The 144,179-nt window shown below is 50.8% G+C and overlaps 1 protein-coding gene across 3 annotated transcripts; it reads right to left on the bottom strand.

Annotated features, from left to right (window-relative positions):
- Nucleotides 1–27,550: 27,550 nt before the first annotated feature.
- Nucleotides 27,551–102,511, bottom strand: LOC144096623 (serine/threonine-protein kinase LATS2-like). 3 transcript variants are annotated; one of them, XM_077629440.1, is made up of 9 exons: nt 102,186–102,511; nt 61,974–62,263; nt 44,004–44,121; nt 39,197–40,530; nt 37,597–37,881; nt 35,588–36,008; nt 32,300–32,473; nt 29,914–30,020; nt 27,551–29,134 (listed from the first exon to the last, which is right to left on the bottom strand). In XM_077629440.1, exons 2-9 carry the CDS (start codon nt 62,172–62,174, stop codon nt 28,676–28,678), a joined length of 3,099 nt encoding a protein of 1,032 aa, XP_077485566.1. In that variant the 5' UTR covers nt 62,175–62,263; nt 102,186–102,511; the 3' UTR covers nt 27,551–28,675. The 3 variants fall into 3 exon arrangements, with proteins under 3 accessions (XP_077485566.1, XP_077485567.1, XP_077485568.1); XM_077629441.1 differs by lacking the exon at nt 102,186–102,511 and adding an exon at nt 65,751–65,810; XM_077629442.1 differs by lacking the exon at nt 61,974–62,263 and having other exon boundaries at nt 102,186–102,322.
- Between the last annotated feature and the right edge of the window lie 41,668 nt (nt 102,512–144,179).

The following is a 144,179-nucleotide window of genomic DNA, read 5'->3' as shown; positions in this document are numbered from 1 at the left end:
CTGTAGCTGCCGCCTTCTTCCACTGAAAAGTCATGCGTAGTTGAGTGCAATATTTCTACTTTAAGGACACCTCACGCCTTTACGGTGCAGGAAAGAGTATCTGAACTATTGTTTCTATTTGTTGAAGTCCATTGCGTAAATGAATGAATGAATGAATGAATGAATGAATGAATGAATGAATGAATGAATGAATGAATGAATGAATGAATGAATGAGCTGTTTATTTAGAAAGGGAGGCTCAAGGCCATTAGTTGGGGAATTGGGTTGTTAAGGTAAGGGGAAAGTAGGGGCGTATTGATACATGAAGGGACGGCATGGGTGGTCTAGCCACGCTTTACACTGCTTTGTAGAGGCTACTTAGCATATTTGCCAATATCTTACCAGATGCCGTTCGCTCCGGCTCCGGTCAGTGCACGAAATTCCTCGCCATCGGTGGGAAAACCACGCTTCGTGACGAGGTCGTCGCGTCCCTTGCGGAGCACTGAACAATGGCAAACTAGGTGGTACACGTCAGCCCGACACCTACAGCCACAGTACGGGCACTTCACAACACAACGTCGATATTTTCCCCTTGATGCCAGCCAGGGCCTGTAGGCCATTTACGGATGATGTTTGTCGTGTAGGCGGCATCGGCGATGACCTTATTAATGAAGATCTCCGCTCATGCCGTGTGAGAGCAGCTGAGGCATCAAGGTAACCCGGTGGCGTAACGGCCGTAAGTCGTGCACGGCTCCTCTCTTTGGCACGCTCTGGTCTGCACGTTAGCACAGCCAAATTGTTGGACACATCAGCAGGGTCGTGGGTTACGGCGGAGTATTCCAGCGGAGGGAGAAAGGAGACACGCTCCCGAGCCGCGTTGTGATGCGGATTGGTTCCCGTCGTCATCGCCCCTGTGTCCAGGGATCCACGCGAGGCGGATGCGCACGTGGCGTGTTGAGAGGGTTCTGATTGTAGAAGTAATCTGCTGTGCAACTGGGTGGGTCGAGAATGCGCTGTGGAGCTCGCGTACAGCTTCATGTGAATCGGAGAGTATTCGGATTTTGCGCGACATGTCTGTCTGTAGCAATTGATTAAAGCTGCTTTCATATTACCCCTTTACTTTGGAATGTGGCGAGAAACTAAACTTGTGGCTGCTGAAATTTCCTTCTGTCGCATTGGTCGCGTTTCATTTCTCGGCAGAGAGCAATAGCGACGCTGAACGTTTCGCTGCGGCAACCGCAACGCAGTGACATCCTGCCGCCGCTCAGAGTGGCGACCGAACCGACATCCGCTTCCGGCGTTTCGACCAATCAGGTGTGGCCGCTGCGGCAGATTATGACGCTGTTTAAAATGACAAACTCGGAAAACGGCCCCTAGTTTGTTCTAGTAAATTTGCTCCAGACCGTTGTCAGGCCATTAGTACAGCTACTGTTTTCGTGCTTTGCGGCATTTTCTTGTGTCCGGGTGCACATGTTCACTGAAAACAATGTTTCCTTGTCAGTAGCACGCAATTTTATCAGAAGCTTTCGCTGATTGTTAAAAAGAAAATGTTTGTGATTTGTGGCGTTTACAACAGGCGGCGTCACACATCCACATGGCGAGTATTTTGTTCGTAACTCGATCGTTGAGTTACGCCTTGGTGCACCCGCGTATTACCAGAGTCCCTCAATACTTTGGTATTACTAGCAGGCCGTGTCATTCATTGCAACTGTAGTACGTCTGGAATAAAGCAAGTTCGGCAGCCAGAATCAAGCGGACTGAGCCTGCACTAGCTCTAACCACTGCACGAAGTCCGCCTCCTGCATGCAAGAGTTGCGGCTTTCCCTCATAATTTGGATGCTTGGAAGAACAAGGCGGAATATAGAGTACTCACTGCAAGCTTTTCCTAACGCTGTTGCTGATACTGTTGTCTTTTCCGATCCATTTTGTAAGCGCGTTGGAACTTGTACTGGTTGAAATTCGCACATGCTCTAGGAAATTGATAGTGGGCGTTTGCTATCGTCCGCCGTCTACCTCCCCCACCTTTGTAAACAATCTTCACGATGTCATTCATATGATTACAGTCCGTTATCCGAGCAGTCCGTTTATCTTACTGGGTGATTTTAATTTCCCCAACATATTGTGGTCTAATGTGAGTTCTTATTGTGAACCTTTTTCAAGTGAATGCGACATGTTCTTGAATTTGTGCAGTGATTTTAACTTATCCCAGCTTGCAACGCAGGCAACGCGTATTTCACCTACTGCGCTTAATATCCTCGATCTGGTGCTCACCACATCGCCTGATTTTTTCCAGCCCATATCATACTTGCCAGGGTTAAGTGATCAGCTACTCCTTCATTTTGCTTTGACCTGCGCAGTTCCCCATAAACGTAACCACAGTAAATATATCCATGATTACAAAAATGCTGATTTTGATGCTATTAACCTTGTACTGTCTGTTTTTCTAGACCATTACTTGCTAAGCTTTCATGATCGCTGCGTGAATGCTAACTGGAGCCTGTTTAAAGAAAAAGTTGCTGCGCTCACTGAAAAATATGTTCCACGCTTAGTCATCACCTCTCACCGTCAATCACCATGGTTCACTAAATCGTTAAAATGGCTCTGTAATAAGAAAAAACGCATGTTCCTCTCTGCAAAACTAACCGGTTCCCAAGAACGTTGGACTGCTTATCAGGCCGCGGCCCTTGAATATAAAAGTGCACTGAAGGATGCCAAAGATTTGTTTTTCAATGACACATTACCTTCCCTTTTGATAAGTAACCCTAGGCAATTTTGGAGCGTAGTTAACAAAAAAGACAATTCATCCATGAGCCTTAAAGACTCCAGTGACCAACTAATTCATCCTAATGAATGTGCAAATGTTCTAAACAGTGTATTCGTTTCAGCTTTTTCCAAAAATCAGTGTTCGGTAACCCCTGCATGTAACAGTGCTGACTTTTTACCGATGGATTCTATTGTCTTTGATCCTGCTGGAGTGAAAAAAATAGTCGGAAAAGCAAAAGGTTTCTTCATCATGTGGTGTTGATAACATTAGTTCTAAGTTCTTGATTAAAACCAAAGTATACAGCGCAATAATACTCTCTAACCTATTTCAGCAATCTCTTGAAACAGCATGTATACCTGATGACTGGAAGGTTGGGAAGGTGATTCCCTTGCATAAATCTGGTGATCAACATTCCCCGCATAATTATCGACCCATCTCACTTACCAGCATTCCGTGTAAAATCATGGAGCATGTTATTTACCCTCACCTTGCATCGTTCCTTGATTCTAGTGCCTTTTTTACGGACAGTCAACATGGATTTCGGAACTGGTTTTCTTGCGAAACACAGCTTTTAACCTTCACACATGATCTAAACTCATTCCTCGACAGGGGTTCCGTTGTCGACTGCATATTCCTCGATTTCTCAAAGGCGTTTGCAAGGTCTCTCATCAACTGCTTTTTTTTAAACTTAGTAAACTTAACCTCGACCCTAACGTTCTTAGGTGGCTGCATTCGTTTCTCACTAATCGCTCACAATTTGTCACCGCTAATAATGTTTCTTCCTTCACTTCTCCAGTTGGATCTGGAGTACCACAAGGCTCTGTTCTAGGGCCTCTGCTTTTTCTTATATATATCAATGACTTACCTGACAATCTATGTTCAACAATAAATCTTTTTGCTGATGACTGCGTCATATACCGCGAAATTAACAGTGACTCTGATATAGCTCTTCTTCAATCGGATATTGATCATGCTCTTGAATGGACTAACAAATGGAACATGGAACTAAACATAAAAAAGTGCAAGTACATGCGGGTTTCTCGTCGCGACACCACACTGCCTTCATATCGTCTTAATAATTGCAGCCTTGAGTCTGTGCCTTTTTACAAATATTTAGGTGTCTTCATTTCCCATAATCTTTCTTGGAAAGTACACATTGACTATGTAAGCAATAACGCTAACCGCATGCTGGGCTACATACGCCGTAACTTTAATCTTTCGTCTAGCTCCGTAAAACTGCTTCTCTAGAAGTCGTTGGTTCGTAGTAAACTAGAATATGCTGCATCTATCTGGGACCCCTATCAAGAGACACTAATATACCAACTCGAATCTATACAGAACCGTGCGGCCCGTTTTATTCTCTCGAATTATCACCGTAACTCTAGTGTCAGTGCCATGAAATCAAGCTTATCACTCCCACTACTGTCGCAACGTAGAAATATATCCCGCCTTTGTCTATTCCATAAGATTTACTACGATAACCCTATCCTTAAGAGAAAATTTATAACGCCACCTTGCTACGTTTCAGCTCGGATCGATCATCGTCATAAAGTTGGTATTCTTTCATGCCAAACAAACCACTTTTACAACTCATTCATCCCCAGCATATCGGCACAATGGAATCACCTTCCCCGATCGGTCGTCGAAATAAGTGACCATTCTGTGCTTAAATCGGCTTTAACTAACTTGATGATAACATAGTACATGTAATTCTTGCGCCCTGCCGTTTATTCTTTTCAGCTTATGTGGTAGTTCAAACAGACCTGGTCTGCGTGGTATGCTTAATTTTATGCTTATTTTTATTATTTGCTCATAATTTCGTGTTAAATGACTGTTAATTTGTTTGATTGTATTTGCTGTAACCTACTGATTTGCGCGAGCCATATTTTTGTTCACATTTTTGTGTTACTTGAGACTGCTGTTCTTTTGTGATTTTGTCTATTGCACCCCACTCCCCTCTGTAATGCCCTCGGACCCTGAGGGTACTGAAATAAAAATAAAATAAAATAAAGAGTTAGTGTATTAGCCATATATGCTATAGTGTGTTCCGCAATTAAACGCGCGCCGTAGAATGCACTTAACAGCTAAACCGGTGAAATGTTCGAGCTCAAATACCGCATAGACATGACATTTGGTCGCAAGAATTGTTTTATACCACATTTCTTTGGGGTACTTGCCTGAATCAATGTGAAAAAGTCAGATATTCTCATTGTCTGCGACAATTTCGGAACGAAGAAGGCCGGTTCTCAACTACACTGGTGGCGCCATCTCGTTCTTAGCCGCGGAGATTTGGCAACAGATGCGGGGAGTGTTTTGCGGAAGGTTTTAAGGAGCTGTACCTCGAAACTCTTCAAACTTAGTGCAGTTCTGGCCTAACTTAGCTTTTTGTGATCACTGAGGAGGAGGAGATAAGCTTTATTAAAGAAGAGGTCTTAGGCGCAGGTTGGGTGACGTTCCCCTCCCCGCGGTGGTCTCCCAAATATACGATGGATGGATGGATGGATGGATGGATGGATGGATGGATGGATGGATGGATGGATGGATGGATGGATGGATGGATGGATGGACGGGCGGGCGGGCGGACGGGCGGACGGGCGGACGGACGGGCGGGCGGGCGGATGGATGGATGGATGGATGGATGGATGGATGGATGGATGGATGGATGGATGGATGGATGGATGGATGGACGGACGGACGGACGGACGGACGGACGGACGGACGGACGGACGGACGGACGGACGGATGGATGGATGGATGGATGGATGGATGGATGGATGGATGGATGGATGGATGGATGGATGGATGGATGGATGGATGGATGAGGCTGAACCCTTTAAAACGGGCGGTGGCTCAAACCACCTAGCCATGTACCCACATTTGACCCAGCGTGAGCTTAGGGACGCACCAACGTAGAGAGATACATTGAAACACGAAACACAGAGCTAGCTTTCAATGTGTCGCTCTACGTTTGTGCGTCCCAAAGTTCACGCTGGCCCAAAGATGGCTTAATACCAACTGGCCCACAGGAATGCCATTTTGCAGTACCTAGTCATGACTTGTGAAACTTTACTCCTGTCTTGATTTTAGCCACCAATCAGATAACCTTCACTTGGCTGCTTCTACCCGCTTGAAATCTACTTTTACTTCACGGCCCTTAAACCCCAATGGTTTGATAGATCAGCCCCGTTGCTTCCCATTGCAGGGTGAAGCCTTTTACAGAAAAGTATCCAGTGTTCAGCCGTTTCCTCCTCCTCTCCGCACGCACCGCACAACGCGTCTATCTTGTGGTGCTTGACTCGATATGTCTTAGTCCGCAGAATTCCCGTCCTGGTCTCAAACAACAAAGACATTCCCCTACAATTAACGTGGATATTTTCTTTGGCAATTTCCTGCTTAAAGATCCTGTATGTATTCCCAGTGCCGATTTCGTCAGCATCCGTGTTTTCCACAAAGCTCTCTCTGTTTCTTTAACCTTTTTATTGGCAGAGAATTGCTGATTTGCCCACGACTTCTGTCCAGATATTTGCTTGTCAATTTTCTAGTTCGCTTTCTGCATTTCGTGTCAACATTCTTTATATACAGGTATCTGAAAACTTGCCTAGCCCGTTGCTTTCCCCCAATTTTCTCAATCGCTCTGTGGAGTTCGCTGACCTTTCCGCGAACTCGTTGATCTTGTGTTCGCAAGGAAGGCCGCTCCAGTGGGGTCGAAAGTCCCCAACAAAGGGGCCCGTCCCGTTCCTGCCTCCCCTTCGTGCGGCGGACGTCCTCGTTTACGCCGCGCCGTCACGGGGATGACCCACCGGGAAAAACGCTAACCATGTACAGCTGTCGACATGTGGTTGTTAAGGGGTTGACGAGGTTTCGGGGGCGCACAAGATATGGCTGAGTATTAGCCGAGTGACCGGAAACCCACTATTCCCGTAACGACTCTGTTCGTCTCGCGCGGTGTATTCTGTAAACACTTTAGGGATCGTTTTGTCGCGTGTGCGAAAGAGATAGGAAAGTGCTAACGGCTGGGCCGTGGGTGCCGTGAGAGAGGGTGGTCGCGTTTGTGCTGTTTGTGTATTTGATTGCAACCTCTCCTTCCCAAATGTTTTAATCAGAACTTTTTCCCCAATCTCTGATCAGTGGGCGGACCTTATTTTCCTTTCCCTAACCACTGATTAGCGAGATGGGTCGTTTGTTATCTTATTGGTTGCTGTCCCCGCTAAGGGCGGAGACAGAGGGTTTAAAACCAAGCGCTCTGGGTTGAGCGGGGGCTGAATTCGTCTGATCCACGATTTAGTCATGTAAATAGTTTTCTCCTTGCTTTGTTTCTTCTCGTTTTTTTACCTATGTTGTAAATAAATAGTTAACCTTCTCCTTTCCTTGAGTAATGTGAATGTTTGCGAGTAGAACCACCGGGTCACCAAGAAACCCCGATTTCATCATCAAGCACTTTCCTCTCATCTCATCGCCACAGGAAGTTGAAACTCAACTGGCGCAGTCGACACAGGATCGCAACTGGCGCAGTCGACACAGGATCGCAACTTCTTTCTACTCAAGGCATTGGACGGAAGGTGAGAAGAACAAGTCGGTGGACAAGCTGTTTGTCCTAAAGGATAAAACGTGAAGCTGCGTCGAAAGACTGACGTCGGAAGCTTCAGGATCACGGGTCGAGTTCGAGAGGACGTCGGAGGCTCAGGTCAGCGAGAAGCTGAAGGAGCCGGGCAACAACAAGCCATCGAGGGTTCGAGTCAGTGAGCTGCTGAAAAGAACCAGGCGTCCATATCGAGCGGGTTTGAGTCAGCGAGCTGCTGAAAAGTAACCAGGCGACCAAGTCAAGCCAGTCACACGAGACAGAAGTCAGCGAGCTGCTGAGAGATCCAGAGCTCAAGTCGTCCGCATCGAGGAGCCTGTCGTCATCACGGAGGACGACGAGATCACCGGGGCAGAGAGCAACCAGTAAGGTAGGAGACCTTTCTGCTTTCTCCGAATTCACCATGTCGGTGTAGTGTTTATGTGCTAGAAACGATAGCGCGGAAAACGGAGATGGCTGCCGTACGGTATGATCAGGAGGGCAGGATGCGATGCATTGAGCAGGAGGAGGCTGAACAGCTGAGTGAAATTGAAAATTTGAAACTCCAAATTGAACTAGAAAAGAAAAAACTTGCACAGATGCAATTGAAGTTAAGGCAGGGGACGAAAGTTGATAGCGAGGTCTTATTCGCAGCAGTTCAATGTTATACCTGCATGAAATTTGGACACTCGATGATTGACTGCCCGAATTCAAAGCAAAAACAAGATGTTCCCGTGGTGAGGACAGATGTGTGCAAACTAGTAGCTCAGGTAGAGATACTGGCGCCTGATAAGCTACATTCCCAGTCGGAGATGACTGTTAATAAGGTCAGTCAACCAGATGGGACAGAGGATCTGGCATGCGGAGGCTTGCACACCGAAGGTCAGAGTTCTGAAACCTGTGTGGATTCAGGGACTGAAATAACGTTACCAGGAGAACAAATTCAGTCACTTTCTAGGGGTGAGTGCTCTGAAGAAACAAAATAGGAAGGTGCGGTTCTCCAGTTAGCGGACGCTAATCTGACGTGTGTGCCGATGACTACAGCTTTGACAGCTGCAGCGGTTAGACAGCAGGGCCTAACCTTGTGTGTCGGGCCAGAAGAGATAGGCATAGGAGTGTTAGTCACTCCTGTGACGAACATGCTGTCAGATCAACCCAATATAGATCAGTCCCAGGAGACACTTCAGTGTATTGCTCGCGAACAAGAGTTCAGCATCGCGCCCCAGCCAGTGTGCGTTAACTCTGACGCAGCATCATGGGCCGAGGACGGGGAGAAGGCGGACCTGATTGTGAGAACGCTCTTTGCAGTCGATAGTAATCTAGCCGCCAAAGATGAGTTGTTTTGCCAGCCGGTGCTGACACTGTGCGCGCTGACAGATCTAGCTGAAGGTGTAGGGCAGCTAGTAACATCGGAAACACACTCGCTACTAGAGCAGCCAGAAAGGGACCAGCCAGATGAAGAACATCAGAGCTCAGATTTCGATGAGCGTTTCAGAATCTCGCAGGAATCTGTTCGAGACAGACTCGAGGCTTCAGTGGAGCTTCAGGCAAATCCGGAAGCTGCAAATGTTTCTGCATCAGATTGGGAGCTGACAGGGACAGCTGCAAAGAGTTTCGCAGCACATAGGAAACTGGTGGAGGCGGGCAATGCCTCCATTCCTGTAGGTTTCCACATGGAGCAACCTGCCCCATTAGCAGAAGTGTGGAAGCAAGGCGGCGAAGATGATCGTAAAACGATAACGAATGAGCGCATGCTTTTCTTTGAGGAGAACGCCGGCTGCCAGCGCTGGAAACAGCTAGCACTGCCGGAAACTGCATGTCAAAATGTAGGTCAAGTTGCCGATGACAGGCACAACCCTATTCTAAAATTCAAAGTAAGGGCGAATGCAGACGCAATACCAACAGCAGCCTTCGTGGCCCGTGGGGAGTCTGTAAGCTCTATAAATTTTGAGAAAAGCGACAAGGGAGATCCGATAACGGCGGTAGCCTTCACAACCGGCGTCGTGCCGGATAAATTGGAATTTTGGTCCAATCTTGTGGACAAAGCTAAAGGGAAACATCTTTTTCGAGATGTAGGTGGCTAGAAATCATTCTGCCAATTTGGTGCACCGATCTGACGTGGTGGATTCTGGAATGTGCAGATTGGTGTCCTAACCTTGTGTGTGCTGGTTGAATTAAGCGCAATGTGCATGTGTGTGTGTGTGTGTGTGTGTGTGTGTGTGTGTGTGTGTGTGTGTGTGTGTGTGTGTGTGTGTGTGTGTGTGTGTGTGTGTGTGTGTGTGTGTGTGTGTGTGTGTGTGTGTGTGTGTGTGTGTGTGTGTGTGTGTGTGTGTGTGTGTGTGTGTGTGTGTGTGTGTGTGTGTGTGTGTGTGTGTGTGTGTGTGTGTGTGTGTGTGTGTGTGTGTGTGTGTGTGTGTGTGTGTGTGTGTGTGTGTGTGTGTGTGTGTGTGTGTGTGTGTGTGTGTGTGTGTGTGTGTGTGTGTGTGTGTGTGTGTGTGTGTGTGTGTGTGTGTGTGTGTGTGTGTGTGTGTGTGTGTGTGTGTGTGTGTGTGTGTGTGTGTGTGTGTGTGTGTGTGTGTGTGTGTGTGTGTGTGTGTGTGTGTGTGTGTGTGTGTGTGTGTGTGTGTGTGTGTGTGTGTGTGTGTGTGTGTGTGTGTGTGTGTGTGTGTGTGTGTGTGTGTGTGTGTGTGTGTGTGTGTGTGTGTGTGTGTGTGTGTGTGTGTGTGTGTGTGTGTGTGTGTGTGTGTGTGTGTGTGTGTGTGTGTGTGTGTGTGTGTGTGTGTGTGTGTGTGTGTGTGTGTGTGTGTGTGTGTGTGTGTGTGTGTGTGTGTGTGTGTGTGTGTGTGTGTGTGTGTGTGTGTGTGTGTGTGTGTGTGTGTGTGTGTGTGTGTGTGTGTGTGTGTGTGTGTGTGTGTGTGTGTGTGTGTGTGTGTGTGTGTGTGTGTGTGTGTGTGTGTGTGTGTGTGTGTGTGTGTGTGTGTGTGTGTGTGTGTGTGTGTGTGTGTGTGTGTGTGTGTGTGTGTGTGTGTGTGTGTGTGTGTGTGTGTGTGTGTGTGTGTGTGTGTGTGTGTGTGTGTGTGTGTGTGTGTGTGTGTGTGTGTGTGTGTGTGTGTGTGTGTGTGTGTGTGTGTGTGTGTGTGTGTGTGTGTGTGTGTGTGTGTGTGTGTGTGTGTGTGTGTGTGTGTGTGTGTGTGTGTGTGTGGACTGATGGAACAGCCGAGCATACATGGGCGCGCGTGTGTAATTTTGTTCCGGGAGCCTGGTGGCCGGACTTTGTCACACTGACAGCAAGTGTCCGCGTGACATTCTTGGTTGGGAGGTGTGGAGTTCGCTGACCTTTCCGCGAACTCGTTGATCTTGTGTTCGCAAGGAAGGCCGCTCCAGTGGGGTCGGAAGTCCCCAACAAAGGGGCCCGTCCCGTTCTTGCCTCCCCTTCGTGCGGCGGTCGTCCTCGTTTACGCCGCGCCGTCACGGGGATGACCCACCGGGAAAAACGCTAACCATGTACAGCTGTCGACATGTGGTTGTTAAGGGGTTGACGAGGTTTCGGGGGCGCACGAGATATGGCTGAGTATTAGCCGAGTGACCGGAAACCCACTATTCCCGTAACGACTGTGTTCGTCTCGCGCGGTGTATTCTGTAAACACTAGGGATCGTTTTGTCGCGTGTGCGAAAGAGATAGGAAAGTGCTAACGGCTGGGCCGTGGGTGCCGTGAGAGAGGGTGGTCGCGTTTGTGCTGTTTGTGTATTTGATTGCAACCTCTCCTTCCCAAATGTTTTAATCAGAACTTTTTCCTCAATCTCTGATCAGTGGGCGGACCTTATTTTCCTTTCCCTAACCACTGATTGGCGAGATGGGTCGTTTGTTATCTTATTGGTTGCTGTGACGTTCCTTGTGTGTGCTACGAGGTTCCGCGTTCGACGGCGCGGCGTAGACGGAGCCCCCAGTGGCGGCGAAAACACAACCGGACCCCCTTTCATGTTTCTACTGTATATGGCTGCAAGCAACTTGAGTGAGATTGCTTTTGGGCCTGCCGCCGTGGACCGCACGGAGACGACCCAGATGACAGCGGCATCATCAATTACCGAGCCATACTCGTTGAGAGTGACGACCAGAACGAAGGGGTTTAAGCCCAACATAACCCCCTTTCCATAGTGTCTGCACGAGTCGAACGCCGCCGCCGCCGCCGCCGCCGCCGCCGCGGGGAGACGGGTGTTATCTTCCCCAATTGCCGTGGCCGTTCCAGGGCGGCCTCGTTTCGGCGGGCCTGGCCCCGTGGCAAGACGGCGGGCATCATCAATCAACCCTCCCGTGCACATCCCAGGACAAGGGACCACTTTCCCGGCCTTTTAGTGACCTCGCGTTCCGGCCTTGAGGGGCGAGTGTCATTTGATGGAGAACGGAGGCCGGTGACCCGCGGGAACCGACAGCGGGCCAGAGCGCGCCTTACCACAGCCGACGCTATGCGCTACCTCGAAGACAACCTTCTTTCCTTCGGACTCAACACGTGAGGGGGGCGAGACCATAAGTGCGTTGGGGTGTTCGTGCGCCCAAGTGAAAGCCCTAGGCCCCCCCCCCCTCACTCCGGCGTGGGCGTCCTCACCCTAGGGAGTGTGGGGATAAGATGATATAAAAATCGACAAGGAGTACCGAAGAAGACACGCTCAGGACGACATCGTTCGCCAAGGGGGCCTTCAGCGCCGAAGCCCGACGGCGTGCAGCTTCTGCCAGCAACCGTGCGAGCTCAACTCCGGAGCCCCTCCATCGTCCCCATGAAGTCGTCGGCACGTAAGCTCGGACGCCCCAGCCTCTGATGTATAATCTTAATCATGTGTAATTATTGAATATATCTGTTTGTTTAAACTGAGCCATACGGTGTCTCTTTGCCTCTCCGTCCCGTGTGGACCTGCGCATTATGGGGGTCATCACATTGCTGTCCCCGCTAAGGGCGGAGACAGAGGGTTTAAAACCAAGCGCTCTGGGTTGAGCGGGGGCTGAATTCGTCTGATCCACGATTTAGTCATGTAAATAGTTTTCTCCTTGCTTTGATTCTTCTCATTTTTTTTACCTATGTTGTAAATAAACAGTTAACCTTCTCCTTTCCTTGAGTAATGTGAATGTTTGCGAGTAGAACCACCGGGTCACCAAGAAACCCCGATTTCATCATCAAGTAGTTTCCTCTCATCGCCACCGGAAGGGGAAACTCAACTCGCTCCTTGCTTGAACATCTGGTCTCATGCACAGGACCGCATTGCCGAATGTCAGACTAAGAACTATTACCCCTTTCCAGATCCCTCTTACCACTTCATATCTATTGTAATTCCGCAGTGCCCTATTTTTCGTGACAGCTGCATTCCTACTAGTTTTATTCATTACATATTTTTCATGCTCTGTCAGATACTCAGCACCGTTGTTTATCCACACCCCAAGATACCTGTACTCATCCACTTTTCTTAGCGTGAACTCCTGTATGCTATGCTCGCCGCTCTCACACTTCAATACAAGTTTTAAAAACATGTGGTTTCGGCTTCCTGCTTAAGCATTTTTTTCTTTCGCCAAGTACCGGATTGCAGTGGGGGTCTCTCTAAAAAACTACACTGCAAGTCCAACTTTCATCTTTGTGAAATGTCCCGAGGAAATATGCGCTTCAGAACGCTGCCGCAAGAGCTTTAGCTCCCTTTATTTATCGAACTCTAGGACAACACGTGCATGTTTTAGTTTCACGAGCAAAGTGGGCCGCCATGGTGAAAGGACATTGCTATACAGGAAGGTTGGCCTTCGGAATTTTGCAAATGGTGAGTGATACAATCACCGGTCTAGTACTAGAACTACTGATCACCACACAGGAACTAATCAACAGCTTGAAATATTTCGCTGCCTTTATATTGGTACTCAATGAATGGAGTCTTAAACTTGAATAATTTTCCACGCAGCCTTCGCGCCTTTGCCTATTTTCTTCAGAACATCGGGGAAAAGCTACGGCGTAACGATCCCTGATGGGTTCGCTTTCATGTTCATTTTAAATCAGTAACGAGACATTTTCAGCTTTAGGCAAACAGACTACGAGCGGCACAGGAGTAGAGCGCAAACATCCGGGCGCCGCTGCAACCCACGCATGTATTTCGTGTGTTCTGTTCAGATCAAAGCCCATTATCTCTGGAAACTTCATCTCTTTACGCTAAATATATGCGATTCGACCGCAACTGCGCGTCCTGAAGTGCACGTTGCCTAAGAACTTTAATCACAGTACACGATTCCGCGGTATATTTATTCTTTATTTATTACTACCTCAAAGGCCCCATTGAAGGGGTAGTACATGAGGGGGCGGGCAACAGGGCATAACACTGCTTCAGTTGATGGCTTGAATAGTGACGGTCTAGTATGAAGCACGATGTGGCCGGGTAAGTCATTCTAATCTTTCGCGGTGCGTACAAAAAATCAGGACAGATAAGCAGATGTGCGGGCAGGCGGAGGATAGGTGGTCTTTTCATGGTTCGTGCGGTTTGAGGTGAGGCAGGCTGGGATGATAACAGACTCGTTCGGAACACGATAATAGAACTTGTGATATAGACATAATCTTGCGATGTGACGTCGGCCAGTTAAACTTGAGAGATGAGTACTGCGTTTTAGTTTGGTGACACTTTCATGATAAGAAAAAGCAGAGAAGAGGAACCTAGAGGCGCGGTTTCGAATTTCTTCTAGCGTATTTTCTAGGTTGTACGTTGGCATAAACGATCGTACCCAGTATCATGCGTGAAATAGAAATGAAAGCCTATAAAAACCCTAACGCCGTTTTTAGCACGCACGTTGAGTTTTGGTTTGGTTTGGTTTATGGGGGGTTTAACGTCCCAAAGCGACTAAGGCTACACGTTGAGTATTAATAAAGTAGTACACGTAACTAGTATATGTAGTAAGGAAACGAAACACTGCATAGGCGTTTCACCTTTCACGTTTCACATTTACAGTCCACAAGGAGCACTTTTTTTTCGGATCTCTCGGAAATGCAAACATTCTCCAGCCATTTCGGCAGTTATTTGTGCACGCAACACCCCGGCATGGTTTTTACTGTCTTGCGGCCAAGAAAAATCGCAATCGGCGGGAAACAGGCCGCCGCACGTGCAACTGACGGACGCGGGAGTGGGCACAAACATGGTGCGCGCCTTCGCCGAGGCCGCACTGACCCTTTCAAACATAAAAGTTTCTAAATATTACCTAGAGCGTAAGCTGGCGCCACCGTCTATGCGAGTTTCTGAAGGAGCCACGTACGAAAGTGCGCTTCATCCACTGTGGGGATGCCGTGAAGACAGCAAGGCGCGCTTGGCTTAGCCCCAAAACATGACTACGACTGCAGAAATACGCACTTCTGTTAATTATATGTCGCAAGGAAGCGTTGTTTTGCAAACAGTATGTGCAGCAATAAAATATGGTATCTGCACACTCCCATAAATGAGCAGAAAAGCAAACGATAACAGAATCTGAACATGGTTAGAGAAGGCTTTCTCTTCATGCCGCCAAATGCAGCTAACCGTGGAAAATAATTTTTACGTTTGAAATACACACTTTTCACAGCCAATATTCTTTCAAAAAAATTGTTAGCGCTTAAAATACTACGCTTTAGAATACTACGCTTTTCGTATTGTGGAAAATAGAAACGTTTCGTTGGCGTAGTCTGCTATTGCGGGACGCGCCCTATGTCCAAAGCCAGTGCACTGTCCGTGCGTATATAGGCTACGTTCGCGCTGCGAGAAACTTGCCCGAGCCCCCGCTTTTCTATGAGAAACTAGTTTGCACGCACTAAGTGCCGGCTCTCGGCATGCCCTGGCGCTGCGCTTAGATTATGCCAAGAAAAACATGAATTAGGAAGCGAGACCTGTCCTACCACAAGTAAGTGACGGCCGTGTTCATGCTGACAAGTGCAACATGCAGGTATTTGTGTGAATGAATTCATGAAGTGGAAGTCGTTCCTGCATGCAATGCGCTGCCACCACCAGTCTTCGAAATGAACCAAACGCAATCCTCGGTTGCGCTTGTCGAAGTACTTAATTCTGCGCTTTTAAATTGTCTCCGAGACTTCTACAAGAAATGTGCAGAGTGGTCACAGCCGCGGACTGTTGCATTGTCAGTCCGCACAGAAAAAAATTTGTGCCCTTCTTTCACATTTCGATGCACAGGTAGTACAGCTAGGTTACCGCTGAGCAAAACCCAGCGTGCTGCATAAATGGCTCCCAGTGAGGAGGCAAACCGAATTTAGGCCTTGCAGACACCAGACACTGTGCTCAGCTCAATTCAAGTCAAGCGCCTTCGGATGTTTCGGATCGCAAATGAACTGCATGAGTAGCTGCAATACACAACCACGAAGCTCACAAACATCAGTCAAACAACCTAAAAAAAATCCGATCCGTAGCACAGTCAACAAGCCACTAGATGTCAATCAAGTTTGCTGTCTTCCCAGCATGCCTCGGGCGTCCATGGTGGATGAAGTGATAAGCCGTCAGCTTTTCCTCTAGGGTACACTAATGAACTCTATGGTTTCAAAGGATGTCCCCACCATCCACGGAGCGCCGGAGGAGGCACGCACTACTGCGAGTGACAAAAAGTGAACTTTCTGAGGATGTTGCAGAGCGCAATTTGGTAGTGGTAACGGCGGGGCTGAATGGTGACACCGCACAAGTAGTGGAAAGATTAGCGGAGGGAGTTGACGGTATAAGGGCGACAGCACAGCAAGTGCAGATCGTCGTGTGCACAGAGCCGGGGGTGCAAGGGCGGAACCGAGAGGTTGCCCAGAACGTTGTGGCTGTTAATCGAGGCATAAGGAAGTTGAGCCAGGAGAAAGGCTGTGAAGTGGCAGGCATAAACAGGGAAGTGCATGTAGCAGGCCTTGGCAGAGGCTTCACACGAGATGCCATCAATTTTAGTGGAAGACTAGCAGCAGAGATCGGCTGCCGCCTGCCAGGCCAGGCCATAGCTTTTATAGGTTGTCCACGGCAGCTCAGGGCGTAAGAGTAGGTAGAAGCGAAGTAAAAAGTGTAACAATGGCGGCTGAGCCCAACAAAATGACCACTAGGTGGTCCAGGAAGAAAACTACTAAAAAGAAATTTAACACCAGGATTGGGTACATAAGCATGCGAGACACATCTCAGGGATCTAGAAGATCCACCGTTTATTGACAGCTACGCCTGGGAAGGGAGCAACAATGAAGAAGAAGGGAGGAGGGGTAGGTATATGCTCATACATCACGGAACAAATTGGCAAAGAATAAAGTCAACCTGCAAAGAACGTGTCTAGGTATCAGGTACAATTTCCAGTAAAAGGACACGGCTAGGGGTAGTTTATTTAGGGACAGGGGACAAATGCAGGCAAGAAAACAAGGATCTAGTTAAGTGTCTCAATGACGCTATAAAGCAGTTTGGAGGCGGTGCCGATATTATTCTGCTCGGTGACATGAATGGCCACATCGAGTATCTGGATAGATACAGATTGTAACGGGAAGTTAATGCTAGACTTCTGTGAGAGAGACAACCTAGTTATTGCAAATAGATAAACGTAATGTCAGGGACAAACCACTTGGGAATCCCGTAACCGGCAGACGACCATTGACTACTGCCTAATGTCGCGGGGGATCTATAGCAATCTCGCAATAATGGAAATAGATGAAGAGGGAAAGTACAGCCCGGGAAGTGATCATAAGCATATCAGTCTACAGTTGGGAGTCCTGATCAAAAGAGAAATGCCGAGAAGTCAAAAAGAGAACGCAAAATTGAATAACAAACAAATAGCGCTAATAGTGGCCGGCATAGAGGAAGCAATAGAGACATCCCATGTAAAAGTGGGATTATAATCAGAACTACTCATTAGTACAAAAATAAAACAAGTAAAATGAGTAAACCGCTGGATAGGAAAGAAGAAGCCACAAAGTTGGTGGAGTAAGGAAATTAGGGAGGCCATCGAACAACGACGGTTGGCACCACGGGAACACAGAGAAGCAAAGATTGCGAAGTTATCTGAAGAGGAAATATTCCGAAAATTGAAATCTTATCGACAAAAGAAACAGCAAGTGCAGGTCCTCGTCCAGGCTAAAATATAGCAGTCCTCTGATCGCTGGCTGGCTGAAGTTCGCGGTGCAGGTAAAGGGGGACCAAGAAAATTCTGGAACCATATAAGCTGGCTGGGTAAAACGAATGAAATAAAGCAGGAACAGGTTCAAAATGCAGAGGGAAAATGTTTAGAGGGAGGCGACGCTGTGAACTACACTGCATGAGTTATAGCTGAGCCATTTAGGTATAATCTCCCCAAATGAGGGAGCAACACAGGACTGCACAATAGAAAGCAGCTTAGAACTGACCAGTCTTAACTGGAAAAAGGCCGAAGTCAATATTCCAAAATGCATATCCACAGAGATAGACGAAATTCCAATCATGCTGATTAATTAACTTGGTACAAGAGGCAAGAAAACGTTGATAAAAGCATTAGGGACAGTCATAACAAATAAGCCAGTTCCGCGCAGGTGGATACAGAGTAATATGAATTTGATTTACAAAACGAAAGGAAAGGAAAGAAGGTAAGATGAACATAAAATCCTTCCGACTCATTACGATACCATGAGTTATATGCAGACGGTGAAATTAAAGATGCAGTCATGTGTAGGAAGTAATAGAATACTCGGAGAACTTCAGAACGCGTTCAGAATGGGGTAGGCGCTCAGATGATAGCCTTTTCGTGTATACCCATGCATAGAAGTGGCTAAGGCGGAAAACAGACCTCTGTATTTAGCCCTCCTGCACATAAGCGATGCATACGACAACTTGAACAGGGAACTCTTGTGGAATATATTAAAAGTTGAAGGTATCGGTCATGAGGTATTTGATTTTCTACAGGAAATATATAGAGAAAATAAAGTTGAAATAACATGGGAAGGGATTAAGAGTACAACCACTGTCGAGGTACACAAATGATTAAGGCAAGGTTGTCCTCTTGCACCGCTGCTGTTCATGATGTATGATAAATATGGAAAGAATTAAGGCTACAAGGAAGCTATCTAGGTTATGATTTGTCATACAGATTAGGCGGAAATGTTGTTGAGCAACGACTACCGGGTTCAGTGTATGCGGACGATATTGTACTGTTAGCAGATAGCCAGGAATATTTGCAAACTTTGGTTAACTGCTGTGGAGACGAAGGAGACAGTCTAAGTTTCAGTTTTAGCGCAACTAAGTCAGGTGTGATGGTTTTCAACGGTACAACTGATCACGAGCTTACAATACAAGGCCACGAAATACCCCGAGTGGCCGAATACAAATATCTCGGGGTATGGGTAAATGAAGGGCAGATGTACAAGGAAAAGCACGAACAGTCTCTCATAGCAAAAGGGCGAAGAGATGCCTGAATAATGAAACACTAGGCATTGTGGGGGTAAAACAGGTGTGAAGTACTGAGAGGTATTTGGAAAGGAATAACGGTGCCTGGGCTTACTTTCGGGAATGCGGTTCTATGCTTAAGGGCTGAAGTGCAGTCGCGATTAGAAGTAAATCAGAGAGCTGTTGGAAGATTAGCACTAGGTGCCCACGGGAAAACCACGAACGAGGCAGTACAGGGCGATATGGGCTGGGCATCATTCGAAGCACGGGAAGCTCAGAGTAAAATACTATACGAAGAACGCCTGAGGAAGTAAACGATAACAGGTGGGCAGCTAAGGTATTTAAATGCCTATACAGAGAGAGCGGAAGAAAAGAACTAGGAAGCTAACCAGTAAGTATGCCAGACACGAGGACGGACAAAGAAAGGACATTAAACAGCAAGTTAAAAACACGGAAGGTAAAAATTTGGTAGATTCAATGGAAAAGACGCATAGTGTAGAGCTGTATCGATACTGGAAGGGGCAGATCAGGAAGGAAGCGTTTTGTGATAACTCAAGAGGCAGTGCCCAACTCTTTGAAGCTAGATCAGGATGTCTTAGAACGCGCAGCTACCAAAAGAAACGAAGATGACACGTGTGTTGTGTGTGGTAAATCAGTGGCAGCAATTGAGCACTTCATACTTAAATGTGATGGCATCCATCCCGATGTCGATGCAGGCATAGTCACTCTTCCTGAGTCCCTAGGGTTTAGAGATAACAACGGTCATGCAAATAAATCTGCGGTAGAAATTAACAGAAAGCGATTGGAAGATTGGTGGGTTAAAGCAGAGATGTGACATAAGGTTAGAAGTGTAGGAAGACGTATTTAAAGAAAATGACCGATTTTTATAACATATAACACCACAGTTAAATAAAAACAGAAAAAAAGCTGAGTGTGATGGCAACTGTCATCACCCCATTTTAAAGGGACGCTCTAACGTTCCATCCATCCAATCCAACCCGTCCGTCCGTCCGTCCGACCATCCATCCATCTAATCCTTCCTTCCGTCCGTCCGTCCATCCATCCATCCATCCAATCCGTCCATCCATCCATCTATACAATCCTATTCGTCCGTCCGTCCGTCCATCCATCCATCCATCCAAAAGGCGGACCTACCTCCAGCGCCGCCGCACGGCTGCAAGGCCGCTTCCGCCTCTTTCGCGGCTGCTCCGTTACTTTTGGCATACGGTATGTAGTAGTACGTATGCTTCGGTTCGACTGCCTAAGCATTTTTAATGAATGCATATTCTGTTGTCCTCTGCTGGAACTCTCCGCTTTAAATTCATTACGATAGAAATCAAGGCAACAAGTTCATTGCGTTGTCGCTGAAACAGTAGATGCACTGTAGTTGCGTTTTCAGTAGCACAGAGATCATGCAAGAGAAGTGCAGGCGATCGGATGGCACGTGCGCATCTTTCGATTCAGTCCGTGAACTAGCGTCTATTGCGTTGCCCTACAGGGGAAGTGTTTCACCGAAGCCATTTAATCGTGTCAGCCGCGACTGGTGCGGCAGGGCACTTAACGAGGTAAATTTCTAGCAGGAATTACGGATCCCCTCCTCAAAGGAGGCCCGCCGCCCAATGGCGTCGACCATTTTCGTGACGTCGCCGTTAATTCGTAATTTCCCGTCATGCGCGATTTATCCGTGGTTATATCTTGTCACGGTAGCGTGACAGCGCATTAACCGCAACGCCATGGAAATCGATCGATGCCATTCGCTGGAAAGTCTTCTTTGGGGGGTATTCGCTGCTTCATTCTTGAGTGTGTCGCCAAGTCTTGTCAAGTGGAACTGCCACAAATTGCCCGTGCATACAAAAATGGGAACCCCTGTTTTCGACAGTAATGTTGCCAATAAGATGTTCACTTTGATGCTACATCTGCTCTCCATCTAACTAGTACTCGTAACGGTATGCCGCGTTACTCCAGGTCTCGCCTCACGGCACACTCAGAATCGGGTATCAATCTGGCCTACATCAGATACTGCAACTACAGCAGATCTTACAACTAAAGAAAAAAACCATTGGGCATGGAGGAATAACAGATGGCAACTCCAATAACACTGGTGATAATATCAGGCCTCATATTTCTTTTTCTCAGGGAATAGGTTGATTTGTCTGCACAGTTGATACCTGCCATGGAAGCAGAAGAAAGCCCAATATACAAATTATGAAGTTTTACACATAAGGTGAGCTAAGAATGATGGTAACCAGAGCTCTTTACCTCTGCCTGCCCTTGGGCGAACATTTTAGCTTCTGGCGCTCTCAACTCACCAATGGGCACCATCTGTAACAAAGACCGGGGTTCTTGATGGTTTGCGATATGGGCAAGTCGTGCGTGCCATCCAGTGAATGCAACGGCTGTTGTTCACAGCCACGAATTGTGCACAGGTGCAATGATGATGAAGGGACAGACAGGCCACAGGTTTGTGGAAGAGTTTTTGTTTTATTGTTATTTCTGTGCCAAGGCAACACAACAGCAGAAGGAAATATAGGCTTCAGGATCAAAAAGAAACAAGAAGGCTAGAGACAGTGTTGTGTGAAAGCAAAAGAAATGCAAAGCACTTCAAGAAAAATTTCAGAAAGAATTAGTCTGAAGAGGACATGAAAGAAAAAGAGAGAAACAAAAACAAAAGCCTTTATAAGACATCCTCAGCATGGAAGCACCTGCGAGCACTCTGCATAGTAATGACAGATACAAATTAAGGAGGGACGAGCAACACTTTTAAGCGGTATGCGCTTAACCCTGTTGCTCGTCCTTTCTTTCCCCTTTTAACCTGTGTCTGTTGCAGCTATGCATTGACCGTAGAATGCTTCCACTTGTCAACCAACTAGCCCGAACACAAGCTATCCTCAGAATAACGCGAGGCTGAAAACTGTACAAGGCTTCTTTGTTTTGACTAAAAGCCCGCCTTCCTATGTACACCATCCTAGAGAGGAAAACAAAATTGGAAAAAAAAATTCGTGTTGCCCCTCCAAAATAACAAATACACGAAACAATACGCCTATATATATAAAACGAGAAGCTACAAGGAGAACAGGGAACAACAGGCTCTAACCAAAAATTTACAATATGTACACACGGCACAGAACAAATCAAGAAACAGAGAGTTACAGCAAAAACGATGAGGAAGGGCGGAAGAACAGCGAAGCGTTTCTCACGGTACTTCGTTTCTCTCCAACAGAAGTGTGGCTTGAGCTGAAGAGGCAAATCGTAACCCAAATCACATTTGCAGTGGTACCATAATGGAACACCACCCTTTATGTGATCACAAAACAGGCAATGAGACAACTATGCAGTGCTCATTTTCAAGCATCCACAGGTATGTATACAAATGTCTCATAATAAATCAGTACAAAAACTAGTCAGCATTGCCACCTTTCGACAAAACTTCATTAGCATCACTCCTCGTGCAAATTTCAAAACAGTGTAAGGGTCCTCACCCAGCCCAAGTCATCAGCACTAAAGTTGTCTTCAGCTGTTCGGTTTCTTTCTCATGGTCCTAAAATCTAAATAAATTCCTAAATAAGCGTAAATAATTTCTCATAAGCCCAGTGCATTTTTGTGACACCGTAAACTTCACAGCCGAGAAAGCACCCCTTGTACGAATAAGGTTCCTATAAACACGAGCAGCAACAAGTCAAAAATGCAACCTTTCCAGCAATGCTAAAATGGCGTAACATGGTGTAAACAGGTCTGACATGACTTGCATACTTTTTAACTAGAAAAAATTAACAGTCATTCACTAACATGCTCTCTTGCTTGTACATACAGCCCATCAAATGTCTTGCAATAAAGAAGTTTTAACGTTATCAAAAAGCAAGCAACATTTAGATTCGCTCGACTCTTGCTAATAAGATGCAAATTCTCAGAAAACATGATGGTCTGACACTGTGTCTCTATATTTACATGCCAAAACACAAGTGAAATTTCAACTGAATGAGTATCCGCAGCTACATATGTAGCAACTAAGAACAAAGCAGTGTTTTGTTTTTTCTGTAAACCACGTTCCATAGACACAAGCGGAAAAACCAGCCTGCATTGCCAGGGCACTTTATCTTAGCCTACAGATACCATAGACCAAAGCTTAAAGACACTTGTCCCTTCTCTATTCTTCAACCCACTCACTGGTATGTTAAGCAATTTAAGGCACAGTGCCAAAGTGATGGCTGTAAGCAGTTGCATTACAAAAATACCCACTCCACTGAAGCAGGAGCTCCAAGAGCCATTCGTGTTACAAAATTTGAGCCATGAATGTTCATCCTGGTGTCTAAGCGACACCTCTAAAGAATCATTTTGTTGAATGCCAGCATGGTAAGCCTTTTGCACTTTGTTTGAAAAACAAGACTTGTTCTTGTTCCACATTTACAAATAATTTTTATGGACCAGGAAAACAAGGAAGGCCTTTGCACCAGCACAGACAGAGAAGGCGGCTGACTCTAGCATAAATCAGGTGGAATTTTCAAAAAAGAACTACAGTATCTCGTAGTGCAGTCTGCACACTACACGCTGCCAGTGTACCATGATAACCAATGCCACACACCAGAGCACAAGTTTTCAAAGGTAGAGACAGACAGAGAAGAAATGCTGTAAGTCACCAGTTAAAAATGCATCAAACAGTCTGTGAGGCCAAAATGGTTATAAAGGATTTCTCTCAGAGAACGCACTTAATGTGAACACCAGTCGCTCCAACAGTCTTCACCTCTTTTCGCCAGGTAAACATTAAGTAGCAGACAAACACACGAGTGACCAAAAGTTTCTCCTAAAGTGTACTTACTCATCACTTGCACTAGCGGTTGTTCCTACAAACATACCTGAAAATCTCTCCCACATTGCCGCGTATATTAAGTACTGCACAATTTAGGCGTCAACAATTTCAAAATATGGACAGGTGAAGCCAAGCTTTGTTCGATTTTTCAAAAGCTGAATGCTCACAAAGCATCAGTGAAGGCAAGTGTGTTACCTAAAGTAAGCTCTGTAAACACGCAAGCAGTGAAAACAAACAGCATTATTAAAGCAAAACCCTTCATAAATATATTAACACTGTTCGTGGCCCTGAAAAGAGCGATAAAAACATTGCCCTTGCATTTCGAAACATGCAGCCCCCAATTCCATACATGCATTTACAAGAAATCAAGCGCTGTGCTACATTAACCTAATGTGCTGCAGTTCCCCATATGGCACGTAAGAATACATTTGTAACCTAACACAGGCCTGAAGGCACGGGAGCATAGCAGCTTCAACACAGCCAGTAACCAATTCACAATTTGTTTGGTGCATTTCTGCTTCGTGCTAAAACAAACAGCTCCTTGTACAAATGCAACAGTGTTCTCACAGCCTCCATAGCCTCCTCTACAAGGAGCAAGGTGACACAGGCAGAAAAAGACCATCTGCAGCAATGAACTTTAAATTTCTGCAGTGCGCTTGAAACCTTACACTGACAGCGAGGACATACTGAAGCTGGCCTGAATAAATACAGGAAGTACCATGCTTTCAAGGCGCAATAATGAGGAACCTGAACTCATCTTTTAACCGCGGGAACTCTATCTACACGTTCCGGGCATTCTTAGAAACTTCAAATTATTGTCCTGTGCGGCCGATTGCCCTAATTAAATCGGATTAAACATCCCGGCTCCCGCCTTTTTTTTTTTAACTCAACGCGGTAGGTAGGAGGAGTCAACCAATGCGTCAGCCAGTCCCGTGGCTGTTTGTCGCTCTGCCACAGGTGGAGTGACACGTAAATCAAAGAGTCCATATGTATCTTTATTTCCGTGGGCCTAATTTGCGGCTCTATTGTCTGTGACTGAAACTGCTCATTCAAAGAAGCCTAAAAAACAAAAGTGAAAGCGAAGCCGCCACTGGACTGGCTGAAAGGCACTCCTCGCGTTGGTTGACTCCGCCTACCTACCGCGTTGAGTTAAAAAAAAAAAGGTGGGAGCCGGGACGTTTTAATCCAATTTAATTAGGGCAATCCGCCGCACAGGACAATATTCGAAGTTTCTAAGAATGCCCGGAACATGCAGATAAAGTTGCCGCAGTAATAAGACGAGTTCAGATTCCTCTCAAGTGCATCCTTAATGATGAAGATGCAACGCAGCTAATTTCACTGGAAAGTAGCTTTTATAAGCTAAAAAATACCAGGAAATGAAATACGCGTATCCCCGCCCTTTTCACAGCGAACTGTGATAATGCCAATAATTTTTTCTGTGTTACGCAGATCTCCGATGCTAGTCCACACTGCCATCACTCTGAGCCAACAATCACAGAGTCCGTTAGCGCACGGGCACCATAATCAGTGCCACAAGTTCCAATATATTGGCAGGAAAAAATATTCCAATTTCAACTGTTTGGCAGCAATAAATGTATTTTGCTGCCAAACAAATGCCAACAGAGACAAAGTGTCTAATTACACTGAGATGAAAGATTGGACGGAAATGCCCTCAGAGTCCTTGAGGCCGGGCACCATCTTTGCACCAACATCACCACCAGCAAGAAATAGTACTAACTCTCAGCAGACAAAAGTCCCCCCCTCACCTTGAACAAATCTCTATTTTGCCATGAGAGCAAAATTAAAAAGTCGTTATAGCTTGCGCACACTTCCAGCTTGCTTCTATTACAGCAGCTTCGTGCATTATGACACGGCACAATGAAACAGTGGCAAATGTCAAGATGCAGACTGCTGCTCCTGCTCAAACTGCATTCAGCTGCAGTGTGAACAGGTCACTCGGGATTGGCAAGAAGAAAGAGGTGCCAGCAACATCTCCATGGTAACATGTGCAAACTTGATTCCTCACAGTACCAATAGAGGTGGGAGGGAGGTTAACAACTATTTCATGCTCTTCCCTTGAAAGGCACTGCCTACAAATCGCAAAGAGGCACACAAGGTGCGACACAAGAGCATTGCTCGTAAGGCACAAGTTTACATGCAGCACATCCTGCGTGTGCATCCCTCAAGTCGCTTTCTTACACCAGAGGAAATTCAACTCACAGGGGCTGTCCCACAGCATATCGAAAGGGGAGTTTGATGAAAAGGCTCAAGCAGTGGCTTATGCAGGTACTATCAAAGTGACTTATGCCACCGGATGGCCATCACCCAACTTGCACAGCAATGATCGCTAGCATTATGTGCCAAGATAGGCTCTTCTTTCCTGTACAGCACTCAGAGCATAACCATTAATAAATGAGTGGGAAAAGAGAACCAAGTGCAATCAGGCTCACTAAAGCTCGGTGTCCTCAGCAAGCAACGATGCAGATAAGGCACAATCTACATTCATTTCAAATGAAGACCACTGCAATGTGGCACTCTCAATGATTTCTCCAAGGCCACACATGCAGAAAAACCTTAAAACCCAAGTTTATACTAATTTTGTAATGCTGGAATAATTGTTTACCACAAACAAATAGGACAAGTTAGCGCTAGTCCAGTCAAGCGTTTGTCTAGTTTCTCCATACTTGTCCTGTTCTTAGTGCTAACTAATCAAGTCTTCAAAAGCTCAAAGCCATTTAGCCAAACTGCACGTTCAATGAGGCTTATCAATACTTGTTCAGGCAATCTCTTTCATCAACCATTTGCAGCAAGAGAAAATAATCTTATCAAATTCTCAACGACTTGCTGCCCTGGCACTAAATGTGACCCCTGATAATTCCCTGCCACCTAATTTACTACAGGCATTTCATCTGTCCCAGCAAGAAAAAGCACTTCCCTAATGTAAAGCACTATTTAGTGTAACTGGATGAACCTAGTCTGCTTTCAAGCAGCAACTACTCCTCACGCTTAAACCTCATTTGTTAGAATCAACATAAGTCTCCTTCACTGGAAACTGCAACTTCGCAGATCACCGAAATAAATTTAGGAAACAATTTCGGCCACCACTCAGAACACTGAGAGTACAGAGATGTTAGGGTCATGCAAACTGGCACGTATACTAAAGCAGTTGTACGTCAAGAAGGCACAGGAGGATGAGGTCTCTCTGAACGAACAAGTTTTGCAACAATGCAATAGAAACAAGCCTAGAAAGGCACGGGTACTGAATCTGCCTTCAACACACTCTTTCAGCGTTGCGTACTTGTGCACAAGTTGTGCTGCTGCCGGAGAACTGTAAATCCCATTCCAAAAAAAATGTTATTTGTCCGCACCTTACAGAACTACGTACGCAACCTACCGTGGTGTGCCAGTTGCTGCGGTTCTCGCCACTCCATTTCTGCACAAACAGTGCCCAGAAGACCACACCTCGCGCTCTACCCCTTTCCCCATCAAAGAGAGCAACGATAAAGGTGGAACACAGGTGGAACACACCCAAACCAAACGTAGTCGGCAAATTACAGAAAGGAAGAGAAAGGCACAGAAGACACGGCAGGGAGGAACTGACAGGTGTAAAGAGAGAGAGGAGAACAGGCACTCACAGACTTCTCCAAAAATCCTTGCAGATCAAATAAATAACACAGAGGGCATGAACTCCTCAAGAGGAGAGGTAGCTGGTGGAAGCTATTATACAAGAGGTAATAATAATAATAATATAATAATAGCATTATAGAACAACAAGCAACAATGGCGCTGGCGGCCAGCAGGCGGCACGTCCTTCTCTCCTGCCTCTATGTGCTGTCCACCGCCGCTGGAAGCGCACACGCGCGCGCCGAGATAAAAAAGAAAAACGTGTCCTCCCGCCACGTCACATGCAGATGGCGGCTTTCCTCGCCCCGAACCGCCTCGGTATGTATCACAGTACAGCAGCACATCTCCCAACACAGCAGGCCACCCCCCTCGAGATAGACGGGGCGGGGGGTGGAGAAGGGAGGGTGGGTGACGGCAGGAGGACATGTACACCTTCTCGCGAAATTGGAACACAGTTCTTTTTTTTCTCTTCTCCTAGTAAAGGACCGGGACTTGGCTTCGCTTTGTCACCAAAGCAAAAGAAAAAAAAACACCAGAGTAGGAAAGCAACTGTGCCAAGGCGAATGGCACGGTGCAGTCAGTATGATGGGGTCCTCAGATCCAGCCGGATTGTTGGCAATGGGAGCACAGCCTCTCCGCAGTGGTCTTGAAGAGAGTCATCTTGTTTACACTTTTGTTCTTGGTGTCAACAACAGGCAAAAGAAAGTGGCATGTGCCAGCGTATCAACTATCTGTGCGCACGTTGTTAATTGCGGGTGCCGATACTACGCAACGCTGCCGCTGCCCTCGCAGAATACAACTGCTGCTTCAAGCGTGTCGCTCTTCTGACAGCTTCAGTGGATGTGACAGAAATATAATGGCTGTCAGGAAATGAGTTCTCACATGCCAGACCTTCTGGTACAGCAGAGCAGGTTGTCAAGACAAAGTTGAACAAAGGAGTTGGTGCCATGCAGGCCCCGGGGGACCACGAGCCCGCTCTTTAGGAGGTGACGACAGCCTTGGCATTCCCAGCCACAAGGCATGCGAGCAGCAAATGCATAGAACTGCTACCACGAGGTCACTCCGGACCACACAGGCCAATGCTTTTAACAGATCGAAGTAATGAATAATTCACCGCTCTCTGCGGGCACATTTCCCGATGCATAGCTCTGCTTCTCACACTCTTGAGCCCTCACAGTGATTGCTAGGACCCAGCAGACATTGCAGATGCACACCTGGCGGGGATAGTGGGCCTGGGGTGTTTTCCAACTGTGCTTGCGAGAGACGAGAACCTCTGCATATTCCAGTTTCTGCCATGGACCAACAGTGCTTGTGGTGATGGAAACAGTGGCAGCCCTTGTCTCAGAAAGGCTGCTTTTCAGACATAGGCCTGCACTGATGACAAACTCTGCACAAGGGGAGACCAGAAAGGCTGCTCATTCCCAGAGGAATAGGCTTCAGGCATGGCCAGTTTGCTGTAGCACCCTCATCCTGCTGCCGGCATCAGCCTCTCAGATGACACCACTCAGAGAGGGCCACCATTAGATGCACATAGGGGCTTCCGACAACTGTGCTCCCAACCAGAATGCTCATCAGGAAGGCAGGACCATGGTCACACATAAACTGGCGACCCCTGTCCATCGAGACCGTCCTCGCTGCTCTGCGACCCCGTGACTCCCAGGGCGGCTCCTGTACCAGCCCGAACCGGGTATGCCTGCCCGCCGTCGTCAAAAAACCTCCGGAAAGTAAACTCGAAGAATGCGTGCTCCGGATGCCGTCCGTTGGGCTCCGGGGCAGCAGGTGGAGGCTTGTCGAGCGCAGTGTCGTCCACGGAATCAAAGTTGGACGTGTCGGCTGGGTAGCGGATGTTGGGAATGTAAGGAGCCGGCTTGTTGCGCAGGCCACCCTCAAAGTCGATGGAGGCGAAGAAGGGGTGCGCCTTGATCTCGTCGGCACCATTCCGGCCCAGCCGCTGCTCAGCCCCGCAACAGAGCCGCAAGATCAAGTCTGTGCTCTCGGGTGACAGCTGGGCCATCTTGGGGATCTGCAGGGTCGTCTCCCAGTGGAGCACCTGCATGATGAGCAGGCACAGCCTGTGAGCAAGGACTGCCGCAGGAACAATGCTGCGATCTGCTCATTAATTCTACAAGGTGCTATAGTTAATGTATAGGTTCCCAGAGTTTCGCATAGGTCGACCATATTGCTCTCCCAAGCACCCAAATTATGACAGAAAGCCGCAACTCTTGAATGCAGGAGGTGGACTTGGTGTAATGGTCAGAGCGAGTGCAGGCTCAATCTGCTTGATCTTGGCTGCCGAACTTGCTTTATTCTAGGCATACTAGTGCTGCAATGAATGACACAGCTTTCTAGTCATACGTCAGCTACACATAAGGCCTATCTCAAGAAGTTACGAACAAAATACTCGTCATGTGGATAGGTGGCGCACTATCCGTTGTAAATACCGCAAAGCACATTTTCTTTTTAACAATTAGCAAACACTTGTGCAAAATTGCGTATTGTTGATAAGAAACCATCATTTGCAGCAACCATGTGCACTTGGACAAAATAAAATGTCGTAAAGCATAAGACGAAGGTGCACGAATGGACTGTCAGCAATGGTCTAGTGCTAAACGATGCAAGTTGGCTTTGCTGCAATGCATGGATGCTTTTCAACCATGTGATTGCGTTTGGCCAATAGAAGCGCGAGCGGCGTAAGGAAAACAAACATGAAACTCTAGGGAGCTATACAGAAAATCTACAAGGGGCATGACAAGTCCATACACATCCTTGCCTTCCCCGCCACTAGGCTTCACCCTACTTCTCCGAGCATCTGCAGCGCTGGATCATTACCTTGTACTGCGTTTCGCTAGGCGTGTTGGCCAAGAAAGGCGGCTGGCCAACCAGCATCTCGTACAGGATCACGCCAACACTCCACCAGTCACACGACTGTCCATAACCTGCAAATGAAACGATGCACGTCACACTCAATGGCCAATCCAGGATCACATTTATTTAAACGTGAACATGCAGTGGTGTCTGTAGTGATCCTGCAGACCTTGTAGTATTTCCAGAAGCTAACCCACTCCATCTTTCCCACCTGCTTCAGCCTTTTGCCGCCTACCAGGCTGTTTTATGTTGGATTCACAAGCCCATTTTGCATGTGACTAACCACATGCCATGCAGGTGCATGCATGAAGAGAGTGAAATGCTCAAGCTGATATAAGTTGCAACTTTTTGAACCCTCCAAACAAATTTCATGCCCACTATGCTTTACCTCAAAGACACTCCAAAAGAAGTTTGTGGTATTTACAGGTCATCAAGTTTAGCAGAGAAAGAAAGAGAAAGACAAAGAGGGTGAACAGTTCATCTTGCAATCTTATGGCAACACTGTGTGCCAATCCCAAAGACAAGCACCAAGAAGTGTGGATAAACAGCATGTGGAACTGACAATAGTGGAAGCTACCCTATTTCGCCTAATGAACCCACTGCCACGCACCCCCCCATTTTTGTTGGTCAGAAATTTTTTTTTTTTTTTTTGAGCCTGTAGCTGGTTCTCCAGTTTTCAAGCTGTCCACAGGGCAGACCTTGGCAGTGTGTCAAGATGCTGCTGGCCACCAATAACATCACTGGTATGTTTATCTTTTGAGGAGAGCTCCTGCCAGAGGGGTGGGGGGAGGGGAGGGGGGATTGGCAGAGCGCCAAGATGTTGTATGCTGTAAGCTAAGACAGTCATTCTGGCACTGGTCATCCTGTTTCTTTAACCTCCCCTAAAAAACCTGCCCCACCTTCAGGGCCAATGATGAGCATGTTCTAGTTATGCAGGTATGCAGGCCACCCACTACCACAAATCTAGTTATGCCAGGGTTACTGGCTACAGCAAAATTGCAAAATTGCCTGATCGCGTCAAAGTAAATGATGCTAAACACCAGGGGCACGAGTCTGACCTGCAAGCGTTTGTTGAAGACCAAAGGTTGGACGACCAACCGAGGTATGATATAAAATATCGAGCCTTCCAAAAATCTCTGACCTTTTTTTTCCCCGCCTAATGAACCCTCCCCCCAAACTGATGTCCACTTTTATGGAAAAGAAGTGGGTTCATTACGCAAGTAAATACGGTATTTTGCCAGATAGTTATCCTTTGCAGCAGCATGTCACGAAATAAACGGGAAATCGTGGTACATAGAGTTGACCTCCATGGATCATATTGAAAATGCTAGCCTACCTGCCATATGGCCTTCTTAAAGTGACAGCTGTATAGCAGTCATTCTCTGGAATTAGAACCAGCACCCTCTACATCAGCCTTGACCTCCTCAAACAGACCTAGTGGGGTGTAGAGGCCAGGCTATGGGAATTTGTGCTTCTACTGCTCGAAACATTGGACAAGAAATGAGCATCTGCAAGTTGTACATGGGTTCAAAACAGTTTCAAATCATACAATCACAAAGAGTTGTATTATGTCAGCACTCATGCATTGCCCATTTAAAAAAAAAAAACACACACTGGCTGAATGCACAGCCTTCATTCTGGGGTCAGTATACCAACTGTAAGTCAGCCCAACCATGGCTGCAAATGCATGCAAAGCTTGGAACCCTGGAACCAGTGCAATTGTCCAAGCTTTATGGAGCGGCCCACTCGTTTCCAGTTGGAGGGTTTTGCAGGCACAATAGTGACAACAATAGGCCTACCCTCAGTGCTATGCTAATCCTGGTGGCAGCCTCATGACAAATGATGTCATGAGCAGCACGGGCTACAATGCAAGTGGGGGCCATCCCCTTCACACTCCCTTGCAGTGCCCAATGACAAAGCGCCAGTTTTGGAACACCGTCCCAAGCTCAATCCTCTCGATGAGACCTAGCCTGCTTAGCCCTCATGCATCGGTTTCACTGCACTGCAGGCCCACAATGCTGCCATGTTTCAAAACAAGAGCGCAGTTTTTGCTTTTCAGCACATCGGTGAAGTTTGTTTGATTCGAGCCCTTATTCTGCAGTTCCTTTAAATTTAACGCACCAATTTTCACGCTCCTTTGAATGGCTTGCAAAAGGGGCAGTCAAATCCGATGATGTACAGCGCATACTTTCATGATAGCGTGACAGCTACAGTTTCAGAAACTTCCAGGAAATTTCCAAACACAATGTTCCACATGATAGCACTTAATTTGTCCCGATCCACTCCCTATCACCTCACAGCTGCACCGTGGGTGCAGTCAGCAAAGCAGAGTCCTGCTGGCACCACTCACCGTGCCTTGCCAGCACCTCGGGCGCAATGTAGTTGGGCGTGCCCACCAGCGACTGTGCCAGGCACCGCTGGTGCTCTTTTCTTCGTCGCCTCTCGAGCGGTTTGCTCTTGGAGCAATGGCAGTCCTCCGACCAGTTCTTGTCCGGCTCCATCGAGTCTTGGCGTGCATGCTCGCCTGCCACACCAAAAGCAAGAGAAAAAAAGAAACTGTGAGCACTACTGCAGGCCATCACACAGCACTGTGGCCGATGTGTGCTGCAAAAAGCCGCTTCCTATCCAATACAGGGGCAAAGAATAGAGCTAGCAGTTTCACATCTGTCCTCATCCCCAGAGAAGTGTTGAGGCCACAGAATGAACAGGTTTTGGAGTAATCAGGACGAGGTACTGTATTTAAAGAAAGGTGAATGCTTCCAAAGCCTAATAGCTGAGGTTACATTTCAGTTCCTTAGCACAGCTCACACCCTGTAAGGAAGATTGACATGCCCTGACATTTAGATACTGTGGTCACAAGCAAGACTGCAATTCTGAACTGTACTGCACTGCCTGCGGTGGTCTGCCGAATTTTTCCCATCGTACTGCAACTCAAAGTGGCCACATAGAAGCAAAAGGTTCTTTGCAACTGGTGCCAGCATTTCTGTGGTCACCCAAACATCACGTGCAAGACATCCCAAGCAGTATTCGTCCAGGACTTCAGTCAACAATAAGGCAACTTCAACACTACAGAGATCTAGTATCGTCAAACTGAAACGCAAGCAACCTTGCGAGTTTAGATATGCATGCTTACACACACAATGATACAGATGGAAAGAATCAGCCTTGTTACATCTCCTTTTCTGTCTGTGTGATGTGTTCGGCTGCATTTTCATAACCACATCGTTTTGGCTAACTCAGAAACAAGCCCTTCTTCAAAGCCCCCATGATGATTTAGGTTACAGTACGAGTTTTCATTTGGAAAAACAACACTTTTGGCATGTGGAGGTGACCTTAGCTTTTGATCCCACCAAAACGTGGTTTGCAAAACTGTCAATGAAAGCCTGGGACTTTGATATTCCTGCACAGCTAGAGCAAATAAAAACTACAACCTACATCAAAGCCAGAAGCAGACCTTAGCATGAGACCCTAGCATGAAGAGTGAAGATGAGCACCCCAAGATGCATATCATGCAAGCTCATTTCCATCAGTACCATGTCTCTCGCCAAGACGTTTCAGCACTTCTGCAGCCTCAATATGGCCAAGCACACCGCAAATAGCATTTGCTCATCTCTGTGCACAACGGTGCGCTTAAACTTTTATTGTTAGAATGACAATTTCCAAAACTAAAAGGTGCGATTCCGATCTGTACATGGTGCCCCCTCATTCACTCTCGAATGACAGCTCACAGACACGCCATTTTTTTATGCAGTAAGATATATAACACCCTACAAAACCTCACAAAAAGTGTTTCACATCTAACAACTGAGCAGATATGAGTAGGGGTGCGCGAATACTGAAATTTTCGAATACGAATCGAATGAGAATGTGAAGAAAAAAAAGGCTTCGAATATCGAATCGAATATCAAATATCTGTTCGAAACAAAATAAAATATTTCAGAAAATGATAAACAAGCAAATGTTGTTGCCCTTATTTTTTTCAAAATAATGTATAGTCTTTGCAAATGCAATAAACAAAACTAGACTGTCTCAGCACAGTATAAAAAACAGAATATGCACAGAAATGCATACTACTTGATTAGCTAGCATAACAGTACCCAACCTGTAATGTGGTCATGCAAAATTAAATCCATGAAATGACATGAACAAAAACTAACAAAATAGCAAGTAAAACTTCGTTACTTCAGAGTTCAAGGGACTGGAAGAAATGCTCGAATTATCCGAAGCTCATTTATAACGCCGCTCCCAACAAAACGTGGCCCATCGTGCAAACACCTGTAAACCCTGGATGAGTGCCCAGTTTCAGTGTGATGAAAGAACAACGCGAACGTAAGTGATGGGGGGAATGCACATTGGCATTGGAACGGTGAGACTGGTTCTAAAAAGGTATAAGAAATGACCAGTGACACACCAGCCAGCATCCAAAGGCGGCGCAGGGCTGGAGTTGAATTACTAGCGAATGCACAGCCCGACAACTGCAGGTGCCGCGGGCGAACGGCGAAGCTCAGAAACCGAAACTATGCGGCCGACAATTTTTTTGGCCTAGCAACCAGAGCCGTCCGAATGTCGTCGCGCCTGCCATTAAGCGCATTTTAGAGGTGCACGGGTTGAAATGCACCCCACAACGGGCAGGATTTTTCAGCATCTCTTGTCCTGTTGCGACACCACGACTCACCCCTTTGGAAGTCTCACGGGAAATTCTGCAAGTAGGCTTTCTGCATATCATAGCTGAACGAGATGGCGGAGGCCACGCTCAGAGAGTTATGAGGACGACAGGATGAATGCCATGGGCGTGGGCATTAAGTGTGTAACATATTATGAAAGGATAAAAAAAAGCGGGCCTTCGAGTTGTGATTGTTCGAAGCAGGTTGCCGGCCATCTCGTTAGTAGCATGTGATATGTGAGAAAGCCCACTTGCAGAATTTCGCACGAGGTCAAGCCTCGGCTTCGGAATGCAATCAGTCCACGCGGGATAAACGACGGCGAAGCGAACAGGACCTTTATATTGTTTTCATAAAACTCACACTCAATTGTGAGATAATTTTTCCAGATACTACGGTTTTGCCACAGTCGAATTTATGAAATTTATGAAAATTGGCGCGGTATACAATCACTGCAGAATCTTCGGAAATTTTTTATTATCAATTTCCAAATACGAATCGAAATCAAACATATTCAATTGGTATTCGAAATTTTTAATACTTGCACACCCCCAGATATGAGATATTTAAAGCAGATAGGAAAGGCAGCGACATGCTGCCACATCAAAAAAGGCAACGGGCCCTCCTTACTATCGAATGCACTTGGGTCGATGCCAATGCCTGCCACATAAGTCTTCCTATGGAAACATGCCACAGCAATCTTCACTCTGCTCACTACACACTGAAACATGCAAGGGGCCGCAGTTGGAAAACAGTATGACAAACTTAAAAACACAACTATCTTCAAAACAATCCACCATGAGAGCACATTGAATGTGGAATGCAATAGTGCTGACAGCAAGGAGCAAAAAAAAGAAAAGAGTAAATAAGCACACTAAAAGCGATAGCGTCAGATATTGAGCAAGAAAGATTGCACTAGACGACGCCAACCACCGTAGCAGCGCCAACTAAAAGGGCATTAAAAGGGCATTGCTCACCGTTTTTCTGGTAGTACTTGGAGTTGTGTGTCCACCGGAAGCCCGTGCAGAGGCCGAAGTCCGTGAGCTTGATGTGGCCATCACGGTCGATGAGTACATTGTCTGGCTTGATGTCGCGGTGGATGAAACCAAGCTTGTGGACGCTCTCCAGGGCGAGCACCAGCTCAGCAATGTAGAAGCGTGCCAGGGGCTCTTCGAAGATGCTGAACCGGATGAGGAGCGACATGAGGTCACCTCCCGGGATGTAGTCCATGACGAAGTACAGGTTCTGCTCATCCTGGAAGGAGTAGTAAAGCTTGACGACCCACTCGTTGTCCGCCTCGGCCAGGATGTCGCGCTCAGCCTTGACATGAGCCACCTGGTTGCGCTTGAGAACGTCCTCCTTGCTCAGTGTCTTCATGGCATACAGCTGGCTCGTGTCCTGAAACAAGGGCAGGGGTGGTTCCTATCACCTTAATAGCACCAAGGACCACTGATTGAATTTCAGGAACCCAAATTTTTCTGCCCAACGGAAAACTTACATTCTAGAAGAGCGCTGATACGGGCTGGCTGCTATGTGTTGGCAGAAAGGGTGTAACAGCGTTAAGACGAGACAAAAGGGAACATGTGCGTCATGTTCCCTTTTGTCCCGTCTTCAGGATTAATTGGAGAGATATGAGAGAGGCCTTTGCCTTGCAGTGGGCATAGTCAGGCGGATGATGATGGTGAACGCTGTTGCGTCCTTTCCATCAAAACTTAACAATTTTTTTACCAGTGGATTCGGTCGTTTTTATATACCCTGATCCTGCAAGCCAGGACCACTGCCCACAACAACAATTGCACACAGACAAAAGTAAGAAACCAACATGAATATGGCTCCCGTTGCCCACAGTATGATTAGACAGCTTTTTATTATACTGCAGAGACCCATTTTCATTTCCACACTCCATGACATTACAGCACTGCGACATATGTCTTGTCAACAACAGTTTCAGTGGACCAGAGCTTACAATTCAACCAAGAAATGCAAAACATTGCCATGCTATCTTGTAACAACTCAAGGCACTTCAGTGGTGGTGCAGAGCGAGCCCTGCTTTTCAACGAAAGACACTATGAAGAAGGGTAAAATCATTTTTAAAAAACAAAACAATTAAAGCCCCTAGTTTCCCCACAATCCTGCGAAAATTCGGCTTTGGGCGTTTTTGGCGAAATTGTGTGTTAGCAACCACATTCTCCATTTTGATGTTATGAGACCGAGGAAATCAATGGACACAACAGAACGATGGGAACGTGATTAATTATATCATCTCAATTCTCTTGAAAAGTAGATTCTGGTAACAAACAAAGTCCCTGACGATGATGAAGATGAATTTTTATGGTGCAAGGGCAGCTTTGGCCAAAGAGTGCCATGGCACAAAGTAGTTTTCATTTCACAAGGTGGGGTCAAAGACCCATTTCCCAAGGATTTCACCCTATAAGACGAGCACCAGGCAGGGGAAAGCTTGTACCCATTGTATCACCGATGGGTACCCGGCGGCACTGGGGACCGAACCTCGCACCTCCCGCATACGAGGCGAATGCTCAAACCACTAGGCCACTGCTGCGGTTCAGACAAAATCCTGCTGATGGCTCCACTCAAGCAAGCTAGCATGTGCAAGAACACATTCACAACCTTCTATGGGAAGAATCAAGATACTGTCGCCACTCGGAAGCAATATTACAGCACTATTTGCATGAATATGACGCCAGTATTTTCATTCATATAATCTGTTTGAGGACACACCTCGTATCATATTCAGAACCAAGCTACGAACATAGTGTGAATATGTTTCCTCTTTTCTTCGAGATTCCCACACCAAGCTCGCCCACCAAGCTTCTGAGCTGTGAGGATAATCTGAAAACACATTTTAATCCGTTGACAGCCTCTTTAATATGAAGCGGCACTGTGTGTGCGCATCTGCAAGTGAACCACCATGCATCAGCCCCTTCACATGCGCCACAGCCGAAGAGAGACTGGTACAGGCTCTCACCTGCTTGCGGACGAGGGCCACCTCGCCAAAGGCCCCGACCCCGATGCGCTTGAGGTGGCTGAACATGGACTTGTCCATCTTGGCACGGCTCCGGCGAATGTAGTTGGACTCCTTCTGGTAGAGCATGTTCCGGATCTGGTGTTGGGCTTCCTCGGAGAGGCCCACCTTGGCCATTTCAGCCTCCAGCTGCTGTCGCCGGTGTTGGCGCTGCTCATGGCTTTTGAGGATGTTCTCCACGTGCTGCTCCATGAAGAACTTGTACGCCTCTGGCGAGTAGTTGCGCACCTGCGAGGGAGGCCCATGCTGCAACAGCGCCTCATCCCTGCCTACGACCAGCCAGCTCGCGATGGCCAATTAAGGCAGTTAAAAGAAGGCCAGGCTTTCTTCACCTCCCAGACACCTTTCAATCCTCCCTTATGGTTCACACTGTTTGAAGATGCATTCACAATATTCCACCCCTGATCATTGGTGTCATTTTCTAAAGGAGAAATGGCTTTCTTCAGAAAACTTGCCATAGTGCTGCAGCCCACGCACCTCACCCAATAAAGCAATGAGCACTCACCAGCTTTGATGCACCAAATGGTTATAGCCAGTATTCCGCAAACTCTCAAACAGTGAGTGCAATGAAGCTGAAGTGAACTGCTCATAACACCGACAGCTGATTTGCATTAAAGGTGCACCAGAGAATACTCTGAACTCGTCTTTTTACGGCGGGAACTCAATCTATACATTCTGAGCATTCTTAGAAACTTCGAATTATTGTCCTGTGTGGCCGATTTCCCTAATTTAAATCAGATTAAACTTCCTGGCTCCCGCCTTTTTTTTCCAACTAAACGCTGAAGGCAGGAGGAGTCAGCCAATGCATAGAGTACCTTTCAGCCAGTCCCGTGGCAGCTTGCCACTCTGCCATCGGTGGAGTGATATGTAAATCAAAGAGTGCACGCATATTTTTATTTCTGTGGGCCTAATTTGTGGCTATGTTGTCTGCGACTGAAACTATTCACAGAGACCTAAACACAAAATAAAAGCAAAAGCGAAGCCTCCACGGGACTAGCTGAAAGGCACTCCATGCGTTGGTTGAGTCCTCCTGCCTTCAGTGTTGAGTTAAAAAAAAAAGCGGGAGCCAGGCGTTTAATCCGATTTAAATGAGGAAAATTGGCCGCACAAGACAATAATTCGAAGTTTCTAAGAATGTTCGGAACGTGTAGATCGAGTTCCCATGGTAAAAAGACGAGTTCAGATTCCTCTTTAGTGCACCTTTAAATGGTAATCGAAGTTGCCTAGCCACACCAACAGTCGCCGCAAAAGACGAATGAGCCACAAAGGGTTGCAGCTGTGGCAACTGTTGCAATTAAAATAAAAGTGTGAAATGCGCCAGTAGAAGTACATCTTCACACCACATGCTGACTTTGTGCACTAAATGCTAGATGATACCAAGACATAGAACAGAAAGCACTTGATGCTTGGTCCTACTTTTGTATAGTAGATGTTGTGCTGAGCTCTTGTCTCACTGTGACTAAATTTCATGCGTCTTTTGACACCTTTACATTCTCGCATAAAACGTAGCAACAGGGCACTGAAACAGAGACGAGGTCCATACCTTGGAGGCGCGCCTCTCTTCCTCCTTCTCCTGGGGCCAAGCCCGGCGGATGGGGATGGGTGACTGGTGTGTTGTCTTGCCCCGGCCCGAGTCGTGCGTAGAGTCCGACTGGGTGGATGGCGACGACGCTGATGTGACCGACACGAACGAAACGGGCGACTCTGAGCGAGACGCCGAGCTCGCCGTGTCGGTGGCTACGGGCGAAGCCTTGCGCAGCCCCCCACTGGCTCCGAGAGTAGCGCCCACCAGGGCCGACACCTGCGACGTGCAGATGCTCGCCACAGTGGTCACCAGATCCGAAGTGGCCGACGCAGTTGTTGTGGCCACCGTCCTGCCGCCAAGAAGCGCGGAAGACGTCTTGCCACCCAGCGCGGCGGCGGACCTCTGTGCCGCCAGCGCCGCCACGGAGGACGCGTAGCTGGGCGGCTCGGTGGTGGGCACGGTGGTAGGTGGAAGGGGAGGCGGTGGCGGGTCGTGGCGATGCAGAGCATAGGGGGGCGGCGGGGCCCCGTTGTGCGCCGCGTACGGCGGGGGCTGGGGCTGCGGCGGCTGCACGGCGGTGACCGAGGCTACACCTCCTCCACCCTGGTTGGGGTAGGGCGGTGGTTCGTGGGGCCTCGACGAGGCGACCGAGAAGGCCGGAGGTGGAGGCGCGGAGGCGAAGTTGTAGGGCGCCAACGGCGCCGTGGGCGCGATGGCCGTCTGTAGGACGGGCTTCTGGACCTGCGTACTCTTCACCGACTGCATGATGACCGGAGACTGGGACTTGGCCTGCCGCGCAGAAAAGGCCTGCAGGGGCCGCGGCGGGGGCGGCGGGACGCCGGACGGCGGCGGTGGTGTGTAGGCCGGCGGCAATGCACGCGACTTGGAACTGCCGGAGGCGACCGAGTACTCGCTGCTGCTGCTCACGGTCGTGTTGGCGGGGCTCTGGCGGCCGCCCGAGCTGGACGAAGCCGCGTAGGACGGCGCTGAAGACAGGCTGCCGCTGCACGGGTAGGGCGGCGGCGCGGCGCCGCTGGGGTACAGCAGCCGGCCGCCACCCATCAGGGGGCCCTTGAGCGGGCCGGCAGAGCCGGACGAAGCACTGCTGTAGCCGCCCACCGAGGAGGGCGCCCGGGGCGGCTGCTTGAGTAGCGGGTGGTGGGAGCTGCTGGTCAGCTGCGCGGCGGCCACCCCTCGGGGTGGGGGCGGCGGCGGAGGGGGCTCGCTGGGCGGGAAGTCCGGCCGCTGCACGGGGCTGTCGGAGCGCGCCGCCTCGAGCATGGAGCGCTCCCAGAGGGGCACGCCGTCCGCCTGCAGGCTCGCCTTGCGCAGAGCCTTCATGCCGGGCTTGCCTGCGCACGCCACCGCCCCAGCTCAGGTCGCCTGATCACACATGACTCGATCGGCTTCACTCGCTCCAGGCACGGACGACCGGATTAGCTGGATGCACGAAAGCACGCCTAACGCGTCCGGCCTCGAAGCACGCACCACCGGAACGAGCAGGAGACGCTAGCTGGCTACTCCGCGTCTTCCGCTGTCGGCCTGATCGAGCACCGGGCGACTGACACGCGGCGCGCTCCCCCGTGACGACGGTGCAGCGCTGACCGGGGAGGTATAAATAGAAGGCCCCGTCCGTCTGCGTGCGTCAAGGCGGCCCCAAACAAACGCGCGCTCGGGCCCTGGCGCGGGGCCCCAGACTCGTCTGGCCGCTGCCGGCCGCGGCGCGAGCCGGATTCCTGCCGTTTTGTTTCTAGGCGTGACTCAAGGGCTCTTGGCAAACGCGGTGCGAGCGCCCATTTGACTACACCGTCTTCTTCTTTGCAACCCTCCCCTCTGGCGCGGCGAAAGCGGCTGCAACGGGGTTCGATTTCTGGGTCGCGCTCTAGCCACGACGAGGCGCGTAGAGAAACGCGGAGGCCCCACGTAACGGCACTGGCACCGCGCAACGCCGGCTGCAAAGCCTCCTCTCGCGAGACTCACTGCGTTCGTCAAGCAACGAAACTACGGATTTCAGCTGACTAAACTATTTAAAAAGCAATAATACTGCACAAAAGAAGCCAGGACGAACAAGAAGCCACGGACAAGCGCTAACTTACGCTAACCACCAACATCCCCGAGCTTATTCTCTTCTTACTTTCGCGGATTGTCTCGAATCGGTGTTTGACGCCGCGAAGGAAGTCGGAGTAAAAAGGCGAAATTCTGTCGCATCGATAACGCCACGAGCGCATTCAGATGTCAGCCAAAACGGAGGGGAATTCCTTCAAAAGCGGGCGTCTGTAGGCATAAAGGAAGCAGAAGACAAGCGGAAGACAGGAAAGTGCTTCATAAGGTTACCTTATCACCAGAGCCACGCTTTATTCCGGCGGCGTCTTTTGCGAAGTTACCGTATACCTAATGCGACTCGGCTTGTCCTCTTCCACGGGCAAAGCCGTGTTTACACACGATGACACGGAAGTGTGGTCATGCTTTCGTGCTTCACTTTTTTTTTTTACGCATGGTACAGGTACAGTCTTGGCCACACTTGTTCAGGCGTGCATTGGAACCTCGCGTGTGCCGTAACTGCAGCCCAACTACGTGGCTCAAAAACGAGTCCTAAGACTTATGACGGCAGCCGTAGACCCCTGATACTACATGGCGCTGGTTATCTTCCGCGGTATTTCTAAACATTACGTACACTGTTGCGAAATGCAAGCATGCAGTGTGTTGACCGGCCTCAAACGACCATGTCACAGATCGAGAGCTGCCGAGGCAAGCACAGAAGCGAGGCAGTTGGTAATGAAGTTTGATACGTAGCCGCATTTCAGGCAATATATTTACAGTGCACATGACGTCATGACGCGTTGACGTACAACAGCAACTGCGTCGCCACCACTTCGCCTGCTGCTTTGTGCTGGAACATACATGTGCTAGTTCCCAATGCCCATTATGCGACAATGACTGAGGCCGCTCCTTTTTCTCCGCCAGTTTACCGTTACCGCGCAGCCCAGAGCCGGCGAGATGGAGCAGCGGCCAAGGGTAATACCCCTGTCGCACGGGCATTTCGCGGGCCCTCGAACCGATAGTCGATCGACTCAGAGGCGATCGAGCGCTGCTACACGGGCAGTTTCAATGGCGATCGAGTCAACAGCAGCACGGAACTCCATCGAAATTGTTGTTGTTGTTAGCCTATCAAAAGATGGCACATACCCACACTGGGGGATCGGCCGAAAATCGGGTGGCTATTCACCTGAACGCAGTTAACAAAAAGGAAAAGCACGTGGGAGCGCAACACCGGTGATTTCGAGGTTCTTCGAGCGCTGCCCAAGGTTGCTAGCGTTGCTTCGAGCGTCGCCAAGCGCACTTTCGTACACGACACATTCATGGTACAAAAGCATGAACAAACATTAGTCGCCTAGACTTTAATGCTAGCAGTCTGTACAATAATTCTAAAATTGTATCAGACTGGTTTTAAGCGCATTAAGGGCATTAATTTGGCGTTGCCGTCTTTGCGTTGTTGGCGTACTTTGCGTTGACAACATGGCGGCGCCCTGCCCGCCCGCTTCGCAGCGATAACAGCTTCGTCGCTAATTCCTCAAAGCAATATCGTGTTCTAAGCTGTTGTATTCGCCTTCGATTTTCCCATTCTTACCCTCGCATAAAGTTTCAAGAGACAAATAGCTTTTGTTTTTCAGATATCAAGGCGACCTCCCATGTGTTAAGCCTAACGAAGCAGCGCTCCGACGCAGTTGGACTGGCTTGGTTTTGACTCGTCTTGTATTAGAGTGGCTACAGCAGTGTCTGCATCTGTCCGTCGCGAACGTGCAATTAAAATGGTTTTAAACGACATGCGCGTATGCGTGTATTTAAGCATTTCGTATACATTTATCAAATATTTTTGTTATTTTGTAAAATCTAAAGTAGCGATTGTGGCGCCACACAAGCATAGCGTGAGACACGAGAACCATTTCAATGGCCATTGAGATTTGCCGTGTAGCAGCGACACAACAACTTCAAGTTCGATGGTGATTGAGAATCTCGAAGACCCTCGACCCGATCGGCATTGAAACTGGCCGTGTGACAGGGGTATAACATAAAGCGCTGCAATGCAGCGTGGGCCAGCTGGGCGTGCCTACCATGCTCAACGGCAAGGCCACGCTGGCAAGAAGAGCGCCGCCGGTGACGATATGAGACTGGAATGACTCGACGCGGCATCAGCGCGCGGCCCGGTCAGAGGTTGTTGACGAATGCTGCTCTCGACAGCGAGCCTGAATACTTCGCAGAGACCGGAAGAGGGGCGAGCGACTGGCTCTCCTTTCAACTGCACCGCGAAGGGACCAGCAGACTCTGGCGGCCGACGTCACTATCTCGGCATCTATGTTAGAGAGTTTTAGAACGGGGGGGCATGCACGGTGGTGCTCCCCTATTCCTCTCATCGATAGGGCCCCATTCTTCTTTTAAAAAAAAGTGGGTCGGGCCGAGTCATCGCGACATGAGCATACGCGAGCCTCCCAACGACGCGCGTGAAAGCTGCACTACACCGCACTCCGGACAAACTCTTGTACGGCGCTGTGACGCGGCAGACCTGAAGCTCGGGACCTGCAAGATAGTGCGGGGGCTTCCTCCTCACGTTTCGAAGCCGACCCTCGTTCGTACCATCTCGCATCGGTTGGCCTCGCTTACGAAGCAGCCGAACAGAGAGGCGCACATTCCCAGACGCAGAGCAAGGACGAGGATACGGTGCCTCCTTCTTCGCTCCGCTGTACACTGGCTATGTGCAACACCACACATGACTCGGCCCTCCCTGTGATCTTGTGCAGCGCAGAGAGAGAGATGGGGCAGCACTCACTGGACGGCGCACTCCGGGACAGCCCGTTGACCATGGGGGGAGGCGGCGGAGGCTCCTTCTCCTGGCCATACTCCATGCCCTTGGAGGCGCTCCATTTGGAGCTGCGCGAACTGGTGTCCTGCGAGGAAAAGAGACGCCGTGCATGAGGAAGGGCACCACTCCGCCGCGAGAGACTCGAGATACGGGCCCACGTTTATGCCTCGGGAGACACAAGGAATGATGAATACCCACTGACGAACAAATAAAGCACAGACAAAAATTAAAGCAGCTCCCATCTTCCTGCCACGGAGCAGTGACAGCAGTAGGTGCACGTATCGTCCCACCCATGGTGATGTGGTCGGGACATCACGGTGGTGCGGTCCAGGCAGACCACGCAACCCAGACCACACCACATACCACCATAGATCGCACGGCTTCGGCGGGTGAACCAAGGCAAGGCTCCATTCTCCGTGGCCCAAAAAGTCATCACGTGATGCTATAACCTGGCGACGTTTCTGTTCATGCAGATATCATGATCAGCATTACTACGTCTACTGTGGGACAAAGGCCTCCCCCATACCTCTCCAATTAACCCAGTCCTTATTGGATACCCCATGCAGATGTATTACTGCGTTATTCCTACAAGTCTGCGCGTCATCCTTGTGCACAGCGCTGAAGCCGTGCGTACCACACACACACAAAATTGAAGTTATGCATTAGCCCGTGGGCAAAGTCCTCGTCCTCAGAGTGCTTTCTGGTCAATACGAATCAGCATCCAGCCAATAGCTGCATGAATAACTCAGCAGATACGACGCAGTGTTGCTTTGTTAGCCGAGCAGTGTACCGATCGAGCACAAGAATGACATGGACTGTCCATGTCTTAAATCTAGTAAAGCATCCGCAAACACAAATAGCTGTAAAAAAAAAATCACAGACATCATTGCTATTCACGCGGCAGCGTATGCGTTAGCACGTGCCACATCGTGTACGCGTGTTAACGCGCTATGCATCCTTCGCGGAACCGACGCACTATAGGCGGCGGGGGTCACCGTCGTCTGCACTTACCACCCTCTCCATTCACCTGCCCCCACTACGCGCGGACAGTTTTCGTCCCCTCCACTCAATTGGCGCGCCGCACCTCCTCTCTATCCCTCTCCACTTCTGATTGGTCGCCCGGCTTCTTCCCCCGCCCTCCTCTCCCTATCCTATTCCCCTCAGCGGCATCACACAACACCAGACGGACAGATTTCGCAAAGATGGCAGTAGTAATGCTAACGCATTAAAAATGCAACGCGCCATGCACCGTTTCTTATCGTCGCACAAAATGTCGCCGACCGGTGTAATTACGACCCTTTTCCATTGATTTGACTCCATTACACTAGATCCTGCCAGAGGTACGCAGACTGGCAGGCATCGGCGATATTGGAGGCCTGGTGTCGCTTGATCCAATGATGCATCAGCAACCTTTGTATGGTTCGAACGCTTTGTCAATATGAATCGAAACAGCATCAGGCCGCAGAGCCTACATGAAGTATTTTTTGAGCGTCGCTTGTCATAGCCTTCGTTTGGGCGAAAGCTTAAAATTTACCTCAAAATTATTATTATTTAGCTTAAAGTTATTGCGCATTGGATTTCAAGAGAAGACAAGCGCAGCAGGGAGCGAAGAAAGTTAGGTGGCCGGACAAGATTAAGAAATTTGCGGGCACAGGGCGGCCGCAGTTGGCACAGGACAGTGTGAGAGGCCTCTGTAATGTAGCGGGTGCAGTCAGGCTGACGATGGTCTCGTCGTCAAGAGCAGCTGTAAGTATAAAATGTGGTGCAGCGAACGAAGCGGACATGAAGGATGACGACGACGAACTATGTCATCACTGTTTGCGCCAGTACAACAGGATGGGACCTTATGTTTCACACAGCAGTCACTAGCGAGTGGCCCCATCTCTGCCACAAATACCAAATCATTGCGGGCGTCTTTCGCAGAAATGGCTGAAAGGAAAAAAAAATACTGCGCACGGTCATTAAACGTGCGCCGCAAATGGCAATTAGTAGAATGGGCAAGAAAGGGAACAGAAAATAAAAACTGCCGCAAATGACAGCAGGAGCTATGCCCCGACACAGGGCTTCGACTGGACACTTTTGGCATCGTTCTCGTCCCGCCGACACGGTGCGCCTCTTCTTGCAAGGCTGGTCGGCGAGAACGGGGCTGACTGCGGCCCAAGCGGAAAACGCGGCTGCGGCGATATCGTCGTAGCCACGTTTACCGCTTTCAACAGGTGGCACAGTGGTCCCGTACCATACGGGAACCCGCGGCCCGTCCGCAAGGCTTCGAAATGGACAGCGGATGTATCGGCTCCGGGCGATCAACGCGGTGTCATCTACCGAGAGAGACCCGGAGGCACCGGTGGAAGAAGGTGGAAAGACGCGACAGATGCCTGTTTACTCCGGGACGAGCTTTTAACGCGATAGCGTTAGGGAGCTCATTTCGCACAAAGCCAAACGTCGTTGGCCATGAGCCAAAAATCGCCAAAAAATCTGCAGAGAAGCAACCTAGGAGTTATACGGGCCAGCTAGGTCACGTGACCGTCATCACAACCTGTCCACCATGGCAGGTGGCAGTTAATGATTGGTCGAGAGAGGTTGCTCGGAAGAACAACCTGGGACTCACAAGCCCCACCGGTGACAGCACCGGCCATCGCAGGGCAGTGGCGCATCGCTTAACCGCTGCACCACTGCGCCGGGAGTGGTATGAGGACTCCCATGGAACTATGAATGTTAAGTAGAGAATGACCAATTCTACATATATGGACATTTCCCTATTTATTACCTATCGGGTCATACCCTTAAGACGGAGCTTAAGTGCCGTCTCCAATTTTTTGTCCGGTGTCTTCCCCTGCGAGTCACCTACCAGCTACAAGTCTGTATACTTCTGTTTGCCCCTCCAAAATGCAAATGCTTGTAATTATTTCTGTCTTCTCATTCACAACCTCCACCCTCATCCTGCCTCTTCATTCCTGCTGGGAAGCACGCCAACGACACAAGCTATGGCGGCGAAATTGGCGCGCTCCCAAGAGACAACGTCATGAACTCACTGCTGGCTGCTGGTATACAACACTGCTGGCGGTTATGCTTTGGTGCCGCAGTGCCGGATCTGATGGAAGAGCTGTACAATTTAAGATAGGTTTGAAAACCCGCCGCATGAAGGCTCGTCGTTTGCCGGCCGCATTCCTTAACTCCAGGTTTAGCATCGACGTTACTTCTTGCCATTATCGTCTGATGTCTAGCATTAAGCATACAAGACATACAAAGACGGCCAAGTCATGTGAGGCGTAGCGGCGCGCTCACACTAGCGGGAAGCGAACAGCCAATGAGAGGCGACCATGACGTCAAGACAATGTCGGCGCGATTTGTAGGAGCGGTGCACCTGGCAGCGTTAAGGTGCACCCCAATGCCTCCCGATACCGGGAGGCATTGGAGGCGACATATATACTATATCAGTTATATTCCGCACGACGAGCGCATGCTTCGCGAATACCGTCATAAGTAACACTGCTTACTCTCGAAACGTAAGCTTTGTCCTTCGTCCGTAGCTGTGGCAGCAACAGGCCTTAAATCTCGGCGCCGATTTATTGGCGCTTCCGTGCCTTCTGAGCACGGCGGTGGCGCAAAAAGAGCGACCACAGTCGCCAGCGGTTCAGCGTCCGGCATTCTCTCGAAGAGGCCACGGGAACGAGAGGGCAACGAGAAGACGACGCGGGAAAAGCGCGCGCGCAATCTCGTCTTCGCTCGCGGACGGCGATGAAGCACGAGAACGTCGCTGGTATCACGTGACTAGCGCACCGGAAAAACGAGCGCAGTGTGGACGTCAGTAGCTGCGAGAAGACATTAGCGCCGTGCCGCTGCAGGAGGTTTCCCGCTGGTGTGACAACGCAAGTAGCGTGGACCGCCGTGGCGTGGCCTTAGCTGCGGTTTAAAGGGGTACAAACAGACGGAGCTGCCTCCCAACAAGTGTCAGTCGCGGACACTGAGTGGAAGCTAATATAATATGATTTCTTATGTTGTCCGAGGAGCCGCTCGGCATTCCCCAGTTATGGCGATGTCACTGAACCCAATGGTTGTTCGCAGGAACAGCCAGTGTTTGCAGGCGACGCCAACGTGGCAGTCCAGGCTTGCCGGTCGACCGTGACGTCAAGGTGCACTTCAGCGCTGGCGCCGACCGAGCTCAAAACTGCCGGCACATAACGTTCACACAGCGCACCGGTGTGTCGAGCTCATTCTCGTGGTCACAGGGCCTCTTTTAATGCAGGACTGCCACGCAAACACTTTGTGTCTGTACCCTTTTAACCCTTTTAGGTGCAATGCACACAATACATTACGAATTCGCAGCCTGTTCCGCTAACAGCGACATGCTTAACTAAAGACGAATTCAACGCTCTTCGCAGCTGCCGTGTCGATGTCACCACTATGACCCCTTGTACTTACATGGCTGCAAAAAAAAAAAAAAAACAGTAACCGTCGGCGTTTCCTCGCAAACCTGACTAATCGGCTTTCTCGGGACCTGCGCAATCTATTTAGGCGAAAAAAAGCGGCACCTGAATGAGCTACAGGGAAATGACCACCACCTGCTTTGGAGCGACACCGCTGCAGTGTTCGCCACCGGATCCACTGCAGGCAGAGCGGGTTTCCCAAGAGCGTCTCGGCCACGAGGAGTGACTCTCCCGGCAATGCGCGCATGTGGACAGCCACTCGTGGGGTCAGCCAAGCAAGCGCTGTCGCACCCCGAGGAAGCCATCCTTCGGGGGTTGCTGCCGATGCACAGCCGCTCACGAACGACAGCACAGCGCCGCACCCGGCAAACTACTCGGACGCTCGCGTCGTCTGCCGTACAGGATCCCGCCTCTGGGCACCTTGTGGAGAAGGCGCCGACTCAGGCACGGGAGGACCATGTGCTTCTCCGCCGCACCCCGAGCGCTGAAACGAGCACTTCTTGTGCGCCCAGCTTCGCGGCCCGCAGCAGCTGTGGCCTCGGACGATTCAGCGCCCATACGCCGTGCCCGAAATAGCCGGCCACCGGCACGCGGCCGACGTGCCGCGACTCGGACACGCGAGGTTTGCAGGGTGCGAGCTTTGGCCGCCAGCCATCAGCCTTCGCGGAACGTCGGGGAAGAGGCAATTACCCACACTCGCCGGTTCGGCGCACGCATGCCGGGAAATGAGCGCGGCTCTTCCCTCGTGCGTCATCGCCTTTCGCGTAAGAGACGACGACAAGGTGCTACTACGCACCCGGACCACCTCGCAGGCCCCCCCCCCCAGACGACGACCCCGAATGTTCCAGGGTCGAGGGCCCACGACACGTGGCAAGGCGCGGAGACGTCTCCTCCTGCGAGTCCACCGGTGCACAAAATAATCTCGCACACGGTGGAGGGTCGATGCCAGAACACGCAGTCCGTACGCGTCTGAGAGACCCAGCGGCAAGCTAGACGATGCGAAACACTGCTCGGCCGGCCGTGACGTCCAACCTCGTAGGGATGCCCGCTTGTATAAGTAGCCACCTCCGCAATTCAACTTATGCGTACACGGTGAAACTAGCGCAAAGTACACGGGTGTGGAAATATGAGGGAGACAAAGCCTTTCGCCCCGCCCGCACTCCCACTCCGCGGATGCAGCGTTCCCGCTCGCTAACCGCGGATGGGATTCGTGCTCGAGGGATCGAAGGGAATAACTACAAAGTGTGAACACTCGTATGCTATTTATTACACTTGCAATTAATACACAGAGCGGGCCAGCTAGCTCCAAAACATCAACGAGGCATTCCTCCGAAATAGAAGGCTACCTAAGAAGGACTTCCGACTAACCGGCTGGGGCAGGGGCGCGACTTCGGAGGTATCGGCGGCGAACATTTGTATGCGCCGACAACGGCGGCCGGGTTTTCCCGTGCGCGCCGCATTCTTGAGGCAAAGCCATTCCCTAGCATCTGCTGGGGAAGGCGACCAGAGTGCGCGTTTGCTGCGCTCGCTTCGCTGCCTGGAACCAGAAGTCCAGCGGCAAGGCACAACGGATCCCCGTGCGCCTGCCGCGGAAGGTGACGAGAGCCTGCGACTGCAACCGCTCACAACGCTGGCCGGATCCTGAAGAGACCCTCTGCGGTTCCGGAGAATTCCGCGTAACCTACGACGTGGCGCTCCCGTCGTTGTTTCCTCTTCCCCCATGAGGGAGACTTCCCTCCTCGCCCAGCCGATGCTGTCCTGACGTACGGTGGTGAAGATGGGCCGCGTCGAATTGGAGGGGGGAAACAGGTTCTCCACAAGGGTAATCCAAAAGTAAAAAAGTAAATTAAAGATTAAGTAATTCGATAAGTATAGACAGTAGAACCAGACATGTTTCAGAGATAACCAGGAAAAAAATGGATACTCTTTTTTAAACAGTATAGGCACCTAATCTTGGTGGCATGTTCTCTTCCTTATAGTGATGCATAAAACATTACTAAACATGAACCGCCAAGTGGTACTCTCCTTCGACCACTTAATAATTTATTATCAAATTTTCTCTCATGCTGTTTCGGTTTCAACAGCTCTGTGACGTCAAACTTCCGCATAAGTGAGGTGAGGCATGAAAAAATGGGAGAATAGTCGCTGCTTTTTCATTCGATGTCATTACAACTATTGAGGCAGGCTGACTTCAGCGTTGTAGTTCATCAAAGCGACGAGGCAGCGATTATACCGCAGCTTTTACGCGACAGCGCATACAGCTCGTTCGGTCGAAAAGCCGTCGGCGTAGTAGTAGTAGTACAGTAGTAGTACGCACAGCGCGTCGGAAATATCCGGGGACTGCGTAAAAATCCACGCGCACTCAATGAATAAAAAAAAAACGGTATAGGCCGGGAATCGAACCAGGGCATTTTGCGTGCGAGGCGGGGACGCTACCACTCCACCACGACGGCTTTTTTTTGTTTACTGCATGGAAATAGTGTCGAAAAGAAAAATCTAAGCACGCTTGCGCCACAAAACACCAGGCCACCATACCCCTGCGCAACCTTACCTTCCACTGTTCGAACATTACTAAGGGCTCGTCTAGTGAACGCTCTGGTTTCTTAGAACCGTATCTTCGGATCTGTGGTGAGGCATACGTGAGTAATTATTGAAAACTAAACATTTTTACAGATTTGCCTGCCTCGTTGGGTTTGAAGACATAATAAACTGCACATCTCCAACCGGCTCCTTCATCAGGTGTGACTGAGGGCAGTAGTAGTAGCTAGCTACTGCCCTCAGCCACCCCTGATGAAGGAGCCGAGTCTGCTTCGAAACGTTGGGTTAAAATTGAAGTTTTTGGTTGGAGATGTGCACTTTATTATGAGCATGTAAATTATATATGTCGGAATAAAGCGCGTACAATGCGTTTCCGGTAAATTTCCGCCGTGCTTGGGGTGCAGTCGTAGCACCATCGTGTGGCACCCACTGAAACCACCCTTCGCCATGCACGGCGCTCGCCCGGCAGATGGCGCGCGCTTAGGTGACCTCTCTGCGTCGGATTAGTGTCGTTCGTTTCTTAACAGGTATGACGGAACCGCCGCCGTCTACGAGTGCCAGTGCGGAGCAGCGTCTGTGTTGTTTTCAGACGCCTCCTAGAGACTCCGACCGATCTGTCCAACGGGCAACGAGATTGCGTTACGTGGACTCCCTCGTAGCGCTGCAAGAAGCTGTCGCGTTCCACTCTTAAAGGCGGAGCTTAAGCGTCCTCCAATTTTTTTTTTTTTGCCTCGCGTGACCTACACGCAACTTTTGACATCGCAGGCATGAGAGAGAAATTCGATTGTAAATTATTAAGGGCCCGCTGGCGAATACCACGCGGCAATCTATGTACGTATATAGGCATGATTACAAAGAAGAAAACACGCACACAAAAATTAGGTGTCGATACTCTCTTAAGTGATAACCTTCACTGTTAGAACAGTTACATAAGCCAACGACAGGCAGGGCTTAGGTTGTGTCAGTGGGGGGTTGTGCAGCGGTGCTACAGCGACAACTTTCGGTGACAGATGGCAGTGAAATTCAAAACTAACGGCGCTGCCTTTCGCCGTGCTACATTCATTAACACGAGGAAACACCACGGAGCGGAAGTGGGGCGTCTAATCCGCGCAAGGAAACGAGTCTCAGTCCACTGGGAATGCCCTTCTAAATGCGCGCGACAGCTCTCGCTGCAAAACAAGTATTTCGCCACTCGCTTAGGCGCCGCCGCTCCTTGGAGTCTACACCTCGCTGCGGGGTTCGACGTCCGGCGGCGTAGCGCCAACTCTTTCCCGCCTAGCTGACTTCCCGCCAGTCTACGCACGAGGCGGAGTGAGCAGCCGAGCCTCATTCTGCAATGCGCAAAACGCTGAAGCGGCAGGAATCTCGATTCCCCATCCGTTTCAAGCGAGCTCCCCGAGATGGCATCCGTCGTGGCACGACGTTGTCGCGATTTGACCGCTTCGCAAGACGCGCCCGGGAACGACGGCCTTGCCTCGAGGACCACTTGTACGCTCTAAAAAAAGCTTCTCACGGTAACCGCGTCCGACACTCGTGCGCAGAACGGGCAGCCCCGACGGCGACGAGGGAGAGGAGTCGGGCGCGGACGCCAGCGGGCCGGCTTTGAAGCCCGCCGCCCGAGATACGCGCATCCGGAGCATCTGTATTCCGCTCTGGCCCCGGTCCAGGGAGCGCCCACGCCCCGGAGGACTTAATCCCGCTGTCGGACCCCGCCGAATGACAAGAGGTGGCAAAATAGGGAGAGAGAAACAGAAAGGGAGCGAAATTACCGAAGCCCACGTATCAGTTCGCGACTGTCGGGTGCTTCTTTTTCGATTCCTTTCGAAGCGAAAGAAGCAGGAGTGATCCTGAAACTCGTGCGTTCATCTGCTGCCCTTAGGACAATGTTCTGCGGGTGTACTTGAGCTACAGGGGACGCGAGAGTCGATTCGGGGGCGCCGTCAGAGGAGTCTGGACGTTTCTGGCATTCTCAGCACATTCCGAGGTCTTCGGGTGGCCGGCGTTGAGCAAAAAACAAAAACGCCTCAGTCGACAGCGCAACGACCTCCCCCCCCCCGCTTCCGCTCGCAAGCGTAGCTAAGACCAAGAACCGTTTGAGCGTGTCCGTGTAGCGCCCCCCTTCTGAGGCTCAAGACAACGCGCGGTGGACACAGGATGCGGCAACGAACGCGACGCCAGCGGCGAAACAACGGGCGCCCCCTCGGCGCGCACAGTGTTGACGGCCCGACAGCGCCGTGGGGCGTCAAAAGCGAGCGGGAGAGGGCAGAGAAAGCGGCCGGCGAAGACGCCGGTCCGGCCGGCGCCAGGCGACCGGTTTGCGCAGGCCGCCCATTACTGCCGCCGGGGGGAGGGGGGCACCCGTGTCCTCGACCGCCGAAGAGCCCCCTTCGGCCGACCCGACAGGGGTAGCCGGGTCCCGAAAATTAAATTACCGGCGGAGGGGGCACAGCCGCCGCATCGCATCAGCGCGGCTCGGACGTCTCCTGGACGGGGCACAGACGACGTCCCTTCCGATAAGAGGGTGCGTGCCATGCGGTTGCGCAAGCGGGGGGAGATGAGGAGGGGCTGCTCCGGCCAGCCAGGCGACGAAACACGTGCTCCAGCAAGCTCCCAACCCCCCCCTGGCCCGTCCCTTTCCGTGCGTGCAAGCCGAGGGCAACAAGGCCCGAAAGCGGCACGCGCTCGTCAAAAGGCGCTGTCTGTCGACGGCGCGGGAGGTGCCGGAGAACAGACGCTAGTGTGCAGGACCACGGGCCACAACCAGCCTAATCTGCCGGAATTTCGGAACTGGCTAGCGGGGAGGCCAGGTGCCCTGTTTTGTAACGATTCCCTTCCAGAGTCGTTTCTTCGCCCTTTTCTCGGCGGCATATCAAACCAAATGATTTCACGTCTGCCGTGTACCGCGGGCGGTTCTGCTTACAAGGAAGCAAAAGTAGTCCGTGCGAACTTCCTCGCCCATGTTTCCTTCCCTACGCCTGGAGTCCAAGGGTTCACGCCACCTGTGATGGGCAAGCTACAGGGGCTGTATATTTATTCCGTGGCATTCAGACGAATGAAACTGTGCCCTTGTTATTACGCTCGACCCGTGGACCGTCAACCGTGTCCTTCCTCGGACCGGAGCTTCCCCCCCCCCCCCCCCCCCCCCCCCCGAAGCAGAGAGGATCAACATAGTCCTGGGGTCCGGCTGTTGGGCCACTGCTTCTCCCTGAAGAGAAGCTGCACGTCGATACTGCCACACCGACGCACTTCCATAGAATTCCTCGCTTAATTTCGGCTTCGCTTAGCCTTCAACGCACTTCTCCACGTTGGCACACGTCGGTCAACTGCGACCTCGTGAACAACGCCGCTCCTATAATGCGCCACAACGTGCCGTGAGAGGAATGGCGGTGGACGAGGAAAACAATGTCCCCGTTGCGACAGCTCCTGCCACACAGTTGTAGAAACGCAGCCCCCGAGATCACCGTGGCCCTTCAACCAGTAGGCGCAACAGTAACAAAGCATGGTATGATGGTGCACCCGTGGATAAAGAAGTGGATATTCTGAATCTAGCCACCTTTCGCCAAATTACCCAGGACGTTTCGCAAATTGAGCGAATATGGGGAGCTATGGAGGAGGAGGTGATCACGATCGACCCATAAAGTTTTTTGTTCCCTTTCGTTGCGTTAACTTCCTTCGGCTGCTGCTGACTCTCCACCCATACTACACCACGTGTTGTAGCAAAGCGGCGAAACGATTCTCCTCAGCGAACCTTGGCTCAGTCTGACGAACAGCATTTCACGCGGAATAAATAGAACGCGTAGTGGTGGTTCCGGCGCGTTCCGTAGATCCCCACACTCACAGGCAGGGTGGAAAAGGTACGCCTGTTTTCCGTCACTTTTATTAAAGCCTCGGAGTAATAAAAAAAGGCTAAAAAAGTCAGTGTGCGGAAATAAGGTTTCCCTAAGAAACGCGTACCATCCGAAGATACAACGCACTTGAATATGAGCAGCTTCTACGGCATATATAGCAGAGATGCCAGGCGTCACAAGTTTGACGATTAAGCAGCGTAGGCGCACAACTGCAGGCGCAGCCACCAGAAGCCCGGAGATCTCGTTTAGAATGATCTGCGCAACAACACTGTCCTCTCCGCGCACGGGAATCGCACTGGCGGTGCGAATATGTGCGCAGCGCATGGCCTGAACGACACTTTGGGCCATGAGCTGAGAGAAGCCGAGACAACGGTCAGGAGCAGTGAGCCACAGAAGGAAAGCAACAGAACAAGGAGAGCAACGAAACGAGAGGGAAAAAAGCGAGCGGGGGTGGAGGCGACAGGGCCACGTGCCACCGCGGTCACGCGCCACATATACAAATAATAGCAGGAGGGGGGAGGCGGCAAGATACGCTGACACACGCAAAGAAGGCCACGCGAAGGACGCCACGCGAAGGACGCCCCACCCCCCTTCTAGACAACCGCCGCGGAGAATCTCCCAGGCCCCAAGGAGGGCGAGCACAGCATGTCCGGAGGCCGAACAGCAGAAGCTCGCCCGACACGAGCAAAGCAAACCGAGGAAGCGCGCGGCTCCGCAGAGGGCCGAGATGCCTTCGTCCTACCCCCGTTTCAGCCCCGGGGGCAGAGTGCACGCCGTAGCCTTTGCCCCCCTCCGAGTACGTTTCTGTTTGTGCTTTAATGCCGCCCCGATGGTCGCCGGCTGCTCTCGGAGGGGAGGGGAGAGGCAGCCAGGCACGCTCGGAATGCGGCCCGGCGCTTTGTTGCCGCGGTCTGCGGTGGGCGTGGTGGCCGGAGCCCCCTCTCTTTCTCCCCCACAGCCGCGACCTTGACGATGGAGCGAAGAAAGGGAGACCACGACGACAGTTGGCGGCGGCTCCCAACAAGAAGAGCGAGCGGGAGGCGGCAGCCGAAACGTCTCCGGGCCACGGCGCGACGACCGAGCAGGGCGCCAGGGGGAAAGGGTGCCGGGCCCCTTCTTTTGTCCGCAACGCGACCCCCCCCCCCCCCCCCCACTGATCTGCCACCGGGCAGCGCCGGACGCGGAGGATGTAGCCGTGACCGGTCACCGCAAACGTTTAGTTGCTCACTCCGTTTCTTCCTCGACTCCAGAGCATGCTCCGACAGCTGGACACGAGCCCCGGCCGAACGCATCGCCCGTTTTCGCCACACGTGAAGAAAGCCAAGGAGAAGCAACTGCGAGGCTTCCAGAGCGAGAGGGTCGCAGCTACATATATACTCCACCATCCCACCTAGATCACATGACAACACGTCCACCCGAGCCGAGACGGCCTAGGGGTGGGACTTTTAGGTTTTTATTTTTCCAAAATTCACCGGACTTTTTTCGTCGTTTATATAAGAATGCAAGTTTCGATTTTGTTTCTTTTTGCCAACATTATTTTCGACGAATGAATCGCTGACTTTTTTCGGTGATTTAATGTGGCAATTCTGCATGGTCCAGTGTCACACTTCTAGTCTGTCTCGGCATTTTTGTTAGCATGAGTAGTTCGTTAGCCAGCAGTGAACATAATACACCAGTAATTTTGCACTCGGCAATGTGCTTTTAGAGGGAATTGTTTTCGTCATTAAAAATAAACGCAAGTTTAATGAGACAGCCGGCAGTCAAGAACGCAACTGAAATTTGCTGCTAAAGACTAGGATGACAAGTTTTTCTTTGGTTTGTCGCGCTTGGCTGAGCGAGAGGGGGGTGCATCACGTGGTCTGCGTGTTGATGGCAGTGACGGATAGTGAACAAACAGTGCTTAGCTGGCAGGCGGCGAGAAGTTGGCGTCTCCCGGTCTGCAGAGCAGGCGCCGGCGGGTGGTTTCCCCCTTCCCCAGTGAGCAGCCGTCTCAAACTAAATATCTTAACCCCAGTGCGGGGAGTCGCGAGGGGTCAGGACAAGGTCGGCGCTCTGCGCCCATCGGAGGCTGGCCGGGGCATTAGGACCAACGGATTGTGATTACTTGAACGGCGCGGTTGCACGGTGCAGCAGGCGGCGTCGAGGTCTCCCACGGTTGCAAGGGCCAAGTTTATTTATTTATTTTCCACAAAAGATGGATGGGTGCTCAAGGGCGGTCGCGTTTAAAGTTGGCGGCTAGAAACTAAAGCCGACGCACGACGCTTCAACGGCTTCTGCTAGATCCAACGGGTCCACTGTATCGGGCTCTCTCGCCCACTTGCATGTACCGTCAGATGTGTACCGTGAATGGATCAAATTAGCCGAGAGCTCGAAAGAACAGCTCCGCCCAACTGCCGAAGCTATTGGATTACGTCACAACGCGCACCTCGCAGCGGAGCCGAATCAGTCTGGCTGGGCCGGCTGGCGCACTCGGCGCGAAAAGTCTCCCGCCAGTGCGGTCAGAGTGCGCCGAATCCGACGAAGGCGTCGGCGGTCAAGCGCAGTTGGAGTATAGAGGCTCTCGCTTTGGCCGACGTGACGTCGCCGTGCAGCGCGCGCGTTACGCCGGAGTATGCGCCTTTTTGCTGTTTTACAAACAAGCGCGCCTGGCGCTCATTGGCTGCTCCCAGGCAACTTCCGGCGAAGGACTTCCGGTAGGGTTTCACGCAGTATTTTCCAGGCATCCGGCGGCACGGAGAGAAAAGACGGCTTGGATACCCACAGAATTCGTGTTTGCTTTCGTTGCGTGCCGTGACGGTACGCTTGTAGTACCAAGTTATGTCCAGCAGTTCCTCTAAGAAGCTCGATGCCGAGGCGCAAGGCCGATATCGGGCGAAGCTTTTTTTTTTTTTTTTGGAGGCGAGGAGCTGCCCGATCCGCTTGACGACGACGTTGTGCGGTTCGCCATCACGTCGGGCCCAAGGAATCTGCCCCCTGTGACAGCAGGAGATATTTACCTGTACCTTGTGGAAGCAGTGTGCTTTTAGACACGGCAACTGTTTAAATGTTATAAAATAGGAGACGCGTAAAACATCTTCATCAGTGGCAAGGTGAAACAGCTCAAGTCCTTCAAGGGAGGAAAGCGCGGCAGCGGCATTGTTCTCGTTGCGGCGACGGTAGAGGCCAGCCAAGCACTCTCCAAGCAGTACCAAGCATGGTGCGCCGTGAACGGAACTGTCGAAAGTGCTCACTGCACTTGCATGGCCGCGTAAGTAATGCGAAGCGCAACGCCATAGTCCCTACCTGCTATTTTGTGTCTGTGCGCACGCGCGTGTAATCCGATCGTAGTTTCAAAAATTCTGTATAAATCACGACAGAAACCAGAAAAGCGGGACTGCTTGCACAGCCACACTTGTGTAATAAAACATTTTCGGACTAGTATGTGAATTGTGGGGTTTTAAAGTCCGGAAGCGACTCGCGCTATGCGGGAAGTCGTACTGGAGGGCGCCGATTAATTCGATTAATTTATATTACCTGAAGTTCTTCAACGAGCACTCAAGTATTTTTGTAGTTCGCCTCAAAAACACAGCCGCCTTGGCCGGGATCGAACCCACGACTACGGGGTCATCCACCGAAAGGCAAAGCAGCCGGTGGGAGCAGTTCGGGGAATTCGTTTTGCAAACGGTCGGATCATTTCCTGTCCTTGGCTGCGTGAAAAAAGTGCATTCATTCTAAGTGAAGCATGTTGTGGGTAGAAAAATCATGGTCGTATGCTGTAATATTCTGTTGTACAAAACTCTTCCACTTATTATGAATGCCACATTTCTCACCATTGTTTGTGTCCTTCTTTATGCTTAAAGCCATTTGTCCCGCCGCACAGCTGCAATCCAGGCATTTCTGCGCTCCGTGTCCGTAGGGAACATAAAAGCGCGCACTTCCGACAGAAGGTTGGTTCGAGGCCGCAAGCTGCAGCCTGGTACACAACAACACGGTCCCACGTCACGATTGGTGTCACAGGAGACATTTTGGCCGCTGAAAACATGTTGCAACGAGCATGACTGGTACCCGCACGACCGCAAGCAACACACGGGCCGAGAAAAACCATCCGCGCGCGCTCGCACTACGGGGAGGCCGGAAGTTTCTCTGGTGCATATCCGGTTTGCGGCGCGTAAGGCGCGCTCTGGCAACCATGACGGCTAGGAGCCCCCGAAAAGGTCTATAAATGCGCCTTAACAGATCCTGCGCTTAACCGCTAACCAACGTATTCGGTGGCGGCACCTATGGGAGCCACTGAAGCCCCCCCGCCTGTCGGAACTACGAGTTGGGCTGGGCTCCCCCGCTTGCCTGGCGCATACTGGAATATCGCTGTCGATCTGAAGATCCAACTCCACGCAACCTGATTTGGGCCCCCGGTCACCAGGGCCTCCAGGGAAACGAACAGGCCGATCAGGCCGCCCGCGCACTCTCTCCCCGGGCTATCTCCCTGTCCTTGGAAGGGTACTCCCAATCAGACAATCTGGCCATTACATTCAAACAAATCACCGATTACTACAAGGAGGAGCACCGGCGCTACCCGGCCCCTTGTAAGGGTCTGGATCGCGCTGACGAGCGCCTCCTCATCAAAATTCTCACTAACACTGTACTGTGCCCGGCGGTGCTTAAACACTTCAATACATCCTTTGATGGCACGTGCCAGTTCTGTGGGGAGGTGTCTGACACCTTCCACATGGTTTGGGCGTGTCAATCTAAACCCATCTATCCCCCCCAACCCCAACCCCACCAGAGAGGACTGGGAGGCGGCCCTGCTCGGCTGTCAAGACCTGAAGAGCCAAAAGGCCTTGGTTCAACGGACGCGGGCGGCGTTGCTTGCCAATGGGGCCCCGGAATAGGGGCTCCACCTAGTACTGTGAGGGGAAAGGGCCAATAGGGTCCCTACCCCAATCACCTTTCTGTAAAAAAATTTATTGCTTATAAATGTTTTTCACCACCACCACCCCCGCCCACCTACTGAATAAAAGAAAAAGTCCAGTGCGGAGGCTCGGAATCGAACCATGGCCTTTGACGTTTGAGGCGGAAACGCTATCACTCCGCCATGACAACTCAAAGTATAACTTGCAATAAAGGCGCATCTAGTGAATGCACCTCTTCTGATGCAGAAATCTCCGCGCTTTCGCTAGGTATATCCTGCCTGACAGAGCTAGGCCCTCAGCAATTTTTCTGAACTGCCTTATACCTTGTCTCCCGTCCCTGATAAATGATTTTCCGTTAAGTAGTTTGAAGTTCACTGGCACAGCCGGAATGTTTCGCCGGGCGAGGGTGCGAATACACAAGTGCTGCCTTGTACGATCACCGACCATCGTGCCACCATAGTTTTTCATCGACCGTGGCGACCATCTGACCAGCCTTAACAGGCTCCTTCAAAGTTTAACTATAACACTTGAAGCGGCACTTGGAGTTCCTCTGCTGTCCGGCGCTTGTAATCGAGGCGCGACCAAAACCACGGGGCGCACAGAGCTCATGAGACGCGAAGCGCCATAACAAATCAAATTCTCCTGGCCGCCTGTGGCGCCGCCAAGCATCCGTTTTCTTTGCTTCCAACATTCAGGTTGTCTTTTGCCTGCCTTCCTTGTGTGATAAAAGTGCACTATTGGTTTTAAAACAAAACTTACTTCAATATTGATCTGCGCAACCTACCTTTGTCAGCCTCAGAGATTCGCGACGCCAAGTAGGATGGAAAATTGCTCCAAGGTGGCGCCTCTTGTCTTATGTCGTCACTACGCTTGTACCTGCGAGATTGGCCTGTGGTGGCGATACCTGTATTTTGGTTCTTGCTATTTTCTACCTTACAAGAGCTTTGTTTTCAGTAAGAGCGGCGTTTTTGTGATCAGGAGCTGGTATTCTATCGATACAAGCCAACTTCAATTTCTCCTCAGTGTCCCTTTAAACGCCGGACTTCTTAGTTATGACAAAGGCGTCTTTAAGCATCCCATTAATGAAAGACAAGAGCGCCCCCCCCCCCCCCTGGCTCATTACAAGAACGGAAAGCTGGGTGAGTTTGGTGGGGGGCAGCCAATTCGCTTCAACGCTCATTACGTTTCGTCTCCTCCCCTTCTTTCACCATGCCTCTGCAACGCTGTTCAGAACGAAGCGACGGCTGAGTACACCCACACGGCTGTGACAGCGGATTCGGCGCCCTATGAGCTCAGCCATCAGCTTCTGACTATCAGCACACGACCAAGATGTGAAGTCTATCACGCAACGTTAGTTGTACAGGTGCTGTCAAAAGTAAATGGACCGTAATATTAAGGAAAAAATTCATCGCCTCAATTTTACGCGCATCCTTGGATATAGCGGAAAATTAGTTTTCGAGGAAAGGAAATGGCGCAATAATTGTCTCACACCACGGTAGACACCCGAATCGCGCCGTTAGGGAAGGGAGGAAGGTGGGAGTGAAAGAAGAAGGAAGTGCCGCAGTGGAGAGCTCCAGATCAATTTCGATCACCTGGGGATCTTTAACGTGCACTGACATCGAACAGCACAAGTGCGGTTTTTGCGCTTCGCCTCCATAGAAACGCGGCCGCCGCGGTCGGGTTCGAACCCGGGAACTCCGGATCAACAGGCGAGATCCCTAACCACCGATGCACCGAGGCGGGCAATATATACGCAGGCTAGCTGTGATTGTGCGAGTTAAGGAGCGCGCCAATAAATCACAACCATTGCTTTTTAGATTCAAAGAAATCTTTTTTTTTTTTCCACACAGTCGCGTTCCAGTTACTTTTGACGGCCCCTGTACACAGACTCTGGACTGCCCAGACACGCGAGACCCACAAAGCGAGCGGTGACGCAGGGAAGCGATGTGGGCAGTTCGGAAGACAGCCCTCGTGCGGCTGGTTCATGGAGCTACTCTGCCCACCTGCTTCGAAGCCAGCCGCGAGACCTTACCACGGACGGAGTGACCACGCGTCACTGTAAACAGAGCAGCGCAAGTTCACAATGTCAACGAGGCAGAGCGCACCAGTCCTTGGCGTCTCGTGAAGTCACCTGCGAGGCGTCCCGCTCCCTCACGGGCTGCATGCGGGGGAGTCTGTTCGCGGATAACTCGACGCGGCACAGCACTGGACGGAAGAAGCGGGCCACGTACGTACCTCTGAGGATGCGACCGAGGGCGCGTACGAGCCGGACTCGCTGGCCGTGGACGAGGCGCTGGAGCGGCGGTCCCTAGCTGCCCCCTGGTGGGCGAAGGGCATGAGGCTGTTGCGGATCTGCTGGAGCGCCTTCTGGCGGTACTCCTTGTGCGCGGGTGCCCCCCCGGGCCCACCGGGGGGCTCGCCGCAGGGCCGCATCATGGCCGCCTCAGCCCTTCTCCGGGAGGTCCCCCGCTAGGCCCATCGGGGGCCCCCCCTGGTGGCGAGCCGCCCGCGACACCCTGCACGTCCTGCGCAGCACACAAGGACACCATGCAGTCGCTGCCGGCCAAAGACCACCAAGAGGATCACCAAGTCACTCTCCAGAGGGGAACCACCAGTGTCCAGGAAGGACCCCGGAGGTCCTTCCTGCACGCTGACGTGGGCACCGCGTGCCAACTCTGCCCTCTCGTGCGACGCCAGTGCAAGCGCAATACGAGTTGGCTACACATTACGAGGGGCGCCACGAGCCAGATACGAAAGGCTCCACGGCGGAGCTTCCTTGTTGGAAACCTCTACTCACACGAGCACAAGTATCCGCTGATACAACTACGTGTACAAAGCCTTAAGTCAACTTTTGACGCAGGCCTGGGAACGTCGTGACCGCACGCACGCACATTATACCCCCCCGAACACCGTCCATTACGTTCGGGCTCGTGAAAGAAAAAAGACACGCTCAGGCAAACTAGCTCAGCAAAAAGGCTGGAACCACGACTTTTAAGCCCGCTCCGTCAGGTAAAAAAATGCCAGCAATATAAACTAATTGTGCCGTGTGAATGAATGAGTTGCTTATTTAGAAAGGGAGGCTCAAGGCCATTAGTTGGGGAATTGGGTTGTTAAGGTAAGGGGAAAGTAGGGGCGTATTGATACATGAAGGGACGGCATGGGTGGTCTAGCCACGCTTTACACTGCTTTGTAGAGGCTACTTAGCATATTTGCCAATATCTTACCAGATGCCGTTCGCTCCGGCTCCGGTCAGTGCACGAAATTCCTCGCCATCGGTGGGAAAACCACGCTTCGTGACGAGGTCGTCGCGTCCCTTGCGGAGCACTGAACGATGGCAAACTAGGTGGCACACGTCAGCCCAACACCTACAGCCACAGTACGGGCACTCCATAACGTCGATATTTTCCCCTTGATGCCAGCCAGGGCCTGTAGGCCATTTACGGATGATGTTTGTCGTGTAGGCGGCATCGGCGATGACCTTATTAATGAAGATCTCCGCTCATGCCGTGTGAGAGCAGCTGAGGCATCAAGGTAACCCGGTGGCGTAACGGCCGTAAGTCGTGCACGGCTCCTCTCTTTGGCACGCTCTGGTCTGCACGTTAGCACAGCCAAATTGTTGGACACATCAGCAGGGTCGTGGGTAACGGCGGAGTATTCCAGCGGAGGGAGAAAGGAGACACGCTCCCGAGCCGCGTTGTGATGCGGATTGGTTCCCGTCGTCATCGCCCCTGTGTCCAGGGATCCACGCGAGGCGGATGCGCACGTGGCGTGTTGAGAGGGTTCTGATTGTAGAAGTAATCTGCTGTGCAACTGGGTGGGTCGAGAATGCGCTGTGGAGCTCGCGTACAGCTTCATGTGAATCGGAGAGTATTCGGATTTTGCGCGACATGCCTGTCTGTAGCAATTGATTGCCGACCAGAACGTTTTCCACCTGTAGTAGAGCGCCGTATGTAGCGAGCATATAGCCAGCGAGCACAGAACGTTGCACGACAAACGGTTGCGTCAGCTTCGGTAGGAATGTTGTCGGGAGAGCAGGCGCCACACTGAGGCCGACCTTGCTCTGTGCGTCATACGAACACATGGTGACGGCACCCTATTTTTTCCGTGCCGTCGCTGGGATTTTCTGTGCCACCTCCGTACACACACTGACGCCGCCGGATTTTTTCCTAATGGGGGCTATAGTCTGATACAACTCAAGAAAACAGCGGCTTTTCCCCGTCAAAGGAGGGCCCCCTTCTAGTCAATGTCGTCGGCCGATTCTCATGACCCTGCTAGCGAGACAAAGCAGCGAGTGGCAGATGAAAGGGGATAATTCCTTCCTTCTCTCCATCGTGGCGCCGCTCCCTGCATTTTCACGCTAGCAGGGCCATGAGAATCGGCCGACGCCATTGGCTGGAAGGGGGCCCTCCTTTGACGGGGAAAAGCCGCTGCTTTCTTGAGTTGTATCGGACTATAGTAAGCCTTTCGCCTTAAAAGACATGGGCAGTCCATTTGAAGCCGACTCTAATCCACTCAAGTGGTGCAGTGCGCAAGCAAGCGACGGCGCGATGAGTCGACGACAAAAGTACAGGTGAACAGTGCGGCCAAAATCTGACGCACATATCACCACGCGCCACATTTCGCGCAGTGGCGAAACTTGGCTAAACTTAGGCGTGACCTCTTCATGTACGCGCAAACCTGTAGTAAATGTGGAAACGAGAAAAAGCTACGGCAAACGTTTCGCGGAAATTCGTGAACCTGGAAAACCTCTCGCAGGTGCCGCCCATCGAGTGCTCCGTGCACCTCCGTCGGCGATAGGGCCCACACCCATCAACACAATTTAATTGATCACTTTGGCGTCTGCCAAACAGACAGACTTTGCTGCTCTCATAATCACTCCTGGATAAAAGCGGTGGTGTGGCTACAGCTGCGACCGTGTATTTTATTCGGCCCTGCTTCCGCGCAGAACAGGATAGGTCAAGCCCGAGGTGATCCCCTTAAGGACTTTGGCCACACTGCATTCACGGACAAGGATTACGCGAGACGGGTTCGCGAAAAAAAAAAAACAGTTCCACGCAGTGAGGCAAACCAGTCCGCCTGGAAACACACGAGGGAATACGTATACACCTAGTACTCAGTGAGCAGCGTGCCAATCAAGGCCCGCTACGTCTTTCTTTTTTCCCCGCGAAAACCCTTCCCGTGAATCTTGTCTCGTGACCGCAAGACTGCTTGCTGCACAACTTCCGTCTCACAGGCGCGCACTACTAACCCCACGTAGACCAAGCAACTGTTCGGGTGCAGCGCACACTGGTTCGTGGTAAAGTACGCGGGCGCAGCACACGGAATCACCCTCAACAGCAGATTGCTGCACACTCCCTTTCATTTTACGAGCATGCGTCTTTTTTTTTTTTTTTCCCTGCAACTCGAGACAAGGACACGCCTCATTTGCGCGGTGCGCGGGAGCCCAATGGTACGGGTGCTGGAAAAGAACGTGATCCGTGTATAGTTAAAAGGGGGGGCGATCCCCAATGAATCGTTTGAATGCGTTAGCAGCCAATCGTTCGTTCATAGCCCGGTGGTCGCTTGCACGGACCTTTCTAATGGTAGGGCATTAATAAATACTCTCCCACACTTGGCTCCTTCCTGCGGTCGAAGTGACAGCGACGGCTGGAGCCCACAAGAGGGCATATGAGAAGGAAGGTCGCCCTCTCTAACAAAGACTGCACAGGAAAACCACGTCAGGTTCAAATATTTCCAACGAATAAAGCTGCAAGAAATTGACGGCGCAAAGTGAGCATTAAAATGCGGCCAGCCAGCAAGCAGTACAGCCACGATCGAGAGCGGCCGTGGCACTGCAGTCTCCCCTTTCCTCGGGGCGTACGCTCTCACCCAAGGAGGGCGACGGGTTCCCCGACACAGCCCGCGCACGCAGGGGGTGAAAGCAGCCGAACAAGAAACAACCGGAGGCTGCGAGAAGAGGGACTCGAGCAACCCTTGCCAATGGAGCGGCAAGATCGCCCCTCCGCAACTCACTCGCTCGCTCTTTTCCGGGGCCGTCCGTTCGCCGATGCTACCCGCGCCGACTGTCGGGCGCAGTCTCCGCAGCAGCAGCGCGCGGAGTTTGTGTGTACGCGCTGTCACGTCGCCTCTGCGGGCACGTGCCATCGCTGCGTCACGGCGCTCCGTCTCTGCCCCGAAAGCACGCGGAGTGCAGCTGCGCCCCCCGATGACGTCAATCAGTGCGCGGCGGCAGCCGGCCACGCGCAGTCTCAGCTGCCACCGTCTGCGGCGCCGCCAGACCACGCTCCTGCTAGCGAGGGCCGAGTTCACAACTGTCCGCGAATACTGCGATGGCGGTGTCTTGCCAAAGGCGGACTACGATGCTCAATGGCGGCCACGGCGCCGGGCAGCGAGCACCTGGTGGCAGGGTGAACCCTGGCACTCCCCCCCCCCCACCCCCCCCCCCCCCACCCCCCCAGCGACTACTGCCGTACTCTCTAGGCATGGCGGCATTCGCAGGGCAGGTAATCCGAAGGAAAGATAACTAGCGGTCGTCAACGGTAACGGGCTAGATCCCCCCAAGAGAAGGCAGTTACGCGCAGAAGGGGCCGTCAGGCGTGCGGATCGGAAGTCCGAGGGGATAAGGTGACCGCAGGTAGTGGTATTCATTTGTCCGGCAGTGGACGTCGTCGGGACGACGGTGATCCCTACTAGCCGCTCCTATCATTTCTGACGGGAAAAATGCCCACGATACAGCCTGTCAGCGACGCGGACATTTCCCATTCAAAATCCCACCCGGGGTCAACGGTCTGTGCGGTACCTTCGCGAGGAATGCGCGAAGCATACGTTTAAAAAATAAAAAGTTGAACCAAGCACTCGTGCACTCAAGGTCAGACAAAAAGGATTAACGCGGAAGTAATTTGCGCAAAATCAAGCGGAAGATTCGAGGCACGCGCTGTGCAGCAAAAAAAAAAAAAGTGGGGTTTTAACGTCATTAAACCGAGTAGCCTGATTAGCGCATGGTTTTGCTTTGCTGGGTCGTCGGCACGTCTGGCGACGATACTAGACTCAGGTTAGGATCTGATCGAGGTTAATCTGATGTGATCTGTTCGCGCCGCAGATGGAAGTTGATGAAGACGTGCAAGGCACAGCGCGGGAGTGTGGTGCAGTTTTGACACGAGGCGTGATCGCCAGCGGCGATAACAGTTTCTTGCACACGCATACTGTCAGCAGTAAAGAACTGCGGCAATAACACAGTGCTCTCGTGGAGTGGCCGGCGAACCTGTTCACGCCACCGGAGGTTCCAATCCTAGTCGCCGCAATATTTATTTAATCAAGACCGAAATTTCAGCGGTGGCCCAGACTTTGCTGCTTCGGCCGAGAAGTAGAGCTTTATGTCTAAAGAGGAACAGCGGAACAAGCGAGTCGCTAGAGCTCAAAGGGCGACCCTTTCTTCGGGGTACCTACACAAAAGTAGCGCGATATATTTCTCGCGACTAGTGCCAATTTCGGAATGATATACACTCCAACGAAATTTCACTCGCAGGTTTCCTCTGCGAGTCTCGCACTAAACACGAAGTGAGTAAAACAAAAAAAAGGGGGGGAGGAGGGTGTAAGCTGTCCCCTATAGCGCACTGCTTTTACAGGGCAGGGTGTGCGATCCATGCCCTGGAGTAGAGTTCCATCCCCAACAATACGGAGTGTTTACGGCTGGCAACGGAAGCAAATTCCCTCTTCAAAATATGCCAAGTTCTAGCAGTTATGGAGATTTCAACCGCAGTGCCGCGTTTAAAAGCCTCCTCCCATATTGCTAGCTGCGTCAATTTGCTATGCTTTGCAGTGGGAATATACGTCCGTTGCCAAGAGCAGGCATTCCGCATGTTTAGGGATCGAAAATTAATCTACTTACTTCCCTTTTAACCCCTCGTAGGCTGTTAGGGCGCAAGTTCTGCCACTGTGGAGAGCATTAGCTTCTGTCATGCCGGGTTTTATGTCGTGGCTACCAAAACTAAACCTGGCAGTGCAGTTATGTTTCTTTCTTTCTTTTTACAATGGCACCAACGTACGCATGTGCACGGCCTCGAAGCTGTACAGTTTTCCAACAATACGGCAATACTGCGTTTAACGTCCCAAAGAAAAATCTCGAGGGACACCGCACCGGAGTGCTCCGGATTAATTCACACCAGCTCGGGTTCTCTAACACGTCTTGCATTTCACCTGCACCGAAACGCGGCCGGGATATCACACGGCAGTGACCGCGTAGCATACACGTTCCCCCAGCGTACACGCAGGTTTGCACACACCCTCCAAAGTCAAGACCAGATATATCAAAATCGGGTACATCGAATTATTGTTTATATCGAACAGTCCGAACGTCCCTTGGAAAATATTCTGCAAAACTACAGCGTTGTTCGCGTCCATCGAACTTGCGTTCCGCAGAACATTCGTCGAAGGAACGCCACCCCTGCAAGTGGCGCTTGTCCTTACAACAGCGCTCTCCCGGTCACTTTTCGCGCGCGGAGAAGACGGGCCGGCTGCGCGGCCTTGAGCACCTGCGCTATAGCACCATGAAACCGCGTGACGAGGTGAACGTGCCGGGTGGCCTTCGGTCTCCTGCACCCACTGCCCACGCCACGTCGCTGCCATGAGCGTTCAGCCAACCTAACTAGCTAAAGCCGATCGGCAGTCCCTCGCCTGGCGTGCTCCGCTCGCTTCGCTACCGAAGGCGCTGGGGAAACCAACTGTACGTCAATGCTTATGAGACTGTTCCATTTACTGCGCACTGGTAATAACAGTATGAGACGCCTTACGATAGGCTCTGGCTATAAGTTTCAGAGCACTGCGGCTTCGATATGAAGCACGTTAGCCCTAGCAACGCAGCAGTGCTCTACACCAGCTCGCCGGTGGCGGCGGCACGCTTCTGCAAGACGCGCGTCACCAACGTCAGTGCAACGTATTTTGAAGCGAAAGCTTCACTACGTTAGGTAAAGCCGGTTGCGCCGTGCGTTGCCGGCAGACCTTGAAGTGGGCCTGGGGTCAAGTGCGGCTACAGGCCTTACCATATGTGGTCCACCATGGTGTCGCACCACTTGACCTTTCGACGCGCCGGTAGAGGGCGGCAGAATAGTCACGTGATGTCGCAAGATGGAAACTGAGGTCAGTCTGGGGGGAATATATAGGCCGCAGCGTTCATAGGGTGACCAACCTCTCGCGATAAACCATTAACTGCCACCTACCTGCCAGAACGGCAAGGGTGGGCACGCTGCCTATCCAGAGTGCGGAACGCACTCAATGTTACACACGCCAAGCCGCGTCCACCTGCCCGATACACCACAGCTTTCGCTCTCTAAATAGGTTCAGGAGTAGTTAAACCGCCGCAAACCTTTTGCTTCTCGGTTACATAGAGCTTATCTTTTATTTCTCAATTTCTACATATATCGAATTATCGATATGTCGAACTATTCGCGACCCTGCTCGAATTCGATATATCCGCGTTTGACTGTAATGCGGCGCTGACCAGGCGGCATAATCGCTCCTCCCCGATGCACGCAGATTTGCTAACAACGCCCGCGAAGTCGCACCCCGATTTCGTGAATGCAGTACAGCAGCCACTACGCTGCATGCAGGATTACACAATGGCTAATCGGGGCTCTGCACATAGCCGTGCAGCTGGTATACGATTCAAGGGAGCCGAAGCCACGGAATGTTCGCGAAGGTACAGGAACGAACGAAAGCACGCGTTCCCTTCCTCTCTGCCGAGGGGCACTGCTCTTCTGTTTTTGTTTATCTCTCTTTCCCGCCCGTAAACTACGCCTCCGACGGCTCGTGCGAGGGCCAGCAGCCGCGCGCTTACTACAGCGTAAGGCGAAGGGTCAGCGCGCATCCGCCTTCGACAACAATGACCTTGTCGGGGTCAGGCCCTGAGTCAACGTACCGAGCCGACGCTGTGGCAGCGATCGAATATCGACCGTTAACACGCCTAACATGGGCCGCCGGTTCGAATCCCTGCCACGAGCTAGGCTCCAACCTAAGTGGCATGATTATGCTGCACGAAACGCTGAATCGCAGGACACCTCCCCGAACACTCTGCGACAAGCGGTTGGGCCGCAATGTGCACGTGAAGATTCGTAAAGACGTGGAATTGGGGGAACATAGGTCGCCGGTTCGGATCCCTGCCGCGAGCTAGGCTCTAATTGAACTAGTAAATTTATGCTGCACGAAACACTGAATCGTATTACACCATACGGAACATTCTGTGGCAAACGGTTGGCCTAAACATTTTACACGAATGCCGGGACTAAACGACCCGACTTTGACGCTACAGGCAGGTGTGTGCGTGTGGGGGGGGGGGGGGGGGTGAAGATCGGATGGATCCGGTACAACATAAACGCAATAGAGTGGGCACACGGTGGAAAAAGTAATCTTTAGTAGAACTTTCCGATAGGCTAGTTGATACATCTCTATTAAATAGCGTGCGCTGACAGGACGAACACAGGAAACTTGGAGATTGTCTCCAAGTTCCCTGTGTTCGTCCTGTTAGCGCACGCTATTTAAAAGTAACCTTTATACCAACGTTTCGACCAGGGTATGGCCTTCGTCAGAGTATATTATACAGGCGAAAGACACAGCTTTTATAACTACAAGCCCGTGGTGAGGGAAACATTCCGGTTGGCGGATAGCAGCGGGAAACATCTCAGTGTGAGTCGGCAGTGAAAGAAAAAGTGCTAGTAACATGATTAAGACATCGTGAAGGATCATTGCAATGACATCTTTGCGAAAGAATTGGTCGTGTGCTCAAATGCACCAGAAAAGGCTAACAACTGAAAAAAAAAATCAGGTAGATGAAAACACAGATGAACATTATTGTTGTTTAAACAACGTCTTATGTGAAAAGCTATCGGGTATGGTGCCGAGATGTGGCATCATTTCAGCGATAGAAGCAAAGAGCGCAAAACAGTTGGGGAAAAAATGATCAGCGTAAATGAAACATGGCATGATGCGGTTATGACGCAAGGCAAGTCAGCTTTCCTACATTTTCATTCAGACCGCACGAGACAGTATTGAACTGGTGTATAAGAAATGATTCGCGAACTTGGCGTTCATGGTGGATCTTGAAGTCTGATTCCAGTAAAGTTACTTGAATTTTTTTTTAAAAGCGTGCTTAGCATCGTTCACGTGTTTAGAGATAGGAAGGTTAGGCACTGTTTTGCAATGATCTTTATGATTATTGAAACGATATCGGAACGGTGTTTCTGTTTGGCCAATATATTGAATCTTACAGATTGAACATTCAAGCATGTAGATTACGTTGCATGTATCGCATGAATAGTTACCTCGAATTTTCACAATAAAGTCTGATGCTGTGCTGGAAGCCATTGCTGATGTCGTCATCTGCGCGCAGACTTTGCAACGCGATTTTTTGCTTGGGTGACAGCCGATTGGCGCACTTGTGCTTGTTTTGGAAGAAGTGAGAATGTCACTGGGGTTTTCGCCACGGCGGTAGACAACAACGGGGCGCTTGCCGAAAAATGTGCTTGAGTCGATCACTTTGCATGAGCGACGTTTGGAATCGATGCCGAGTGAGTAAGCACCAGGTTGATTTGTGATTGACTAGATGATTGGTTTTCTGCTTTGAGGAGTGCCTCGCGATCAAGAAGGCCTGCGCGTTCTACAGCATCGTTTACTAGTGGCGCTGGGTATTTCCGCTTAATCAGTGCGTCTCGGAGGTTGGTACAGTTTCTTTCGAAGTTGCGCTCGTCAGAACGTATCCGTTTAAAGCGGACGGCTTGTCCACAGACTCGAAGCGCTCACAGACTGCCTCGGTGGCAACGGAACAAGCGGGGTGTTTCGGTCACTCACGCCCCTCTGCGGGAACCTCGCCACAGCTACGTAAACCGCTGAAGTCATCTCGCTCGCGGAAGCATCAGCTTTATTGTGCATCTGTGCGTTTTCTTCCCTTCCCGCTACCCGGTATCTGGGAACGTGTGAGGACAGCAGGCAGCGGTTTATCAAGAGCCCGCGAGCGGTGTCCCAAATTCGCGACAAAGAAGGCGCAAGAGATCGCTGCCCAAACAAAAAAAAAAGAGTACACGCAACTGAACAGTTCATACATCTTCCTCTCTTCACAGCGGATGCAGCTTCCATGCCTAGAGGGCAACCGACCCGCCGCGGTGCCTCAGCGGACATCAGGAATCCCGGAGACGGGCCATCAAATCTCATTTTTAGCACGTAACTATACATTGCGTATCTTTTTTTCTGTGTCCTCTCGCTTTTTGAAGCGACAGCTTCACTACGACCATGTAAAGCCGACTTCGCCGTGCCTGGCACAGCCCTCAATATCCGCAAACATTAAAATGAAAAAAACGGCGTCCAAGCCGGGAATCCAACCAGGACCTTTGGCGTTGTCCGAGACGCTGTCACTTCGCCACGACGTTGGAACACAGATGAAGGCGTGAATGCACGGGTTTCTCAGAAAACGTGCATGAGTAATGCGCAGGTAAAATGCCGATGTCGGCATAAAGCGCGTACAATGCGTTTCCAGTACAAATCATCCGAGCTTGGCTTGCAGTCGTAGCGCCGTCCTGCAGAAACACAGGTGATCGAAACTAAACCGGAGCCCTCCACTCCGGCAGGGGCGGAATTACGAGTCACTCTTGGAGGGGGCAGTCCCATTTGAACCGTGCATTGCTTGGACTTCCTCCATAATTCATTCGTTCGTTCTCTCTTCCTTTCTCTCTTTGGGTTTAAGCTGTCCGGTGACCACCGAGAAAAGCGAGACAGTTACGGCGTCTTGCTCAGAACCAATTTTTTGTTTTCTTTCGTTCACACACAAAACGACTTGTCGTTGACGCATCAGGCGCGAACCGCCAAATATATGCGCCTTCTCTGCAACTGTACTCCGTCAAAAATTTCCGAGAAAATAAAAAATGAGACACGCGTTCAGATTTCATAGACCGGACTTCGAAATCACGCACAAGAGCCCGGAATGCGACGACGATGATCGGCCGGCACGGATGTGGGGGCCAAACCTCCACGTGTTCGATGCGGCGGCACTCGACACCCCGCGCTGCTGCTCCCCAATGCGCAGGTGTGCACGCCGGCGGAGGTAGATCATTTATAGAGCACTATTTTCCACCACACGAACGCGCAGCGGTATGCGGCCACACATCCTGCAGCTCTCCACTGAGGAATGCGGAAAAAAAATATAAAAGAAACGCCCCCGCAGTGCTGGGCGATGTCAGTGCACGTTGAAGATCTCCAGGTGGTAGAAGTTAATGCGCAGCCCTCCACTGCGGCGACTCTCTCTCTCTCTCCTTCCTTCAAAGCGCATAATAATAATAATAATAATAATAATAATAATAATAATAATAATAATAATAATAATAATAAAAATAATAACTGGTTTTTGGGCAAAGGAAATGGCGCAGTATCAGTCTCATATATCGTTGGACACCTGAACCGCGCTGTAAGGGAAGGGATAAAGGACGAGATGAGAGAATAAAAGAATAGAGGTGTGCCGTAGTGGAGGACTCCGGAATAATTTCGACCACCCGGGGATCTTCAACCTGCACTGACATCGCACAGCACACGGGCGCCTTAGCGTTTTCCCTTCACAGCGCCGTTGAGGTGTACACGGAGAAGATACGGAATTCTCCGGATTAATTTGGAACACCTGCCTCTATAGCACAGCATGCAAGCGCATTGTGTATGCCGCCTACACCGAAACACCGCCGCCGCGGCCGGGATCGAACCGGCGACCTTGGGATGAGCAGCCGAACGTCAAACCTACTGTGTGACAACGCACCACGGAGAGGTGAGGCAATTAGAACTGCGCCTATTCGATTCTAGTGGATGAAAAGGCGACAAGGGAATAAATCCAAAAGCTGAGGGAGGACTCCCTCTTGCAAGGCGAGATATTGCCATTGTGAAATTTGCACTGAAGCCACTTTTTCTATGAAAAACGAACGTTCAAGACTTGAACGGTGGTGCAGGCGAACCTCCCCCCCCCCCTCACTCTTTCCAACCACCCTCTCCCCATAAACCGGCCCCAGTATGTAAGGCGCGATTGAGGCGCCAGCGGAGCAACCTCTACGCACTGCCGCCGGTCGCCGGACACAGAGCAAAACAGAGCCCGGCCGAAGACTCTCTCACTCCAGCCCTTATTCAGTCTATAGACTGTCCACACACTTGTCTATAGACAAATCCTAAAGAATAGTATATAGGCAATACAAATCGCATAGACAGTCTTTAGACAATGTATAAATTTATGACCATACTCGCTTAGTATACTTCTATCTCAAGACGGTCATAGACTTTGAACAGAGGAAAAGAAATATCTATATAAAGACAACAGAGTTAATATGAGGTGTATAGACTGTCTGTAGACCATTTTTATTAGGGAGGAACCCAGCGCGAAGGGAACACCTTGTAAGGCCAACACACACTGAGCACGCCTGCGGAGTGGACTAGCGGATTTGCACATAATACGTGCATGATTCGCATTCGTGTTGCAGCAGCTCCAGAAACTTTATCGTGAACCCTTCACTACGACGTCCCACACAGCCCACGCGCACCCCATGTATTACTGCATTGACAGGGACATTAAAACAGACTCCTATTTTTTCTCTCTCTCGTCTATTTCCTTTTAGCGGGGAAACAGTTGGGCGATCTGTTCGTTTCGCTTCCTCAGCCGCTTCGTGGTCGCCACCCTGCACGCCGAGACCACGAGAGGGGCACGCACGGAGAGCGTGAGGCAATCCCGACGTGAACAGTAGCCGCTCGCGGCGACAATACGAGAAGGGGGGGATGCGCACGTCATCCGGCGCCTGGAAAAAAAATACCTCGGCGCGGACGCACAGCAGGAGGGAGAGGAAGTCTGTGCGGAGTATACACGATACTATAGCAGGATACAACTTACACCCGTGCCACACGCGCACAAGAAATGGCAGTAAGTGGTTAAGACCTCATGTTTGTTAATGCCACTATCTTCGGAGCTGGTGCTACGCGTCCACTTTTAATGTCATTACACCAAAGTCACGATGACGATAATGCTCGCAAAGCAGTGAAACATTTCGCCTAAGAATAAACAGCGCTAATGCGCGCAGTATCTCAGGAATGTTATTCGGATGCAGTATAAAAATTACTTCAAAGAAAACAGCGCTGCTCCTGCTTGGCAATTCGATGAAGCAGCCATAAGCTCGCGTGTCAGCGCACAAGCCGAGAGTATCTGCCGAAAGTTCTGGTAAAAATGGCGCCCTTCGCATCAGAAATGCAGCGGTGATGCCTCATCTGACTGAATTGCTATGAATTAAACATCAAGTTTATGCGTATGGCACCGCTCGAATGCCATTAAACCTTAAGGCAGTAAGCTCTTAATGGCATTAAAGTTGCCCGTGTGGCACGGGTATTAGAAAAACAGCAGTTGCTAACACTGGGCCACGGTCCGCGGCTTCCTGTATTACTCCGCTATAGCCAATCACAACAGTCGACGAAATCGGCTTTTTAATGTTTGACTTTATTTAACAATCCAGCTACAAAATCTAGCCCTTATTTTTTTTGTATTCAGTTCTTGTTTAGGCAACAAGAAGAGTTTTATAACGTACTACTTTTTTGTCGCGAAGGTATTCTGTCCTGAATGTGGGCGGAGCTTCACTGAAGACTTCCCTGCACAACCGAGGAAACCAACAGAGAGAAGGGAAAGCACGCCGACGACTGTCGCATCGAAGTGACGCCAAACTGCACCGTCTGGCGCGTAAGATGCGAAGACGGGTGATACACGGAGTACTTGCACCTCCCCTGCCCGGGACACGGCCCGTCCGCGCGTAAATTTAGCGGAGGTACTGAGAGACCATGGTTGGGAATTCAGGTCATGTGGAGAAAACTACAGACGGGGACCCTCCCAAACTACGTATTTAAATTCATAAATAACGATATCAATCCCTCCTTCCGCTTTCGTGGTGAGAAAGATAACTTCGACCACATGATCCGGGCGTGGAAAGTACGCAAGCCTCCCCAGAACTCTTGCCTGGTCCCTCCAAAGAAGCATGGGATAAGCTCAGGTCCGGCGATGCCCCCGACATTCAGTCCAAGGCCGTCGAATGGGCCGGAGTCACCAAAGGCCTCCGCGGCCTGCGGCACGCTAGCTAACGTGCCGCAATCTCCATACGCTTATGCGCAATGAAGTTTTGTCAGCCTCAGCCGGCGCTGCAGAATGCCTCAGCAGTCGCCGATTCGCACGTGATCTGGCGCTACACCACCGACGCCGCTCAACCGGCAAACGGGCCACGACAGCTGCGCTGCAAAACACTGTCGCTGTGCGGTGAAGAGACGCACGTACCAGCGACGCTAGTCTGATGGCCGCGAACCCACGGTGTGCCCCAGGGGCGGGCCTGCGGGTCCCTCTTGGAGGGGGTGGCCGCATTTCAATCATGTAATTCATGAGGCTTTTCTTGCGTCAAAAAAAAAAAAACCGGCGCGGCGGCGCAGTAGTTATGGCGCTCGGCTGCTGACCCGAAAGACGCCTGTTCGATTCCGGACGCGGAGACGGAATTTCGATGGAGGCGAAATCCTCCCATCATCATCCCATGTCGTGACCCTCTTTTTTCTCCTCTTTCCGTTCCCCGGTGCAGAGTAGCAGGCCAGATATCTCCGAGGCCAACCTCTCTGCCTTTCAAGTAAATAAACCCTCTCTTTCTCGATGGAAGCGAAATTCTGTAGTAGAGGCCCGTGTGCTGTGCGATGTCAGTGCACGTTAACGAACCCCAGGCGGTCGAAATTTCCAGAGCCCTTCACTACGGCGTCCCTCATAGCCTGAGTCGCTTTGGGACATTAAACCCACATAAACCAAATCCAAAAAAAAAAACAGCGTGGTCCAGCATGGCTCCTACACGAATTTTCTCGCGCGAATGGGGACGACCAGACCTAATCCGCTCTGGTGCGGCCATGGCAGACAACAAGCTGCCACCATGGAAGACCCTGGGACGGACGAGACCCGGCCTTGACTTGTTCGCTCGGCTCGAGTTACGTGACTGCGATGAGCTGCCGTCGACGGTGCCGCGATCAAGGCGTCGTCCCGAAATGGAACCGTCGCCGACAGAGCATTCATTGTTTCCCGGCGCCGTCGAAAGCGACGGCATGGTGGTAGGACGGCCCAGTGGTGCGCAGCCAGTGAGGCCGCGAGGGTAGCTGCATGCGGACACCCAGCGCGTCTGGCCCGCTCCGTGTTGGCGATCCTTGCGGCAGGGGCCGGGCTCCCGACTTCCACTGCTGGGGATACGGGGCCTGCATCGCCTCCCGACCTTCTCGTAGAGGTACCCGATTATACGACACAGGGCACGGCTTCGCAAGAAGAAATAATTCACTGGGGTGAAGCCCTCCTCGCACTTTTCGTCGCTGCGATGTCCTCCTCGCAGGTTACTCCACCACACTACGCCATTGAACGCAGGCGCCAGGAGCGGCCACCAGAGTGCTGGCCACGGCACGGCCGTGTCGCGAGGAGGTCGCCGTCTCCCGCAGAACGGGCCGACGACCGAGGCCTCACGTCGACGAAACGACGGAAGAAAGGCCACCACGTAACCGACTGGCCCGCGACGTTCGCAGGAAGACGCGCAGTCGGGAACTACGCTGCAGTCACCTGAAGCCAGCGACGATACGGGCCCCAGTGAGATGATTGATGTATGCTAGAGCGGCAACAACATGGTTTGGACCCTCACGTGGAACGAGGCAGAGGTGTGCACGAGAAAACAGACAGCCACGTACAGGTCGGTGAAAGTGTGCCTGAGCGCGCTGGTGTCGGATTCTTCTCTTCGTCTTTTTTTTTTTTAAGGGGCCCAAAGAGAGAGAGGGGGGGCTGCGCGATTGATTATCGTGCCCCAGATAGGTGACTAAAATGCATGCACCTAATATGCACCCGCTAGGCGGCGCCGCGTCTCGGTCGCTCGACGGAGCGGCCACGAAAACTACACTTGGACAGAGAGAGAGAATGGGTCGTTACGGCCTCGAGGTTCTCCTCCTGGCGTTGCAGAGGGTCGGTGTGCAACAACACACCGGAACTGTCATGCGTCTTTTACGCAGTGGCGCAAGTGTACCGCAACATTTTGCTCTTGTCCCTGCATGCTTCATGCCCGGTTACTCTCGCGTCTGTGGGCATTGCGGAATCAATCAGCCGGAAGACGCTCCTCGTTGGAAGAAGTCGCCGCCGCTCCGTCAGTGGACGTTTTGCACGCAACTCTTCCATTCTCTTCTTCTTCTCCGGCAGAGAGAAACGAGGGCGTGGGATTGCAATGGGGCGCGCAGGTGCTGCCCCCTCGCGGTCGTTACGTAGTGCGTGACGCCACGATGACGCAATCCTCAGCAGGGGCAGCAAGGCAAGTGGCACGAGCGAGGAGGGGGGACACACGGTAGGCAGGGGCCGGATGGGCCAACAGCCGGACAAGGCGTCGCAGACAAACGACGACGATGCCCGACCCGCGTCGGAACGCACGTCCACCCGGACCTCGGTCTTTCCGGCGACGACGTTGGGGCGGTCGGAGACGGCCCGCGCGGGGCCTCAGGCGGGGCTTCGTGGGCGGGCCACGCCAAAAGAAGGTCCGAGGAGCTGGGAACGCGCCAAACAAGTGAAGCAAGCGGTCGGAGCTGGCCGCTGCAAGTGCTTCCGAATGGGTTGACGTCGCCAAATCGTTACGCATCCGATACGTAACGATTTGGCGACGTCAACCCAACAATGCGTAACGTCGTGGCACGAAAGCATTCGTTGAGAGGACACACACACTGCGAGGTCGACGACTATTCACCTCCGTGAAACTTCAATCGTATGGCTCCCCCCCCTCCTGACTACGCTGATACAACGTTCGGCAACGAAAGACGCATTTACTGCTGAGAAAAAATGGATTTAGAACGAAGACATTTTTCTTTCCTCTCCACTCAATTCAAACGGGCGACGACTCGCAAGACTCCAAAGAGCCCCGTGGCCTCCGTTTCGAAATGGGATCCGCACCAACACAAAACCGACTCCCCTAGCGCATAAAAGCTTAGTTCTCAGTCAGAGCACATCCTCTGTAATTAGGACGCGGTAGCCGGTTCATACAGGTCAGCTTCAATTCGTCACCAGCGTCTCTCCAAAGCGCACGGGGCCGCGCCGGACCCACGGAGACAGGGCCAACGTTACCAGCCCGGCAGACGTCTCTCGTCCGCCGCGGAGGCGAGTTTCCTTCGCGTTCGCAACGGCTAAGCAGCGGCGACAGCCAAACAATGAGTGCGCCGTGCCGGCCGCGCGTGCTCCGATACAAGCGCGACAGTGGGCGTCGCATCGCACATTCACTTGGGGTACCGTAACATCCGCCACAACACAACGCACGCATTTCCCCTCTGCACCCTGGCTCGCGCGCGTTCCCAGTAAGAGGGGGCGGCGCTTGTGACGTCTCAGGCCGACAAGCGGCCGAGCGCCGTGCTTGCAGAAGCACTGCCGCCATCTCTGGACAGTCTCCCGATGGATTCCTCTACGGTTTCGCTCGAAATTATGCCCAGTTCTTTGCAAAAGCGAGCATCATTGACGGGATCACTCCCGGCACACACAGCGGAAACCAGAGTGCAAGAACCAAGCCCGGCGGTGGGCTTATTATTACTGTAGTTGCTAGTATTGTGACTATTAGGCCCGCCGACAGGGAGATATGTGGCGAGAACAGCCGGGCGGTCTCCGTAATCACCGCCGAAGGCAAAACGAAGACCTTCGTCCGCTGTGGTCCGATGGGGGGGGGGGGGGGGGGGGGGGGGGGGGGGGAGGCGAACAATGCAGCAATTATCGCGCGACGACCAACGCAGAGGGGGCAGCGTCCACGCGATAAATGAACAGGAAACGGAGACGGCTGGACGACGGCGCAGACCGCGGTCGAATGAGGCGGCCTCCCATTTCAATGGACAGAGAGGGATCGCGACCGCCGCGCAGGCGAGAAATGCCGACGACGACGCAACGCGGCACCACCGGACAGATGCGGCGGCGTCGCCCCCTCCCTCTTGGCAGCGCCGGTTGCTCGACCTCGTCACTTCCCCCTCCTCTCCGGACGGTACGCACCCCTCCCCCCAATGACGAACACGCCCGTCACTCCGGCTCGCTACTCCGGGCGAGGGGTCCACGTGACAACAGCGAACGGTGTGACCCCACAAAGGCAGGGAGAAAGTCCAGAGCACGGTGGAAGAATAGACTCCAGAACCAAGCGTCGCGATTCTGGACAAGACGTGGGTAACAAAGCGATACAAAAGGGCGTTATCAATCATGCGCTCAATCTCATCCCTCACCTTTCCCGTGCCGATCGCCTCCGGGGTTTAAGCAACCTCGTGGGATGAGCCTGTCCTCCGCCAAAGACGGATAGTTTACTTGCTCAGCAAGGCGGACTGGGTGGACTACGGAAGATTTCAGACTGGTTGGAGAAAGGCCCACGCAATACCAGTCGAGACTGTTTACCAGCACTCCCACCGTAACCGACGCTCGCACTAAACACGCAGCCACAACGATACAGTCGGCGCCAGGTCGTCGCACTAGGGACGTCTACTAGCCGAGCTTTGCGGTTCCGGTGCCCTACTCCGCCGCCGTCCAGAGCCACCATTACGTGCTTCCAGCAAAGACGTGCGACGACTATGTCGAAAATATGCCAGCCTCACGCAGCCTAAAGGCCATTCAGCCAAGCATTTAGGGCAAAAATCAACGTCCAGCGTGACGTCCCCAAAGGTGGCTGGCAACATAACAGACGAGCGAGCCGCATAGCTACGCCGCCTTGGAACGCCTTATCGACGTGCAACCATTATAATCCAAAATGAGCAAGACCCGGCGTTGTCGTCCAGCAGCAAAGACATTCAGCGAGACAGCAGCAGTTATGGTGGTATTTGAAATTATGAGGATCACTAATGACAATACCAATGATACAGGCCTTTATGATAGTCGTACAGGTCAAATGCCTTCATGGTAAATGTCTTTACCATTCACCGCACGTTCAAGTGACCACCGTAACTTTCTGTACCAAAATCCCCGTCATGCCCTTTTCAAGTTCACCCGCCGCGGTGGCTCAGGGGTTGCTCGGCTACTCAGTGCTGGAGTTCCCGGGTTCGAACCCAATCGCGGCGGCGGTGTTTAGATGGATGGAGGCGGAACGCGGAGGCGCCCGTGTGCTGTGCGATGTCAGGGCACGTTAAAGATTCCCAGGTGGTCGAAATTATCCCGGAGCCCCACTACCGCACCTCTTTCTTCTTTCACTCCCTCCTCCTTTACCCCTTCCCTTACGGCGCGGCTCGGGTGTCCACCGAGATACGTGAGACAGTTACTGCGTAATTTCCTTTCCTCAGAACCAATTTCCCTTTCATGTTCGAGGCCAGTGTAAAAGTATTCCGTAAGGCATTTGACTGCGTATACTCGTGTGATCAGAAGCTTACTTTGCATGGAACTGGATTTAAAACGTCGCCAACATGCTGTAGCCACTCGTTCGATGTGACCAGCTTTCGGTGTATCCGCTATGCATCCACACATGCGTCCTGCCGGTTTCGCGTTACCAGCAGGGCTGGGAAAAACCTCGTGGACCCGGCCAGGACTGCCCACATCTTCCGGGCGACCACAGCCTGACCACGCGAGTACAAGGTAGGGGCAACATGAAACACTGCTAGCGTTCCACCAGTGACTGCTACTTCACATGTTTGAGCGACAAGCACGGGCCAAAGCATCAGCGTCGTACGAGAAAGGTGCGGGACTCAACTCCTAACGCAGTCCTTGCAGTACCTATACACAGGTGCGGAGATGCGTTCACAAGCCCTTTCATGTATACAGCAAATGAGCAGGTTTATGCGACATTTTCAACTTAAGCGCCGAATAAATAACAAAAGCGATAACACCACCGACAGGCCGACGGCATCCGGGAGGGTTTTTTCACTGCGGGGCCGCTGTCTGCCCCCCGACGGGCACCGCGGCGAAAGCACGTACCGCTCCGTTCTTCCGAGGCCACGGAATGTAGTACCAACGACCGCCGCAAAAACTGTTTCAGAGCCGGTGCGCAAGCAATGTTTTCATCGTTTGCAGTGCTCCCCCCATCTACCGGGCCGATACGCCCCGCATTCAGATAGGGGCCGATAGCGGAAACATTCCCCGCGGTCGCCCAGTGCATCCCGCCGACACATCCGCAAAGCCGCGATTATTAGCGGGCGCCCCTAGTGGTTATCTGGCGGGCCGGCAGCACCAACAACGCCTCTATCTAATCCGTCTTTTCTTCGCGTTGTTTTTCCACCGCGCCGACAAAACCCAGAGACCGCGCAGGGACGCCAGTACAGCGTCGTCGTTACGGCCGCGCTGACACACGACACTGCCAGCGAGCGGGGAGGCGCAACACCCTCTCCATACTGCAGGCGCCTCAACGCGAACACAAACAGCTTCGCGATGAATGGAATGTTTCAGTAACCGTTGCGGCGGGCACCTGCACCGCGCCGCGAGGCAACGCAACGAAGGGCGCAGAGGAAGTGAGAGTCACTCCAGGGGTGGGCCGCTGATTAATTTCAGCCGCCTGGGAATCTGTGTGTGTGTGCGCGCACGCACGCACGCACGCACGCACGCACGCACACAACCCCAGGCAACATCCGTCACAAATTTATGTATGCCCTACCGAAGCAACACTCAAGGTACAAGATCCCATGGAGGCGGCATCTGTCACGTGATCGGAACCAAAGCAAAGACGAGGTCCACGCAACATTCTCTCACGCTTGCACGAGAGATCAGCTGGGACTGTTTGGATACAGTCCTCAAGCTGCTGGTTCACACATCTAAATACACATCTGAATGTGTACGAAACAGAGGTACCATGCAGGTAGACGCAGGTGGACGCAGGCATGGTGTAAGAAGATGCAGACGTAGGAAAGTCGACAGCCAAATGAAGCTATCAGGCATGCAGCAAAAGCTGTCGATGGGGAAAAAATGGGAAGAGAACAAAAAAATAAAAACACCTAGATTTTTTTCCCTCTCAAGAGACTAATAAGAGAAAGTGGTAGCTGTAACCAGAACCTACCCAACTGTCCTTGCAAATACAGCCTACCGCATGGCCATAGAGGGCACATTCTCAACAGTGCTCAGTACCCTGCGCAAATTACGTTGGCTCAAAACTACTTGAAATGACTGGCGACCTGGGCTAGTCAGTATCGATCCATTATTGATGAAACTGCAGCGCACAAGACAGGGCTAAGTAAGCAGAAGCAACACACATAGCACCAAACTCACCTAATGGCAGCCAAATGGGAAAGTGTTCCATCGCAAAAGGACACCGCTGCGCTGGACAGTGAGCGTGGAATGATTGGAATGAACAGCATGCCATCAGGTGAGGCAGATCACCTGTCACTGAGTGAAAAAGCACTCGCAAGGTCTCCAACCACAGTAACTTAGTCAAGGCAGCGCAATGCGGCAAGTCTGGAATGAGGAGTAGGTTTGGAATGCGGCTGAACGCTAGCAACCAAGCAAAGCTAGCAGTCTTTCTTTCTTTTTCTTTTTTGCAACACATAGATCATACAATCTCATTAAAGGTTGCGAGTGCACAGGGATGTGTTCAGAACTCGCACAGTATATGCCTTCATATTGCTGTGCTCAGGTTGGAGTATGCCGGCTTAAAACTTGCAAACCCTGACATGCAGCACACAGGCAAGCAATTTCTAAAGCATGTTAACAGCTGCTGCCCCTGGCACTCTCCTGGCAGCAGCTAATGTCCATGTGAGCATACATGTATGGCATAGAGTATGAGCCTACAGCATACATGTTAAAAAAATGACATATTACTGATCAGTTTTTAACGCATATCTGATCACTGTAACACAATGAGGCAGGAACTTTCAATACGTGCTGCTTGCAACTATTGCAAGGGACTGCAGCAAAGGAGTACGTCTAACCTCATAACTACTGAAGACGTTTCTCTTTGCTATGTTGCAGTACTCTGCAGTTCCCATCATAAGATGGCAATCCCAAAGAGCACCTTAGCTTCAAAGCATAGCAAGCAGGCTATGTATACACAGCCACAGCCTGGCCATCATATGCCATAAGACAGGTCATTTATCAGGGCTCCCTTGCGGAATTTGTATAATTCAAATGTAGCATTCCTCTCTGCTCCCCTCCTGCACCTATCTCATTGCCCTCATAGTCCCCTTTACCTTTACAACAGGCCAGACACCTATAGGTAGGCCGAACAATGGTTCTTCAGCACATTCACGTCAACTGGCCACATTTCTCCCAAGGTCTTTCGCAGAAAGTGCTGTCAACCCTGGCAAGTTTCAAGTGCTGCATAGGCAGGGCAGCCTCAAACATTGTCACACATGATGATAATAGTGAGAAAGCTTTATTAAGGAAAAGAAAAAGCAAAGGAAACTGGGAGCCTGAGAACCTTGGTGAAGTTTAAAGCATGCCTGCGCTGATCTGACCCAGCCAAATGAAGCGTCCATAAAGAAAATCAACTCAACAGGATGTCATGCAACACAGTGCAGTTATCGTCAGCCGTAATAAATTGTCACGTCAAACAATGCATAGTCTCAATTTTAGTTAGCCTGCCATGGCACCACAGTTTTCACAACTTTCATGCATGCAATGCGTGTTTATTTGTGCTCTCTCTCTCTCTCTCTCTCCCCCCCCCCCCCCTCACAAAACAGAGACCATGGCCCTTTATGTATTCTAGCAGTCATGCAGTCATTACATGGTGCAGCACAGCTGACACCCCTGTACTGCAAGAGGCTCTGAAATGGGCTCTCAATAGTGCTGCAGTATGCCTAAGATGATAAAGGATGCCGCTTCACAAATATTCTCCAGCAAAAATTTTTTAAATGCGTTTTGTGGAAGCTGAGTTATCTACAGTTAAAACTTGAACTTCCGTGTTTTCGTGTCTTTCTCTCTTCTCTCGTTACTTTTGAACACTGAAATGTCAGCGCTCCCCCGCCCCAAGGGGCGGAGCTTCCGGCCATGGCCATGGTAGCTACGTGACTGACGTCAGAAAGAGTTGGCACAGCGAACCAATGAGAGCCCTCCGCTGCTGACCTAACAAGCGCTACATGATGCGTTGTGCGCGGATTCGGGCGAAAGGCCGACACTGCTGGCGCCCCTAGGAATAGAAGCGCAAGTTTTTAAAAATATACTATAAATGATCGGATCGCTTTTGAGGTCTTGTACGTGGCATGAACGCTCGGTGGCTTATACTCCACATAATGCTAGCGTATTATAGCCAACCTCAAACACCCTTTTCAGGGACCCTTTAAGTTAAGGACAACATAGCAAGCAATGAAAAAAATAATTATAGGGGTAACGTTAAGAGATCGGAAGCAGGCAGAGTGCATGAGGGAAGAAAAGCAGGTTAATGACATCCTAGTCGAAATCAAGAGGAAGAAATGGGCTTCGGCAGGGCATGTAGTGCGAAGGCAAGATAACCGCTGGTCCTTAAGGCTAAAAGAGTGAATTCCAAGAGAAGGTAAGCATAGCAGGGAGTGGCAGAAGGTGGGTGGATGAGATCAAGAAGTTTGTGGGGATATATATGGTGGCCGCAGCTGGCAAAGGACAAGTTTAATTGGAGACACATAGGAGAGGCCTTTGCCCTTCAGTGGGTGTAGTGAGAATGATGATGGTGATGAAGTGGACAGCTTTTTTAAATATGCACATTAGAGAAGTGACTGCTGACTGCATTAAAAAGTTTGTGCATACTGTGTTTCAATTCTGCTAATCACGCTCATGAACTAGGGCCAGTCATTCAAAGACTTCTGGTTGGACATGACTGCTTCAGGTGAATCAAACAAAAAGCTTTAAGACGTGGCGAAGCCTACTAGCTTGGCCACACTGTACTTTTCACTGGTAATGACCTAGAAATGAAGCATTTGCCAGAAGTCTGATATGAGCAGGAACAGCTGGCGATGGGGGTGCTGCAAGATATGTAAAAACGTTAGAAAGCGACCCACCTCCTGTTCTGGGGTTCGTGGTGAGCTTACACCCGATTCAATTTTGGCAGACCTTAGTATGACAGGAACCTTGTTGCAGTACCTCGTGTTACAGAATGACAGGAACCTTGCTACCTACATGAACACCACACACCACGGCCGCACTTCGCTGTGGCATGATGTCAGTGCATTTCGTGTTGTTCACAGAAGAATCGAGAAATGCCCACGTGTCTGGGCACCATTCATCCAAACATATGTTCCACCTGCCCCATCACCTGAACATCGCAAGCGCGCAATTCAACATTCTTTTCTGTCAATATTTCTGCTCAGTACCTGCATGCATGCATGTATGTCTGTCTTCGTACTCAAAGCCAATGCCTCTTTCTAAACGTTGGGAACGCAATGGACATCCCTGTACTTGTTTTGGACATCTGTGGGTTTATTCATAACAATTTGATTACAGGCATGCACAAGTCTTTCCATGGGGGGGGGGGGGGCAAAGTTCATGGTAGCTTGTTCATGTCTTCTGTGTATAGCAGGGAACATTATGATATAAAATTTCAAAATTTGTGCTCTCCTTCGTCTATCAGTGGGGCCACTGCCCCACTGCCCTCTCGGCACACGCCTATGATAACAATGGTTCTTTGTTTTCAGCTTAACAGTACCTTAGCGTCCCGCACCTCAAGCAGTGACAAACTGCAACCTGATTTGAGACACATCACACTCAAAAATGACCTGTTTCTACTGCAAGCAACAGTGAATACCCAAGGAAGAGATATGCTGAAGTTTAGGAAGCATGTACGGGAAACAGCAAATAAAAAAAATCAGTCAACCAGATGATGCGTGCTAGTAGTAGCAGTAGCAGATTAAATAAGCTGTGATGCACGGTGGTTTCATAAATTGCAGTAGCATAGAGGCAAACAAAAAGTCAAAGTCATCACAACCTGGCTATATAGAGCTGATCACACAACCAGTAACCAAACATGCAAATATATGATAAGCATCAGAAAAGTCTTGATCATTTTCCCAAAAAACACAAATGCTGATTCCAAGTAAACAAGAATGACGCAGCAGCCTTTAACGCTCAAAGCAGCTTTCGCAAAATAAAGGGGTTACAGAGAGAATGGAAATGTCAGTCATATATTGAGAGTGCTGGAGTTAAAAGCCACATTGTGAAATAACTACACTCTTTGCAATGATAAAATGCAACTCAACTCCGAGGGCTCTTTTTAAAGCAAATCGCTGCTGTCAGGTACATTTCATCAAATACCTAATGCGCCTGATGCAGACATGTTGCAACAGATTCAGAGCAGCAGTGCTGAGTAACGATGGTGCAACTGACTTTCTTTTTTCTCTGTCCTAAATAGGTTTAAGCCTCAAACACAACTACATGCACCATTATTATTGCCTGCACTAATCACAACCTGCACAAAGAGCTGAAGGAAATGCACAGCCACAGTTGTCCAAATGCCTCGCCACCACTTTAATTATTAACCACTGCCAAAACACATTATGGTTGCTCAAATAAAAGGCAATGTGCTCGAATATAAATGCACCTTGTAAACTTTTTTCTGTGCCTGAAAAATATGCCAATAGGAGAGAGGTGTTTATGAGTCAGGTCTACTATACTCAGGGACAGCTTTCTGTGGCTATGCAGCCAAGGCTAGGCAGGAAAGGAGAGGAGCAGGAACTTGTTCAACTGTCATGGGGAGTGGCCTATCTCAGGCTTGGGGAGCCAGCACCACCTCCCCCGTTATCCCACTGCACCCCTGGACAACCCAGTCCCACAGTTCCCAAACAAAGGCACGCCTCCTTCCCTTTCCTGCCTAGCCTTGGCTGCATAGCCAGAAAAAGCTGTCCGTGAGTAAAGGAGCAAAGTGCACACAGGCAACCTTGACACATGCATTGCGTCGTGGGTTGTACGGCCATGAATACTGAGTGGCAGGATGAAGCTGTAGGGGACAGCTCTGGTGTGTCAGAGAGCCTGGGGAAAGCACAGATCATATGCTGGCAGTGCACAAAAGCTGGCTTCACCGATGGCTCACTAGTGAACCAAGCCACTCCCAGGAAATGCACAAGGATTAGGACTGAAAAACACTGCCACAAGAAACGTGTTAATGAAAAACAAACACTGCTGACCATATGGAAAACTCAACAACCATTAATGCTTTGGAGACCTGCAATGATGCTCTTGCTGTGAACTTTCAGGCTTGTGCCCAGAAACAAAATGGAATGTGCTTTAAAACAACAGCACAACAGTAGTCCGTCTGGTTCCAATACTTGATGGCCTGCGCTTTGAGCCTTGATTTTTGAGAATTTTTCAATACCATAACTACGCTGAGCAGCTACATTTGGAAAGTTGGCTGCTGTCTGGTAGAGAGGACGGAGCATCACACACAATGAACACATGTGCACACTAGGTGTTCTCAAGTGCATTCACATTTCTACAACTCCAGCACCGATTCTCAAAGAGGAATGCTCTTTTTCAATGTGCAGTAATACCACAATGTGTATGCAGTGTTCACTGCATTGACTTACAAGTTTTACTCTTCTGCGTCATTCTAAAACTCTTAAGCTCCACTTATCTTCATTTCATTTGTGCATAGTGCAAGTCAGCATTGGTCTGTGAAAGTGTTGTGTTGAGTGAGTGAGTATGTGACAGTTTCAGCACCGTCCTCCTGCATCTTCATTGAACAAGTTTCCTAGGTGCCTGCTCGCTTGATTCCAGCATTCTACCTCTCCTGGCTGGCACTCTTAACCACCCAATGCCTAGTTTAAACCTCATCACCACCTACCATCACTCACCACCATTATCATGGTGGTCATGGCAGGATGAAAATGTAAGAGGTCAAACGAAGTGCAGGATGTTGCCAGTCATGGTGCATGAGCTTTGTCACAATTAAATATGCTTGTTTGCACACAGGACGTCTGATCAAGTGGTTCTGGGGTGCAGATGCAGCCAGTGCAAAGCATGTTTCATACACGCTGTGTATGAAACATTGTATACGTTCACAACAGGGCAAAGGCATCTCCCATGGAACCCCAAATAACCCAGTTCTGTGCCAGCTGCAAGCACCCTATGCCAGCAAACTTTCTAATAACACCTAGCCATGTTGTTTGCTACCAACTACTGTAATCTGCTTTTAGAATGCACTCTTTAACTTTAGAAACCGTTATCCATTCTCCACTTTACTTTCCCTGCGAATGCTCATTTCCTCTTCTTGATTTCGGCTAGGATACGATTAACTCAAGTTTGTTGCCTAGCCCATTCTCCTCTGCCCTCATCTCTTCAAGGAGCGCTGAACTCAACTCCATCCAATTATACTGTTCTCAGTAAAAATGGATTCCATGGCTCTCTCTGGCTATGCCTACTAAATTTGAAAATTTCCCACCACTCGATTCGGACTTCTGTCATCCGCAACAAGAAGGGTGCTATTTTGAAGTGAATGGCGGAGTAGCATGGCCTCTCAGATCCACGCAAAAAGTTTGGGGTCGAAGCACGCAGTTTACCTGCATCAGCGGCTGGTAATAGTGACACCCGTGCTTAGTTTCTTGGCCTTTTCTAGCTTATAAAACCTCCATTTTCGGAGAGAGGTGTGTCCTAATCGTTAAAATGCTGTAGTCTGTCAATACGGGCCAACTTCAATTTGCCCTCAGTGTACCTTTAACATTACTTTTATCATTTCTCTTTCTGGCTACGTCTTGCTATTTAATCTCAAGCCTTTTTGGTTTGACTACATGTTCCTGCCTCACAGGTGAGTCCTGGCAAGATGCAGCTGTTATAATAAGTGTTTCAGGGAAGGTGAACCAGAATTTTTATAAATAGGCTTTTTGAGGTATGAAGGTGGATTTTGCGGCACAATAATACCTGCTTTGGCGGGCATAAGAAAACATGTAAATAATGTTAACTATTTAGCCTCTTAACTAAGTTGTGATAATTACTTTTTGAACAATAACAGTTAGGCTACTGGTTGCAATTAGAGATTTGGACCCGGTCGTTAGTAATAGCCATATTGGTTCTTAGAATTTCGAAAACCTGATTACACTTGGCGCTGAGGCTCGACAAAAGTTGGCTTTTTCGACTATTTACGTGTGCTGGAGGGGGTTGCTTTGCCTGCATGATTTCGAAACCATATGTATTTTCGCACGATGCAGCCAAATCTTGTCGAGCTACAGCGCCAAGGGTAATCGCGTTTTCGAAATTCTCAAATCTAACATGGCTATTACTAACGACCGGCTACAAATCTCAAATTTGCAACCAGTAACTTTACTGTTATAGTTCAAAAGTTAATTACCAGAAATTAGTTAAGCGGCTAACTAGTTAACATTATTTACAAGTTTTCTGATGTCCGCCAACGCAGGTATTATTGTGCCGCAGAAGCCACCTTCATACCTGAAAAAGCCTATAATAAGAACTATCACAAAAAAGTTTCGCTTACCTTCACTGAAACGCCTGGTATACTCTCCTCTTCAGGAATGCCATTAGGCTTCTATTCATGACCGGAGAGTACCTATCAAATGTGCTCCACCCCGTGCTTATTCTCCAGGCTATTTCACCTTCACAATCCAGATCTGCCATCACTATCAGCTCATGATGAGGTGTATTTCCTTACCACTTCAATGCCTAACAATTCAATTCGAGTCAAACTATGCCTCACAGCATTTTCCTCACAAGACAATGATAAATTTTTACCCCTCTCTGCAGCTTACTAACCCACTTCTTCTACAGAGCAGTTCTCATTTCGAATGATACATAGCCGACACTTGACAAGACCTCACAGCAGGAAGGCTGGCATGTGTGAAAATAGCGGCCCACACAGCATGGTAATCACATGTTCGCAAGGACAGCAATGCATACGTACACATAATGCTTTCAACTCTGCAAGCCCCAGTGCATGACTGCTGCTGCGAAACACTGCAAGAATTTCAGTACTGTCACTGAGGCTCCAATCAGGCTTCAAACTTGCAGAATCCACAGTCACGCGTGACAGCAACTGCAGAATTACTGCCAGCAAGAATGCTGTGCCACGAAAGTAAAATAATTCATCACAGGACAGCACAAGCACCACTTCATTCCAGGTCTTCATGTCACGCATGCCACTGTCAAATTCATTCCATTCAGGAGACTGAGGAATGTTGGACAAATAATAACGAAAATTTGACACGGTGATGGCACATATTTTTTGCTGCGAGGGCAGCATTGGCCAAAGAGCACCATGGCAGTACCCAAAGGTCCTTAAAAAGAAAAAAGGAAAAGAAACAAGATGGAAACCTTTGGTTGCTACAGCCTTAAACGCAGCTCTCGTCACGCCTTCTGCCATGCCAGCAACAACAGGCACTGCAAGTGCTGTGCACATAATGGAAACTAGCAAATGCTGTGCAAAGCAGTATCAGGGCAGAATTGTACAAACCAATCTCATAACTCTTGCAAACAAAGCAGCATTGAGGCAGCAAAAAATTATTTAAAAAAAAGAAAAACAAAGAAAGATCCAGAATTTTCTGCATAGTCTTCACACTCAGACGCAAATCAGGCTCAGTTAGTGGTAGCATTATATGAACGAGTCGCTCATGTGCTGACTTGTTACAACAAATCTGGGTGGCAGCACATTGTCTGCACTTAGCCTCTGCACTGCAGTGGCTGCATTTAAACCTGTCGCAACAGCACCACTCCAAAAGGGTGTCGACATGATGCAGTCAGCATGCAAGCTGGCTTCTAATCACACCACTCAACAAGGCAAATTATGCAGCAGCAGCAGCATCAGGCACAAGCACGTGGCCTTTCAAGTGAGTAGTACCTCAATTCACGTTCACACAGCTGCACAAATTATATGCTAGCCAGAGAGTTTAAATAGGTCAACCGGCAAATGAACGTCAGAAACAAAAATCCCCGCATCAATCCAACAACGAACAGATTCAATGGGAAGCAGGCAAGTGCTGCGCACTACAAAATCGCAAACATAAAAAGTTTGTGGGGTGGGTACCTTTTGCTGGAGTTTAAACAACAGGTTCTTTACTTAACACTGATCAGACAAAACAGACGCTGACCCCAGCTAAGTGAAACAGCTGACAAGATTGACAAAAAAGCAAAATACCTCCATTCGCCCCACTCTCCCTCCATCTGGTATGCTGTCTCAAAAAATTTGTTAACCCCAGCCCCGTTTAGAACACTGCTGACAAATCTTTTTTTATTTATTTTTGATATTTATTTATTACTAACAACGCCTTTGTAAGGGCATTGCCGTGAAGGGGAATAACAGCACATTTAACTCTTCACAAATCTGCAGGCACATTGCACACGAAGCAATGGACAAAAAAAGAAAAGCATCAAAAGGCATAACAGCGGAGAAACAAACACCTTGCAGACATGTCTGATGCACTCAAATGATATCAGCCAATGACAGCGGCGCAAATTTGCAGCCCTTTATGTCTCGCATTAGGCTCCATGTTGCACCAGTTTCTTCACTTCTACCTGAAGCCTGACTGGATCATCAGCAACAGAATAAAAAGCGCAGAAACGTGCACGAGCACTGGATGTACCCGCTCCTGGAAAAAAAAAGTACCAAAAGCATGGCAACCAGCAGCTTGTCATTGAACACGCCTGCCCTCTCACCTGGAAAAAGCCACAACCACAGCAGCGTAGTTAACAACAAAAAAATGCTCATGTAATGCCGCCGTTCTATCCACACGCCACCTGCAGTTACAAGCTGAGATTAGATCACCCTTTCTTTCTGTTCCCTCAAGACACAACGAATGAAACAACAAAACTTCTCACAGCTGGAACAAAAGACAGCTGTGCTCTTGCTTGGCTGGATGAATCAGAAAAATGCCAGCAGGGATGCAAGCACTGCACACAATGGAAGTGCAGTGACAGCCAGCAAGGTCAGCACCTGTCTTGTCTAAGTCTCCCTTTGTCCATGTTTGCTGTGCTGTTGTGAATCATGAAGGTATACCAACTCACCCAAATTTCTTCACTCAACAAAAGGGCACCTTCGCCCCGCTCACCGCACGAGCCTGTTCTTTTCAAGTAAAGACCCGCAAATGCATTTCCCCAGAATGACTGCTATAGAAAACCTTCACAGTGCTTGCACAGTAGCTTGTACAGCGAATGAAACAAAGGCACAAGGCTTTCACAATGATAGTTTCAAAGCCTTTATGTGTAATAGTAACATGAATGAGGGGCGTTTTTTTTTTTTCAGCTTTTGATACACAGTTCGTGAATAGGGTTACTCCTTCACTTCAAGGGCATCCGGAAATCCAAGCACAGCAACTGCAGCATTTGCCGAGATATCCACCCCAAATAGAAATGAGAAGATAAGGACAACGTGATGACATTCTTTTGCTCACAAGCTGCCAGTAACGATCAGAAATAATTTAGTGGCAATCAACTGGATTGATGCGGAGGAAATTTGATAGCATCTTTCACTTGCCAATCTATTCCAATTATGATTCAATTTCTATTCATAATCACTTCCTTTATCCACTACTGTTGAGCCATTCCTAGTCCAGCTTCCCACCTACAAATCCCGCTGGCCACCTGACATAACCTGTTGCAGGTGGAGACAGTTTTCGCCTTCACAGACCTCCTAATGCCATCGCATTAAATGCAGAAAAGGGAATGGAATGGTATGGCCTGTTATTACAACACCACATGTGTTTATTGGCCCCGAACTCTCTTGTTGGTCATATGTTTGAAAGATATGGTATAAGCGTGAAGTGTTGTTTTCGCTTTATCAAGTCACAGGTTCTGTTTGGCAAAAGGAAATAGGCTATCTTTCCCGCCCACTCATTGAATCAACCTCGCCTCACAATGCTTTCATTTCCTCAAAGCTTTTCCGAAACAATCACTGTGAGCAAGCTGACTAGCCAAAGCACATACCAACTGCTCTTTGGCTATCACGCGGAGCAGTAGATAAGATTTCTTTGTCTTATCCACTTAAATCCACATTCCAATGTGCTTTCACCATTGGCTGGACAACAGCCAAGAACAGGTTTTGATGAATGGAGTTCTGAACTATCGCTGCAACTACTGCCCTCTTTCAATGCTGACAATAATAAGACCGGAAAATGGTTCCCTTCAGTAGGCGAGAGCACTGCCAAGCAATACAACACAAGTTTACAGACTGTAGCTGAACTGACTCAGTGTTATTGTATTTAGGTGCCACATTTTCCACGTCATACCAGTCATTTTTTAAGGCAGTACAGTACAGTTAAAAAGCATTCAAAAGGCACGGAAAAGGTGTTTAATTTTACCCGATTTGGCTGAAGTGACCAACACGAAAAATCATTAACTATCGGGTTACTCCGAAAGGGGCAAGTGTTTATAATCATACTGGAGTACCAAAAAAAGGACACAGCTGTACCTTGCTTCAATTGTAACTTCTTCAGCACACAATATGCACGCATGTGTGAAAGGACTCTCAAAAGTTCTGTGCAGCCGTTAGATTTTAAGCAGTGCATAGAGATGTAAACTGAATCTTTAAGTGCTTGGTTAGATACTGCTGTGGGCACAGGATCGCCAGCATCAACTTCCACCACTTCACTCGTGGTCACTGTCGTAAACCTGAGTTATGCTGTCAACAGGATTCTCAAAGCACGAGATGAGACAAAAACGCAGCTTAACACTTTACAGACCTCGGCTGAAAAGGAGGCAGTGGAGAAAAACTCAGTGGACCCTCAAACATGCCAGAGCTGAAAAAGCAGAGTGATGTGAACCTCACATGAGGCTAGTCTCTGTCCGAGTTCTTATAAAAACTAAAACACTGCATAACTCCCAATGCAAGATGACCAACGAAAGTTAGTGCCTTGGCTGCATTGATCAGGCAGTTTCATTTCAGCGAGTTTAGTTTAACCAGATCCACTCTGAATGGAAATGAACTGGAAGGTATCATATACAACTCTCACTGAGCTATCTTTGGAACGATAGCGTGGCAGCAGCAGACCAAGCTTTTACAAAGAAGGATGATCCCTAAGCGTTCCTTCTATAAATCCCTCTTCCCTGTGCTGCACAGCACACTGCTTCACACTTTGAAAAATTGTAGCTACCAATGTAATACACTCTGCCTATACAACTGCCATCAACTGCCACAGAACTGGTCACAGCAATGAAAGTCAACAGCATCGATTATGCTTCGAGGTACAAACAGTGGGAAAAAACAGAACGCATTTTGGTCCACAGTGGTCATTCTGTGTGTACATGTTTTTGTATTACTATTTTTTTTCACCGTGTCTCCGCCGTAAATGGTCCAATCTTTTGTTGCCAGCTCGTGTGCAGTTACAAGGAAACTGTTTGGCTAAACTCTTGTTCCAAAATTACCTGCAGTAAGCTGATGATGATGATAGTGAATTTTTATGGCGCAAAGGCATTTGCCGCCAAAGAGCGCCATGGCAAAGGGAGTTTTTTCGTTCGCTCAAGGTGGGGTCAAAGACCCATTTCCCAAGCATTTCACCCTGAATAAGCCGAGCACCAGGCCAGGGGAAGCTTGCACCCATTGTATCACCGGTGGGTACCCGGCGGCACTGGGGATCGAACCCCGCACCTCCCGCATGCGAGGCGGATGCTCAAGCCACTAGGCCACCGCTGCGGTTGCAGTAAGCTGAGACTGCAAGGATAAGTAAGAGGGAATAAAGAGCAGGAAAATGTCAATATAGGCATAACACCCACAATATACCTTTAAATGTAAGGCTAGGCCATCGAGTTTATTCAAACAAACTCGTCAAGGCCCACACTCATTCTGGAGATACATAACACGAAGATGTGTTCACGGTGAATTTTCCCATCCTCTATCACACTGCAACCTCCCTTCCAGCACGCACTCTGCCATTTCCTGATGAATGACGCATGCTTTCCCAGTGAAAGGTAGCAAACAGGGTGAAAGTACAGCGACGAAAATGTAGCTTAAAAGAAAATCCACTGTCAGTGTCTACTGAATTTAATAAATTTATGCACATAAAGGCAAAAAAAAAACTTTTTTGTGTGACTATAACGAGTGAAAGGAACACGATGAGCACCTAGGTCCCCAGCTTTGCAAATGGTGCAAGCTTATGGAAATGCTTTCAACCGGGCACCGCATTCCGACTTCCACCCCATGAGGACTGATCCCTGGCAACAATGTGCACCGATTGACAGCTTGCAGAATAGAAGGAAAGCTGGCATACCCTTCCGACCCACAAGCCCTCATTCACAGACCGCGTTTTCACATACTACTCTGCCCACGCAAAACGGGGCTTTGAGCGAGGGGAGATGGGTGAGTTGCCCTCTATTGCATCCTTTTTCAAAAAGGAGAGAGCCTCTTAACTGTGTGATCCTGTAGAAGAGGTAGCTACCACCAGCTTAGGGATTGAGTTTGAAAAGGGCAGTTCTGGAAAGGGTAGAACAGTGCACTGCCTTCAGGAGTACCTGTCTGGACTTGCTCCTCAAGGGTATTTATTGTGGATAGGCTAGAGGCCAAGTCAGTAGAAATTTTTGGATTCGCTGGAAAGCTTTTTCGGTACCCCTGCTGTATCATTAATGGGCCTTTCTCATGCACATTAAGGGGCATTCTCCCTCTTTCTTATCGAAAAAGAATGCAAGAATTTCCGTCTGTGAATGAGGGTGTTTGATTGATAATTATCTTCCTGTATGTCAGCTTTCCTTCAATTCTGCAAGCTGTCAATTGGCTGAGGCAGTGCAAGCGGCTATGGCATTCAATTATGTCAGAAAGCTTCGCTCGACCTTCCAACCAGGAAGTGGTGCACATGTCCACTGCCAACATGAGCCGAGTGCAACCGTACTGCTTGCTCTGTAACTGCAAGAAAGCTACTTGCAGTCTCAAGGCCCTTTCCTTTTGGAACAATCAGCTGTTCATCTGAATGTAACAAAGCGGTTAATGCGTCACGACGTCATCGTAGTTGCAGTTAGAAACAGCCCCTCTAAAGCTCTTGTTTTTTTTCACTTACAAACAACAATGCAAAGAGTATCATACTTTCAGTTTCAAGAAGCTCGGGGAAACAAGTGGAGACAAGCATGACTGCACGTTTCACAGCAAGCAACTGAACCGATAAAACCGCATTCTCTGCTTCCACGCTTCCGGGGATCAACCGCCACAAAAATTAGTCACAACCCAGGCCCTATTCATGAAACTCTTCAAACAACTGCTAATTAATGAGAACAGCAATGAAATGTAATCCTCAAGAAGCAGCTCACTATGGCCCACCCTGTAGCTGTAGAGAATGTAAACATAACAAGCTAAGGGACGTTAATTTCTGTTTGCAGTTCAAACTTTCGTCGCACTCCTGTCAACGCCCTCCCATGGGTGCCTAGGTAAGCTTGCTTGATCAAACCAGAAAGTGAAACTAGCATTATGACTGAGGTTAATTTGTGTCTAACTTTCTCACCTAAACGATAAATAAGCACACAGAGCCACAAACTGACCGCTCAGCCCTACAAAATATCCAAGTTGGATTTTTCACAGAAAGTACACTACTGATGAAAAGAAGTTTAAGGCCAATTTTTCAGACGTTAGTCCATCTGGGCCCGTCTTCTGAGTTGCCGTCATTTTCGGCCACACCTGACTGGATGAAATGCCCCAAGCATATGTCAGTTTGGTTGCGACTGTGGGCGGTGGCAGGATGTCCCTTCATTGCAGTTGCTGCAGCAAAATGCCCAGCCGTATTATTGCTTTTTGCCGGTAAATGGGCAATGACAAAAGAAAAATTAGCCACGTTTTTAGTAAAGCATCACATGCTACAATAATGAAATAATCAAAATCTGTCTCATTCATGCAGTGGACTACAACAAATGAAAAAAACATTTCGGGTACTCTTCCCTGCACCGTAAAGGCTGGAGGTCTACTTAAAGAGAATTATTACATGCACTGTGACGGATGGTGGCCACAGATAGCTGACGGTGAATAAAAGACAGCTCGCTTGTTGCAAAGCATGGTGTTTTACATTTATCTTGAGGGGAAAAAGGAGCAGAGAGGAAAATTTGTGGCACGCACTGACTCGCTGCACAATGCACGCTCGCTGTAGTGCTGAACCAGCAAGATGCCATGACAACTTGCCCTCTGCAACATCGCTAAAGCTGTTGTGATCGGGCCATTGTGCAGACAGTAATTTACGTTTTTCATTCCTTTTATGCAGGCACTGCAAGAACCGCGAGATGCCGCTGTTAGGCCTTTCATTTTTCAGCAGTAAATATATAAAAAAGAACAAGCTAAAAAAAACTTTTTACTCTGTGTTTCTTTCCATGTATGTATTGGGAGACTTCGCATACGAAGTTTTCAGAGGTTCACCATGGCGCAGAATGCACACATGCCCACTGACTCCTGAAAACTTAACTTGAGAACTAACTCGCAAGGTCAACACAGAGCCACAGCACCCTTGGTCATGAAGACCCGTAAGTGGTACCGAAAAACCACCTCTGGCATGTCAAACATGTAGGTGTAGTGATGAGTCTCTGGCAACTTACCATCCACATAATGAGCAGCTTCATGCTGCCAGACAGTGCACACAATCGTGACGCAGAACGCTCTGACAGCTAGCAGAGAGTTCTAGAATAGCGGATGCACATTTGAATACAGTAAACACAAGCATCTTGCCGGACAATATGCTGTATGTAACATCGTTCAACGCACACAAATGCAACGCCAACTGCGGTGATAGGGACATCACCTGGCTTTCGTATAGTGAGCCATTTATACAACAAATCGGTGCTAGTTAGGCCTGGGAGCTACCAAATTGTCCAACGAAATAAAAAAAAAACAGGCCAAATTTATCGCCCATCCAATTCGTTGGAGGCAAAATAAGACAAAGCAAAAACCCTGTATACAATTTATAGCCAGCTGACGTGCTGACAAATGCAGTAAAAGCAACGAGTTCACTCTGAAGCGAGAGGCTTTGCTTCAGAGCGCGCCACAACGTGGCTATATATCTCACTGAGGTTCACCAGCATCTGCTCTGCCAGCGTCCCGTTTCTTCAGCACTTTCGACCAATCGGGTGTAACCAAAAATGACAGTTTCAAAAATAACAATATTCAGAATGCTGGCCCTGCATTGCTCAAGCAACACGTCACAGACGTCCCTTCCTGTGGGTCTATAGGAAAGAAAGTTTTCCACTCATTTTTTCCGTACTTTCGCTCAGAGCAGCTTCGCTACATAGCAATGGGTTGGCAACAAGCTCTAGCACAAAGCCAGTCATGCCTGGTTTGCCACAGATTTCTGCTCTGACAGGAGGAATCATGTCCCTTAATCATTAGACAAGGGGAGAAAGGGACACCTATCATCTTCCTAAATTCATTCTTTCAGATCAACCTACAATCATATGCCACAAGAGGTGGAAGCAACACTCAAGGAACTATACTATCATTTTCCCTCCATCTTAATGGAAATTCTTTCTCATCAGCCCACCACAAGTGATCATACCGAGCTTCTCATCATTAATATTATACCTAAGAATTTTCGTTACCATGACTGTCCCATCAAAAAGCTCATTATTTAGCTTCCTCATACAATAACAGTCCTCTTTAACAGCCTTCCAATGGCTTCGGCAGTACCACAATCCTTTCTCTTTTCTGGTATAGAAATTTTCATTGTTATATTTGTCTTGTATTAGATTAAGCCCACTATACTTAATGGCTTCTCTTCTTTCTCATTCTCACCAATAATGACTGCTGCAATTCCGTCTTTTGCTATACCTATTCGTGACAGCAATGCAGCTTAGCAGTGATAAAAGTATGGTATGTTGTATTTAACATCTTCATGCTACATGCAGGCTATGAGAGATGCCAGCAGTGAAGGCCTCCAGGTTAACTACAACCGCTTGAGTTTACGAAACAAGCACAGAAGTTGCACAGCACATCGGTGCATTTTGCCTCCATCGAAATGGAGCTGCCATGGCTGGGATTCGACTGAGCGACCTTGGGTTGAAAGGCTGAATGCCAAAGCCACTGAACCACCCTGTCAGGTAGCAGTGACACCAAAATACATCGGCTGAGCAAACTGGTGCAGGCTGCCCTGCAGAGATCACTTCACCTGTTCACACATGAAATAAAACAGCTGGCCATCAGTGGCACGACCTTGAGCAACCTAGAATCAAAACCGCACATAAATAGAGCACACTCCAGGAGCTGCATGTGTGATAGGCTGAGCGAATTAGCATAAACACTGATTGCGTGAAGGCTCTCATTTTACGCTAGCTGAGGAACACATCAAGACCGCACATTCTTTATTGCTTGCGAGTTGTCCTGGAGCATCTCGCACAGAGAACATGGCACCTCTGGCACCCAATTTTTCCCTTTTGCTGCATAGCATGTGTGCGCATATTTTTGTGTAGTTTTTTTGCACTTGAACTTCCTCCTGAAGAAGTTTTTGCTGCGCATAAAAACCTGTGTGTGTTCTATCTCGTCCTTCACACAGCACCACGTGCACTCCAAGCACCTTTGCACAAACTAGGCAGCCGTACGTGGGCATATGTGCATTATCTCGAAGGGTCAACGACATTCAACAACTAAAGACATGTGAACAATGCTGTCTTAATGTGCAAAACGTTCAAGACCGCTCTGAGATTTTCGGGATCAGCCGATTTCAGATCCACAAATCAACACAACAGTGGCATCCATCGAAACAGTGCAGGCACTAACTGTACAGTTGTCCACAAGCTAGTCTAGAGCGTTCGAACGGTGCATTGGGAAGAACATATGCATCATTTACAAGTGACACGGGGCTTCAAACAACACCTTATTGTGTTGTTGCACATTCCCATATATTGTGCTTAACTTTGCACGTCTCCAAAAATGGTATCGGGCCCGCCAAGCTGCGTATACTGTCATAAATACACAATAGAGAACTCCATTCGAATGCTCTAGACAGGTAGCACATGGCGACTGTACACGCCATGCAACACACTGAGGCGACCCCAACAGAGCTCACTGACTTTCCCCACTGCGCTGCTAGACGTCTCTCACGCCCAAACGTTCGCTCACGCAGGTCTGTTCTCTCGCGTTTATCACCCAAGTGTCAGCTTAAACGCATCCTCCTAACAAACGCGCACGGAGCCAAGAATGGGGCCACTGAAAATGCAGCCATCAGCGCTGAGCTCACGCCTGTCGGTAAGGCGACACTACGCATTCGCGCAGCGCTGATCGACGTGCCAGCGTCGTTAGAAGAGCCTTGGAACTCGGTAATGCGAGACTACCGAGCGTTTCGCTGCTTTTTTTTTTCTTTCTATATAGAGAGCAGGAAAGCGCTGATGTGACGATGCGCGTCTAAAAAACAAAGAAAGTAGCAAAAAGATAATGCAGACTGCTATCGTCAGTACAGCTTGTGCCTGCGAGCTCAACGCGATTCCTGGCGGCTCACACTACAGCGCGGCCGCTGAAGCTGAACCTCTCTTTGGCGCAGTCATTCGCTTCGATCACTGTGACCCAGCCAGCGTTATTGCGAAATTTTCCGCCCCGACGTTATTATACACGCACGCGCCGTCCCAAAGGGTGTCCGACAACGTCCGTGCGATGTCGTCCGAATCGCAGGGGACAACACAGGCCGCGACGTAAACAAGCCGTGCGCACGGAGGAGACAGAACGATGCTGGGAGGAGAAAAACTAAAAACAAAAAAATTTCCGAACGAAAAAGTGCGCACAAACAACAAAGCGACGCGAGTCGACCGAGCCAACTGCGTGACTCACGGACAGTGCACCTCTCCTAGGTGTGTGCGGGCTGCACTGTTGACACTTCATGGATGCGCGATCTTAATGCGAACCTCGATCCGGCCGCGCTGCTGGGGCTCGTTTGAAATGTTCGCAATGGCACGCCGTGAAATAGCTTCCGCGAAAGCGGTAACGCGGAAAAAGCCGCTCGGTCAAGCGCTGTTTTAGTGCCACCGAGGACGCCCCTCTTTTTGTTTCGCCTGCGCTTCCCTCCCGTCTGCTGCATGCGTCCACCGCGAGACCGGGACCCGGCAACAAGCGGTTGAAGCCCGCATCGAGGCGGGCCCCGATCGCGAGTGCTCCGACGACACGCGTCTCAAAACCCGGCCGTCCTGAGCGTGCCACGAGCACCCGACGCGGCCGAACCGAGAGCGTCGCGAGCGAAACCGAGTCGCCGTTAGGCTTAGCATGAATAAACTTTCTGCCGGTCGACAGCGAGCGTTTCAGCGGGGCGCCCGCCTCGACAGGGACCAAATAACGCTTTGAAACGGAAGGCACGCATCCGGAAAGCTGCGTTACAGCGCACATTCTGCACTCGAATCCGCCGGAGCGGCGCAGAATAAAGCGCGCTGCAGCGCTGGTAATGTGATATCCCGAAGCAGACCGCGGCACGCACGGTCGGCGTCCGTGCTCGCGCCACGGGCAGCGATCGGATCGCACGGCATCGCTCGGCGTCGAGGCATCGAGTGTGCCTACGTGAGCCGTGCATTCCGAGAGCTGCGCGGCTGCTCGGAGACAGCGCACGGGCAACCCCAATTTGCTGCCTCGGCAGTCGCCATGTTGGCTAGCCCTCACCGCCCGGGCAGCACCAAGAAAGCGCGTTCGCGGCCAGCGCGCAGCAGCGAAGAAAGGCGCTCGCACCTACCTACGTGGTTACCGGGATACGTGTAATCCAGAGCACCGGGCGTCACCACAACGTGCACTAGTCACAACGACGCGCGGCACTGCACTTCCAAACATGGTCTCCGACGGACCACGGCGCAGATCATTTACACGTAGGACCGAGCGGGCATGGTATCCTCAGAGCGATCGGCCGGCTTCTTCACCACGCGAACACTTCAAGCACAGCACAGGGCCGTTGGCCGTCGCCGAAAACACCGCGACATGGTCGCTGTCTGCCGCATTCGTTCAGAAACAGTTTCCTCGGGAATCCATGAACAAGCGCCCGGGAGCCAAGTTTGAGTGGCGTACAAGCTCCTCCCACCTTCCACATTGTTGACATTCCAGTGCGGTCACGTGACGCGCTTGATTGACGCACGCTCCGCCCCCCGCGTGCCTCGCATTCCTGGGGCCGACACGTGACTTGCCGAGGGGACTCCGGCGGTCTGCCGCGCGGATTTGCACGATTTTCTCTCGCCGGCCGACGAGATAAAGGAGGGGTCGCTTTCTTTGGCCGCGCGGCGGCGGCACCGCTGCCGCCTCTCGGACACTGCCGCCGCGACGGCGTAAATCAAAGGCTGACTGCGCCGCAAATGCCGACACGGCTGCTCCGATAGTCTCACGTCGGCCCCTTCTCACTTCCTCGTTGCTGACTGCGCGCTGCCGCTGCACAATCGTCGCTTTCTTCCCTCTCTCTGCCGCCGCTCTTGCGAAGTGCCCACGTCGTCCGATGTGTCGATCACATACCGCCGCGTGGTCGAAATACGAACCCCTCTACGCGGCGCGTGCGCTGCGCTCATTCTGGTCTTGCATGCCTCGCTCTCTGCTTTCGTGTTCGCAAATAGCTTTCGCCGGAGCGGGCGTGCAACAAACCGCTGCTTGTTCCGCACCCACGCTCGCGGCATACCGAGGCTCGGCGGTCCGCTCCATAGCAGCGCGCCACGAAACTCACGCGTCTGAGCCCAAGACGCGCGGCGGGATAGTCCAGCTTTTGCATCGTCTCTCACACAGTGCATTTTCGCCGTTCAAATCTTGCGTGGCAGCAGATCGGGCGAGCTGTCTGTAAAACGGACACTCTCCAATGACGCAACTCAAAACGCGCAACGATCGCTATCAGAACAATGGCGTCGAAGACGCACTGGACGATCTGTCTCCCTCCGTCTCTGTTTTGCGCGCGACTGAAGGACAGACGAAAGAAGCTTTTGGAAGGCATTGCTGTGGAGAAAGTGCCAGTGCGTAGAATGAGAACAAAAAGGAGGAGGGTGTAAAAGTCACTCCCACTCGGAACAAATAAGCATGGGAAGCTCTGCACCCTCAAGCAAACTTGACTCCTTAATTACAATAGCCACCATCCTGCCTTCACCACAGCACCTCTGCTTATTCAGCGTTTCGCTGGAGGTTTCATTACGCGAACAGGTGCATTTTTCTCTGTGCAGTATTTGCAGGATCGAATGAAAGGAAGTCATCATTTCAGAATTAATATCAAAGCTAGAGAGGCGTGCCTTTGTGGAGTGCTCCGGATTCTATTCACCGATAATGGTGTTCCTCAAAGTGCCCCCAAGTCTGGAGTACACGCTTAATTTTGCATTTCGCTCACAGAACAATTACGAAGTGCCAAGTATACAGATGCGAGTTTAATTAATTGGGGCCAGTTCCTCATGCCAGACAGTAAACTAGAACAGGTCTCGCAGTCTGAACCTGACATCTCCAACAATTCTGGGCAAAAGCGTTTTTCAACGGGAAAGAGTTGATGAACGCAATTTTTGTCATAAATTGTAAGATTTCACTACAGCAGTGAATGCATCCCCAGATCTCCCCTCGACAGGCTTGTATTTTTTCCCCCATTAGTTCTTGCTATCCTCAAATATATGTTCTTTATTCGTTTTCTATGCGAGTCTTAACTACTCGATGCGAGCGAGGAAAAGAAAACTAAAAGAAAGATTTTGGTAAACGCATCGGAAGAATGGACCATTACCTTCAATACTGCCATAACAGTGCCTCACAATATTCATATACTCAATTTTTGTTTGTTTGTCCAATAATGTCGGACATGAGTAGAGCACCTTGTGCATTTCAGGTTAGCTGAGCATAAGGTCCGAGACTGCATGCAGGCTGAGGTGCCTCCAGTTCAGTCCCATACATTCGGCGCACATACACACACACACACCTCAGCTAGTCAAAAAACCCCAGAAGAATCGGAACATTGCGTCCGTTTTCTGGTTAATCTATGCGAGGAAAGATAAATTCAGAGCTCAGTCGCATGTTGAAAATTTAAAGGTCATCCAATGAATTACGGTGTCGATTAAATTTTTTTACATTACTCAAAAACAGACCGTCAAGCCTAGTTTGGACAAGGGCTTGAAGATCTATCCCTGTCTTCCGGCTTTTATCGCTTCATCGCTTTCGGAGTATGGCCGCTGCGATGGTCGCCAGTGTAGGCCTGCCAGGCACTGCTCTGTTTCTTGAGGGTGAGGGGCCAGTGCGATCGACTTGAGGAACGTTGTTTGTCGACTTCATTTTCTCTTTAGCTCCTCTACCGCCTTCATCTTTGAATCCCCTCACCCATTTCCCCCATTGCAGGGTAGCAAACCGGTTTTTCGTTCCCTTCAACCTCCTGCAATTCCTTCTCCCCCTGAACCAGTCAGTCCGCGACGATGAAGGCATGGAATATGACGCAATCAATGCTCCTTGCAACCCTGGTTGGGTTCCATCTCTAATCTAAATCGAGGCCGCTAAACGACACGTCGCCATTGGATCGCCGACACAGCTTCAGCCTCCGATCAGTTAATCCGCTAACGGTGCCACTCTTAGGACAAAGATGTGACAGATGAACGAGGTGGTGGTATCACGATAACATACATGCGGCACGGTTGGCGCCGTTGTCACAGGAGAGACCAGAAAATTTCTCTGGCTATGGCCGCGCCTTTTTTGGTGACCCTCATACTCATTCAAGCACATTTCCAAAAGCATGCTGATATTAATTTTAAGCTTCTATGTCTGACCACCGGAAAGGCAAACAAAGCGAACGAGGGTTGAGGCGGGAGCCTCAGTCCTCCAATCGGCAGCGGGAAGGGGTGGTACCGTCGCCAAGAGGTCGGAGAGCGAGATGCAGGTTCTCATCTCGAGAAGCCTGTCGGCTCCGGTGCCGCAGCTTTGTACTGTCATGCAAATAGAGTGCATAAAGCCCTTTTCGTTTGTCCTGCCATCGCTTTGCTTCGCCTCGACTTCACCAATTGAAGATGCACCGGTCCCAACAGCGGTGAGAGCGTGGGATATGCCCCAGTCACAGAAGGAGCCCGTCACGCCGGCTTTCAAAGGCGGGAGGCTGTAAAACGCTACGCGTTTGGGCCGGGACGTCACATTTACTCCGTTTCGGGCAGCCCGCGAGCGGGCCGCGTCGGCTAGCCAGACTGACCCATTAATGGGGACGAAACAAGGTTCTGACGCATTGTTCGAGGAACAGGGTGCTGGAGACGAGGGGCCCTTGGTGTGCCCGGCTCATTCAGGTCCCGGATCTCGAGGGCTTGATGAGAAGGAGTAGCGAGAGCCTGAGGGCAGCGAAGACGAGTGTGCAGTTTATATACATACTGTACGACGTAAAGAGCAAGCGGGACTGTCTCTCTCGGCCAGATTCGTTGCTGAGTTTGATAGGGCTCAAATCACATAAGGTCCCTATATGGAGCCCGTCGAGGAGGGAGTGTCGAGAGAAGAGGAATCGCCGAAAACCGGTGTTTTGTTCCCAAACGTGGCCACGACGGGCGGGGATAATGCCCACCCGCCCGTAAAATTCACCGGAAAGGGGGCCCTTTGTGCTCAAACTTTAGCGCGTCCTTCTTTGGGGCTTATGACGGCCAGGCTGTGACACGGCCAAATACGGTTATTGGCCCCAGTCTCCCAAATTATGCCCGGCTCTTCTGCGGACGGTCCACTGCGGCAGACCTGGGAAGCAATCTTCGTCGATTAGAAGCGGGTGTGCAGAACCACATGCTTGTAACCAGGAGAAAAAGGTGCGCTGGCTACTTCCAGGCAACGCTTGCTGTCGCCGTTCTTAACAAAGGGGAGGGAGGGGACGCGTGGGTGAAGATGGGTGCGTAGAGGCGAGGCAACACCGGAGAGGGTGTTGGGCGAGGTCGGACGCCTGTCACCCAACTTGGATGTCCACGAGGCGGACAAAGGGCGGTCGCGAGAGTCGACGCCGTCATGCAGGACAATGGGCAGCAGCCCCGGAGGGGTGGACAGTCCCATGTCGCACTTTGATCAAATAGGGACTCAATTACCGTGAAGCATGGTTGACACGGGTCAGCTGGCTTTAGCCCCGCGATTACTCGGTAGGCGCAGTGCTTGTGCCACGCGCAGAAAAGGAATGTTCTTCTTCCTTCTGCTTTGAGAGACGGATGAAAGCGTATCCGATCGTTTAGGTCGTCTGTCGGGATCGGATGTTTGCTGAATGTTGACCGCACTCGCGAGGTTTACAACTCGAGCAAGAGCCCAGTCCTTCGTTCTGGACTAGGCCGATCTTCAGCTATGCCGAGGGAGAAAGATTTCCCTGTTAGCCAGTCCCATCTTGTTTCTCTCTGCTTAATATGTTGTAAAATTTTTTTGAATCACTTGTACAGTACCGGCAATAATATTACGGAGCACGCTTTGACAAACGAACTTTTCTCGCCTTTCGCCTATTGAAAATGAGAAAGTAATTTACACATGTCAGGACATGCCGCTTTGTGCACTCGCGTATGATCCCAAGGAACCACAATATAATTAAGATAGAGAAGTGAGCAGCTCATAATTTGTGCCGCTTATGACCACTGCATTTTTTCTCCCGCCTCAGTAAGAGTAAAATTCAAACGATGACTGCGACATCACTGACCCTTATCTGCACGTTTAGCAAACACGGCCGCGGTCAAAAAACGAAGAGTGATAAATAATACGCGACACGGACGGAATGAAACCAAGGTGGCACGGCGCTTCCGGAGGAACGGCCAAGAAAACTTTTAGGGCCGTGTGCTTGACGGTGAAACTCCGAGAGCTCGACCCTCCTGCTCCCGTACAGGGGCCAACGACCAGGCGAAGCCACCTGCAGCGAGCTAGGAAACCTTTAGATGCGGCCATCTGCAACTGTCAGCCGACGACACCCAGAACTGTCTCAACGATCACGAAAAATCTACTCAAGATCATGTCTCCAAATTGATCCAAGCGCGCCGTGACAAGACCAGATCAGATCCCTCAAAATCTCGAGTGAGACGAGCGCCAATCGGGTCGCCGCATTGAGTCGCGCTACTGCTGTGACATTCCGTGTGTGCTACGAGGATCCACGGTCGACGGCGCGGCGTAGACGGAGACCCGTGACAGCGGCATCATCAATTACCCAGCCATGCTCTTTGAGTGACGACCAGAACAACCGGACCCGCCGCCGCCCCGGGGAAACAGGCTTTATCCTCCCCAATTTCCGGGCACATTCCAGGACAAGGGAGCTGTCAGCGGGCCAGAGCGCGCCGTACCACAGCCGACGCTATGCGCTACCGCGAAGACAACATTCTTTCCCTCCTTCCCCTTTCGACGTGGGCTATCGCCGGGAAGGCACCCACAGCTTCCCGCCGTGCCTCGTGAACAAAAGCGCATTCCCAGAAGGGCCGTGACGGACACCTGTCATGGCGGACAGGCAGTACTCGCCAAGAATGTGGAAAGACAGGCGCTAGTGAATTAGCTCCGAAGAGAGAGCCTGTGTATACTCTCACTTGAGAGAGAGTGGTGGCGTTTTTGTTGTTTATTTAGTTTGTATTGTTAACAGACTCTGGGGTCGAGGCTAAGCCCAACCCAAGGGGTGGTCCCCATCTCGCATGTTATTTTGGATTGGAGAATTGATGCTTTGGGCGGGCCACTGGAAATGACCGCCCTTAGTCCTTTGTTAATCAAGTGCTTAAAAGCACATGTAAACGGATGCAGTCCAGTCTGAGCTGGGGCTCCATGCTTAGCATGTAATGTGATGCTACTTAGGCACTAACCTGCCCGGTCGATGAGTAAAGTAGTGCAAAGTTTGTTCTTTTGTAAATTCAGTTCTGCTTTTTTCCAGTTTAACTCTCTGTATATGTATGTTGTAAAATTATGCTCTGCTGTCATCATCTACAAGCTCGCCTCCTGTTCATCTTCCAAGCCGAACGACACTAGAGGAAGGGTTTGTGAACCATCCTCGAAGAAACGGACGACTATTGAAATTCTACTGCAGTCTGAGCGGAGGACGACATCGTTCGCCAAGAGGGCCTTCAGCGCCGAAGCCCGACGGCGTGCAGCTTCTGCCAGCAACCGCTCGAGCCCAACTCCGGAGCCACTCCATCGCCCCCATGAAGTCGTCGGCACGTAAGCTCGGACGCCCCAGCCTCTGATGTATAACCTTAATCATGTGTAATTATTGAATATACCTGTTTGTTTAAACTGAGCCATACGGTGTCTCTTTGCCTCTCCGTCCCGTGTGGACCTGCGCATTATGGGGGTCATCACACTGGTGTCAGAAGTGGGGTCTCAAAAGCAAATGTCCTCTGAATGCTGTGACATTCATGACTTCAAAATTGTAATCAAAAGGGAATCACGGGACTGTTTGTGGGACTTTTACCCCCATTTGAGAGGCTTGAGGCACTGGAGGGCTTGAAAAAAAAAATGACTGTATCTGAGGGAGCTCCCACTCCACAGCCGTCGCTCGGAGCAAGCATGCTGGCATTAGGAAGCGTCATTCCGACGTTTACGGGAGATAAGACAGGGGTTCCAATCTGCGATTTCTTTTCCATGCTAGAAGAGATTGGGAAAATGGGGGGATGGTCCGATGCTCAAATGCTGGGAATGGCGAGGTGTAAGATGGCAGGAGCTGCTCATGATTTTGCATGGCGAGACGAAAAAGTAAAATCCACAAAATCATTTGCGGAATTTAAGAAGCTCGCGTTTGAGCATTTTGACACTGAACCACGTCACGTGCGAGTACAGAGGTTCCGTGACGCCGGACAGATGGTAGGGGAGGACGTGCGAACGTTTGCGTCGCGGCTTCAGCGCTTAGCGCGCGATACGTTAAGCAGGGAGGAGGAAGGAGACCAGCTTAAGAAGAAATACGCGGAGGATATACTTAAAGAGGAAATGACCGCTTTGTTCGTGGCTGGTCTGCAAGACCCCGTGCGCCGGTTCGTGCTCTCGCGCAAGCCGAGCAATTTCGACCAAGCCGTGGAGGCCGCATTGGATGAGGAACAAAATGAGGCGTTAACGACAGCCGCAGCGAGAGTACGCGTCATAGAGAGAGCGGTGCTCAACCCTGAGGTTGCTCTCTTGACAGAGCGGTTAGGTCGCTTAGAACAGCTGCTATCTCAGCAGGTAGAATGCCAGGTTGAAGCGCGCGCTCAACAGCGCCCATTCGCTGGAAACCGGAGACCGCCACAAAGCTACAGGCGCGGTATGCGAGATTTTGAAGAAATCGTATGCTTCGCTTGCCAGGGTCGCGGACACATCGCCAGGTTCTGCCAAAACGTGCGCCGTGGGGAACCACAAAGAGAAGCAGGCGAGACACGCCCTAAGCAAGCCTACAGCGGGGCTCCAGATACCGAGTCAAAAAACTAGTTAGTCCTCCCCAGCCTGAGGAGCGTGGGGAGGGAGCAGTAGATGATGAGGTGGTGGTAGTTTGTGTGGCCGACGAGGCATGCCCTGTTGTGCGTTGCAAGTTAAATGGTTGTTGCATGGAATTGTTGATAGATACGGGGTCAAAGGTGACATTGCTTAAGGAGAGCAGTTTTAACACGCTTCGAAGGAAGGGGGACCGCGAGGTGTTGGAAGCGTCTGGTGGTATGGCAACCAAATTTGTAGGCATAACGGGGGATCCTCTTGGCATAAGTGGACTCTACCGGTTACACTTCTCTCTCGGCGGAATTGCATTGGAGCACCCCTGCTACGTATGCCCGGACACGGTGTCTCTGCCAAACGGAGTGTCAGGTATATTAGGGCAGGATTTTTTGAGAAAAGGGAAGGTAGTAGTCGCATTCTCTGAGGAAGATGTTAATGCGGGCGGCTCAAAAGTTCCGTTTTTGAACAGGAGAGGGGCTGAGATTCGCATTACCGATATTGACACCCGTCAAACAGTGGGATCATTGGAGAAGGTATATTCGCGGGTTGCCGTCCGGCTGGTCGAGGAGGCGGTCGTCCTTCCTTGGTCGGAGCACATTTTGTACGCGTTTGTGCCTTCAGATGTAGAGAGCGGCGCCGTGGGAGTGCTTGAGCCGGTCGACTCTCTCAGCAATGGCCTGAAGGCAGCCGCGTGCCTCGTGACAGTTAATGACGCCCACAGAGTGCCCCTACGGGTGGTTAACTGTAGCCAGCAGCCACTGAGCCTTCCCAAGAACAAAACATTGGCTTTCTTCACCTCTGCGATAGAGCAACGTGAGCCCACCGATACGGTACTCGCAACTGTAGAGCATGCTAGTCCTTCGGCTGCTCCAAAGGTGTCGTTCGATCTTTCTCACGTAAAATCCAGGGAGAGGGAGGCTCTGGCTGGTTTGCTGAACGACTACTCGGAGGTATTCGCCGCGTCCAACCTGGATTTGGGCTGCTGTGGCGTTATAAAGCACAGGATAGAAACCGGCACTTCATCGCCCGTTTACCAGCGTGCGTACAGGATTCCTTACTCCCAACGTGAGGAGATGGAGCGGCAGGTGCAGGACCTGATTGATCGCGGCATTGTCGAACACTCAAAGTCACCCTGGGGAGCACCAGCACTATTGGTGGAAAAGCCAGATGGCTCGTATCGATTGGTAGTGGACTACCGCAAACTAAATGCCGTAACTCGCATCGATCCATACCCCATCCCCAATATACAGGAGACGCTTTCTCAGCTGGGCTCTGCCAGGTACTTCACGGTAGTGGACATGGCGGCGGGATTCTGGCAGATAGCAATTGTGACATTCCGTGTGTGCTACGAGGATCCACGTTCGACGGCGCGGCGTAGACGGAGACCCGTGACAGCGGCATCATCAATTACCCAGCCATGCTCTTTGAGTGACGACCAGAAAAACCGGACCCGCCGCCGCCCCGGGGAAACAGGCTTTATCCTCCCCAATTTCCGGTTACATTCCAGGACAAGGGAGCTGTCAGCGGGCCAGAGCGCGCCGCACCACAGCCGACGCTATGCGCTACAGCGAAGACGACATTCTTTCCCTCCCCCCCCTTTGTCGTGGGCTATCGCCGGGAAGGCACCCACAGCTTCCCAGAAGGGCCGTGACGGACACCTGTCAGACAGACAGGCAGTACTCGCCAAGAATGTGGAAAGACAGGCGCTAGTGAATTAGCTCCGAAGAGAGAGCCTGTGTATACTCTCACTTGAGAGAGAGTGGTGGCGTTTTTGTTGTTTATTTAGTTTGTATTGTTAACAGACTCTGGGTTCGAGGCTAAGCCCAACCCAAGGGGTGGTCACCATCTCGCATGTTATTTTGGATTGGAGAATTGATGCTTTGGGCGGGCCACTGGAAATGACCGCCCTTAGTCCTTTGTTAATCAAGTGCTTAAAAGCACATGTAAACGGATGCAGTCCAGTCTGAGCTGGGGCTCCATGCTTAGCATGTAATGTGATGCTACTTAGGCACTAACCTGCCCGGTCGATGAGTAAAGTAGTGCAAAGTTTGTTCTGTTGTAAAATTATGCTCTGCTGTCATCATCTACAAGCTCGCCTCCTGTTCATCTTCCAAGCCGAACGACACTAGAGGAAGGGTTTGTGATCCATCCTCGAAGAAACGGACGACTATTGAAATTCTACTGCATCCACGCTCAGGACGACATCGCTACGAAGAGGGCCTTCAGCGCCGAAGCCCGACGGCGTGCAGCTTCTGCCAGCAACCGCTCGAGCCCAACTCCGGAGCCACTCTATCGCCCCCATGAAGTCGTCGGCACGTAAGCTCGGACGCCCCCAGCCTCTGATGTATAACCTTAATCATGTGCAATTATTGAATATACCTGTTTGTTTAAACTGAGCCATACGGTGTCTCTTTGCCTCTCCGTCCCGTGTGGACCTGCGCATTATGGGGGTCATCACACTGGTGTCAGAAGTGGGGTCTCAAAAGCAAATGTCCTCTGAATGCTGTGACATTCATGACTTCAAAATTGTAATCAAAAGGGAATCACGGGACTGATTGTGGGACTTCTACCCCCATTTGAGAGGCTTGAGGCACTGGAGGGCTTGAAAAAAAAAAATGACTGTATCTGAGGGAGCTCCCACTCCACAGCCGTCGCTCGGAGCAAGCATGCTGGCATTAGGAAGCGTCATTCCGACGTTTACGGGAGATAAGACAGGGGTTCCAATCTGCGATTTCTTTTCCATGCTAGAAGAGATTGGGAAAATGGGGGGATGGTCCGATGCTCAAATGCTGGGAATGGCGAGGTGTAAGATGGCAGGAGCTGCTCATGATTTTGCATGGCGAGACGAAAAAGTAAAATCCACAAAATCATTTGCGGAATTTAAGAAGCTCGCGTTTGAGCATTTTGACACTGAACCACGTCACGTGCGAGTACAGAGGTTCCGTGACGCCGGACAGATGGTAGGGGAGGACGTGCGAACGTTTGCGTCGCGGCTTCAGCGCTTAGCGCGCGATACGTTAAGCAGGGAGGAGGAAGGAGACCAGCTTAAGAAGAAATACGCGGAGGATATACTTAAAGAGGAAATGACCGCTTTGTTCGTGGCTGGTCTGCAAGACCCCGTGCGCCGGTTCGTGCTCTCGCGCAAGCCGAGCAATTTCGACCAAGCCGTGGAGGCCGCATTGGATGAGGAACAAAATGAGGCGTTAACGACAGCCGCAGCGAGAGTACGCGTCATAGAGAGAGCGGTGCTCAACCCTGAGGTTGCTCTCTGGACAGAGCGGTTAGATCGCTTGGAACAGCTGCTAACTCAGCAGGTAGAACGCCAGGTTGAAGCGCGCGCTCAACAGCGCCCATTCGCTGGAAACCGGAGACCGCCACAAAGCTACAGGTGCGGTATGCGAGATTTTGAAGAAATCGTATGCTTCGCTTGCCAGGGTCGCGGACACATCGCCAGGTTCTGCCAAAACGTGCGCCGTGGGGAGCCACAAAGAGAAGCAGGCGAGACACGCCCTAAGCAAGCCTACAGCGGGGCTCCAGATACCGAGTCAAAAAACTAGTTAGTCCTCCCCAGCCTGAGGAGCGTGGGGAGGGAGCAGTAGATGATGAGGTGGTGGTAGTTTGTGTGGCCGACGAGGCATGCCCTGTTGTGCGTTGCAAGTTAAATGGTTGTTGTACGGAATTGTTGATAGATACGGGGTCAAAGGTGACATTGCTTAAGGAGAGCAGTTTTAACACGCTTCGAAGGAAGGGGGACCGCGAGGTGTTGGAAGCGTCTGGTGGTATGGCAACCAAATTTGTAGGCATAACGGGGGATCCTCTTGGCATAAGTGGACTCTACCGGTTACACTTCTCTCTCGGCGGAATTGCATTGGAGCACCCCTGCTACGTATGCCCGGACACGGTGTCTCTGCCAAACGGAGTGTCAGGTATATTAGGGCAGGATTTTTTGAAAAAAGGGAAGGTAGTAGTCTCATTCTCTGAGGAAGAGGTTAATGCAGGCGGCTCAAAAGTTCCGTTTTTGAACAGGAGAGGGGCTGAGATTCGCATTACCGATATTGACACCCGTCAAACAGTGGGATCATTGGAGAAGGTATATTCGCGGGTTGCCGTCCGGCTGGTCGAGGAGGCGGTCGTCCTTCCTTGGTCGGAGCACATTTTGTACGCGTTTGTGCCTTCAGATGTAGAGAGCGGCGCCGTGGGAGTGCTTGAGCCGGTCGACTCTCTCAGCAATGGCCTGAAGGCAGCCGCGTGCCTCGTGACAGTTAATGACGCCCACAGAGTGCCCCTACGGGTGGTTAACTGTAGCCAGCAGCCACTGAGCCTTCCCAAGAACAAAACATTGGCTTTCTTCACCTCTGCGATAGAGCAACGTGAGCCCACCGATACGGTACTCGCAACTGTAGAGCATGCTAGTCCTTCGGCTGCTCCAAAGGTGTCGTTCGATCTTTCTCACGTAAAATCCAGGGAGAGGGAGGCTCTGGCTGGTTTGCTGAACGACTACTCGGAGGTATTCGCCGCGTCCAACCTGGATTTGGGCTGCTGTGGCGTTATAAAGCACAGGATAGAAACCGGCACTTCATCGCCCGTTTACCAGCGTGCGTACAGGATTCCTTACTCCCAACGTGAGGAGATGGAGCGGCAGGTGCAGGACCTGATTGATCGCGGCATTGTCGAACACTCAAAGTCACCCTGGGGAGCACCAGCACTATTGGTGGAAAAGCCAGATGGCTCGTATCGATTGGTAGTGGACTACCGCAAACTAAATGCCGTAACTCGCATCGATCCATACCCCATCCCCAATATACAGGAGACGCTTTCTCAGCTGGGCTCTGCCAGGTACTTCACGGTAGTGGACATGGCGGCGGGATTCTGGCAGATAGCAATGGATCCGGCAGATGCCGAGAAAACGGCATTCAACACGCCCTCAGGGCACTATGAATGGAAAAGAATGCCGATGGGTCTGGCCAACAGCCCTGCTGTCTGGCAGAGAACCGCTGATGTTATCCTGGCAGGTCTTCTGGGGAGGCTGTGCTTCGTGTATATGGATGACATTATCATATACAGTGACAGTTTTGATAACCATTTGCGCGATATTGAGCAGGTTTTGGTGCGACTAAGAGCAGCGGGTCTCAAGCTGAAGCCCTCTAAGTGCCAATTCCTCAAAAACGAGGTGAAATACCTCGGGCACGTTGTTTCAGCTGACGGCGTGCGACCGGACCCTGAGAAACTAAGGTGTGTCTCGGATTTTCCATCCCCGACTAGCGTCCGCCAGGTCCGGCAGTTTCTCGGCCTGATCGGTTACTACCGAAGGCACATAGAGGAGTTCGCCAAGCTCGCTAAGCCGCTCACCGCCTTAACAGCCAAAAATGTCGCCTTTCGCTGGGACGAAAACGCGGAGAATGCTTTTGGGGCCCTGAAAAGGAAGCTAATGAGTGCACCGCTGTTGCGCCACCCGGATTTTAATTTGCCCTTCGTTATGGCCACAGATGCGTCAAAGTTCGCAGTGGGTGCCGTGCTATCTCAGGTTATCGAGGGCAAAGAACATCCCGTTGCTTTTGCTAGCCGACAGCTGAGCCCCACAGAGCAAAAGTACGGAGCTACGGAAAGGGAGTGCCTCGCCGTTGTCTGGGCAGTAAAGCACTTCAGATGCTACCTTTACGGCCGCAAATTCAAGCTAGTCACAGACTGCCATCCTCTGAAATGGGTGATGAGTGTCAGGGACCCTAGCTCGCGACTCGCTAGATGGAATCTACACCTGCAGGAATACTGCTTTGAAGTTGAGCACAAGTCAGGAAAGACACATCTGAATGCTGATGCACTCAGCCGCACAGCTGCCGTGGCAGCTATAGATGAGTTTGTCCCCGTAGTCGACCCCGCCGAATTACGCACAGAGCAGTGCAAAGATCCTGACCTGAAGCGAATAATCGAAAGCTTAGAGGGCGCACCGTCTCACCCCGAACAGCTAGGTTATTTCATTGGCAAAGACGGCACCCTGTGTCGGCGCACGAGGCCAACCAGGAAAGGGAGACCAGAGAAAACCGCTTGGGAGAGAGTCGTCATACCTCGGTCGTGGACAGAAAGGGTTCTTCGCGCGTTTCACGATGCGCCATGCGCCGGTCATTTTGGCGTAGCGAAGACACGCAGGCGTGTGGAGCGTTTGTACTTTTGGAGTGGCATGCGACAGGATGTTAGAGACTACTGTGCGAAGTGTCATTCCTGTCTCGAAAGAAAAACACCCAAGGGACGAAGACCAGCTCCAATTCAGCCGTTCCCTGAGGTTTCGGCTCCCTTCGAGCGGACAGGTATGGACATAATGGGCCCCTTGCCCACGACCACTTCCGGAAACAAGTACATTTTAGTATTTGTCGATCACCTTTCAAAATACGCGGAAGCGGTAGCACTCCCAGATCAGAAGGCAGACACGGTTGCAAGAGCATTTGTCGAACAGATCGTGCTCCGACATGGACCCCCGAGGCAACTCTTGACAGATCGGGGAACGAACTTCGTGTCGCAGCTAATGAGGAGAGTTTGCGAGCTGCTTAAGATCGCTAAGAAGCAGACAACACCGTACCATCCGGCTTGCAACGGCGCGGTGGAGCGACTGAACCAAACCGTGGCCGGGTTCCTGTCGCATTTTGTTTCGCGCGACCAGCGGGACTGGGACTTGTGGCTCCCGTATGCAATGTTTGCCTACAATTCCGCAGCACACGAGAGCACGGGCGAATCGCCATTCTTTCTTCTCTACGGCCGAGACCCGGACCAGCCTAGTGAAGTGCCAGAGGGCCCCCGTCGTGTCCCATACGCTTCACTGGACGACTATAAGGTTGAGCTAGAATCGCGCTTGCAAGTGGCGAGGGACATCGCAAAGGAGTCCTTAAAGAAAGCGGCGAAGCGCAGGAAGGAGGTGCACGATCGCAGTGCTAGAGACGCGCCGTTTGATGTGGGGGACAGCGTGTACATTGAAAACTGCCAAAGGCAGATTGGGCTAGCTCGTAAGTTCCAGACGAAGTGGAGAGGACCGTGCGAGGTTGTCGAGAAGCTTTCTCCGGTAAACTTCAGAGTCCGAGACGTGAACCGGCGTTTCATAAGGATACACGCAAATCGCCTCAAGTCGGCACCGGTTCAGTATTCACGAAATGAGGAAAGGGAAAGCGCGGATTTTGATGGGGACAGAAGTGAAGCGGAGCGCGCAGATAGTTCGCAAGAAACGCCCTCTCCTGCATTTGTTCGGCAGGCGCCCGAGGTGACGGCCAGAATGCCACCGGATTTACTTCATGCATTGCTAGAAGAAGAAGCGCGCGAGGTTGCCGCGCAGATAACGCCAGGAGAGGCTCCTGCCACGAGCCCTCGCGAGTCCCAAAGCAGACAAAGGGGCACAGACTTACTTAGTATGACTCATGAAGACCGATATCCGCTGCGAAATCGGAAAGCTAAGTCGGACTAATGGCGTAAACAGAGCGGAGTTGTGAACTGGTTAGAATTGTGTAATGCCGCAGCTCATAACATTGCTATATGCGTAGGTGTTAAGTTATCGGAGTTAATAGTTAAACCTTTCTGTCATTAAGTAACACCTGCACAGGAGAGCATGCGGAGCGCATGCAGAACCTGCCCTACTTCCTTTCGTTATCTATATTTTTGTCTGTGCCGTGATCGTGCTAGAAGTGGGAGCTCCTTTGTAACTGTGGTAAATTTATTTCGTCCAGTTTGGACTAGAAAGGAGAGGCTTGGGTGCTGAGTTTCATGTTTATCGGTAAAAGAAGATCAGTGCTGCCCCTGGAGACGCCAGTATTGACAGCGGAGGCATATGGTGTTGTGCAGTGGTGTTGAGTGCAGCGAAAAGTGTTTTGTCGGACGCACTGTGCGAGGCGATTCAGAAAGACAAGGGGAGCTGCGTGGACTCAAATGTTCGGAGGACATTCTTCTGGAGGGTGAGCGAGTGTGACATTCCGTGTGTGCTACGAGGATCCACGTTCGACGGCGCGGCGTAGACGGAGACCCGTGACAGCGGCATCATCAATTACCCAGCCATGCTCTTTGAGTGACGACCAGAAAAACCGGACCCGCCGCCGCCCCGGGGAAACAGGCTTTATCCTCCCCAATTTCCGTTTACATTCCAGGACAAGGGAGCTGTCAGCGGGCCAGAGCGCGCCGCACCACAGCCGACGCTATGCGCTACAGCGAAGACGACATTCTTTCCCTCCCCCCCCTTTGTCGTGGGCTATCGCCGGGAAGGCACCCACAGCTTCCCAGAAGGGCCGTGACGGACACCTGTCAGACAGACAGGCAGTACTCGCCAAGAATGTGGAAAGACAGGCGCTAGTGAATTAGCTCCGAAGAGAGAGCCTGTGTATACTCTCACTTGAGAGAGAGTGGTGGCGTTTTTGTTGTTTATTTAGTTTGTATTGTTAACAGACTCTGGGTTCGAGGCTAAGCCCAACCCAAGGGGTGGTCACCATCTCGCATGTTATTTTGGATTGGAGAATTGATGCTTTGGGCGGGCCACTGGAAATGACCGCCCTTAGTCCTTTGTTAATCAAGTGCTTAAAAGCACATGTAAACGGATGCAGTCCAGTCTGAGCTGGGGCTCCATGCTTAGCATGTAATGTGATGCTACTTAGGCACTAACCTGCCCGGTCGATGAGTAAAGTAGTGCAAAGTTTGTTCTGTTGTAAAATTATGCTCTGCTGTCATCATCTACAAGCTCGCCTCCTGTTCATCTTCCAAGCCGAACGACACTAGAGGAAGTGTTTGTGAACCATCCTCGAAGAAACGGACGACTATTGAAATTCTACTGCATACACGCTCAGGACGACATCGTTAGCGAAGAGGGCCTTCAGCGCCGAAGCCCGACGGCGTGCAGCTTCTGCCAGCAACCGCTCGAGCCCAACTCCGGAGCCACTCCATCGCCCCCATGAAGTCGTCGGCACGTAAGCTCGGACGCCCCAGCCTCTGATGTATAATCCTAATCATGTGTAATTATTGAATATACCTGTTTGTTTAAACTGAGCCATACGGTGTCTCTTTGCCTCTCCGTCCCGTGTGGACCTGCGCATTATGGGGGTCATCACACAATGGATCCGGCAGATGCCGAGAAAACGGCATTCAACACGCCCTCAGGGCACTATGAATGGAAAAGAATGCCGATGGGTCTGGCCAACAGCCCTGCTGTCTGGCAGAGAACCGCTGATGTTATCCTGGCAGGTCTTCTGGGGAGGCTGTGCTTCGTGTATATGGATGACATTATCATATACAGTGACAGTTTTGAGAACCATTTGCGCGATATTGAGCAGGTTTTGGTGCGACTAAGAGGAGCGGGTCTCAAGCTGAAGCCCTCTAAGTGCCAATTCCTCAAAAACGAGGTGAAGTACCTCGGGCACGTTGTTTCAGCTGACGGCGTGCGACCGGACCCTGAGAAACTAAGGTGTGTCTCGGATTTTCCATCCCCGACTAGCGTCCGCCAGGTCCGGCAGTTTCTCGGCCTGATCGGTTACTACCGAAGGCACATAGAGGAGTTCGCCAAGCTCGCTAAGCCGCTCACCGCCTTAACAGCCAAAAATGTCGCCTTTCGCTGGGACGAAAACGCGGAGAATTCTTTTGGGGCCCTGAAAAGGAAGCTAATGAGTGCACCGCTGTTGCGCCACCCGGATTTTAATTTGCCCTTCGTTATGGCCACAGATGCGTCAAAGTTCGCAGTTGGTGCCGTGCTATCTCAGGTTATCGAGGGCAAAGAACATCCCGTTGCTTTTGCTAGCCGACAGCTGAGCCCCACAGAACAAAAGTACGGAGCTACGGAAAGGGAGTGCCTCGCCGTTGTCTGGGCAGTAAAGCACTTCAGATGCTACCTTTACGGCCGCAAATTCAAGCTAGTCACAGACTGCCATCCTCTGAAATGGGTGATGAGTGTCAGGGACCCTAGCTCGCGACTCGCTAGATGGAATCTACACCTGCAGGAATACTGCTTTGAAGTTGAGCACAAGTCAGGAAAGACACATCTGAATGCTGATGCACTCAGCCGCACAGCTGCCGTGGCAGCTATAGATGAGTTTGTCCCCGTAGTCGACCCCGCCGAATTACGCACAGAGCAGTGCAAAGATCCTGACCTGAAGCGAATAATCGAAAGCTTAGAGGGCGCACCGTCTCACCCCGAACAGCTAGGTTATTTCATTGACAAAGACGGCACCCTGTGTCGGCGCACGAGGCCAACCAGGAAAGGGAGACCAGAGAAAACCGCTTGGGAGAGAGTCGTCATACCTCGGTCGTGGACAGAAAGGGTTCTTCGCGAGTTTCACGATGCGCCATGCGCCGGTCATTTTGGCGTAGCAAAGACATGCAGGCGTGTGGAGCGTTTGTACTTTTGGAGTGGCATGCGACAGGATGTTAGAGACTACTGTGCGAAGTGTCATTCCTGTCTCGAAAGAAAAACACCCAAGGGACGAAGACCAGCTCCAATTCAGCCGTTCTCTGAGGTTTCGGCTCCCTTCGAGCGGACAGGTATGGACATAATGGGCCCATTGCCCACGACCACTTCCGGAAACAAGTACATTTTAGTATTTGTCGATCACCTTTCAAAATACGCGGAAGCGGTAGCACTCCCAGATCAGAAGGCAGACACGGTTGCAAGAGCATTTGTCGAACAGATCGTGCTCCGACATGGACCCCCGAGGCAACTCTTGACAGATCGGGGAACGAACTTCGTGTCGCAGCTAATGAGGAGAGTTTGCGAGCTGCTTAAGATCGCTAAAAAGCAGACAACACCGTACCATCCGGCTTGCAACGGCGCGGTGGAGCGACTGAACCAAACCGTGGCCCGGTTCCTGTCGCATTTTGTTTCGCGCGACCAGCGGGACTGGGACTTGTGGCTCCCGTATGCAATGTTTGCCTACAATTCCGCAGCACACGAGAGCACGGGCGAATCGCCATTCTTTCTTCTCTACGGCCGAGACCCGGACCAGCCTAGTGAAGTGCCAGAGGGCCCCCGTCGTGTCCCATACGCTTCACTGGACGACTATAAGGTTGAGCTAGAATCGCGCTTGCAAGTGGCGAGGGACATCGCAAAGGAGTCCTTAAAGAAAGCGGCGAAGCGCAGGAAGGAGGTGCACGATCGCAGTGCTAGAGACGCGCCGTTTGATGTGGGGGACAGCGTGTACATTGAAAACTGCCAAAGGCAGATTGGGCTAGCTCGTAAGTTCCAGACGAAGTGGAGAGGACCGTGCGAGGTTGTCGAGAAGCTTTCTCCGGTAAACTTCAGAGTCCGAGACGTGAACCGGCGTTTGATAAGGATACACGCAAATCGCTTCAAGTCGGCACCGGTTCAGTATTCACGAAATGAGGAAAGGGAAAGCGCGGATTTTGATGGGGACAGAAGTGAAGCGGAGCGCGCAGATAGTTCGCAAGAAACGCCCTCTCCTGCATTTGTTCGGCAGGCGCCCGAGGTGACGGCCGGAATGCCACCGGATTTACTTCATGCATTGCTAGAAGAAGAAGCGCGCGAGGTTGCCGCGCAGATAACGCCAGGAGAGGCTCCTGCCACGAGCCCTCGCGAGTCCCAAAGCAGACAAAGGGGCACAGACTTACTTAGTATGACTCATGAAGGCCGATATCCGCTGCGAAATCGGAAAGCTAAGTCGGACTAATGGCGTAAACAGAGCGGAGTTGTGAACTGGTTAGAATTGTGTAATGCCGCAGCTCATAACATTGCTATGTGCTTATGTGTTAAGTTATCGGAGTTGGTAGTTAAACCTTTCTGTCATTAAGTAACACCTTCACAGGAGAGCATGCGGAGCGCATGCAGAACCTGCCCTACTTCCTTTCGTTATCTATATTTTTGTCTGTGCCGTGATCGTGCTAGAAGTGGGAGCTCCTTTGTAACTGTGGTAAATTTATTTCGTCCAGTTTGGACTAGAAAGGAGAGGCTTGGATGCTGAGTTTCATGTTTATCTGTAAAAGAAGATCAGTGCTGCCCCTGGAGACGCCAGTATTGACAGCGGAGGCATATGGTGTTGTGCAGTGGTGTTGAATGCAGCGAAAAGTGTTTTGTAGGACGCACTGTGCGAGGCGATTCAGAAAGACAAGGGGAGCTGCGTGGACTCAAATGTTCGGAGAACATTCTTCTGGAGGGTGAGCGAGTGTGACATTCCGTGTGTGCTACGAGGATCCACGTTCGACGGCGCGGCGTAGACGGAGACCCGTGACAGCGGCATCATCAATTACCCAGCCATGCTTTTTGAGTGACGACCAGAACAACCGGACCCGCCGCCGCCCCGGGGAAACAGGCTTTATCCTCCCCAATTTCCGGGCACATTCCAGGACAAGGGAGCTGTCAGCGGGCCAGAGCGCGCCGTACCACAGCCGACGCTATGCGCTACCGCGAAGACAACATTCTTTCCCTCCTTCCCCTTTCGACGTGGGCTATCGCCGGGAAGGCACCCACAGCTTCCCGCCGTGCCTCGTGAACAAAAGCGCATTCCCAGAAGGGCCGTGACGGACACCTGTCATGGCGGACAGGCAGTACTCGCCAAGAATGTGGAAAGACAGGCGCTAGTGAATTAGCTCCGAAGAGAGAGCCTGTGTATACTCTCACTTGAGAGAGAGTGGTGGCGTTTTTGTTGTTTATTTAGTTTGTATTGTTAACAGACTCTGGGGTCGAGGCTAAGCCCATCCCAAGGGGTGGTCCCCATCTCGCATGTTATTTTGGATTGGAGAATTGATGCTTTGGGCGGGCCACTGGAAATGACCGCCCTTAGTCCTTTGTTAATCAAGTGCTTAAAAGCACATGTAAACGGATGCAGTCCAGTCTGAGCTGGGGCTCCATGCTTAGCATGTAATGTGATGCTACTTAGGCACTAACCTGCCCGGTCGATGAGTAAAGTAGTGCAAAGTTTGTTCTTTTGTAAATTCAGTTCTGCTTTTTTCCAGTTTAACTCTCTGTATATGTATGTTGTAAAATTATGCTCTGCTGTCATCATCTACAAGCTCGCCTCCTGTTCATCTTCCAAGCCGAACGACACTAGAGGAAGGGTTTGTGAACCATCCTCGAAGAAACGGACGACTATTGAAATTCTACTGCAGTCTGAGCGGAGGACGACATCGTTCGCCAAGAGGGCCTTCAGCGCCGAAGCCCGACGGCGTGCAGCTTCTGCCAGCAACCGCTCGAGCCCAACTCCGGAGCCACTCCATCGCCCCCATGAAGTCGTCGGCACGTAAGCTCGGACGCCCCAGCCTCTGATGTATAACCTTAATAATGTGTAATTATTGAATATACCTGTTTGTTTAAACTGAGCCATACGGTGTCTCTTTGCCTCTCCGCCCCGTGTGGACCTGCGCATTATGGGGGTCATCACACTGCACCGGCACCAGACATCCTCTAAATTGTTAATTAAGTTGTACTATCCAGCCTTATAAGAATGGCGTGGACAGAATTTGCTAGGCACTCTCAGATCATGAATTGCTTACCAGTATCCTCCTTAGACAGGCACGAATCCAAGCGGGGGGCCCGAGGAGGCCCCCCTACCCCCCCCCCCCCGCCGAAATCGCGCTCAACAACACCCCCCCCCCCAGCGCTGTGTTCTTACTAAGCATGAATCCTGCCCCCCCCCCCCCTTGGGCTTCGCCCTGTACAATTGCTTCGAGCCCCTTCCGAGAAATAAATTCTGGCTATGTGCCTGTCCTTAGAAAAGTTATATAACAGCTGTATCCACCTATGGGACAGAAACGTGGGAGCCAATGAAAAAGGTTGAACTAAAGTTGAGCACAACGCAGAGAGCTATAGAAAGGAAAACAATAGGTGTAAGGTCCAGAGACAGGAAGAGAGCAGAAAAGATATACAGGAAAAAAGTGTGAGTTAAACTAATGGGAAGGACATGTAATGCGAAGGTAAGATAACCGATGGCCGTTATTAATGGTAACGGACTCGATTCCAGAAGGCAAGCGTAGCAGGAGTCGGCGGTAATTCAGGTGGGCACATGAAATTACGAAACTTGCGGAGATCAGATTGCCGCAGCAGGCACAGGACAGTGTTAATGGGAGGAGTATGGCAGAAGCTTGTGTCCAGCAGTGCACGCAAATGAGCTGATTATGCTTATGATATCCAACCTGGTGCTTCTTTTATCCTGAACTTTGCAAGGACCGTTTGAAGGAGGGAAAGCGTCACAGGGCTACGAACATCGTAGACGTTACTAAGTGTGGCAAAGGGGCCGCAACGAAATGCGGTACAAAGCTCGTTTTGGGAAGGCTTTCTGTGCGCCTTGATGGTGCATAACTCAGCACGAAGAAGGCGCAAGCTTTGAGGGCATGTCCCTGGTCTCCTTGCATTGGAATGCCTTAGTTTGCGCCTTTTTTTATCCTGCCGCTCAAGATGTGCTTCTCCGCGCATGCGCTTTACACTGTGATGGCTGTCCGGCCGTCGTCGCCCTGTGCTTCCTGCGGAATCTCCCTGAAAATTTCACGACGCCATTTCCTGCGGTCCATACACTGTATAGTGACCTGGCGAGGCTCAATACCAGAAACACAACTGCTAGGACCCGTAGATTGACGCATGCAGACCGAAGGACAACAGAGACGGACGTACTGAGGATGGTCAGAGATAGCCGGACGTCAATAGACTTCGAGAGACGTACGGGATGAACGGAACGACCGACAGGGAGACATATATACGAGTGGACACGTGGCCAGATGAACGGTTGGACCGGCAGGCAGACGGATAGTTGGACAGGCAAATGACGGACGGAAGGGTGAAAAGACAGACGTATACACTGAAAGACAGGAACATGGAGGATCGGACCGAATGAATGTCAATAGCAGGGACCAAGAGAGGGACCGACGGACACACTGAAAGACGGCAATATGGACGGTCGGACCGACTGAAAGGCAATAGCAGGGACCGAAAGAGGGACCGACGGACACACTGAAAGGCAGCAATATTTACGGTCGGACCGGCTGAAAGGCAATAGCAGGGACCGAAAGAGGGACCGACAGACATACTGAAAGACAGCAGTATGGACGGTCGGACCGGCTGAAAGGCAATATCAGGGACCGGAAGAGGGACCGACGGACACGCTGAAAGACAGCAATATGGACGGTCGGACCGACTGAAAGGAAATAAAGAAAATAGCAGGGACCGAAAGAGGGACCGACAGACATACTGAAAGACAGCAATATGGACGGTCGGACCGACTGAAAGGCAATAGCAGGGACCGAAAGAGGGACCGACAGACATACTGAAAGACAGCAGTATGGACGGTCGGACCGACTCAAAGGCAATATCAGGGACCGGAAGAGGGACCGACGGACACGCTGCGAGACAGCAAAATGGACGGTCAGACCGACTGAAAGGAAATAGCAGGGACCGAAAGAGGGACCGACAGACATACTGAAAGACAGTAATATGGATGGTCGGACCGACTGAAAGGCAATAACAGGGACCAAGAGAGGGACCTACGTGCCCACTGAAAGACAGCAATATGGATGGCCGGACCGACTGAAGGCAATAACAGGGACCAAGAGAGGGACTGACGGACATACTAAAAGACAGCAATATGGAAGGTGGGACCGACTGAAAGGCAGTACGTGTGACCGTGAGAGGGACCTACGCTGACACTGAAAGACATTAACATGGACGGTTGGACCGAATGAAAGTCGATAGGTGGGACCAAGAGAGGGACCTACGTGCACACTGAAAGACAGCAATATGGATGGCCAGACCGACTGAAGGCAATAAAAGGGCCAAGAGAGGGACCGACGGACGTACTAAAAGACGGCAATATGGAGGGTGGGACCGACTGAAAGGCAATAGGTGTGACCGTGAGTGGGACCTACGTTCACACTGAAAGACAGTAATATGGACGGTTGGACCAACTAGAAGCAATAGCAGGGGCGAGGAGAGGGACCTATGTATGCCTAAAGACAGCAATATGGACGGTCGGACCGACTGAAAGGCAGTAGGTGGGATCTAGAGAGGGACTTAGGTGCACACTGATAGATAGCAATGTGACCGTCAGACCAACATAAAATTAATAGCAGGGACCGACGGACACACTGAAAAACAGGAGCATGGACTGTCGGACCGGCTGCGAGCCAATTGCAGGGACCGACAGAGAGACAGACGGACAGACGTAGACACTGGAAGTCATGAATATGGGGGAAGGACCGAATGGAAGTCAATAGAGAGACCGACAAAGATATAGATGGACAGACACACTGAACTCAGTAATGTGGAGGGTCGGACCGGCTGAAAGGCAGTATCAACCAGCAGAGACAGACTAACAGACGTACATTCGGGCACAAAAATCCGTGGTCCATGTGTTCCTCAAATGAAGCCGACAGCACGGCTATTAGCCAGCGGCTGGAGACCACACATGTGGAGATGAGAGAATGAATGAATGAATGAAAAACTTTATTGGTTCCTTTAGGAAGTAGTAGCGGTAGAGGACGAAGTCTTCGTCTTGAAGCTTGGGTCCTCCTTGACCGTGGGTGGGCCTCAAGTCCAGGGCTCCACTGAGTCGGGCCACCTCACTTGCGTGTGCTATGAGGGCCCTTTGGACCCCTAGCTCGCAGCTGGTGAGCCGGCTCTCCCATTGCTCAACACTTGGTGTTTTGTAGTTCAGGAGTGCAAACTGCTGGGCTAGTTGGTTCATATTGCATAGAAAAGGAACCAGCGAAAATAGACGCAAGACAAGAACACAGGAGGCACACACCACAACGCTGGGCTCATGCCTTGCAAGTAGTGAGAACAATAGCGCTGACGCAGGAAGATAAACCATCAGTAGATGTACGAAGACACATAAAAGAGCCCGGTGTAGAAGAATAGTAGTTCAGGAGTGCAAACTGCTGGGCTAGTTGGTTCATATTGCTTTATTTCTTCCGCACTCCCATGTGACATTATATAGTGTTGGTTTTGCTCCGCACCACGGACAGTTGGCGCTATACTGTCTGGGGAACATCTTGTTTAATATGTATAAGTTTGGGAAGGAGCCTGTTTGCAGTCTTCGCCATCCTGTGGCTTCCTCCTTGGATAATGCTTTATGTGGTGGGGGGTATTGGAATCTTAGCCCCTTATATAGGTTTAATAATTCCGAATAGCTGTCCCCGCAATTAATCTGAGACCTCTCCGAGGTTAATGACGTTCCTGCTCGGCTGGTCATTCCTCGAGCTAGGCTGTCTGCCCCTTCGTTGCCCCTAATCTAGCGTGACTCGGTATCCAGATTATGTTGTGTATTGGTCGTCCCTCAGGGAGCAGAGCTCTACTGAGGATCTTGAGTGCCGTGCGGCTAATTCTGCCTCCGTTATGTTAGATACTTCGGCTGTGAGGCTTGTGATGTGTTCTCCGTGGTAATTTACAACTACTGCTACCGCGCTATTTTTGTGTGTGGGGGGGTATAGGGAGGCATCAGTGTAGACTGTGTTGTCCCGATGCCCATGTTCCTCTCATAAAATTCTGCCCTAACCTGTCTCCTGTTAGCATGGAGGTTTGGATCCATGTTTCGGGGGATAGGTTGTATGCATAGCTTCTTTCTTAGCGGGTCTGGTATTGCGGCCCTGCTATTTTGTGGCTTTTCTATTTCCCGACCTAGCTTTGTCAGGAGCGCCCTTCCAGTCGTTGTGTTGCTAAATCTTCGTATTTGTGCCTTGAGCTGGCATTCTCTTAATTCTTCGAAGGTGTTGCTGATTCCGAGTTGCATGAGCTTGTCGTTGGATGTATTTCTTGGGAGATTTAGTAAAACGAGCTTTTGGGCAAGTTGGTTACTTTGCTTCCACATAACTGCAGCGTAAAAAATTACGAGCACAAAGAGGGGAGAAACACATACGACACGGACAAAAGCTGCTTTTGTCCGTGTCGTATGTGTTTCTCCCCTTTTTGTGCTCGTAATTTTTTACGCTGCAGTCTTGGGAGATGAAGAGCTGTTTTGTATGCCTTCCGGAGTATTGTCTCCGCTTGCTCCTTCTCTGCTTTGATAGTCACATGGTACGGTAATGAATATGTTACCCGGCTGACCACTAGGCTGTTGACTAGCCTGATTGTGTCCTCCTCCTTCATGCTATACCTCTTGTGCACTACTCTGCTGATCATCCGGCCTACTTGTCATGCCGCTTTGCTTAGCAGGCTGAGTGTATGACTGCACTTCCGGCTTCCTTGCAGCCACATGCCGAGGATTCTGATCATCTTTTGTTCCGGGATGTTCTGGCCCTCTAGTTTTATTTCGAGTGGAGCATCCGTAGGGTGCCTACCCACTCTGAGGAGCTCAGATTTTTCCGTGGAGCATTTAAGTCCTCTTTGTTTTGTGTATTCTTCAATGCAGGTGGCAGCCTCTTGTAGCGCCTCCTGCTTCTTCCCCAGTGAGCCTTGGGTGGTCCAGATGGTGATATCGTCTGCGTACATTGCATGTCTAATCCCCTGGACTTGGCTGAGTTTCTTGGCGAGGTTGACCATCGCTATGTTGAAGAGTATTGGCGAGATTACTGAGCCTTGCGGAGTGCCCTTGCATGGCGTTTGAAAGGTGTCACTCCGCAGGTCTCCTAGGCCTACCGTCGCTGTTCTGTCCGTGAGGAAGCTTCTAATGTAGTCATGGACCTTCTTCCCGCAGTTGGTGGCGTTAAGTCCTTCCATAATGGCGGCATGGGATACGTTGTCAAAGGCCCCTTTAATAACGATGGCCATGACAACGTTCTCGCCGTTCTTTGGCATTGTTTCGAGTACCTCTTCTTTTAGTTGTAGCAAGATGTCTTGGGTTGATAAATCTGCCCTGAATCCGAACATGATGTTGGGGTACCATTCTCCGTCTTCTAGATGCGTTTGTATTCGTCGGGTAACTATTCTTTCGTACAGCTTGCCTAGGCATGATGTTAGCGAGATCGGTCTGAGGTTTTCAATTTGGAGATTCTTGCCGGGCTTGGGGATCATGACGACTACGGCGTGTTTCCACTCCGCTGGGACCGTCCCTTTTTCCCATTGTTTGTTTAGGTATAGGGTGAGTTGGCTGATTGCTTCGTCGCTTAAATTTCGGATTAACGAGTTATGAATCTTGTCCGCCCCTGCTGCCGTATTTTTCGTTGTTGCCCTTGTGGCCTCGACGACCTCTTCTCTTGTGATGGGTCTGTCCGTGGTTGGGTTTTCTTCGCCCTGGTAGTCGCCTTGGTAGCCGTCTACCTGGTCTTTCCCGTAGCATTTCTCTCGTACTGCCTGGAACAGCTGTTCTTCTGTACCTTCATACTGATGAATTAGCCTTTGGATGGATTTGCTGCTTTCCGCCTTGCTTTTGCTCGGATCCATGAGTGTTCTGAGGATCTGCCACGTTCTACCCGTGCTGAGGGTGCCGTTCAGCGAGGTACTAAACTGCTGCCACCCTTGTCTTGCCAGCTGCGTTGCATATTCCTCTGCTTGCCTGGTGATTTCGGCAATCTTCTTCTTTAGCTTTCTGTTTAGCTTTTGGCGCTTCCACCGCTTGGTCAGGCCTCGTCTTGCCTCCCAGAGCCTGAGGAGTCGCTTGTCCACTTCTGGTGCTTGTTCTGTTCGATCCACTACTTTAGTGTAGAGATCCCTGATTTTTCTAAACTGTTGGTTCCAATCTTCTGCCGAAGTTATGTCGTCCTTAAGTTGTTTGCAGTGGGTGCGGAAGGCATCCCAGTCAGTTAGGTTTGCCTTGCTGATATTCCTTTTGATGCTCTCTGCCTCTGTGCAGACCCTAATGATGTAGTGGTCGCTGCCGAGATTTTCTTGCAGGTTCTCGCATTCGACTTGCTTAGCGCCCCTGACAAAGGTTAGGTCGGGACATGTGTGACATTCCGTGTATGCTACGAGGATCCACGTTCGACGGCGCGGCGTAGACGGAGACCCGTGACAGCGGCATCATCAATTACCCAGCCATGCTCTTTGAGTGACGACCAGAAAAAACCGGACCCGCCGCCGCCCCGGGGAAACAGGCTTTATCCTCCCCAATTTCCGGGCCACTGGGACAACATTCTTTCCCTCCCCCCCCCTTTGTCGTGGGCTATCGCCGGGAAGGCACCCACAGCTTCCCAGAAGGGCCGTGACGGACACCTGTCATGGCGGACAGGCAAGACTCGCCAAGAATGTGGAAAGACAGGCGCTAGTGAATTAGCTCCGAAGAGAGAGCCTGTGTATACTCTCACTTGAGAGAGAGTGGTGGCGTTTTTGTTGTTTATTTAGTTTGTATTGTTAACAGACTCTGGGTTCGAGGCTAAGCCCCACCCAAGGGGTGGTCCCCATCTCGCATGTTATTTTGGATTGGAGAACTGATGCTTTGGGCGGGCCACTAAAAATGACCGCCCTTAGTCCTTTGTTAATCAAGTGCTTAAAAGCGCATGTAAACGGATGCAGTCCAGTCTGAGCTGGGGCTCCATGCTTAGCATGTAAGGTGATGCTACTTAGGCACTAACCTGCCCGGTCGATGAGTAAAGTAGTGCCAAGTTTGTTCTGTTGTAAAATTATGCTCTGCTGTCATCATCTACAAGCTCGCCTCCTGTTCATCTTCCAAGCCGAACGACACTAGAGGAAGGGTTTGTGATCCATCCTCGAAGAAACGGACGACTATTGAAATTCTACTGCATCCACGCTCAGGACGACATCGCTACGAAGAGGGGCCTTCAGCGCCGAAGCCCGACGGGCGTGCAGCTTCTGCCAGCAACCGCTCGAGCCCAACTCCGGAGCCACTCTATCGCCCCCATGAAGTCGTCGGCACGTAAGCTCGGACGCCCCAGCCTCTGATGTATAACCTTAATCATGTGCAATTATTGAATATACCTGTTTGTTTAAACTGAGCCATACGGTGTCCTCTTTGCCTCTCCGTCCCGTGTGGACCTGCGCATTATGGGGGTCATCACACTGGTGTCAGAAGTGGGGTCTCAAAAGCAAATGTCCTCTGAATGCTGTGACATTCATGACTTCAAAATTGTAATCAAAAGGAATCACGAGGACTGATTGTGGGACTTTTACCCCCATTTGAGAGGCTTGAGGCACTGGAGGGCTTGAAAAAAAAAATGACTGTATCTGAGGGAGCTCCCACTCCACAGCCGTCGCTCGGAGCAAGCATGCTGGCATTAGGAAGCGTCATTCCGACGTTTACGGGAGATAAGACAGGGGTTCCAATCTGCGATTTCTTTTCCATGCTAGAAGAGATTGGGAAAATGGGGGATGGTCCGATGCTCAAATGCTGGGAATGGCGAGGTGTAAGATGGCAGGAGCTGCTCATGATTTTGCATGGCGAGACGAAAAAGTAAAATCCACAAAATCATTTGCGGAATTTAAGAAGCTCGCGTTTGAGCATTTTGACACTGAACCACGTCACGTGCGAGTACAGAGGTTCCGTGACGCGGACAGATGGTAGGGGAGGACGTGCGAACGTTTGCGTCGCGGCTTCAGCGCTTAGCGCGCGATACGTTAAGCAGGGAGGAGGAAGGAGACCAGCTTAAGAAGAAAATACGCGGAGGATATACTTAAAGAGGAAATGACCGCTTTGTTCGTGGCTGGTCTGACAAGACCCCGTGCGCCGGTTCGTGCTCTCGCGCAAGCCGAGCAATTTCGACCAAGCCGTGGAGGCCGCATTGGATGAGGAACAAAATGAGGCGTTAACGACAGCCGCAGCGAGAGTACGCGTCATAGAGAGAGCGGTGCTCTAACCCTGAGGTTGCTCTCTGGACAGAGCGGTTAGATCGCTTGGAACAGCTGCTAACTCAGCAGGTAGAACGCCAGGTTGAAGCGCGCGCTCAACAGCGCCCATTCGCTGGAAACCGGAGACCGCCACAAAGCTACAGGTGCGGTATGCGAGATTTTGAAGAAATCGTATGCTTCGCTTGCCAGGGTCGCGGACACATCGCCAGGTTCTGCCAAAACGTGCGCCGTGGGGAGCCACAAAGAGAAGCAGGCGAGACACGCCCTAAGCAAGCCTACAGCGGGGCTCCAGATACCGAGTCAAAAAACTAGTTAGTCCTCCCCAGCCTGAGGAGCGTGGGGAGGGAGCAGTAGATGATGAGGTGGTGGTAGTTTGTGTGGCCGACGAGGCATGCCTGTTGTGCGTTGCAAGTTAAATGGTTGTTGTATGGAATTGTTGATAGATACGGGGTCAAAGGTGACATTGCTTAAGGAGAGCAGTTTTAACACGCTTCGAAGGAAGGGGGACCGCGAGGTGTTGAAGCGTCTGGTGGTATGGCAACCAAATTTGTAGGCATAACGGGGGATCCTTTGGCATAAGTGGACTCTAACCGGTTACACTTCTCTCTCGCGGAATTGCATTGGAGCACCCCTGCTACGTATGCCCGGACACGGTGTCTCTGCCAAACGGAGTGTCAGGTATATTAGGGCAGGATTTTTTGAGAAAAGGGAAGGTAGTAGTCTCATTCTCTGAGGAAGAGGTTAATGCAGGCGGCTCAAAAGTTCCGTTTTTGAACAGGAGAGGGGCTGAGATTCGCATTACCGATATTGACACCCGTCAAACAGTGGGATCATTGGAGAAGGTATATTCGCGGTTGCCGTCCGGCTGGTCGAGGAGGCGGTCGTCCTTCCTTGGTCGGAGCACATTTTGTACGCGTTTGTGCCTTCAGATGTAGAGAGCGGCGCCGTGGGAGTGCTTGAGCGGTCGACTCTCTCAGCAATGGCCTGAAGGCAGCCGCGTGCCTCGTGACAGTTATGACGCCCACAGAGTGCCCCTACGGGTGGTTAACTGTAGCCAGCAGCCACTGAGCCTTCCCAAGAACAAAACATTGGCTTTCTTCCCTCTGCGATAGAGCAACGTGAGCCCACCGATACGGTACTCGCAACTGTAGAGCATGCTAGTCCTTCGGCTGCTCCAAAGGTGTCGTTCGATCTTTCTCACGTAAAATCCAGGGAGAGGGAGGCTCTGGCTGGTTTGCTGAACGACTACTCGGAGGTATTCGCCGCGTCCAACCTGGATTTTGGGCTGCTGTGGCGTTATAAAGCACAGATAGAAACCGGCACTTCATCGCCCGTTTACCAGCGTGCGTACACGATTCCTTACTCCCAACGTGAGGAGATGGAGCGGCAGGTGCAGGACCTGATTGATCGCGGCATTGTCGAACACTCAAAGTCACCCTGGGGAGCACCAGCACTATTGGTGGAAAAGCCAGATGGCTCGTATCGATTGGTAGTGGACTACCGCAAACTAAATGCCGTAACTCGCATCGATCCATACCCCATCCCCAATATACAGGAGACGCTTTCTCAGCTGGGCTCTGCCAGGTACTTCACGGTAGTGGACATGGCGGCGGGATTCTGGCAGATAGCAATGGATCCGGCAGATGCCGAGAAAACGGCATTCAACACGCCCTCAGGGCACTATGAATGGAAAAGAATGCCGATGGGTCTGGCCAACAGCCCTGCTGTCTGGCAGAGAACCGCTGATGTTATCCTGGCAGGTCTTCTGGGGAGGCTGTGCTTCGTGTATATGGATGACATTATCATATACAGTGACAGTTTTGATAACCATTTGCGCGATATTGAGCAGGTTTTGGTGCGACTAAGAGCAGCGGGTCTCAAGCTGAAGCCCTCTAAGTGCCAATTCCTCAAAAACGAGGTGAAATACCTCGGGCACGTTGTTTCAGCTGACGGCGTGCGACCGGACCCTGAGAAACTAAGGTGTGTCTCGGATTTTCCATCCCCGACTAGCGTCCGCCAGGTCCGGCAGTTTCTCGGCCTGATCGGTTACTACCGAAGGCACATAGAGGAGTTCGCCAAGCTCGCTAAGCCGCTCACCGCCTTAACAGCCAAAAATGTCGCCTTTCGCTGGGACGAAAACGCGGAGAATGCTTTTGGGGCCCTGAAAAGGAAGCTAATGAGTGCACCGCTGTTGCGCCACCCGGATTTTAATTTGCCCTTCGTTATGGCCACAGATGCGTCAAAGTTCGCAGTGGGTGCCGTGCTATCTCAGGTTATTGAGGGCAAAGAACATCCCGTTGCTTTTGCTAGCCGACAGCTGAGCCCCACAGAGCAAAAGTACGGAGCTACGGAAAGGGAGTGCCTCGCCGTTGTCTGGGCAGTAAAGCACTTCAGATGCTACCTTTACGGCCGCAAATTCAAGCTAGTCACAGACTGCCATCCTCTGAAATGGGTGATGAGTGTCAGGGACCCTAGCTCGCGACTCGCTAGATGGAATCTACACCTGCAGGAATACTGCTTTGAAGTTGAGCACAAGTCAGGAAAGACACATCTGAATGCTGATGCACTCAGCCGCACAGCTGCCGTGGCAGCTATAGATGAGTTTGTCCCCGTAGTCGACCCCGCCGAATTACGCACAGAGCAGTGCAAAGATCCTGACCTGAAGCGAATAATCGAAAGCTTAGAGGGCGCACCTTCTCACCCCGAACAGCTAGGTTATTTCATTGGCAAAGACGGCACCCTGTGTCGGCGCACGAGGCCAACCAGGAAAGGGAGACCAGAGAAAACCGCTTGGGAGAGAGTCGTCATACCTCGGTCGTGGACAGAAAGGGTTCTTCGCGCGTTTCACGATGCGCCATGCGCCGGTCATTTTGGCGTAGCGAAGACACGCAGGCGTGTGGAGCGTTTGTACTTTTGGAGTGGCATGCGACGGGATGTTAGAGACTACTGTGCGAAGTGTCATTCCTGTCTCGAAAGAAAAACACCCAAGGGACGAAGACCAGCTCCAATTCAGCCGTTCCCTGAGGTTTCGGCTCCCTTCGAGCGGACAGGTATGGACATAATGGGCCCATTGCCCACGACCACTTCCGGAAACAAGTACATTTTAGTATTTGTCGACCACCTTTCAAAATACGCGGAAGCGGTAGCACTCCCAGATCAGAAGGCAGACACGGTTGCAAGAGCATTTGTCGAACAGATCGTGCTCCGACATGGACCCCCGAGGCAACTCTTGACAGATCGGGGAACGAACTTCGTGTCGCAGCTAATGAGGAGAGTTTGCGAGCTGCTTAAGATCGCTAAGAAGCAGACAACACCGTACCATCCGGCTTGCAACGGCGCGGTGGAGCGACTGAACCAAACCGTGGCCGGGTTCCTGTCGCATTTTGTTTCGCGCGACCAGCGGGACTGGGACTTGTGGCTCCCGTATGCAATGTTTGCCTACAATTCCGCAGCACACGAGAGCACGGGCGAATCGCCATTCTTTCTTCTCTACGGCCGAGACCCGGACCAGCCTAGTGAAGTGCCAGAGGGCCCCCGTCGTGTCCCATACGCTTCACTGGACGACTATAAGGTTGAGCTAGAATCGCGCTTGCAAGTGGCGAGGGACATCGCAAAGGAGTCCTTAAAGAAAGCGGCGAAGCGCAGGAAGGAGGTGCACGATCGCAGTGCTAGAGACGCGCCGTTTGATGTGGGGGACAGCGTGTACATTGAAAACTGCCAAAGGCAGATTGGGCTAGCTCGTAAGTTCCAGACGAAGTGGAGAGGACCGTGCGAGGTTGTCGAGAAGCTTTCTCCGGTAAACTTCAGAGTCCGAGACGTGAACCGGCGTTTGATAAGGATACACGCAAATCGCCTCAAGTCGGCACCGGTTCAGTATTCACGAAATGAGGAAAGGGAAAGCGCGGATTTTGATGGGGACAGAAGTGAAGCGGAGCGCGCAGATAGTTCGCAAGAAACGCCCTCTCCTGCATTTGTTCGGCAGGCGCCCGAGGTGACGGCCGGAATGCCACCGGATTTACTTCATGCATTGCTAGAAGAAGAAGCGCGCGAGGTTGCCGCGCAGATAACGCCAGGAGAGGCTCCTGCCACGAGCCCTCGCGAGTCCCAAAGCAGACAAAGGGGCACAGACTTACTTAGTATGACTCATGAAGGCCGATATCCGCTGCGAAATCGGAAAGCTAAGTCGGACTAATGGCGTAAACAGAGCGGAGTTGTGAACTGGTTAGAATTGTGTAATGCCGCAGCTCATAACATTGCTATGTGCTTATGTGTTAAGTTATCGGAGTTGGTAGTTAAACCTTTCTGTCATTAAGTAACACCTTCACAGGCGAGCATGCGGAGCGCATGCAGAACCTGCCCTACTTCCTTTCGTTATCTATATTTTTGTCTGTGCCGTGATCGTGCTAGAAGTGGGAGCTCCTTTGTAACTGTGGTAAATTTATTTCGTCCAGTTTGGACTAGAAAGGAGAGGCTTGGGTGCTGAGTTTCATGTTTATCTGTAAAAGAAGGAGACGCCAGTATTGAAAGCGGAGGCATATGGTGTTGTGCAGTGGTGTTGAGTGCAGCGAAAAGTGTTTTGTCGGACGCACTGTGCGAGGCGATTCAGAAAGACAAGGGGAGCTGCGTGGACTCAAATGTTCGGAGAACATTCTTCTGGAGGGTGAGCGAGTGTGACATTCCGTGCATGCTACGAGGATCCACGTTCGACGGCGCGGCGTAGACGGAGACCCGTGACAGCGGCATCATCAATTACCCAGCCATGCTCTTTGAGTGACGACCAGAAAAAACCGGACCCGCCGCCGCCCCGGGGAAACAGGCTTTATCCTCCCCAATTTCCGGGCCACTGGGACAACATTCTTTCCCTCCCCCCCCCCTTTGTCGTGGGCTATCGCCGGGAAGGCACCCACAGCTTCCCAGAAGGGCCGTGACGGACACCTGTCATGGCGGACAGGCAAGACTCGCCAAGAATGTGGAAAGACAGGCGCTAGTGAATTAGCTCCGAAGAGAGAGCCTGTGTATACTCTCACTTGAGAGAGAGTGGTGGCGTTTTTGTTGTTTATTTAGTTTGTATTGTTAACAGACTCTGGGTTCGAGGCTAAGCCCCACCCAAGGGCTGGTCCCCATCTCGCATGTTATTTTGGATTGGAGAATTGATGCTTTGGGCGGGCCACTGAAAATGACCGCCCTTAGTCCTTTGTTAGTCAAGTGCTTAAAAGCGCATGTAAACGGATGCAGTCCAGTCTGAGCTGGGGCTCCATGCTTAGCATGTAATGTGATGCTACTTAGGCACTAACCTGCCCGGTCGATGAGTAAAGTAGTGCAAAGTTTGTTCTGTTGTAAAATTATGCTCTGCTGTCATCATCTACAAGCTCGCCTCCTGTTCATCTTCCAAGCCGAACGACACTAGAGGAAGGGTTTGTGATCCATCCTCGAAGAAACGGACGACTATTGAAATTCTACTGCATCCACGCTCAGGACGACATCGCTACGGAGAGGGCCTTCAGCGCCGAAGCCCGACGGCGTGCAGCTTCTGCCAGCAACCGCTCGAGCCCAACTCCGGAGCCACTCTATCGCCCCCATGAAGTCGTCGGCACGTAAGCTCGGACGCCCCAGCCTCTGATGTATAACCTTAATCATGTGTAATTATTGAATATACCTGTTTGTTTAAACTGAGCCATACGGTGTCTCTTTGCCTCTCCGTCCCGTGTGGACCTGCGCATTATGGGGGTCATCACACATGTGTCCACGCTTACGCTATTACCCTGTCTAGTAGGCTGAATTTCATCTGTGAGTAACTCGCAGCCTATGTTTTCCGCTGCTGTGCAGATGCCGCGCCCCTTTTTATCTTCGATCCTGCTGCCCCATTGTGGGCTTTTCGCATTAAAATCCCCAGCTATTATTAGGGTGTTCTGCCCTGCAAGCTTCTTTGCTTCCGCAAAAAGCCTAATGAAGACTCCTTTATTTTTAGGTGGGCTGTACAAATTTACTATAAAAGTGCTTTTAGCTTTTATTTTTCTCTTGGGAATCACTTCAGTTATTATGTGTTCTAGCTGTGTGGCTTCAAACTCCTTATGAGCTATGGTTGTGATTTTGTTGCTAATGAGAGTTGCTGTTCTTCCGTTCTCCTGACATGAGTATCCTTTTAGGGTTGGGGTGCAATTTGTCTCTTGTATAAGTATTAGATCTGGTGGGTTTCCTCTAGTGTTAATGAATTGCTGTAAGAGCCCTTGCTTACGCCTGTAGCTCCGGCAATTCCACTGCCATATCTCTAGTTGTTGTTGTCCTGCCATGTTATCGTATTGGTACTGTTGTTTGTTCCCTGGGATTCTGATCCAAACCTGCGCTGATTGTAGAGGCGGTCCCTAGCGTCATTTACTGTGAGATGAGAGAACAAAATTTTGACTTTCACTTCCACAAGTATTGTCTCCGGCCGCCGCCTAATAACAGAGCTATCGGGTTCGTTTGAGGAACACTTGATACACAGACTTTTGTCCCCGACTGTACACACTGAAAGACAGCAATATGGGCGGAAGGACTAAATGAAAGTCAAAAGGAGGTACCGACAGAGAGACAGATGGGCAGACGTACACACTGAAAGACAAAAATATGGACTGTCGGACCCACTGAAAGGCAATAGCCAGGACCGACAGAGAAACAGATGGAAAGACATACACTGAAAGCCAGGGATACGGAGCGCCGGACTGACTGAAATGCAACAGAGAAACAGATTGGCAGACGTATACACTGGTAGACATGGATATGGACTGTCGGACCGACAGGAAGGCAATAGGAGGGACCGACATAGTGACCGGCCCGTTTCACATGCATGGGATTTTCGCCTGCGACGCTGCGAACTCTGTCGGTCACCGACTGGGGAGGGCCGTCGGACCAGCCGTAGATGGCTTGCGATCGAAATCTGGACGGTTGGAATTCAATAGCAGCGTTGCTGTCTTCGCTCTGCGACTTACCAGTGGGGAAAGCCGAGACAGCGTGCGAGGTGCGGTCACGTATATATAGAAGCTGCTGCAACAAGGGAAGCAGAACTGTTTTTTGTAATAAAAACGTACGAAATATTGCCTTGCATCTGAAAGTACGCTGGTTATAACATTACCAACAAATTCCGTGTCTCGTTTAATCATGGATTGCTTAAGCGAACATCAAGCGACCTTGCGTGTCCCTCCGACCGAATTCGCTAGGTATGCGTTGCACGTGAAAGCACTGACCGAAAATCGCATTGCGGCGTCACCGACAAGGCTGAATATTTTCGTTCAAGTCACAGCATGTGAAACGGGCGACAAACGAACACACTAAAAGACACGGATATGGACTGTCGGGCCGACTGAAAGGCAACAGCGGCACAAAGACAGACTGACAGACATACACACTGAACGATACGGATATGGATTGTCTGACCGACTGAACGGTAATAGCAGAGGCGAGAGACAGACGAAAAGACGTACACACTGAAAGTCACGGATATGGACGGTCGGACCGACTGAAAGGCAACAGCAACCAGCAGGGACAGACTGACAGACGTACACATTGAAAGGCACGGATGTGGATTGCCTGACCGACTGAAAGGCAATAGCAGGGGCGAGAGACAGACGGAAAGACGTACACACTGAAAGTCACGGATATGGACGGTCGGACCGACTGAAAGGCGACAGCAACCAGCAGGGACAGACTGACAGACGTACACATTGAAAGACACGGATGTGGATTGCCTGACCGACTGAAAGGTAATAGCAGGGGCGAGAGACAGGCGTACACACTGAAAGACAGGGATATGGACGGTTCGACCGACTGTAAGGCAACAGTAGGGGCGATAGAGAGACAGATGGATAGACCTACACACTGAAAGACATGGATGTGGATGGTCGGACAGACTTGAAGGCAATGGCAGGTGCCAGGAGAGAGACAGACTGACGGATGTACACACTGAAAGGGACGCATATATGGACTGTCGAACCGACTGAAAGGCAATAACAGGTGCCGGCACTGAACGACATTGATATGACAGTCGGACCGACAGAAAGGAAATAGCAGGGGCCGGCACTGAAAAACATTGATTGGACAGTTGGACCGTCCGAAAGGCAATTTCAGGGGTCGACAGAGAAACAGATGGACAGACATGCACAGTGAAAGACTTATATGGATGGTCGGACTGACCTAAAGGCAATGGCAGGTGCGAGGAGAGACAGATGGTCAGATGTACACATTGAAAGGGACGCATATATGGACTGTCGGGCCGACTGAAAGGCAATAACAGGTGCTGGCACTGAGAGACATTGATCGGAGAGTCGGACCGTCTGAAAGGCAATTGCAGGGGCCGACAAAGAGACAGACGGACAGACGTACACAGTGAAAGACACGGGTATGGACTCTCGGGCCGACTGAAAGGCAGCAGCAACCAATAAAGAGAGACTGACAAACGTACACGCTGGGGAAAGACACGGATATGGATTGTCTGAGTTGAAGGCAATGGCAGGGGTGACAGGGCGACAGATGTACACAATGAAAGGCATGTATATGGACTGTCCGACCGACTGAAAGGCCACAGCAGGAACCAGCAGAGAGACAGACTGACAGACGTACACGCTGAAAGAGAACGTTATGGACGGTCGGACAGACTGAAAGACGATAGCAGAGACCGAGAGAGAGATACAGATGGACAGACGTATACGTACACACTGAAAGAGACGGATGTGGGTGGTCTGACCGACTGAAAGACAATAGCAGAGACCGACAGAGACACAGATGGACAAACGTATATGTACGCACTGAAAGACACGGATATGGGCAGCCGAACAAACTTTTGAAAGGCAATAGCAGGGACCGAAAGAGTGACAGACAGGATAGACCGATTCGGAGGCAGAGGGATAAAGAGGCTGATATATGCAGACGGACGGACGGAGAGACGGATGGTCGGGCCGACGGACAAATTGAATGTCGGGCGGATCGACAGACATGGAAAGACTGACGGACAGAAAGATGGACAGTGACTTCGTGGCTAGGCAATGATGTATACAGCTGGCCCAGCGGTGCCCCGCTATTTTGAATGCTAATGGAGGTTTCGTCACTCTGGGCCAAGATAAACAGTTTGCATCGGTCACAACCGTGCACACGCTCCGCCGTGCATGGAGAATTAAGAATGCGGGAGAATTAAGAAATGAAAGGGGAGCAATCGATCTTTTAATGATATTAGAGTGCGCTGAAAGAAAAGGTAACGAAGGTTTTTCGCCACGAGGCTTGAACATCCAGCATGTCCGATGATGATGTCGTATGATGTTGATATCTAGTATCGCGTTAAAAGGCAGTGCTGTCATTTTGACTCTTGCGCGCCCGCAGTTTAATTTTCATAGCCATGAACTTCTTAGTCTACGTCCAAAGAAAACGACTGCGGTTTGTGGTTGGCATACAATTCGTCCAGCTGATAAAGGCTGCTCAGCGCGGATACTTTCACCTGCGACACAAACAGGTGCTCGTGTTTGATGCGGGGAGGGGTGTGTGTGTTCGGAGAGGGTGGTGTGACCTCCTTCAACCTCTCATCTCGCTTTTCAGTGGTACATCCTTTGTCAAAAGTAAACAGCCCAGGGGGTTTGCTACTAAGTCGTGTGGTTCTTGCGGCATCAGTAAAGATCAGGTTCTCTTCACCTCGCTCCTTCAAGGAGCACTCTGATTTGGCGTAGGACGTGTAGCAGACATTCAGACGATGGACGAACGGACAGTACGCGAAAGAACAGGGGATTTGTACTTTATAATAACACTTCAACAACGGTGCACAAAAAGATGCACACAGCAGAAACAGAAGCCTCACTCCGCTGCCAAAGCTGACTCGACACTTAATGCTCAGCTACAACTTGAGCTCACTAGTCAGGCTTCAAGGCTTTCCGAAAGCCGGAGCCTGTCTACTTCCATCGAAGAAGCCTGACCAAGAACCGCTTATCTCCACGCAACATGCGCTTATAGCGGGTGTTTCACCTGAGATGTTCTGAATTTCTTTAAAATGGTCTTTTTGAGTTAGCAGAGCCCTTCTTTCGGCAGAGCATTGTCAGTGGTGTATACCGTGTCAGAATACAGCTGCCATCCTGGAACGCCGCTGAGGGAGAAGGCATGCGGCTCGCCTGGTCACCACAATGTGGAGGTCGCCTTGGAGGTGACCGCGGCGGCCACATTTACCCAGTGCCGGCGAAGAAGAGAGATTGGCGGAGTGGCGACAATGTCCGCCTGAGGCTATAAAGTCCCGAACGTTCTCACGACAGCGTCTGTTGGCCACTTCTCACCTCCGGCATTTCGCCGATGCTGGCCGTGCGGCCGCTACAATGTTATACATAGTAGGTTGGTGAACTATTAATGAAGAATGAACTTTTGAACTGTTACTGTTAATCTCCTTATTTATAGAGAGGCGTGTAGCCCATAATATATAATAGTCACATCAGCTTTTACGATTTAGAAAACGCGGTTACCTCGGCGCTGTGGCCCAACAAATTTTGGCCATGTTGCGCCAGAATACATGCGCTTCCGAGAAGCTTGAAGGCAAAGCAACCTCTCCAGTGCACGTAACTTGTCGAAACAACCAAAATTTGTTGGGCCTCAGCGCCGCTGGGTAGCCGCGTTTTCGGTATTGTAAAAACTGATATGGATATTACTTACGATGGGCTAGCCGCCTCTCAATAAATATGAAGATTAAGAGTAATAGTATAAGTTAACATCGAAATATTAGTTAACGAGCTTGCTAGTTAGCTCGTCTTGCGTGATGCGCTACACCGCTGACAATGCTATAGTGAAAAAGCGCTCTGCTGACTCAAAAAGGCACTTTTAAAAAATTTCCGAGCATCCTACGTGGAACATTCGGCATAATCAGGCTTGAAATCACTAGAGGCTGGTGGAGTCGCTGAGAAAGGGGTCTTTATCCTTCCCGTTTTCTCGATAGGACTCGAACCGAATGTCTGTGCTCGCGCGCTTCTTCGCCAAGGCCTTCGAAGAACTGAAAGAAGCGCAACTCAGTGCACAGCTGTATAGGCTCCAGCAGTCGACCACCGGCCGAGCGCTCCTCCTAAGGTTGGGATACTTCAGTAACGAAACAGGATAGGGAAGCGAGCATCCCCGATTACATTCGCCAAACCATCAGGGTGTGCCCCCTACCTGGGAACATGGACCCAAGCTTGCACGCGGCAAGGCGAGCAACAAGGGCAGAATATGTAGAAAAGCACCTCGCGAATGACAAAAACGTAGTATATACGGATGCGGCCCTACATCCGTGGAACCGAAACTATAAAGAACACAGAGTTGCGTCAGTGGTGGTGAACCACAAAGGTGAGATGATCACGTGCGCAACACTGAGAGGCTGTAGGGTATCCGAGGGGGAAGAAGCAATACCACCTAGACTAGCTCAAGGCCTCCGCACGCGTCCGTGACGTCACACACAGCAGATGGGCCTGGAAGTCAGCTTCACCCCACTGTTACGTTTGGAGACGCCAACATGCCAAGAATATTCAAGCCACTGGGAATCATCAATCTACCGAGGCTTCAAAGGGCCGTCGATCTGGTTGCAGCGCTACGAGTGCAGGTGGTGGCGTCTACAAAGGTCCCCCCCCCCCCTTCTGCTGTTTACGGGGTGAAACGGCTCTCCGCTGTCTGAGAACGGCTTTGGTGAACCTGTCTTTTGTTCTCAACGCCGGACCCACCCGGGACATGTTTCTCCCGGAGGGGACGACGGGGGAGCCGGGGAGCGGCGGAACTTCAAATGAGCCGTGACAAATGCGGCCGGGTTTGACTAAGCCAACGTCTCCGGAATCCTCGTGCTTCGAAAACAACTTCGTCTTAGACTGTGCTTTCCCACGCTCTACGTGAAAGCTTCTGCGAACTGCGGTGGAATCCATTCGCTCCCACGCTACCGCTGTGAAGTGCAGGTGACTGACCTTCGACGCGGCCATGGGACCCCCTTCGGGCTATTCATCACTGAAGCCTGGACAGCGCGGACCCTAATCTGCCAGAAGTGGCAAGAGTGTGTGGCTGGGGGCGGACCCGGAAGACTGGACACGTGATCTACATCACATTGATTCGACGCATTTTTAATGAACTAGATTCCCCAACTAGGGACCTGGGGACAGCGGACCCTATTTAAGCACCGATCTGGCGTGTGATCAGCCAGCTCCCGATTCACTCTTTCAATCTTTGTATAAATGTAAATAAACCCTTCAGTCTCTTCTTCACCTCGAAGACCCTCTCATCTCTTCGTCTACCCCACTACAGCAGTCTCCTGATCCGGAACACGAGGACACCGACCTTGGCGAGAGACGGCACAGGCGAACCAGGGGCCCGCATCTAACAACTGGTGGCAGCGGTGGGATCGAAGCGCAATCCCCGTACACCGGTTGCCTGCTACGGGAGAGGAGCCCCGCATCTAACACCACGCGGTTTTTCCGGTTGCCCGTCGGGCACCCATTTCTCAAAATACTGCGTGTTTTGTGCCAGCGTAATATTAGTATTTAACGGTTTCTGATTAGAATATGTATTCTTCAGGAACAGGCGGGAACGCGACATAATCGACGCCTTCGCTATGCATGTTGCTCCAGATAAACAATGCGTCAGCTCCACTTCGGTGCTGTTAGGGAGATGGTAAAAGAATGCAGCGCGAAAAAAACAAGGACGAACAGAAGTGGACAGGACAGGGCGCCCTGTCCTGTCCACTTCTGTTCGTCCTTGTTTTTTTCGCGCTGCATTCTTTTACCATGTTGCTGACCAACAAGCCCAAACAGCCGC

This window comes from Amblyomma americanum, chromosome 7 (genome assembly GCF_052857255.1).
Source record: "Amblyomma americanum isolate KBUSLIRL-KWMA chromosome 7, ASM5285725v1, whole genome shotgun sequence".
Classification (NCBI taxonomy): Eukaryota; Metazoa; Arthropoda; class Arachnida; order Ixodida; family Ixodidae; genus Amblyomma; species Amblyomma americanum.
Note: the sequence above shows the minus strand (reverse complement) of the source record. Positions and strands in the feature narration are given on the sequence as shown.

What these genes read in the sequence shown, in the direction of transcription:
- LOC144096623 (XM_077629440.1), bottom strand. Translation starts at nt 62,174, where the DNA reads ATGATGCGGCCCTGCGGCGAGCCCCCCGGTGGGCCCGGGGGGGCACCC. An exon ending in AAGAGAGGCGCGCCTCCAAG is followed by an intron (nt 37,882 to 39,196) that starts GTATGGACCTCG and finishes CCTCCCTCGCAG; the next exon opens with GTGCGCAACTACTCGCCAGA. An exon ending in CGAGGTGCTGGCAAGGCACG is followed by an intron (nt 30,021 to 32,299) that starts GTGAGTGGTGCC and finishes TTTCATTTGCAG; the next exon opens with GTTATGGACAGTCGTGTGAC.